The 144,179-nt window shown below is 38.8% G+C and overlaps 1 protein-coding gene across 1 annotated transcript; it reads right to left on the reverse strand.

Moving 5' to 3' along the window:
- Positions 1-3,564: 3,564 nt before the first annotated feature.
- On the reverse strand, positions 3,565-65,172 carry TAB3 (TGF-beta activated kinase 1 (MAP3K7) binding protein 3). The gene is made up of 11 exons (XM_025373603.1): positions 64,895-65,172; positions 47,699-47,800; positions 43,772-43,857; positions 43,418-43,521; positions 35,512-35,703; positions 30,174-31,620; positions 28,926-29,086; positions 22,420-22,513; positions 18,829-18,912; positions 9,929-10,030; positions 3,565-7,729 (listed from the first exon to the last, which is right to left on the reverse strand). Exons 5-11 carry the CDS (start codon positions 35,611-35,613, stop codon positions 7,581-7,583), a joined length of 2,139 nt encoding a protein of 712 aa, XP_025229388.1. The 5' UTR covers positions 35,614-35,703; positions 43,418-43,521; positions 43,772-43,857; positions 47,699-47,800; positions 64,895-65,172; the 3' UTR covers positions 3,565-7,580.
- Positions 65,173-144,179: the final 79,007 nt, after the last annotated feature.

Below are 144,179 nucleotides of genomic sequence, written 5' to 3' on the forward strand. Positions count from 1 at the left end.
ACCTGTATTTGTATTTTAGAGTTTTAGCAAAAATTAGTTTTCCTTTGAAGGAAACCTTTTTTGATCTGATTGTTCCTTTTTGAGAGATACAACATGGTTGTAAATTTTGTTTGGAATTCAATTTAGAAATTAAGGTTTTCTCTTTCCCTTCTGTAGAATGAGATTCTTTTTTCAGAATGCTACATCTTCATGTACATTTGATTTTTAAAGAATTGTAAATACCATGTGGGTCACATTGTTTAACTCTTTTAATATCTTAAGCAAAAATTTGTCTACTTCTGTAGTCTAATTTTTCTTGGTTGGAAATTACTAAAAGTATTAGAAAGATCGGGAAGTTCAGTGCTTTGCTAAGCATTTCTTTTCAGCCACTCAGTAACAGGCATCAATGGGTGCTGTTTTAAATATTGATTGCGGGGTTGAAAACTGCTCCCTGGAATCCTCAGCTGGGCCAAGCAAGCTTTTCCTCTGTGTTCATTGTGGCAGCTTGAAGTTACTTGGTGCCTTATGCCCCTTAACTAGGTGGCCAAACCACTCCCATTAAATGCTTTCTGTAGTGAACTGTGGTGCCAAGTGAGCCAGAAAGCAAATGCTGCAATCTACATGCTTCCTGTCCAGCACACAGATCCCTTCCCATTTGCCCACTGCTCAGAGTTTGGGGGTCTTCATGGGTTCTTTTGAGGAGTCCCATAGACTTGATTTGCAGGTTGACTTTCCCTGATGGCTAGAATTGTGGGCTGGCTGACACTGGTTGCTACTGCCCTCCATACATCCCCATCTGCTTCCTGTAATTTCTGACCCTGAGAGCCTATTCTCTAGTCCTTGAAAATGCTTTTGTTAGTTACACCAGTGGAATTTGGGAAGAGAATCTCAAATCGTAATCTTAAAATCAGAGTCTTCCTGCCACATGTGACCATTTGATTCACTGTCAAAAGTGTATAGAGAATGCAAGCTATTTCCATATGCTAACCCAATTTTCTCCTCTCCCAACCCCAAATACCTTCCATATATCTTTTTTTGAATCTTGCACACCCAAATCAGACTAAATGATTTGAAAGAAAACAGAATTGGGGGATAGGATTTAGAAATTGCTGTAAATGTTAGCAGTTCTTGATCAAGGGAATGGAATTGCCTGAAAACTGCCTCAGTCCCCAGGAATAAATGCACAAGTCAGTCAAAAGAAAACAAAGTAATATAGAATGTAGTAACTGGCATTTTGTTCCCACCACAGTGCAAAACTCTAGACTAGGCAGCACCACTTTTCTTGCACAATATATTATCACTGTCATGTTATGAAAGGGTGGTCAAAAGCACAACCACCAATGTTCACGAGGCAGGACAAGTGAGATGGTTTGACTGCTCTGAGAATAAGGAACTTGCAAAACAAAATCTCACTCACATATTCTATTAATATCTTTGAAATCTCCATCATAAAACATTACCTGGTCAATGTTCTAGAAAAAAGGCCAAGAGGACAAAGTCAAGTCAGGAAGTCTTCGGAGGAATGCAGGTGGGATACACACTGTGCATCTCCTACACAACAGTCCTCCAGTCTTCTGTGTGGAAAACTGAGCTGGGCAATACCTGAAATCATCATAGTGATAGTGGGATTAAAGACTAATTATGGGCCAGGTGCAGTGACTCACACCTATAATCCCAGCACTTTGGGAGGCTGAGGTGAGCAGATGGCGTGAGCTCATGAGTTCGAGACCAGCCTGAGCAATATGGCAAACCCCTCTTTCTACTAAAAATACAAAAGTTAACTGGGCATGGTGTCACACGTATGCAATCCCAGCTACTTGGGAGGCTGAGGTGGGAGGATCATTTGAGCTTTGGAGTTTGCGGCTGCAGTGAGCCAAGATCGTGCCACTCACTGTACTCCAGCCTAGGTGAGAGTAAAACCCTGTCTCAAAAAAAAAAAAAAAAAAAAAAAAAAAAACCAAAAAAACCCAGATATGTCTCTGAAAATGAGCACCACAGTGAACCATTGTTGTGGTAACCAAACAGATTTGAAGTACTTTTCTATTTAAAAATCAGTCGTTTAAAAGGGACAACCCAGGGTGCAGGAAGCAAGGGGAAGGGAATACTGCACACACTATTTAAAAAGTTGTCTTAAAAATTATCTTTGACATTCTATGCATAATTGAACTATAAGATGTGGTGGAGGATAACTCAATAGTAGATGAGGGAATTCCCTTATAAAAATATTCCGAGACTGGGCAACATAGCAAGGCCCCATTTCCTAAAAAAAAAAAAAAAAAAAAGCTGGGCATGGTGATACCACTCAACCCTGTGGTCCCAGCTACGAGGAGGCTGAGGCAGGAGGATCACTTGAGCCCAGGGGTTGGAGGCTGCAGTGAGCTGTGATCGTGCCACTGCACTCCAGCCTGGGTGACACAGTGAGATCTTGTCTCAAAAAATCCAGTTAACACATGACTGGGCTTCTGACAGAGACTATGAGAATGCATATAGACTTAAAAGACATAATCAATTTCATGTACTCTATTTAGACCCTAATTTGGATAAGCTTGTTAAAAAATCCTTGAAACTGTTAGAGAAACTTACCACTGGATATTTAGTATTTAAATTATTTTGTAAGGTGTGATGAGTGTACTTTGCTTATGTTGAAAGTTTATTTACCAGTGAATTGATATGATGTCTGGGATTTGTTTCAACATAATCTAGGGGGAGGTGGAATGAAAACATAGATGAAATAAGAACGCTTATACATAGATAATTTTGGAAGCTGGGTAATAAATGGGGGATCATTATATCTCTACTTGAGTATGTTTGCAATTTTTCATGTATTAAAACAGTGTAGTGGAAATGCCTTTTTGAGACAGTTTCGCTCTGTTGCCCAGGCTGAAGTGCAGTGGCACAACCAGGGCTTACTGTAACCTTGACCTCCTGGGCTCAAGCGATCCTCCCACCTCAGCCTCCCGAGTAGCTGGGACTACAGGCCTATGCCACCATGACCAGCTAATTTGCATATTTTTTGAATGGACAAGAGTTTCACTATGTTGCCCAGACTGGTCTTGAACTCTGGGTTTAAGCCTTCCTCCCACCTCGACCTCCCAAAGTGTTGGGATTACAAGCATAAGCCATTGTGCCCAGCCTGGAAATGATTTTGAATTTAAATGTGCTTAATCACTGAAAGTGTTACCTACTATAATTCATTTGTGGTAATTTCTGTGTAAAAGTTGTAAAGGTTTACTACAGACCCTAACAAATTATCAGAACGTTATTTGCCTCTGAAATGACAAAGATTTTTTAAAAAAGAAAACTACGTATTCTTTTGTAAATAACATTCTAAAGTGGAATGAAAAGAAGTTCCTAACATATTCCAACTTTTATATAAAACCTGCTTATGTATAATTTTACCAATTTTTCCAGTTGGAGTAATGTGCATTTAATACCCCAAATCTAACATTACATGTTCTAATAAAGGAAGACAAATGTGATGATTAGGTTTGTGAGACAGCATATTTCAGTCCAGACATATGAGTGCTGACACTAGAACTAATTTGATACTGTAAATTTCTAACTACACAGAAAAGATGCAGAATGTAGTGTTTGCTTTTAGTTTATTTATTTTGCAGGAATCTTTGACTTTCCGAATATGTACTGTTTGGAGGTACGATGCATGCAGAGCCTTTTAAAATGCCTTTGTACAATTTCATCTCAAAATGATTTCATTCACAGCATACACAGAAATCTAAAAGAGACATGGTATTTACAAGATTTAATAAGTTTTTGCTGCTTTAATGAAGAAACTGATCAATTCTTTTACAGTAGGGAAAGAAACATGGACATTTGGTATCATAAATAATTCAGAATTGTTCAGTCTTAAAGTAACTTTTCATGGCTTTAGAATTAAAATTGAGTCATCATTCTATTAATCTCTGAATGCCCAAGCCATGCAGAATCTACTTGTATTAAATATTTGGGGATGCAAATAATACAGGAAAAGAAGTCTGGTGAATGTGAAAGCGTCATCAGAATTAACTTTTACAATAGGCAAATACTGTTAATTCTTTCGAAAAGATACAGTAGTGGCGCAACACAGGCAGTGCCCAATTTATTCCGATTTTAAAAAGTAACATTTCAGTTGTCATTTTTCTTTCTCTACAGATATACAGACACACACGGTAACATGGACTCATTCAAGGTCTAACAATGGTACAATATTAAAATAATTCGATTTTTAACTCTAAAGAGACATCTTCACATTCCAGGATACATCATTGATATTTTTAAAGGACAATTCGTCTATGCCTTATATTCTTTTTGTTTATACTGTCAGAAATACATTACAATTACCTCTTAAAAGACTATATAAAATTGAATTGCCACAGAAGGTTGGATATGAACCCTAGACAACTGTGACAAAGCAATGACAAAATTTAAGGAAACATTGATTTATTTGCATAATTAAAAAGTACTAAAATTGAGACCAGCTCCTTAAAAATTAAACTGCTTATCACACTTCCCATTTCTTCCAGGGAAATAAACAAATTAGCAACACTTTCCCCACCATCATTATTAATCTGCTCTAAAACTACATTTTTACAATGCATTTCTTTGTTTCTTTAAAACCCCCTGCCTCTACTCTCTTCCAAACAAAGTCAATATCAATTCAAAACATTTTACAATGCTTAGAAAGTTTCTGGCTCCTCTATTACCATTTTAAACTTTTAAAAACTACTCCAAAATTTAAGGGGCAATGTACTTTAACAAAATGGCAAACGTGCTTTCTAAAATCCCAGTTTACAAAATAGTGAAATAATGTAAAATGTATAGTCAGGTCTATATGTTACCAGATACATCAAACTAGTCATTTTAAAGAAGCAAACCTCTTACAGGAAACAAGAAGTGCACCAGCTGATCCAGAGAGCACAGGCACCTCAGCAGCCAGGCATCATCCGATTTATATCCTACCACTTTCATGCCAATTGTCTGTACATACCAACTGATTACAAGATCCTTTTGAAAAGGCACCTTGAAAGTTCGGTGAATTCTTGTTCAAACTGGTCATAGGCAAAAAGCAGTATATATACGGGACACAGTTAAATATATCAGATTTATCAGTGTCAAGTCATTTTGCCTGTTTTAAAACTGAATACAGCCTATGTTGGCATATGAAACTTATGCACAATTAAAAATTAACATGTACAAAACTTCCTTAAAATCAATCTGATACTGCATACCCCACCCTTTACACCTATCCAATAGACTGTTTGCTCTCTTTTCCTGGCAGGTGAAAACAATGATTGACTAGATATATCACCAAAGAATTGAAACCATGCATCTACTGTATAACAGCTAATTAACCTTGATGTATTTTCATGCAATAGTTTTAAAGTCATCTACGTGGTTTTATAAAGCATCAGACTGTTTTCAGACATGCTACTTTCATTCTCAACTGACAACTGCCAAGTTAATTGCCTCCACTTCAGCATATCACTATGAATACTGGTAAACCTTTTAGCTAGGACACCAAGCAGTATATATATATATTTTCCCCTAAATTGTAACTTAAAAACAAGTGGGGTTGACCATCACTAAAGAGATATGAAACCATACAAAGGCAAAGGCATATTACAGAACAGTAGGACGGCTAGACTGTTATTGGAGACAGAGACCAGGGTTACAAAAACCTTTAAAGAACATTGTTTTGGGGACCATGCTTTTGAGCCCATCTGCTTTCTCACCGTTATTTTCACAGTTTTGCCACAGTTGTTGTATGAGAGATGTTTTATCAGTGTAATTACCACGCTTCCTTTGGGAGACAAGTGGATATATTTTGGGGGAATTTTTCACATATGAAAAAAATGTTTTCAAAGCTGTAGGCAGAGTGTGAAATGATGATTCTGATGGAAAACTATGATGAGTTATTACGCCTTTGGTTTCATTATGCTATTAAGAGCAGCTTGCTTTTCCAGGTCTGCCAGAGATTACTGCTAAATTAGAAGGGGGGTGTGTGTCTGTGTATGGGGGTTCGGGGAGATACCTGATGGGAGAGTCTATGGATATTCCTAAGATGATATCCTCAGGTAAAATCCTTTAGGATGGGAGAACCTACTAACTTTATTGCTGTTTATACTCACCAAAATGAGGGGAAGATTCCAAAACTCCAATTCTGAGCTAAGAAGGAACTCCAGCAATGGCAGAGACCTTAATGAAACGTGCTATTAAGTTTCCAGTGATGCGCCTTAGTGAGTCACATGATTTTATATCTCTTCACTTATCCACACCCTGAAGTTCTATTTCATAAATAAGGAGTGCTTTAAAATGACCTGAACTGCCTGTAGAAACTCAATTGACCTCTAGATACAGTTATGTTAAATTTTAAAAGTTCTGTTTCAAAGTCCTCTATATTCACCTTTCTCTTAATAATTTTTGACAATCCCTCTCGTTTCCCAAATAATGCAGTGTGCAACTTTGTCATTGGCCAACTGTAATTCCCCTCACATTGGTTTATTAACATGTGCAAGTAAGTTTTTATCGAACAGTTAATATTGATTTCTTTTCAGCTAAATTAGGATTATGGCACAAAGTTTTATCTGTGCTGTAAACATCATGAATTTATCACAAAATTGGAAGGAGGAAAAAAAAAAAAAAGGCCCTATGGACTGCCAAAGTGTAAGAACCACAGCTGAGTTCAAGATTTCCAAATGGATTTTGGAATGGACTTGCATTTGGCATACATTCTCTGTGCTACTGGCAAAGCGCAGTGTTACGAGAATATCATTTATAAAATCATACTTTGTAAGGACTTGTTATTTTGAAAACCAGTGGCCTTAATAAAAACATGCAGTAACTTAAAAAATGCATCTCTTATGTGGCATAAGTAGGTCTTAGTTACCAGTGTTGATAGAGCTTGATGAATCACTGTACAAGCCAAAGGCATCTTACCACCTCTGATTGTACTTTTAAACAAAGGCATGATATGCCTAGTTCCTGACTGCTACAAATCACATTTTAAAACATTTTGTTTGTGTGCATGTATGTGTGTTGGAAATAACCCCTGAAAAAAGCAGCAATTACAAATACCCTTAATTAATTTGCCCCCCGCCCCCCCAAAAAAATATTCTAGGTGCTTTTTCCTGTTGTCCTCTTTAGTAGGAAGCAACCGGAAGAAGCACGGGGAGCCTTGGTTTTCCAGAGAGCAGTGACCAGGTAAGTCTGCTCTGGGAATTCACAGTTTGCATAAACTGTAACATTTTATACTATGATTCAAAGTTCTAGTTTGAAAAATAAGGGCCACTCAGCAGTAACTTTAACAATTGGGATTCCACCACAGAAGAGCTCTTGACTTCTGTGTGTACATTCTTTCACAGAGTGAATCCTTTCCCAGTTTCAAGTATCCCTTCCTATCTCTCACTCTGTAGTGAGTTAAGAAAGGAGAAAAAAAGACCTCCCCATTTTTCCTTTCGTGAGCACAACGACCACAAAGCCATTCCTCCTCCCCGCTGTGCAATCGAAAATGAAAAGGCTGGGTGGATGAATAGAGTCCCGAGGTTTCCTTTTCTTCTGGTGGTGCTCAAAGTTTCACTTGCAACCTGGCGCAGACTTTTCTGAATTCAAGTGTACCGTGGCATCTCGCACTGCTCACAGCGATTTAGTGCTGGGTGGTTAAGAAAGGTGCAGCTATCACAATTCCATGGAGCCCCTTCGTAGTCTTCATCTCGAGGTTGTGTCCGAGGACTTTGTGTGGAGCCAGTTCGATGCTCTGAGGGAGGTTAGGATTAAGGGGGGTGGGGGGGAAGGTAAATAGATTAACCTTTTTCCAAGTATAATCCCAAACTGAAAAGAAAAATACCACAAAAATCAAGGGAGTTAATTGCCTACTTTAATATGTAAGCCAATTAGTAAACATATCTACTGGAAATGCATAGTTGAACAGAAAGTTGATCTTTTACTTTGTTCTAATGACTTTTTTTTTTTTTTTTTTGGCTATAAGAAGATGGATGTATGTCCAGAATAGACTGCCTTCCTAGGTCATTACCTGTAAATAGTGGAGAGTTATGCTTTATTCCAGCCAAATGAAAAAAAAAAGAGAGAGAGAAATGTTTTATAGCATGTTAAATTCTGTCGCCTCTGTAAGTTTTCCCTGACATTCAGCCCACCTTGACTTTTCCTCTCTATAGTATAATACTATCCATACTATATTAAACATCTGACTAAATGTGTGCCTTCTTCCATGACAACTTAAGTTCTACAATATGCATGTATTTTATATTAATGGTTCATAAATAGCAGTGGCAGTTCATACCAAAGTTTTCCCCAGAACAGTGAAAAGAGAAAGATTCTACAGTTCATTTTTCATAAAGCTAAATTCATTCAGTATAAAAGACTTTTATTCTCATATTCTTTCCTACATTTTTGGCATTAAAAATCCTTCATCTATCAGTTTTTAAAAATGCCCATACCTGGCAACCTTATGTTGGTCCCCAGGATTTGATAAAGAAATCCAAATTTACATTCCTCTTAGGTCCTTAGTCCCTCTGGCTTTGTGCTCAAAAAAGCTCTTTGCATCTAGAGTTAACCTGTAATTTCTGTCTTTTAGGTCCCTATTGAGACTGAGGTCAATGAATAGGAGACTAAAGATCTCCAGATGGAATTCACCCTGGAATCTGGGGTAACTGGAAATGGTAACTATGAACTGGAAATGAGATTAAGATCCAAGGTAAGCAACACCTTTTTAAATAGGTAACAAAAGAAACAGATCTAGGGAAGCTTTGTCAGTTACTGTTTTGGGCTAGGCATATCTTCCACTGGAAATTAACAAGCTGACTTCTAGTTTATCAATTTGCCTTATATGACAAATGTCATAACATTCCCCAAGAGGTAAAGAGAACTGAATTTTAGACCCTGAACCTTACCCCAAGGTATGATAATGCTCAGCCTCAAACAGCAAGGTGATCTTAGCCTTACGATGTAATAGAAAATTACTGGGTTCTTCAGTCGCTTTCTATGACTATAAATAGGAGATGGGCTTGTTTCTCTTGCTTCAACTATTGCTTTTTAACTGCCAATATCACCCACCTTGTGTCTTTTGTTTGGCTCATGACTCTAAAACATGTGGATTGAATACAGTTTTCTTTTTTGTCTTATATGGAGGAATAAAGCCTTCGGTTGGAGGAAAAATGTTTACTATGCCATTTTCTTGGTTTTTTTTTGTTTTTTTGAGACAGAGTCTCGCTCTGTCGCCCAGGCTGGAGTGCAGTGGCGCTATCTCGGTTCACTGCAAGCTCCGCCTCCCGGGTTCATGCCAGTCTCCTGCCTGAGTCTCCCAGGTAGCTGGGACTACAGGCGCCCGCCACCATGCTCGGCTAAATTTTTGTATTTTTAGTAGAGACGGGGTTTCACTGTCTTGATGGTCTTGATCTCCTGACCTCGTGATCCACCCTTCTCGGCCTCCCAAAGTGCTGGGATTACAGGCGTGAGCCACCACACCTGGCCTACTATGCCATTTTCAGAAAAGGACCTCTTTTGTCTTTACCTTTTAAAAGAACAATATGCCCAAAAACCTAACACTTAAAAAAAATTTGTATCTTACTGTTGTTGGTTTTTAATAGACATGCTCTAAAAACTCAGTGTTGCTATAAGTGTAAAATACACACCAGATTTCAAAGATTTAGTATAAAAAGGATGTAAAACATCTCCCTGATAATTTTATATTGATTTCATATTGAAATAATAGTTTCTATATACTGAATTATATAAAATGGTAAAATTTCATCTTTGCTACTAGAAAATTTTAAATTATATATGTGGCTTACATTATATTTCTATTGGACAGCACAGCCTTAGAAACTTTGTAATTTTTTAAAGCAGAAAATAAAGGTATGGTTTTACTTATAATTCTACACAGATTAACATGTGTCTTTGGACATTCTGCACAAACTCTGGACACACAAGTACAAACCATCTGCAGCTGCTGCATGGGTGTCATGGATGTCTGCCTGTACTTTGGAGGTCACGCTAATTCTTCGGGCTTTTCTCTCAATTGTGCAGGGGTCTGAGGAGTCTGCATAAGAAGAAACAACGCCAGAAAGAAGTGATCCAGTCTTTCAACTCCAAGAGTGAACAGGCTCACAAGATCTTTCATGCAACCCACGCAGCTGAGTGCATTTACCCTTCCTATTACTTCATGTTACCTTTTTAGCAAGGGCAAGTACCATATTTAATACTGCTTTTACAACTTATACAGAGCAGTGGTTCTTACGACTTTTTCCATCTTCTCCAATTACATCTTGTCCCATTACTTAGAACAAATGCCCTATTTCACTGTTTTCTACTTTTTAATGGATTAAGGGTACAAACTCAGTGATAGCAAATATATGTCAATGTGAAAGCAAAATTTGGGAAAATATACTTTAGCAAGTATCTGATTAAGCAATAATTATTTAAAAATTATGGGTACTATCCATACAGTAAGGCTATTAGAATGATGAAATGTGATGAAAATGACAGGATTTTTTTTTTTTTTTTGAGACAGGGTCTTGTTCTGCTGTCCAGGCTGGAGTACAGTGGCACAATCATGGCTCACTGCAGCTTTGATCTCCTGGGCTCAAGTGCCTCAGCCTCCCAAGTAGCCAAGACTACAGGTGCATGCCACTACCACGCCCAGCTAATTTTTTTAATTTTATTTTTTGTAGAGACAGGGTCTCACTATGTTGCCCAGGCTGGTCTCAAACTCCTGGCCTCAAGTGATCCTCCCACCTCAGCCTCCCAAAGTGTTGGTATTACAGGCAACTGTGTCTGGTGGATTTTTTAAATATAGCAGTACTTGAAAAATCAGAACCAACTCGATATTATATACTGACAACCACGTGCTCCCAAATCATTTCCTGAATTCCAGTTACCTATGTGTGCAGAAGCCCAGCAGACACTTTGCAACACAGACAAGAACTGTAGGCATCCTAATATCTTGCTAGAATATTGTTTCTATAAATTTATAGTTTATTAGTAAGCAACCCTTTGTATTAAAAATGAAAAATGGCAGCCTTTATATTATTTGCCCTTAGGAACCAAAGAAAGATCTTGCATTTTCTAATCAATTCTGAGCTGACAGTACAACTCATCTTTGGAAATCACTGCTCCAGAATCCAAAGCATGGTGCTCAGGTACTTAAACACTCCATTGTCCAAGTAAACAAAAGCAGAGTTAATGTCTCCTTAGGCTCCAAAGAATAAGGTAAAGTTCTGTTTCTTAGATTTGCAAACTACTTCTACAGAGTCACATACCTTATCTCACTAACTCTTACAACCTTGGGAGTACTTGGCGGGATTGTCCCTCTGTGGTGCTCAGATTGCGTTTGAACAAGGTCGGGTGGCCAAGATGACCAGGACCAGTGCTCAGATTGTGGGACACCAAGGTCAGTGTGCTTGCTTGCTTACTGATGAGGATTGGGGGAACTTTCTAAGCCCACTGAAGAGCACACATACCCACTGTATTGTTTAACTACAAAGTCCAATCTGCCACTGTTATGAGTTACTAATAAGGGTTGGGAGACTTTCTAAGCCCGCTGAAGAGCACGTACACACTGTATTGCTTAACTACAAAGTTCAATCCAAAAAGGCTTGTTCCTCTGTCTCTTTCTCTCTCTTTCCTTCTGTCTCCCTCATATTCTTTCTCTAATTATCACACTTACTATTCAGATCAACTATATTCCACTTGGATTTCTGCTATATATCTGTAATAACTCCAAGACATTTATTCAAACCAATAAACCTATTCTACCAGTAATTTGTGTTTTACTGGTTTATCTTTTTTTTTTTTTTTTTTGTATTTGAGTGGTATTGCAAGCCAATCTGTGCTAAACTATATGTACTTTTAGAAAAGGCCGATTTAGTTTCAAATACAAAATGAGAATCTGCAAGTGCTTAATGGAAAACAAACTTGATTTTATGGAGAAAACTAAATAGCTTTTATAAATCTGATAAAAGCCTCACCAAAAAATGATAGAATTTAATTAAGTTCTACTGTTTCTAAGTTTTTAACAGAAAAAGATAAAAAAACGGGTTAAAGACAATTTGGCATATAACAGAACCATTTATACTTTCACCAATAATATATATTATTATAGAATTACAACTACTAAATTTCTAAAATAGAAATTCATTTATAGCGAAGAGGACTGTTTGAGATGGCTTCCTAGTCTCCTTTTTATTAAAAGGGTATATATGTAGAGTATAAACTGCTTGGGGTAGGAGTCATGTTTTCCCTTTGTAACATCAAGCATCTATCTACGTAATACATAATCGAGATACGCACTGAGCATTCAATACATATTTAAGAAATTGTAACCGAAATCCCATTATAACTAACTCTAAGGGACTATCAGTTTTAGCAAATTGTATTTGAGTCAAATGAGCCATAGAAGAGAGTCTTTCAGACCAGGAACAGTGACTTATGCCTGTAATCGCAGCACTTTGGGAGGCCGAGGCAGTAGGATCACTTCAGCCCAGGAGTTCGAGACCAGCCTGGGCAACATGGCGAAACCCTGTCTCCACAAAAAATACAAAAATTAGCCAGGTGTGGTGGTGTGCGTCTGTAGTCCCAGCTACTCGGGTGGCTGAGGCAGGAGGATGGCTTGAGCCTGGGAGGTCGAGGCTGCAATGAGCTATGATCATACCACTGCACTCCAGCCTGGGCGACAGAGCGGGACCCTGTCTCAAAACAAAAACAAACAAACAAAGTCTTTTTAGTGTAAAGGTACCTGTAGAGAGCTAGATGAAGCTTGATATTAATGGGACCACATCATGGAATATTAATGCAAGCCTTGTTCAATTCCCAGCTAAGGAGGATACCAAACAGGAACCTCCCACCTCGAATACATGGTGTTGGTCCCAAAGACAGAAGGCAAAATGACTTTTTTTTTTTTTTGGAGACAGCATCTCGCTCTGTCACCCAGGTTGGAGTGCAGTGGTGCGATCTCGGCTCACTGCAACCTCCACCTCCCAGGTTCAAGTGATTCTTCTGCCGCAGCCTCCCAAGTAGCTGGGATTACAGGTGCACGCCACCATGCCCAGCTAATTTTGGTATCTTTAGTAGACACGGGGTTTCACCCTGTTAGACAGGCTGGTCTCGAACTCCTGACCTCAAGTGATCCTCCCTCCCTGCTGGGCCTCCCAAAGTGCTGGGATTACAAGCATGAGCCACAATGCTGGCCTCAGAATGACATATTAACACGAACATCACCATTGCTAGAAAACCACAATCTGACTATACAGGATCCTGGCAGCAGATCCATTTCATTACCCCAGGAAAATTTCTTCATATTTCTTTTTTCATGGTCTTTCATATCTATTCCTTTGTCAAGTGTCTGTTCAAGTGTTTTACACCTTTTTTTATTGAGTTGTCTTTTTATTACTGTGTTGTAGAAATTCTTTATATACTCTGGATACCATCCTTCATCAGATACATATTTTACAAATATTTTCTCCCAGTCTGTGGTTTGCCTTTTCATTTTCTTAATAGTGTCACTTGATGAGCAGAAGTGTAAAACTTTAATGAAGACTAATCTATCAATTGTTTTTCTTATTGCTTCCTGCGACCTGTCTAAAAACTTTTATACCTATATTGCAAAGATATTCTGTTTTGGAAGCTTTATAGTTTTAACTTTTATACTTAGGTGTATGATCTATCTCAAATTTGTGTGTATGATGTGAGGTAGAGATCAGACTGTGTGTTTCTTCCACATGGATATCCAGTTCTTCCCAGCTCTGCCTGTTGAAAAAATGTTCCTTTCTCTATTGGTTGCTTTGGTGTTTTTGTCAAATATCAAATGACAGTGTGACTGGGGGGTGTAAACCTGGGCTCCCTATTCTGTTCCAGTGATCTATGTCTTTATTCCTATACCAATATCACTCTGTGGTTATTGTAGCTTTATAGTAAGTCCTGAAGTTGGTTAGTCTAAGACTTTTTTTTTTTTTTTTTTTTTTTTTGAGACAGGGTCTTGCTCTGTCACCCAGGCTGGAGTATGGTGCTGCAATCACGGCTCACTGCAGCCTCAACCTCCTGGGCTCAAGCAATCCTACTGTCTCAGCCACCAGAATAGCTGGGACTATAAGTGAGGCTGCAGTGAGCTATTTTTAAATTAGCTCTACACTAATACACTTTTAATATACTTTTAATTATACCATGTCTGGCTAATTTTTAAATCTTTTTGTAGATGAGGTCTCATTATGTTGCCCAGGCTAGTCTCGGACTCCTGAGCTCAAGTGATCCTCCTGCCTTGGTCTCCCAAAATGCTAGGTTTACAGGTGTGAGCCATTGCACTGAGCCAGTCTAAGACTTCTGGCTGCTCTTTTTCAAGATTGTTTTGGATGTTCTAGGACTTTCTGTATTTCCATATGAATTTTATAATCAGTTTGTTAATTAAAAATGCACTACCACCTAATGGGGTTATAATTGGTATTACACTGTATCTATACATAACCTTGTAAGAACAGGTATCTCAAAAATATTGATTCAGTTATGAACATGGTATATCACTCCATTTACTTAGGTCTTCTTAAATATCCTTTGACAATGTTTTATAGTTTTCAATGTATACATCTCTGGATAAATTTATTCCTAACTGTTACATGGTTTTTGATGGCATTGTAAATGAAATTCTCTTTTAAATTTTATTTTCTAAGTGTTTACTGATATTGTAAAAATATGTTTATATATAGACTTTGCATCCTGAGGCCTTGTTAAATTCACTTATTAGTTCTAATAGTTGTTTTTCAGTATCCTTAGGATTTTAAAAATAATTATGTCATCTGTAGTATATATAGTTTTATTTCTTCTTTTCCAATATTTATTTATTTATTTCTCTTACTGCATGGGCTTGGAACTCCAGGTACAACGTTGAATAAAGGTGGTGAGAATAGACATCCTTGCCTTGTTCCCAATGTTAGTAAGTTCAGGATTGCATTATTTAAGTAATAATGGTAGCTAAAGGTTTTTGAAAGATGCCCTTTATGAGACTAAAAGAGTTCTTTTCTATTCTTAATTTGTTAAAAGTTTTTGTCTGTCAGGAATGACTGTTGAATTTTGTCAAATGTTTTTCCTGTATCTGGTGAAACGATCACATGCTTTTTCTCCCTTTGTTTAATATGGTAAATTACACTGGTTGGTTTTTTAATGCTTTTATACCAAGATTACATTCCTAAGCTAAACTCAACTTGATCATGATGTATTTTTTTTTTTTTAATATATTGTGACTTATTATAAGTCAATGAGATAGAAAACAGAATTATGGATTTTTTGTTTCTATGTTCATGAGGGATATTGATCTGAAATTTTGTTTTCTTTTTGTGAGGGGCAGATACATAATGTCTTTACTAGGTTTTAGAATCAGAGTTCTGCTAGAGCCATAAAAAAAGACGGGGTACAACACCAACAGCGAACCCTAATATAAACTATGGACTCTGAGTGATTACGAGGTGTCAATATAAGTTCATCAATGGTAACAAACGCACCACTCTGGTGTAGGATGCTGATAATGGGGCAGGCTTTGAATTTGTGGGGGCAGGAGGTATACGGAAAATCTCTGCAACTTCCTCTCAGTAATATGAAAAGAAAATGAAAAAACAAAAAAGAAATATGGGACGCATTCCCTCCTGTATTTTCTCAAAGCATTTGTGTAAGATTGGTATTTTTACTTTCTTAAATATTTGGTAGGATTTACCCACCAGTGAATCTATCTGGATCTGGAGTTTTCTTTGTGGGGAAAATTTTGATAGTAGATTCAGTTTCTTTTATATATATATATATATATACACACATACAAACACATACTTACTAATATTTACTGTTTTGTCTTGTTTTCAGTTTGGGTAGATTATATGGTTCAGGAAATTTGTCCACTTTATCTAAGGTGTCAAGCTGCCTGGCATAAAGATGTCCATCACTTTCCCTTATTATCATTATCATTGTAATGGATAACCCATCTTTCACTTTTGATTGTCGTAATTTGTGTTCTCTTTTTTTTTTTTTTTTTTTTTTACAGATCAGTCTACCTTGAAGTTTATTGATTTTGTTTACCTTTTCAAAGATCAAACTCTTGCTTTGTTATCCTTCCTTTCTTCTACTTTGTTTTTACTTTGTTCTTGTTTCTTAAGGTAGAATTTTAGATCATTGATTTTGGATATTCCTGTCTTATATGAGCATTTAAAGCTATATGCTCCCTTCTAAGCACTGCTTTATTGCATAGGAAAGAATTCTGCCTTGCCCAAAGAGAGGTCTGGCTTTGTCCTTGGCTCAATACCTTGACATTTCCTGAGTAACGACAGTGTCTCAGGTTTGTGATATGGTTTGGCTGTGTCCTCACCCAAATCTCATCTTGAATTCCCACGTGTTGTGGGAGGTAACTGAATCATGGGGGCAGGTCTTGTGATAGTAAGTCTCACGAGATCCGATGGTTATTATAAGGGAGAGTTTTCCTGCACAAGCTCTCTTTAAGATGTGACCTGCTCCTCCTTGCCTTCTGTGATGATTGTGAGGCCTCCCCAGCCATGTGGAATTGTAAGTCAATAAATCTCTTTCTTTTGTAAATTGCCGAGTCTTGGGTATGTCTTTATCAGCAGCGTGAAAACAGACTAATACACCACACCTATAGGGAGTTTATGCTGAGGGATGGCTCATGGTGCATGTGTATTCCACCATTTCTAATCAACTTGGTCCTGTTTCTAGGGTAAAAACTTTCCAATGCACTCCCTTAGATAGGGCAATTCCTCTAAGACAGCTCCTTGAATCAATGAACTAAAGTTTGTCTGGCGATACTTCTTTAGTAGACATTCAGGCAAAATCAAGTTTAAAGACTCTGATTTTATGAACCCAAAAGACTAAATTGATCAATGGTAACTATACACTTCAGTGACTTTCAGCAAGAAACTGCATATAATGCTGCCAAAGTGCCAAATCTGGCACTTGGCAGTCATCCACTAAGATGATTCTTTGTATCATTTTTAGAAATCAATAAAACCATTTTTTGGCCAGGTGCGGTGGCTCACGCCTGTAATCCCAGCACTTTGGGAGGCTGTCACTTGAGGTCAAGAGTTCAAGACCAGCCTCGCCACCATGGTGAAACGCCGTCTCCACTAAAAATACAAAAATTAGCCGGGCATGGTGGTGGGTAATCCCAGCTACTCAGGAGGCTGAGACAGGAGAATCGCTTTAAGCCGGGAGGTGGAGGTTGCAGTGAGCTGAGATCGCACCACTGCATTCCAGCCTAGGTGACGGAGTGAGTCTCCATCTCAAAAGAAATCAATAGACTGTTTTTAAATGCAGATCAGATGAAACATCCATGGTAATATTAAACAAAAGAAGAACAGATACTGTGTTGCAACTTATAAATGAAAAAAAAAAAAACACTGTAATGAGCTTAATACACGTAGAAAACTATTCAACCAAAATTTAAATAATTAGGTCAGGTAGTATTTAGATAGAATTTATATATTCTTTAATTAAAAGTAAGTCTGATGAGATGTTAAATGTTATACTCTCTGGTAATTTTTTTTTAAAAAATAAGGCATTCTCCACTATTCTATGTGTCTTCACAATCAATCTACCTGGAGTTGCTTAAGGCAAAAAGAATTAAAATATTAAGAATGAGGCAGAAAGTTAATCTACATTCAATGACTACTTATTTATGAAAGAATGAATAAATGACAGGGTCTCTGTCGCCTAGGCTGGAGTGCAGTGGCACGATCTCGGCTCACTGCAACCTCCACCTCCCGGGTTCAAGTGATTCTCATGCCTCAGTCACCCGAGTAGCTGGGACTACAGGCGCGTGCTATCAGGCCTGGCTAATTTTTGAATTTTTAGTAGAGACGGGGTTCTGCCATGTTGGCCAGGCTAGTCTCAAACTCCTGGCCTCATGTGATCCGTCCGTCTCGGCCTCCCAAAGTGCTGGGATTGCAGGCATGAGCCACTGCATCTGGCTTAAATGATTAAACGTGTAAGTTCAATTAAAATTAATTTTTTAAGATATGGAAATGCCAGTTAAACATTTGGTATATAAAAATAAGAAGAACACATTTGATATCTTTAATTTTAAATCATTTCTATGTAACAATTATCCGGAAATGATTCCTTCAAACCTTGGTTATGTAGGATTTCTTTTGTTCTTGATGGGAAAACACCTAGTCGCTACTAATTGCTATGCTCCCCTTTTGAGTACACAGGGATTCTTTTGTTGTCTGAAAAATAATCTTAAGTCTACTGCAAATCTAACTTTCTATTCTCACATTAGACCTTTAAAATCCTCATTATTTTATGAGAATTATCTTTTAGGGTTATAGTTTTTACAATGCTAAGTAAATTTATAATGTTAACTATGTAATACAGCGTTTCAACTTCTGTTTGTAAAAATTATATATTCCATCAAATTACCTCTGACAGTAATTCTAAGAGTTACTAATTTCAGTACTTTTTAAAAACTAAAGTTTGGGGACATTTCATTATTGCCACATTAACACCAATATGGTAAATTTGTTGAGACCAGTAAGCAACATGGTGACATCCCATCTCTACAAAAAATAAAAAAAATTAGCCGGGCATGGTGGTGTGTGCCTACAGTCCCAGCTACTTGGGAGGCTGAGGCAGAAGGATCGCTTGAACCCAGAAGGTCAAGGCTGTAATAAGCCAGGATCGCACCACTGCACTCTAGCTGGGCAGCAGAATGAGACCCTGTCTGAAAAAGAATAAAAATATGGTAACTTTATGGTGAATAAGTTAACCTCTAGTGGAAGTTTCTTCAGATATAAATGTGAAATCCCAAATTATTTTGATATTTATTTCTATCATATTTGTGACATTTTTCATACTCACCTTTTTTAGATGGCTTGGGTGGTACAATTGGGCCAGGTTCTATGTTGTCATAAAAATTATTCATGGCTTTTGGATCAAAGTTTCCTATAAAGGAAGCAAATTCATCAGGCATTTAAGAACTCTTTTTTCCTGTTATTTGATTTTTTAAAAGAAAATATGTAAATAAAACACATAAGGGAAAAAATGTTTTCCAGGATTTCAGAACTCATCACATAATTCTATCCTCCCAATGAGATTGTGTTTTCATCGCTATGAGAAAAGACCCAAGAAAACCACTACATAGATGTATGTCTACAATGTATTACACCTAAAGGAATATTTTTCTAATTGTAAGGCTAGTCTCCTTAGGCAGGATTAGGCATGTGGGCATTTGGGGAGATAAATGAAGAGGAGAAATGAAAGGATGGTTGAACTGTTTTCTCTTTCTGCTTTTGATTTTTAATGAACAAACCGTGAGAAAGAACACTTAAATAATGAAAGCTTTCATATTTTTCATAATTTACCTTAAAAATTCATTATAAATTGAACTATGGAAGAAGCCAAATATAAACATTTACAAGGATTAATCAAGTTATATTTTGAGACTACTGAACAACCTCAATACATGTGAAATAACATCAACAGTTTATGTATTCTTATTTTCAAGAAAAGGAGAATCTTAAATGTTAAATGTTTCCTAAAGATTTATCAATGATAAAAGGTGCCAGTTTCAGAATAGATAGAACAATACCTGAGAATTTTGTCTTGCCACAAAATTTTCACCTGTCTTCAAATGTTCATTCCCTGGTCTAGTGTCTATTTCAGCCACATCTCCTGCCGTGTCTCCTCCAAGGCTGGTTTTGATCTAGTGCCAGTTTTGGGTGCTGCCTTCACTTCTGTGAACCTATCACTGTGCTCTGCTTGTTCTAAACAATTATGGTTAACTGTAGCCATACTTATTTATAGAAGATGCTGTATGGTACTAACACTGATAGTTTAAATATATGATATCTCTTGATTTCCAGATCTACTTTTTTTTTTCCCCAACACGTTTTCCTTACCAAAAATCACAAAAAAAGCTGGTTTTCATAAAATCATGCACTGATTTGCATCTATTCTAAATGCTTATTTCCCTGCCTCCCCCCTCACCACCAAAAAAGGTTTAGATTCCTTCCTTAGCTTAAAAGTTTAGATTGGGAACTCAGTATAAAAAGTTTTCTGCAGTGTGGAAGAGTAGAATTTAGTATAAAATGGATACATTTAGATTCGTTATGAAAAGAGATTTAGAAATGCCTAAGTATCCCAAAGAGCTCATTGTCCAATGCAGACAAAAAACACAGCTCTTTGCTTGTAAAACCTTAATAGTGGTTTCCCTTGCAGGCCCTTTCACAAATGTTTTATCCACTTGAATATGCTGTTTTAAGATAATTTTCTGAAAATAATTGCTGTGATAGCTCATAAAAGCCACAGTGCTATCTGATGTATTAATTGGATCTTTTTATGCTTTAAGAAGCTGCATATGTATTTCTTCAATTACTTGTTACAGCTCATGTTCTAATTTCTAGATCACAAAAGGCTTACTATAAGTATCCTAACCAAATGTTTCACTGTTTTGCTTCAAAGACCACACAAGTAGAAAAAATTGATGCAATCTTGTAAAATATAGTAGCAATAGTTTATGTAACCCCTACATCATGCATAGTCATTCTTTGATTGCTTCAAGTTAGTGGGCTAGAGAGTGACTAGGCTTCTGCAAATAACTTTAAGGGTACCTGACTAGATTGCTCAATTTTCACATTCAAATTTGCTTCTGTCTGTTCAGATAATGCCATGTCTTTTGGGTTCACCTGCCACTAATCTTTAATCTCTCTCTGTTTTTTAGACCAAGTCTCTTTCTGGTGCCTAGGCTGCAGCGCAGTGGTGCAATCATGGCTCACTGCAGCCTTGACCTCCTGGGCTCGGGTGATCCTCCTGCCTTAGCCTCCCACGTAGCTGGGATCACAGGCACATACCACCATACCTAGCTAATTTTTAAAAAACGATTTGTAGGGATGAGGTCTCCCTATGTTGCCCAGGCTGGTCTCTTAACTCTTAGGCTCAAGTGATCCTCTTGCCTTGGCCTCCCAAACTGCTGGGAATACATGCATGAGCCATTGTGCCCAGCGTACTGTTTGTTTAATCTTGCCTAAAAATGGCAATGAGATATTTTATTATATACTCTTAAAACACTGTAGAAACTCTTAGCTGCCATAATCAAGAAAAGTAAGTGTGGGGGATGGGGGGGCAGGAAAGCTGATTAATACACAGAATCGTTAAGAAAAATTACATGTCAACTTTAACGTAACAAAACACTTGTATATAGCTATATTTTAAAGTTAGACGAAGACCTACTTTTTATGTGTCTGTTGGCTGGAGTTCCATATTGTATTTCTTACATAAACCACACCCATGATGACCTACAGCAGAGGTTGGCAAACCTTTTCTGTCAAGGGCCAGATAATATTTTAGACTTTGTGGACCTGTGATATAGTCTCTGTTGCAAGCAGTCAACTGTGCTGTTGAAGCACACAGGCAACCACAGACAATTTGTAAACAAATGGGCATGGCTATCGCTCCACTAAAACTTTTATTCACAGAAACAGGCAACAGGCCCTAGTTTGCTGAACCCTCATCTATAATTCTGATTGCTTTAGAATGGAGCAAGAAAGATATTAAGAACACTTATAATGCAATTTGAGTACAGAATCCTTTTAGACTTACATGATTTTCTCCCTTAACCTTTTTCAGTTGTTTTCACCAATATCTAATTCACAATCCCTATTTTTTGAGTGATCTGCCTTTGGCTTTCATAGAAAGAGCAACTTTCTCCTTCATGTCAGTTTATGAAACATTAAAATGCAGAAATACAATAACTGGTATAAACAGGTTTGGGGACAGAATCAACTCTTGGTAAGCAGACAATTAACCGATGGGAGCAATATTCATAGGCCTACCAGAATGCAGCCTACTAGTCAAAAGTATGCAGCAGCTGTGGACATCAGTCAGTATATTTTCCACAGAAAATGAAGACCATCTCTAATCTGGTGAGTTGGGTAAATGAAAGTTTAAGAGAGCTTCTGCTGTAGTATACTTCTGTAAAAAAATCCAAAAAACTAAAACTATGATTATAGTTGAATGTTTTCACATAACATAACATGAAAAATAACATATAGAGTTTATTTTAAAACTGAGAAATCTGATACTCTGATTTGGGATCCCTTTTTACAGATACTTTAGATGTCTATCACATAATATGAACTCTACTAAGTTTTAGAATTAAAACCCATCAATTTATAAAATATTCACAGTAAATGACAAAAAAAGGATAAATGCAAAGTAACAACAGAGAACAGTCTAAATGGTAAGAACTTGATGAAACTGCCAAAGTAAAACTATTTTTTCATCCCCAAATCTGATCCATGACCATGGGACAGGGCGATCTCTTTACCAGGATTGTAATCTTATCATGGATAAAAACTGTCTCTTAAATCTACAAAACCAAAGTTATTGCTATTTAAGCAGCTTAAAATACCACACTATTACTTATGGTTTACCAAATAATCAAGTCTATACCTCTAGATTGAAGGAGGTCAACTTCTTTCAGTGTACAGTCAACATTTATCTGGAGTTGTCTGTTCATGCTTCTCAATCTTGTCATTTCCTCAGGCTAGTAAGAAAGGACCCAAAATAGCAATTGTGGGAAAGTCATTATCAAGCCCAACATTTAAGAACTGCGTTTCATGTTAATTGTAATGATTGGGTATTACCAAGAATATGGCCTTAGTCCATAAGAGGGCATGTTTAAGAAGTCCTATGTGTATGTTTTTAAAGGAATAGTCAGGTAAAATGGGGACATCAAAATGGCCACATATAAACAAAATCTGCATATAAAGTGGCGAGCTGCAACAGTGGACTGTGTTCTACCATACAAGATACTACCATTTTAATCACAGAGCACTGAGAATATTTTGTTTCTATGTTTTCATGGTAAGGGAAAATGTAAGAATCAACCTTTTAAACGAGTCATATCCATGATCTTAGTCTTGTCCAGCCTGGTAAAAATTACAACAGTATGGTGTTTACCAGAATTCTCTCATTCCTTCTTCTTAACAATCTTTTAAGGTAGGTACTAATACTGTGCCCAATTTGTAGATGAGGAAACCGAGGCACAGAGAGGTTATATACTTCTCTTAAAGTTATAAAGCTAGTAATTGGTAGAGCCAGGATTTATATAAAAGACTCCTATATAAATTCATATATAAATATTTTTGTCATCTTTTTTTTCTAGATTGAAGGAGGCAATTACTCTAGTGCATGAAAACTTCAGAAACAACTGAATTCCATTTTTTCCCCAACTTTGTTTTCTTCTGCCTCCACCTCTTCAGGCCAGCCCACTCCTTAGGCCTTTCAGGGGCACATATGAGGCACTGAAATGTGAAGTGTCCTAATCTTCCATTCAATAAAGCTTTTTGGAGGCCTTTACTTCCCATGCCATTCTTAATTTATTTTATACATACATGTGTATATATATACACATGTGTACATATATGTACAGTAAAAAAGTCAAAGTTTAGAATCTAGAGGCTGAAATACTGAAGCTTTCAGCACAGCCCAGTTATTAATGACTAGGGTGATTTTAACTATAACATATAAAGTGAAAAATTAAATATCTGCTACTCTAGGAAGGCAGAACAAAATCCTACTCTGTTAAAAACATGTACTTTGCTGAACGCTAAATATGTTAATATGCCAGTGAAAGAAAAATGAGCAGAAAGGATATCTTAACTCATATGATGTTAGGAGGTATTATCAGAATAACTGAGAATGCCCATTAAATAAGCAGGTATCAAAGTTTAAAATAAGTGATAAAAGGCAGAATATAATAGCTACAATTCCACAGAATGCTAGAGGAACAAAAAAAGTCATTCAGAAATATTTATTATGGACTGCCTTTTCTAATTCCTATGGGCTAAAACTATGTGACATTAATGTGTAAAATGCTTTGTGCTTTGCCTATCAAGCAATATTCAAATAGTTTAAAATATATACTTGAACATTTAAATTAAAGATAATGTATTTAGTTAAGGGCTCCAGACAGTGATGCTGTCTTCCTAGGAACACATGGAAGAACCTATCGGGAAAGTCAAGCACCTGAAAAGGATGATCTTTTCCATAGGTTTTAGGGAGTTGGGGACAAGAGAGATGTTTCAGCCACAGTGGCCCTAAACAGTGAAGCGGCCACCACACATTTGCTCATAACAAAAAACATACTCTCATCAGGCCGGGCGCAATGGCTCACTCCTATAATCCCAGAACTTTGGGAGGCCGAGGCAGGTGGATCACTCGAGGTCAGGAGTTTGAGATCAGCCTGGCCAACATGGCGAAACCGTCTCTACCAAAAATACAAAAATTAGCTGGGCGTGGTGGCGCATGCCTGTAGTCCCAGCTACTCGGGAGGCTGAGGCAGGAGAATTGATTGCACCTGGGAGGTGGAGGTTGCAGTGAGCCCAGATTGCACAACTGCACTCCAGCCTGAGCAACAGAGCGAGACTCTGTCTCAGAAACAACAAAAAGTACTCTCATCAACAGGCTCATTTCCAAAGATAGTAGAAGCACTCGATCTTACTAAGGGTTTATCAGTAAGATTCCTATGTCCTTTTTCATATAGCTTCTGATTAAACTGAGGGGGGAAAAAAGCAGTTTCTGAGAAATTACCGCCATTTGTCAAAAGTAGTTTTTGTGGAGAAGGAATTTCAAAATTGGGTATGTATAATTCAGAGTTGTCTGTAAGATAACAGGATGTTTGTAGCTAACATTTCAAAACAAAAAACGGTAAGCTTTTTTTCCAAAGCTGGCATAGACCAGCGTCAGAGACCACTGATGTTCTTTTGTGGCTTGGCCTCAGTTATGCCTCTGGGACTCAAAGCTGTGGGGCAGTCCAAAAACCTAATCAGAACAGGAAGAATGGGGGGAAATAACTTGAGGGAGGGGGCAACTGGCAGCTTTCTGCATATTAAAATCTTATCTTTCAAGGTAAAACTTACATTTCCCCCTTCTCCTTGAAACTGTTTCATCTATAAACTTTATAGGCAAAAAGCTAACATTTCTATCTCAGTACTCTGAAAGTACTTATATTTTCTCTCACACACAAATACATATAGACTCACAGATATACCTATCTCATTTCACATGCAGATCTAAGAGATGGCATCTTCGTCAGCATTTAATACAATGCTTTGCAAATAACAGATTAAGGGAAATGACACCATCATGCATCTTACATGTACTTCTGCTCTCCTTAGAAAAAGATTATTTCACTGCTACTCTAAGTTTCTACAACTCCCCCTACCCCATAGCTGGTCACAAATGTGCACTGCAGTATCATTAGGCAAGCAGCTTTCTAATCAATTTTGTATACACTGCCTGATAAGCAATTTGTTTGAAAACTTGAAGGTAGCAATGCGTGCTTTAGTAGCAAAAACATCAGTTCTCTACTGGGTATTCCTATACACAAGTGGGACAATGATAAGGCTAGCCATCTACTGATTACCTACTTCATGCCAGGCTTATTACATACACTGTCTCTTTATCTTGACAATTATTATAATGTACCTGCTATAATTCTCTTTTACAGATAGGGAAAATCAGATGTAGAGAAGTCAGATATAGCCAGTGAGCACCTGAGCAATTCTGACTCCAAAGCCTATGTGGGCTCTCTTTCCACTATGTCATGGTTCTTCAAATGAGCCTTGATGAGCAAAATGGGCATTCTGACTAAATGATTTATTTCTTGATTAATTTCTTACATAAGAATAATCTTATATATGTTCCTCAAGTTCAAAGGAAGTCAAAGTACAAAATGCTTTAGATTTGTGTGTCTAAACCTCAAGCAAATTTTTCTAGTATTTTGCAACCAACACTTTTATAAGAACACTTACTATTTGTTGGGCATTGTGTAAACTGCTTCACATAAATTACCTCATATAATCCTAATAAAAATCCCGTAAGATGGGTACTATACCACACATTTTATAGATAACAAGCATAGAGAAAGTTACTTATCCAAGGATACATGAATGACACAAATAGAAGTAGGATTCAAACTGGCACCTGACTTGAAAGCCTACTCACTGTCTCAACCACCACGTACAACTGTCCCTCTGCCGTGTACTACAATTGTCCTCCATTTTACTCTAGGCTTGGCAACACATGGGAAACACACTTAAATGTCTTATCTCTCAGATGTTAGCACCCACATGAACTACCAATTTCTCAGTCTGGGGGATGGCTACATGGGGGTTCATTATACTATTTTATGTATCTTTGAAATTATAATAAAACTTTAAATTACAGCCCAGGGCAGCAGTTTCACCAACTTCTCTTTTTCCTTTCTCAAGAAGATAGACTGGGGACCAGGTGCAGTGGCTCATGCCTGTAATCCCAGCACTTTGGGAGGCCGAGGCGGGCAGATTACAAGGTCAGGAGTTCAAGACTAGCCTGGCCAACATGGTGAAGCCCCGTCTCTACTAAAGATACAAAAAATTAGCCAGGCGTGGTGGCGCACACCTGTAATCCCAGCTACTCGGGAGGCTGAAGCAGGAGAATCACTTGAACCTGGGAGGTGGAGGTTGCAGTGAGCCGAGATTGTACCACTGCACTCCAGCCTGGGTGACAGGGTGAGACACTCTGTCTCAAAAAAAAAAAGAAAAAAAGAAAAAAAGATACGTCAATAAGAGCTCTGATATAAAATCTGGGGCTTTTTTTTTTTTTTTTAAGTACTAACCTATGCTACATTAGACAGTTCTCCACTTCCAATGAAAAACAAAAAAAAAAAACCCAATATTTTATTTAGCAGGGATTATCACACAGCAAGTAGTTGCTAAATAAAATGTATATGATTAAAGAAAATTGGCCGGGCGCGGTGGCTCAAGCCTGTAATCCCAGCACTTTGGGAGGCCGAGACAGGCGGATCACGAGGTCAGGAGATCGAGACCATCCTGGCTAACACCGTGAAACCCCATCTCTACTAAAAAATACAAAAAAAAAAACCCCAAAAAATTAGCCGGGCACGGTGGCGGTCGCCTGTAGTCCCAGCTACTCGGGAGGCTGAGGCAGGAGAATGGCGTAAACCCAGGAGGCGGAGCTTGCAGTGAGCTGAGATCCGGCCACTGCACTCCAGCCTGGGCAACAGAGCAAGACTCCGTCTCAAAAAAAAAAAAAGAAAATTACTATGCTAAGAAAATTTGTTTATGCTCTACAGGTACCTAAAGGTTTCCAAAGTACTCAATCACCATAGGTGGATTCCCATATGGGTTATGTTCTTCAATATCTTCCACAATCAGAGGATTCAATTAAGATTTCAAATGGAGAAAATGAGGCAGAAATTTGATTTGTAGTAACATCACCTTTCCATTAAAGATGGCTCTGTTATTTTTCCATTGCTTTAAGTAGTTAAAATCTTCCTCCTCACTTCTAATATTGACTATACTGAGGACTATAGACGATATTACAAAAAAGTCATTAAATTAGTGAATATGACTATTTCTCAAGACTCTCTTTCTCAAAAACTCCCACTTGTTCCCTGTTACCAGCGAATAAAGTTCAAGCACCTCGACCTAGCATTCAAGGTCAAAGCCCCACTTACCCTCTGTTAACTCTTTAGAAATCTCATGCTTATGCCAGGGAATTGTAGTCACTGTCTCCTAAAAGTCACTCTCCATCTTGACTTCAAGCCTTCATTACCTTATTATTGTTCTTTTCTCTTCTAAAATGCCTTCCCCTTTTCTCTCTGCCTATTGTTTAGGGCAGTGGTTCCTCACTCTTTTTTTCCTTCAATATAATAATCTTATGAAAATCTGATGAAAGCTATAGACCCACTTCCCGTATTAGACACACTTATGAAACTCTGCATATAATTTCAGAGAATTCACAGATCCCCTATGAAGCCAAGAACCTCAAGTAGAAACTTCTCTATGAGGGAGTGGCTGCAGACATGCTGACTGCAAGAGCCCTGACATATGCCCACTTCTCTAAACCTGTAAACTCAGAGATTGCCCTAAGTTTAGAGAGGGTAGGAAAATGAGGAAAGGCTTCATGGAAAAAGTAGAGGTTACGTTGAGCCTTGAAGAACAGAACAGACAAGATTTACACGTGCAGAGCTTTTTAGAAGGGCATTCCAGCAGGAGGATAATGTAAGAGCAGAGAAGTGCATTGAATCTGCACAGAAACGAGTTGATGTATGAATTCTCTCATTACCCATGAACATATAGAGCACTTACCACACTGTATTATAATCTGTTGATGTATCTATTTTTCCCACTGGTAGATATGTACTAAGCATCTAGCATAGTATCACATTTCATAAACTATATGCACAAAACTGCTAAATGTTGAAAGGTAAAATGATAGGTTGGATCATAGCTTGTGAAGTCACAAGATTTTAAACATGTTTCAAAATTATCAGTTGCTTGGGATCGTTAGAACTCATATACATTAACCAACATGTTAAAAATATATTATCTGAATCTTTTCATTAGAGCAGTTCCCTTTAAGACTGCTATCAATCAATACTGTTACCTCAGTTTCTACAATTATTTATACTTAACAAAACTGCTCTGCCTTAAAATATTCTACAGTCAACACTTCCCCAAAACTCATATTGATCTATTCTAAATCATGTGAACTAATGTACTTATAAAAATAATTTTAAATGTTTAAAAATATATATATATCATACGCTTAGAATAATAAATGAATACACAGAATAATTCATCAAATTTTTGGTCAGTGTGCACTTTTCTATTTTGACAGAAAGCAATTTACAAATAAATGAGATGCTATACCTTGATTATTATCATCAGTGTTTGAAAATACTGATGAGCCTATGGAATTTGCATACATGAATTATTTTGACAAGAACTACTAAAGGCAAAAGTCCTTCATCTATTGTTTTAAAAAACAGCAACAACAACAACAACAAAAAACCCAGAACTCTGTCAGGAATAAAACCTAAAGAAAAATAAATGACCTGATAGCCAATATCCCGACCCACCTATTAACACATCTAACAGATCACTTACCGTAGGGATCGCAGTGGTGCAGCTGACTCTTCTGAGCCGTCTCTGCATCAGGTCATGCTCCATACCGTTAACTTCAGACTTCAACCGCTCTAGCTCCTCTTTCTCAAGTTTCAATTGCTTTGCTAACCTCTCCATCCTTGCTCGTTGATGTAACAGCAAGGCTACAGCATTATAGATAACGTCATTGCAGAGAACAACACTGAACAAGTGACTGGAAAATTTCGATATGTATTACTAATGTATAAAAGACTCATTCAACTTGGGGGTTGGCATTTACTCTCATGTCTTTATAATGCTATGCTGCCTCCATATCTGCTTCAATTTAGCTCTCTGAATGCTATCAAAGTGACATCACCTGAACATCCCTCTTGTTCTATTGTCCTAAGATTCTCTTTATACTTGTGTGTGTTTTGAACAGGCTGACTACCAGGCATACTTAATCATTACTTCCCTTCTTATATACTGAAAGAAAACTAAATTCTCAGGTATCTTGAAACAATCTGAATAGACGTTTTAAAAACTCTATATCTAATTTAGGTCTACTATTAGCTAATCCAATAATTCCACTTCTTATATATTATTTATATGTAAATATCATTATGCCCTCTGGGCCATCCTCTTTAGAAAAGATTCAAATTCTTTCATTTGATGAACTTTACTCCATTTTCCATGAATCTCTTTTTTCCTACTCTGTAGTTTGTACTTTTGACAATTTCCATTTCACTTGTATTTTTGCTCTATGAATATTCTTTCTAAACTAAGCCTTATTAGGCCTACAATTTCATGTTTTAAAACAAAGTCTATAGATGACTCTGAAGCACTAACTTCATTCTTTTTGTTTGTTTCAGACAGTCTCCCTCTGTTGCCCAGGCTGGAGTGCAGTGGCGTGATCTCGGCTCACTGCAACCTCTGCCTCCTGGCTTCAAGTGATTCTCCTGCCTTAGCCTCCCGAGTAGCTGGGATTACAGGCGTGCGCTACCACACTTTAGCAGAGGTGGGGTTTCTCCATATTGGCCAGGCTGATCTCAAACTTCTGACCTCAGGTGATCCACCCGCCTCAGCCTCCCAAAGTGCTGGGATTATAGACGTGAGCCACCACACCCGACCACTAACTTTATTCTTAATAGCAATGCTACTGCCCAACATTTAATACTAAACATTTAATTAAAACTAAACAGCTAATATATTTGAATGGGAGATTGCTGCCTCACCACAGAAATGAAATTTCATAAAAGGGTTAAAGTTTACCTTGTGTGTAGGCATAGTCATCTGATCCAGAACTAGAACTCCTCTGATATTTATGGCTTCCCTTTTCTCCCCCAGAGCCTGGTATCACTGAAATGGGCTGAATAGGTTCTGGTGCTGCAGAGCGCTCTTCTTGGTCCACTAAATTTAAAAGATTTTCAGTCGTTGCTCGGCCTACGGTAATTTTAAAAACTGTAGTTGGGTTTGGTATCACTCGAGGAGATGGTGATGGAGTACACGAAGGTCCAGTTGGCTGTGTGTATGTAATATACACAGGATTAACACTAAACGGAGGTTTTGGTTGACTAGATATCCCTCTTGAAGGAGAACTTGAAGGTGGCGTGGTGGCTGTGTATAGTGAGTGTTGATTCCGTGGAGATGGTTGATTACTGATGGGTGAAGGACTCCTATTAATTGCTGTCCCAGGTCTTTGAGAAGGTTCAACTGTAATTTCTATCTTCTTCATGGAACCTTTGGATAAACTAGATGCTGTGTATGGAAGATAGGCTACTGAATGGCTTCCCTGTTTCTGATAGCTAGGAGGTCCTTGTTGATATGGATGGGGTGGAGTAGTTGAAGGACTAGGTGGCATAAAGATGTGGCCCAACTGGGAAGGTTGCACTTGATGCTGTGGAGAGCTGAAGGGTGAAGGACATTGAGAAGGAGGTGGTGAATGGTAAGCAGACTGAGGGATCTGCTGCTGTTTGGGAGAATACTGAGAAGGTTGATAGTTCTGTTGGTGTGGATAAACAGGTAAAGGACGCTGGCTATAGTGAGGCACTGGGCCCTGTGGTGAGGACTGCCACGGTGTACTCTGAGGAGTTTGTCTTCCTGATGAACTCTGAGATGTCTGTCTAATATAAATAGAACCAGGAGATCCATAGAGATTGCTTGGAATTTGTGGAAGAATTTGTAAAGCTCTTGGTACAGTCTGTCCAGAAGGGAGGTTCTGGGATACTGTAACAGTAATTGGATTTGTACTATACCGAGGTATGTGCATGTATGAAGGAGGTGGCGGTGGTGGTGAAGGCCCTTGCATAGCAGACGGATTCATTCCTGTTTGCATGGAAGATGGCTGTTGAGGTGGCTGTGAAGGAGGAGTAGCTGCACTTCTGTTCTGTTCATTCATAAAAAATGGATTGTAGTTGGGAGTAGCAGCAACAACAGCTGGAGCTGAATGTGGTTCTTGAACTAAACATATCAGCTGTTTACCTGCTGCATGCTGTGGATCAATATGTCCATCACTTGAGCTATGTACCAGTGTTCGACCACCATTAAGTTGGGCTCCATCTCCTGGGTGATAGCTACTAGGAGAATGGACACCCAGGTTAATATGTAAAAGGCGATTTCTATTCATCCTATTGTCATCTGGACTATGGTATTCCATATATAAGTATTTGCTACTCTCCTGGGAAAGGGCTCGGCAACAGGCTTCAAGATTGTTGTTATTCTAGGGGAGAAAAATGGTAAAAGTAACATTGGCAACATTAACAAATTCTAATAGTGGAAGTCAGGCTTTGCCAGAGAGTTATGCAAATACTACTGTCACAGAATAAATAGAGAGCAGTATCTTAACCACAAAAAGCTTCATGGTCATCTATCCTGAAAAGGAGATACCAAACGATCCATATTACTTTACAAACATTTAGCTCACATTACTAGTACTACCACTACTGCTACTGCTACAGAAATGTAAAGTACCTACTAATGAACACTGTGACTCAACCCCAAGTTTTCTGACTCCAAATCCAGGACTCATTTTATACTTGTTGCATCTCAACAAATTAAAATGTTGGGCTTATCTTGGATTCACCACAATTGCTGCAATATAAGTATAAGTAATATCCATGATTAATATTTAAATCGATAAAAAACATAAAAATAACCATGCTTTAGTTTTTAAAAGGCACTAAAACCACAAAAGGAGAAAAAGAATTACAATAAAATTCCTCAAGAGTTAAAACAATAAAAATTCTAAAGCAGCCCTCATTTTTCTTTTACCTAAATTTATCCTTGAATAACTTCAACTGTCTGAACCATTATATAAGATTTAAGCAAAATGAATAAGTATTAAAAAAATCCATAACTTAAACTATGGCTCCATGACTTTGCCCGAGTTAGGGTAATTTAATTAAAAACCTGGTGTCGACTGCCTTAATTAAATTCATTCATACTCTCACAGTCTCAAAAGTTTTTACCCGCTGAAAGGTGTCTTGGTATACTTTCAAAATCACTGAAAGATGTGAATTGTTTAGTTCTACACACTCACAAAGAAGGTAATAGCAAACTGACACTTTAGAAGTTCCAACTGACAGTAATCAGACTAATAAAAGGTTCCCTCTTTGTAAAATTTTAATATGTCAAAAAGCAGTTTTCTATTGAAATACAGAATTCCAAACTATTTTACTAGTGTAAGACACATATTATCCACTGCTTTTGAAGTAATCCATAAAAGTTTCCCAATTATTGTGACTTTCTCTGTAGTTCATAAATATACACAGAGATATGCACATGCATAGATATTACTATATATTTTAGGAAAAATGTTTTATATAAAAACGAAAGGAAATAATTCACTTCTGCTGAGAACCAAATGAAGTTAAACCTAAAACAGGACCCATAATATTGTAATTTTAGAGTTGGGAGAACTCCTATTAGAGTTCATCTGCTCCAATGCAACTCACATTTACAGATGAGGAAAGAGATGCCTGGGAAGTTACATTGCTTGACAATAGGCACTTAACTAGTTAACTGGAAAGTCAATTCTAGATTCTTACTCTCCTGAGTCCCAGTGCTCTTTCCACATGGTAATTTCAAGGGAAAGGATGTTTGGCCAAAAGGACATTATTAAACTAGAGCTTTAGGAAGTTTAAAAAAAAGTCAAGCAAATCTTTGCAAAATGAATTCTTAGAAATTTAATGAATTGGCTTTATTAAAACTCTATAATCATTTTTAACCTTTATATAAAGTTTTTGATACTAAAATTCAAATACTTTAAAAAATGAGATCATGCATGTAAAACATTAACATCCTACCCAGATGATAGTAACAAATAGTAATTATTATCAATATAGAAAATTTAAAATTCAAATACTTTTAAAAATACTTTGAGTCACAGAAAGATGTATTAATTGAAGAAGAAAATCATTACAACTCAAAGATCTGAATTCTTTTTACCTTGCTTGAAAATCGTATTGAGCAAGGAAGGGAAGATATTAAAAGCAAATTTGGAGCCAAAGGATTCAAACTGATTGGCAACTAGAATGTGTCACTGACAGACATCTGAGGGAAAAAAAATATGGAAGGTGAAATAAAGTATTCTATTTTTTTTTTTTTTTAATAGACCTATGGATTGGGGAAAACAAAAACTGGAGAGTTTTCTTTTAAACATAAGGTAGTCATGGATACTTTACCATCTGGTATTTTTATTATTAATAACCCTGAAATTCCATGTTCTGTACGCTGAGTTAGATAGCCTATGTAGTATTGTCACAAAAAGTATCCAAATTCAAAATGATATAAAGTTGGAATTTTCAGCATGTCTATAGTGACAAGTTGAGTAAATTTTCCTATGAAGAAAATTTAAAAACCACAAAACCAAGATATTAAAGTATTATTATTACAGAAGTATTTTAAAAAGAAAACTACCAGAATAGATTATAATAAGGTTAAAAAATGTATCAAACAGTGAACATGAAGAAGAAATCAAAATCATTTCAGAGGTAAGAATTTTTAAGACATATAATGAACACTTTTGAAAGGAATGAGGCAAAAAAGCATCATATTCCTAAAAAGTGATCCTAAATTGAGGATGATACCCCTGAGTGAGGCTCTAAGGCTTGCGCATTAAATGCAAACTACTGAGCCTCATACATTTTAATGTGAAAAACAGTTTTCCAGAGCCAGTAGGTGGTAAATCTCCATACAATATATTTTATTAATCCCAAAGGAAGAAAAAAGTGGAAGACTTAGGACAGCGTAATTATCAACAAATGTTCACTGAGCTGAATGTAAAGTTCTATTCCTTCAGTTTAGTTAAATGGTCATGAGAAATGCAGGTAATAAAGGGCTAAATGAAATAAAACAAGGTCAGGGCTAGGTGGGGCGCTAAGATAGGTGAGGAAGGTGATTGCTAGGAAGTGGTTTAAACTAAAAGCTTCACCCTTACTTGGTTTCACTCTGGTGGGAAGTATCTTTGCTCTACCAGAAACCAAAATGGGGCTAAAGTAAAGAGCTGAGATTCAGGCTGGGAATGTGTGTGAGAAAAAGCAAAGGCAAGCTGTAACACAAAAACCATAAGCCCAAAGCTCTAGACTAGTAAAGGGCTTGCAAACAAAGGAAGCACCTCTGTTACCATCATTGTTCTGTGAGTCTCTATTTATAATTAACCACACCTGTATATAGGTTTAGGTTCTATCCTGAGCTGCTCACACTGCCATAAGGTAGAGTTTGAACATGAGTACTGACTGTGTGTGAGGAAGACCAGTGAGCATGGTAGAAGTAGTGCTGCCCAAAGTTAAGCAAATAGGTAAGTGCCATAACCCAAAACACTACGATCCTGTGAAGGATGACATAAAACACAACAAGGGGACAGTGGGACAGGGGAAGTGGTAGGCCTACTTCTCTGTTGTCCCCTGAGTGGGAAAGACACATTCTATCTTAGAGATGAGAGATTCAATGTAAGACACACAGCAAGACAAAGGTAATGTGAGTGAAAGTGGGCTTACATTTAAAGTGGGCTTACATTTAAAATTAGATATCAGTAAGGATTTAGCATTAGAAAAACAAGGAGTGGATTATCTACAGACTTAAAAAAAAAAAAAGACTCAAAAGTGTATAGTCTAAGAAGTTAAAACGATAAATTTGAGATTCAAAATTCAACTCTAAGGACTGAGGGACTGATAGTACAACCCAAAATCTTCAAAAAGTGAAACATAAGGAGAATCTGTTTTTCTTGTTGCTACCTGCTTTTACTCTCCAATCTGTGGTTCTCAATGGTGGGAGATTTTGCCTCCCATGAGACATCTGGCAATGTCTAAAGACATTTTCAGTTGTCACAACTGCGGGGAAGCTATTGGTATTTACTGGGTAGAGGCCTCGGATGCCTAGAATATTTAGTAATTCTACAATGCACAAGGCAGACTCCCACAACAGAGAATTATCCAGGATAGACTGTCAACAGTGCCAAGGTTGAGGGGAAATCCTGCTCTAAATGTTCCCCCCGACCACACATACACACACACACAAAGAAAACATAACTGGGTTCTAATTACATCACACATCACCAGCTCTAATAGGAAAAACTAAAACTTAATATCATTATCACTGGTAGGTAACTTACCTGTAACATGCACTGAGACACCACGCCCTCTGGAATTTCAGGGAAACGTTGTCGAAGATCATGGAGAACCTGAATATCAAGCTGTGGGCTGCTTTGCGCCATGCCAGAGCAAATGGTGGCCAAGTTTCTCTTAGGAAATGGATGTTAACTGGCTTTCCAAAAGTGATGATCTTCTAGCACCACAGTCATTTTCTATTTAAAAAAGAAAAAAAAAAAGTATGGTTAAGTCTAGTTACATATTTCACTTTATTCCTATTGATCCTGTACAACTCAGTAGTGGTGGCATCTCCTCTAAGGAGGCTTCCACTGACCCTCCCCGTCTTAGTCCTGCTGCCTTGCCTCTCCCCTCCATGATGCTGCCAAAGCAGGCTTTGCTTACCCTCACAGGAACACTAAACACACTATACTGAAACCATCTATGCACCTAAAGCTCTCACCTATTTAAAAAAAACCCAAAAAAACCTGAAGCCCCACCTGGAATATAGCTCATCATTACAGACAGTGAGGATGTACTCAAGAAGTGATGGAAACATATAAAGACCTGGAAGTCAACTTGAAGAGGTGCACTCACTGGCCACATTTGCAACAATTTGAATACCAAAATAATAGAAGACAGTAATGAGTTATAAACCTGTAGAAAAGAGGGAGCCGTGCATCCGTATCAATGAAGATAGCTAAATACATACATACAAAAATAGGGGAGAAGGGAAGTCCCTGCTTACAGTAAAATCCAATCGGTAAACATGCAGGAGTGCTGGAGCTGGAAAAATCATTTTGCAGTCATCATAGTATAGAGACTGCTTCAAGCAAGTATCATCAATGGATGCTAAATCTAGGGGAAAATCTGCATGAAGAGTAGGAAGTACACACAGTTTTATAATTGTGTACCCAAAGCTTATTAGTTGCAAAGGGGAAAAATTTAATTATACAGTGGACAAATTGAACAACATCTTGACTGGGTGATCAAAATGAACATCACCAATGAGGGCCAGATGGACTGCATAGGCCTCCAGATGTGACACCATGAGAAGAACACATCATTTTATAGTATTATAGTCAGGAATGCATAACCTGAAACTAATCATGAGGAAATAGAACATTTCTCATTTTGGGTTTTTCTATAAAAAAGGGTGGGGGGAGGAAATGTCATTTTAAGACAAAGGTTTGAAAAATGTCCCAGGTTAAAAAAGAGAGAGCCATGACAACTAAATCTTTTACCTGATCCTAGATTGGATCCTATACTAAAAGGGAAAACTGTTATAAAATAAATGAGTGGATCTATTAACTGAAGTGAAATGTTGACGGTAGATCAGAAGTATTCTGTATCAATAAATGTACTGAATTTCCTGTTTACTGAATTGATAACTGTGCTGTGGTTACATAAGAGAATATTCCTATTTTTAGGTATTAGACAATGAAGCATTCAGTGGTAAAGGGTATGCAACTTACTCCCAAATAGTTCAGAAAAAAAAATATGTACGTGTGTGTACATACAAACGTGTACATGCACACATACCTGTGTGCACAGACAACTATAAAGCAAACAGGAAAATGTTAATAGGTGAATTTGGGTAAAGGGTATACAGTGTTCTTTCTCCTATTTTTATTCTCATAATTCCTGTCAGTTTAAAATTATTTCCAAATAAAAAGTAAAAATGAAAACAAAAACCAGCTAACCAAACAAAAGCCTGTAGCTCTACTCAAGGTCTGTGCCTTGTTCACCACTGTATTTCCAGAGCCCAACCCCATATCTACTCAAGTATCGTTAAATGATGAATCAATTTCACTATACTAAATCAATCTACCTAATAAGATAGATTTGGATAAAACAATATTCATACTCAAAAATATATAGACAAGCCTTTTAGATGAATCTTGTCCCCCCATCTCCTGCCATCCCCCACCCAGCAAATATCGAGGGAGTGGAGTCACCTATATAGGGTAACTTGTGAACGCTTAGGGAAAAAAATTGGTTTAGGCTACTAAATCAATGGGTATATTTTTCCAGTTTGTCCCTGTTGAAAATCCCAAATCTGAAATACTAAGAGATTCTACCAGATTAACAATCCAGGATTTAAAATGTTTTAAAGTCCTTAGGGTTAATTTAACTTTTTTCTGAATGGGGTTTGAATTATCTATCTTCCATTTTCACAGTAAAGCAATTTCTAATTTCCACTGGCCAAAGGAGCCCTAGCTAGATGTATAATCTTACCAAGTCACTGAGGCTCTAAGGCAGCGTTGTCCAGTAAAAATATGTGAGTCATATGTATAATTTGAAATGTTCTAGTGGCCAACTTAAACAGGTGAAATTAATTGTAACATTTAACCTATGTCAAAAATATTGTTTTAAATGTAATCTACATAAAATCATTTTTTTATATATATATTTCAAATGATATCTTTGAAATCCAGTGTATATTTTATACTTACAGCACATCTTAATTCACACTGGTCCCATTTCCAGTGCTCAGTAGCCACCTGTAGTTAGTGGCTACTTTACTGGACAGTGCAGCTCTAAGGCTTTAGGATCTTCATTTAAATAATAGGCAACAACCTAGAACTCTTAGATTCCTTAATTCAACATCTCCTTTTAGGGTATACAATCAAGTAGGCACACAGCCTAGCACAGGCTAGGTGTTCAATAAATATTTATTAGGAGAAATGGGGAGAAAAAAGGAATTCACTGAATTTAATGGTAGGGATGACCTTAACTCATCAAATCTGCTTGTATTTACAGAAATAACAGTTTTCCTAACAGGAAGTGATCCCAATATTTGAGGTGCTAAACTACATTCAGAACAGTTCATGGCTATTTAATCAAACCTTCAATAAAGAGCTTCTGAAGCAGCCAAAGGCCTAACTCCAGCTTTCCCAGTGCTCCCAAAAACGGTTTTATTCATTTCCCAACCTTACTTACAAGCCTTTAAAATACAAGGGCAATACCACTGTCTTTTTTATGAGATAGAAGAAAAGGCAAGAAGGATCAAAACAAGGACAGACAGGCTTCACGTGTCAAAAGCATAGGCTCCATATACTTCAGAGATCTTGAGAGCGGCCAGTTCTCACCTAGCTTTGTCAGAGCCTTCAGAAACCTCAGATGCTACTGAATCCAAGGTTACCATTATTTTTATCACTATTATTAGCTACCATTTATTGGTAGCTAATAATATGCCCTCAAAGGTAGTTATGATTATCTCCATTTTACAAATAAGAAAATGAACTCAAAGAATGAACATACAGCAGAATCATGACTCAAATCCATGCCTGCCTTCTCCAAAGTCTGTGTTCTTTCTACTGTGTCACTAGTAGGTATCAGAGCATTTCTAATTATGAGTGCCTTTCTCTGACTGGCTAAGGAGCAAACCCTCATTAAGTTTATCATTCAAATAGGGAGCTAAAGGTGTGTGGTGAGGTGGACGACTGAGAGGGAAGGAAAAAATTCTTGTACAAATAAGTTAGCTGTTTAAACATACAAGAAGAAAATGCCTTTTGAAAAAATGGTTATAAATACTTGCCTTTGAAGAAACATGTGAAAGCATCTTTCAAATGGAAGCCCACAGCTTACAAAAATGGCTACCATCTGAAAAGATGATTAATAGACTGACTTCACAACAAATAGGAATCTAAACTGGTAAACACATATCCTCCCTTAAGGGATTATGTATGTAATCTTAATAGTGGTTAGCACTCTGCCCTGTACAAACATTCACTCACATAAGCACTAATTGACATGAATAATCATTTAGTATTTCACTGTAATATATAACACTCAAACTTAATTTTTTGATAACTATATCATGTTACAATACTTTAAAAAAGCAATTTCCATTTTGCTCACTGGGAGGCTTTCTGTTTACAAATAGAAAATATTCCAGCCAATAAATTAAGTCAGTGATACAGTTTAGATGTTTGTCCCCTCCAAATCTCATGTTGAAATGTGATTCCCAACGTTGGAGGTGGGGCCTGATGGGAGGTGACTGGATGATAGCGGCAGATCCCTTGTGAATGGTTTAGCACCATCCTAGGTGAGTCCTTGTTCCATTCACTCAAGATCTGATTGTTTAAAACTCTAGGACCTCTCCCCCACCCGCCTTGCTCCCGCTCTCGCCATGTTACATGCCTGCTCTTGCTTCACCATCTGCCATGATTGTTAAGCTTCCTGAGGCTCTCACCAGAAGCTGGGCAGATATTGGTGCCATGCTTATGCAGCCTGTAGAATCCTGAACCAATTAAACCTCTTTTCTTTAGAAATGACCCTACCTTGGGTGTTTCTTTACAGTGATGTAAGAATGGCCTAATATAGTCAGTTTCCTTTAAAAACACAAAGTTTTACAGTAAAGTATTACACTGTACTTTTATATTTAATCTAATAGAAAACAAAATGAAAACACTGTTATATAGTGTCATATTATAGATGTGGCTACCATGCAGATCAAAGCATATAATCTATTCTTGTCCATATATATCAATGTAGGCAACAACTACTAAGCAAAATACACATTGAGTTTGTTTCTTAACATTATAATGGGCTTAATACAATAAGCGCTGAATGATGATTTGTCACTTTAAAACCAGACAGAGGACTCAAGCAGTATCTAAACTGTACAGGCTAGGCTCAGGCATGACCAAACTCCTGGGATACCCTTGAAACACCCCCACTAAAGTCCAGATGGCCACAGCTGTGGATTGTGGAGCTGTGTAGGCGGTAACCCTAGATCAAGAAAGAAGAAATACTAAAGACATAAACCCTATGATCATCACACAGTTCAGGGGCCACATGAACCAAGAGATTCTGCAGAGTTTTAAGCCTTTAATGCATGTCAGCTTTGTGAGGATTTTTTTCTTAAAGGCAAGACACACTATGGGGCCCAGATGCTATGCTTAGCAGTGGAATCAGAGGCTTCCTTCAGTGGTGCAGCTACCTCCCTAATTCAAGACTGCTGGTAACACAAGGCACAGTGGTTTCTGTTCCTGAAAAAGCAGTTGCTAGGATGTCTCCCAACAGAATTGCTCCTCCCAATCAGAGAGGAAGCTCCCCCAGAGCTCTGCTCTAATGCCACAATTCCCCACACTCTAGAAAATGATGTCGACATCTAGTGCTTTGTTTCCACAGTTTTTTTCTGAGCTCAGCAAATAAACAGGGTGGTGCCATTATGGCCCAGAGTGTTTTACCTCTGTCAGAATTTTAGGTCACTTCCTAAAACAGTTGTATCAGAGGTAGTAAAACCAATGGTCTGTGCAATGAATTCAGCCCACAGATTTGCCTGGTTTGGCCGCCGCAGTGTTGTTTTGTTTTAAGTTGAGCTACATTTAAAACTGGGAGACTGGCCTGGTGCGGTGGCTCAAGCTTGTAATCCCAGCACTTTGGGAGGCCAAGACGGGCAGATCATGAGGTCAGGAGATCGAGACCATCCTGGCTAACACGGTGAAACCCCGTCTCTACTAAAAAAATACAAAACAAACTAGCTGGGCAAGGTGGCGGGCACCTGTAGTCCCAGCTACTCGGGAGGCTGAGGCAGGAGAATGGCGTAAACCCGGGAGGCGGAGCTTGCAGTGAGCTGATATCTGGCCACTGCACTCCAGCCTGGGCAACAGAGCGAGACTCTAGCTCAAAAAAAAAAAAAAAGCTGGGAGATTTCACATAAAAATTTACATATCTAGCTTTTCTCTGAAAAAATCACATGATCTAGCAACTGCAGGCAACAACTGGCTGAAGCTAAGGTACCACTCCCCTTTTAGAAAGGACAGTTTGCCTAGTTCCTATACTCCCTAGCTGGTCCCAAGCACTGCAGCCTGGCCTTGCTTCACCCATCTAGGTATCTCCTGGGTTTGTGACACCCAAAATGTGTTCTGCAGAAAGGTTTAAAGATACAACGGTAAGTATCAGTGTACTCTAGTGTGTCTCAACGGCATACTATTGATGCAATAATTTGGGGCACAAGAATTCCTTGTCATGCAAGACTATTCCAGGCAATGAAAGGTATTTAGCATCCTGGCCCCTCCCATAAAATCTCAGTAGCACCCCCAAGTGGCCTCTAGAGAGGCAATACTTTCTTGGGCTGACAGCCACTGCTAGCATATTAAGGTAATGAGGTGAGTGAGCATTTCCCAGGTTTGAAGAAAAGTTAGCCTTGTCTTGAGAGGAATTTTAGGATTGCAAAATAAAAGAATCATTAATTTTTCTGGTTGGTCTGGCCCAGTAATAATTGTTGAACAAAACACAGTATGTATATGAGTATAAAGCTTTCAAGCTTTCACCCATTTTTTTGCTGCTTTGGAGGTTTTGATTTTAGATCACATTTATTGAGCCGTATCTGTGTACCAAGTACTGTGCTAAGTGCTTTACCTCATTTAATCCCCAAAATACTTCCATGAGAGGTAATATTATCATCCACATTTTACAAATAAGTAAACTTGAAGTTCAGAGAGGGCAAATAAATTGCCTGTGGTTACACAGTCAGCCAGTAGCAAAACTAAGATACAAATTTAAGGTTATGCTCTTAACCATTATTCTTCCGTACTACTGGCTACCTGGTAAGACTCTGATGATGTCATAACTGTTAACAACAGTTTAAACCAAACCTTGCTTTTAAAACAGAAGTTTTTATACTAGAGTGTGAATTATTCAAGTTAAACAGTAATAAAAAGTGGCTGATATTGAGGCATAACAAATGATATTTTACTGGCAGAGGTAAGAGTTCCATTTTTCAAGATTTTTAATGCATACATGTAAAGGTGCTAACCAAATAACAAGGGAGAGAGGAATACGATAGTTATTATTTCCCCTAAATTAAGCCTTCTAAATAATTTATGAAACAGTCATCCTATAGGATTTTTATTACAATAGAAACCATTTTGAAATAGTCACATATTCACTGCATCTATCTCATATTCTGTTATAGTCTCAAGAGATATACTATAAGACTGAAATATTTATATTAAAATAATCCTCAAAAACATTTTCAATTTAAATATGGCCTCCAGAAACAATATATTCATATTTAATTTAAACTTAACAGCCCCCACAAAGAATGTTTGTTAGCTGCCACATTAAACTTATACACAAGAATATTTATAAATATGCATAAATATATAGAGACTACATACGCAGAAATTTCAGCTGAGAGGACACAGAGGCAACAATACCCCAGGAGTAATGAGCACACCCAGAATCCAGATCTTGATTTCTAATTGCATTCTCTCTTTAATAAAGGGAACCAAGGCCCTGTGGAGAAATGGATGATTCTAAAACTGGGGCAGGGAATATATAGGATGAGCCTGGAGCATCTTGTAGTACCAGAAAGTAAGGAAGTACTAAAAAATCAAAATCCCATGATGATGAGGGCATGTCAAAATGACACAGGAGCCAACTGAAGGCGCTCCCAATGGTCAAAGCTGGAAAATTTTGAACACCAAAATAAAGTAGTATTGTATTATAACCCAACGTATAAAATAAATAGCCATGAGCCCATGCTGATATAAAGAAATGACTGAATAAATGAATGAATGATAAATAAATGAGGGTTGGGGGGAGCCTCCCACGCAGAAATCCCAAACAATTTACATAGATAATTCACCTCAAGGAGGTGGAGCATAACCTCCCACCTCTTCAGTGTGGACTGCACACAGTGACTGCTTTCCAAAGAGCACAATACAGGAAAGAGGTGTTAAAAAAAAAAAAAAGATTACAGTGAAGAAACCTAACAAACACGTTCTCAGCCAGGTGATCAAGGTCAACATCAACAGTGATAAGTCACGTTGATAGTATGGACTGTTTGCATGGTGTGATGAGAATGTGAGAGTGGCACTTTATCTTTGTGGTCTTCCTCCTCAAAACCCATAACCCCATTCTACCCACGAGAAAACCATCTGACACATCCCAATTGAGTGATAGTCTACAAAATACCTCATCAGTACTCCTCAAAAACAAAAGTCTGAGAAACTGTCACAGCCCAGAGGAGTCTAAGGAGACATAACAACCAACTGTGATGGGGTTTCCTGGATGGAATCCTGAAAGAGAGAAAAACATGTTTAGTAAAAGTTAAGGAAATCTGAATAAAGTACAGACTTCAGTTAATAATAATGTTTCAATATTGGTTCACTAATTGTAACAAATGTACCATGTTAATGTAAGCTGTTAATAACAGGGGAAACGGAGTGCAGGGTATATGGGGACTCCCTGTACTATCTTCTCAATTTTTCTGTAAAACTAAAACTGTTCTAAAAAATATAGTTATTTAAAAATAGAAAAAAAATATACCTCAAGATGGTTTATCAACCCTGGCACAGAAATTTTATTCACATCTCCAGCTCTGAAAGCAACTTCTTTTCAGTAGTCTATAAAATCTGAGAAAACGAAAAGATGGTTATCTTTTTGCTAACTTCCCAACTCAATATGGAAAGTAACAAAAACTAGTAGACTTCTGGTGCCTCAAAGTAACAGCAGACAGGATGCTAGACCACACTTTCAGGGCAGGTTGGCTCTTTCCCAAGTATCCTTACAAGCTGAATCTTCTTTTCTTTAAATATCTTCTACAGCAAGTAAATTCTACATTATCCCACAGAAGACAGCAGAAGTTCAAAAAGAAAAACAAGTCCACTACTTATTTTCTTAAGTCAACACCTGGTTCTGACTTAGCATCCTGAGCCTCCATTCTATTTAGAAAAGAGAGGATTAAGCCCAGGCCTATGAAGCATGCATATAATTTTTTTTTTTTTTTTTTTTTGAGACAGGCTAGAGTATAGTGGCAAACTCACGGCTCACTGCAGCCTCAACCTCCCAAGCTCAAGTGATCCTCCCATCTCAGCTGCCCAAGTAGCTGGGACTATAGGTGTACACCACCACACCTGGCTAATTTTTTTATTTTTTATAGAGACAGGGTTTCACCATATTGCCCACACTGGTCTCAAACTCCTGGGCTCGAGCAATCCGCCCACCTGGGCCTCCCAAAGTATTGGGATTACAGGTGTGAGCCACCATGCCCAGCCTATATGATTTTTAATTGCATAGCATACAGTGTGTATAACCTTTTGAAAAATGCTACCTCTATTATAAATCCTGTTTCTGGTCTGTGAAAAACTACACACACACACACACATATATATATATATATAGAGAGAGAGAGAGAGAGAAATAGTAACCTTATTCACTTATTTTGACAGATGAGCACTCTCCCCATTTAGAGATTATCTGCATTCTCAGTAAACCTAGTAATTCAATGTTAATATTATCATTTTAGGGCATATATTGGCTTTTATCAGAGCTATCATACACACAAGTTTCTAATTGAGCTCCTGAGTAAACTTCATTTTACAACCACAGTAGAGCTAAAATAACATACCCTGTTTATATCATATATTTAATTTAGCAGTTTACCAAACTTTCTTATTTTTTAATTTCTCAGTTACTTTGATTATCCAAAAAAAAAAATGAACTTCAAGTATGAGCAAGAAGCACTGTGCACTGACATGAATGCTGCTTCTACATGTGTAATTTTTTTTCTACTTTCTGATACAACAATGCAAAATCCACCCCACATTTTTTTTTTTTTTCCTTTGAGACGGAGTTTCGCTCTGTCGCCCAGGCTGGAGTGCAGTGGTACGATCTCGGCTCACTGCAACCTCCGCCTCCTGGGTTCAAGCGATTCTCCTGCCTCAGCCTCCCGAGTGGCTGGGATTACAGGCACCCTCCATCATGCCTGGCTAATTTTTGTATTTTTGTAGAGATGGGGTTTCACCATTTTGGCCAGGCTGGTCTTAAACTCCTGACCTCAGGTGATCTGCCCACCTTGGCCTCCCAAAGCACCGGGATTACAGGCATGAGCCACTGCGCCCGGCCTTTTGTTTGTTTTTTGCCATCCCACATTTATGTTAACCCCTTCCTAAATGCCTATAAAGTTTTCTCCCTTTCGTAAATGCCTATAAAAGTCACTGTGTGTGGATTATCACTTTCAACATTTAGTATATTAATTTTTTAGTCTCCTCTAGGATTTTTCACTATAAATCTTGAGAACAAGAACCAAACATGCTCTTTTGGCTACAGTGCCTTATACACACTAAATATTCAATATAAATGAGAAAATATAGGCCTTGAAAATAACTGGAAATCTAATATGCTCTGGTTAAGGTGTTTTAAGGTCTTGGTTGCATCAATTCCTAAATGACGTTATTTTAAAAGAAAGACAGAATAACCTATTGGTGACATATGCCAGAGGCAGATCATCTGCACATTTTATTACTTAAAGAGATTACTTAGAACAGTGTTTTTTAAATGGTGGGTTCTGACCTATTAATGAATTGTATAACAAATGTACTAGGTGATGACTATCAGGGGAAAAGAAAAAGAACAGAAAATATCGAAGTGTTTCACACACAGTAATGGCAAATACTAATTCAAAAAACTTGTTTCAGGTATGTGCATATGTACTAGATCACGATTAAAATGTATTTCTTACTGTGGGTTTGAGAAATAGTGACTTCAAATATGGTGATATATTTTAGGTTATATAAGGAAAAATATTACTACTTTCCTTGTTACCTTTTTCTGAATAGATGGAAGCTTTCTGATTAAGAAGCAAAGTGGAGGTACTGGAGAAACCCTCTAGATATGAAAGTTGAAATGACTTAACTCTTCACGTTATGAATTTCTGTGTGATTTCTCTCAAGTGCAGCCTAGATGTGTTCATGTAGCATCCTCACATACATATAGGAGGCTCCTGCCTTATAATATATTTAAAAGATTTTTTTAAAAAATGAATAATCAGTCTCATTAACCCTGAAATCCAAGATCACAACTATGGGAATTTCCTAGTGGAAGAGTTTGAAAGATTAACAGAAATGCCATTTATAATCATTAACTAAACAATTTCTAATGCATTGCCCATTCATTTAATACAATCTAAGCTTGGCGATACTGAAGACCCATGTCCTCGTAGTGAGAGAAACACACTGGCAGTTATAATAGAGTGGGGTGAGTTCCACAATTAGTAGTCAGAAAAAGAAACAATGAAGGTAGAACAAAGAGAAGGAGAGCTGAGGAAAGCTTCAGGGAAGAGATGACATTTAAGCTTGATTACAAAAAATAGGTTTTTTTGTTTAAAATAAAAACTATAGAATAATAAAGCTGGAAGAAACTCCACATCATCTAACCCAGTAGTTCCCAACCAGGGGTGACTTTGCTCTGCAAGAGACATTTGGCAACGTCTGAAGATATTTTTGGTTGTCATACTGAGGAAAGGTGCTATTGACATCTGACAGGCAGAGTCCAGAGATGCTGCTAAACATCCTACACTGCACAGGACAGCCCCTGACAACAGAAAATTATCCAGCCCAAGATGCCAATAGTGCCAAATCCGAGAAACCCTGAACTCAACCCAAATACAAACACTTCACACAAGAAGATAACTAAAGGCTGGAGGGATTTTAAAATTTGTTAAAAGCCAAAATTATTAAATAGGTGTCACAACATCTTGCCTAAGTACTTAATTCACAGCACATACCCATGTGTGTTATTATACTAGGAAACAGATGTTAAAAAAAGTGGGAACATTTTCATAAGGTAGAAAGATAAACTGTCTAGAAATCACAACTGATACTGTTATGTAGTCTTTCCTGATACAGATCTACCAATGGTTCAAAGCAAGAATTATGGTTACAATACCACTAACAAAATTATACTCTTATTTGTTCATAATACTGTATTTACCATCTGCTTAATTCAGTTATTCAACATGGATTTGAGAATAAGAAAGATTACAAAAACTAGGAAGTTGGAAGATTTGTATATCCCACACACATCTTGTTATTTCTTGGGGCAGATCTTTCAATCTCCACCAGCTCTAATGCTGGGGATCTGGCACCTGAGTAGGATTAGCCCCTTTTATTCAAAATAAACTGCTAAATTACCCTTCTATTTTCTGGTGAGGTTTCTAATAGCAAATGAATTGTCCAAAGAATTTGTAACTCCCACTAGCAGTAGTAGTAGTACTAGCACTAGTAGTAGCAGTAGCAGCTGCTGCTCTTAGGGTCTTGACTTAGGGCCTAAATCTAAGCACATGAAATCACTTGGACATCTTTTGTCATCCTTGCTCTTAAATACACAAAGGACACGGAATATAAATGGAGGGGAGGGTGTAAACATGTTAACAGTAATATAGATTCAATTTCAAAAAAGAAATATACTCCTTACCTCCAATTTTCAACTGGTAAAAATTCAACTAAGATAATTCATCCAGTTTGACACAACACAATTCACGGTTAGAAACTTGAAGAAAAGGCTGAAGACAGTATCCTAAAAAATAAAAGGCTAATGAGGTAAGATTCAAACTGTGAAAGCTTTAAATACAACAGTGTGAGCAAGTGATATAGTGTATGAATAAAAGGTCATGAAAAAGCAGGCAGCCATTTTACTACATGAAATTTCAGTGAATGAAATTTATGTTTAATTGACACTAAGAGATAGTTTTCCTGACTGTCTGAGCCACCCTGCTCCTCTCTCATCACCTCGAGTGCCTAAGGCAGAGCTTTACAACAGCAGAGGAGATGAACAAAGCTTTCCTGAGATTTTAGCTTCAGAGAAAGCTAGCAAGAAGAGCTTTAGCTGCATCCCTGGAAAACCATCAGGAGTCCCTGCAGCTTCCCAAGATGTACTAGTCATTAAAATTAAATGAATTTGATTGCAAAACTGTGCTGAGGCCCTTTTAGGGCCATAGGTCTTTAAAATTTAAAGGACTCCGTGGTGAGTCTGATTTAGTCTCTGGTAAAGTAAAGGAACTTTTTAAAATTCCCATACCCCAAGTAAGCACCACACTCGCACTGCAAGCCCACAACAATGACCAGAGTATACAATCTTTTCTTCTGTTTTGTTGTTTGTTTGTTTTTCCCTGTTACCTTACCTCTTCTCAATAGGATTAGAACTGTTCATTCAGGATTAGAAGGCCTTCCCCATGACCCAACCCACAAAAATCACTAATCTAACATTCAGGAATAGCTTTAACTTCTTCAAGTTATCAAGTTTTCATAAACCTTAGTAAAATAATAGAGTTATACATTTAACAACTCAATAAATGACTACATATTTCAGGTTAATCAAACAGCTCTTGTGAATGAGAAAACAGTTTGTCCATATATAAATATTTCAGCTAATAATAGCAGAAGTGACCAAACTGAACAATCATAATTTTGCAACCTTTAATTACATAACTAAATTCATGCACTGGTAATCAATGGATGGTAAAAGCATTAGGTAAAAGGTTGGGCTTCACAAAGGGATCAAGCTGTCACCACTTGAACCCTCTGATGAACCTTCACAACACTTAAGGTGAAATGACCAGACAATATATGCCTCCAGGTGTAATGTAATATGAAGTGACCACAAGCACTCTTGCCCACCCCTCCAAGAAAATATATTCTGAACCTAATTAAGTACATAGATCTAATTTCCAGTCCATATGAAATAAGAGGATAAAGAAACAAGTTAAACAATACTTCACCAGAATGGGATAGTCTGAGGATGAAAAAAAGCAGACACGATTGTTATAAATTATAAGAGAATTAAGAGACTTAAGGGGCATAACCAAATACAATGAGTAGATCCTGTTGCAAAGAAACCAACTATAAAAAAAGAAATTTTTTTAGACGATTAGGGAAATTGAAGGATGGGCTAAGTACAGGTGGCCCTTGAATGGCACAGGTTTGAAGTATGTGGGTCTACTTATATGTGGATTTTTTTCAATAAAAAAAAGTTACATCAAGTGTGCCTGTCTCTCCTTCCACCTCCTCCCCTTTTTCTGCCTCTGCCATGCCTGAGACAGCAAGACCAACCCCTCCTTTTCTTCCACCTCCTCAGCCTCTTCAACATAAAAATGACAACGATGAAGACCTTTATGATGATCTACTTCCACTTAATGAGTAGGAAATATATTTTTCTATGATTTTTAACATTTTCTTTTCTCTAGCTTACTTTATTGTAAGAATACAATAATATATGTAACATACAAAACATGTGTTAATTGTTTATATTACTGATAAGGCTTCTGTTCAACACTAGGCTAGTAGTAGTTAAGTTTTGGGGGAGTCAAAAGAAGCTCACGCCGGTAATCCTAGCACTTTGGGAAGGCAAGGCGGGAGGATCCCTTGATCCCAGGAGTTCAAGACTGGCCTGGGCAACATGAGGAGACCGTATCTCCACAAAACAATATAAAAAAGTAGTCAGGTGTGGTGGTGCATGCTCATGGTCCCAGCTATTCAGGAGGCTGAGGTGGAAGGATCACTTGAGCCCAGGGGATTGAGGCTGCAGTGAGCCATGATCATGCCACTGCACTCCAGCCTGGGGGACAAAGTGAGACCCTATCTCAAAACAACAACAACAACAACAACAACAAAAGTGCAGGTGGATTTTTGACTCTGCAGGCAGTCAGCACTCCTAATTTTGGCTTTGTTCATGGGTCAACTGTATTGTATATGCTATTAAGAATTCTTATTAGGTGTGCTGTATAAGATAATAACATTGTAGCTATATAAGAAAATGTGTTGTTTTAGATATATTAAATTATTGAGGAGTGAAATTATGTCTTGGCTATGCCTTAAATTCTTGGAAAAAAGAGGAGTAAGGAGATGAAACTAGTATGGTAAAATGTACATAACTGTAGCATCAGAGGTTCATTGGACTTTTCATTTGTGTACATTTAGAAATGTTCAAATAAAACGTTCAAATGTCAAGTACCTACAAATGAACAAGGGTATTTGACATTCACAGGCCTAACGTAAGATAATTGTTCAAGGCTATCATTATAAGTGAGTAGCAAGGATGTTGCTGGATGCTGAAAACAATGATTTGAAAATGAGATATGAGGGGGATTCAGAAGCAGAATCACCACTAGAAGTATAGAAGCACTGACTCTATTGCTGGGAAAGAAGTACAAGGCAGATAAGCTTTTTGCCCTTCTTAAGATTCAGAAGGATAAGGCAAACACAACTGGCTAGGATTTCATCAAGAGTGACTGGAGAAGCAACAAAGGAAGCCTTGAGTGCCAAGAAAGACGGCAAATGAACTGGAAAGCAAAGACGCATCTCTTTTAGAACTGGAAAAATTGAGGCATGTCTAAAAAGAGATAAAGGGACTGTATGTGTAGGGATGAGAAAGGACTAGTGACACAGCAAGCTTTCTAACAGGGCAGAGAGGTTGGTAAATTTCAGAGCTGGTGGTACCATGTTCTAGAAATGGGGTGGGAGGCAGTGAGGATGAGATATGAAGGAGTAATCTCCTAATTGTCTCAATCTTCAGGACATGAGTCATGGGGTCAGGATATTATATGACTTACAGAAAGAAGAAAGCATAACATGATAAAACTGGGAAGTCAGTGAACATCTGCAGGCAAGAGTTACCTGGCCATTATAGCTGAAACACAATGTTGTAATAGTAACAGACAAAGAACATATGCCATTCACCAGGTGTGGGACTACAGACAAGTTACTTAACTTCTTGGGCCCTGTTTCCTAATCCTTTGCTTAATATCACACCTAACTATCACATACTTACCTCACAAGGTTGCTGTGGGTTATTAATTTACATAGAAGGAAAAAAGTAAGTAAAACACAATGTTCATTGATTAGGTTGTTTGAGGGTTCTCATATGGCAGAAATCTAAGAATCTCAGCAGAATTGCCTTTTTTTTTTCCTATTTCACAAGGCAGATACATATTATACCAACATACAGGTATGCTAAGACAGAAGTTGTGACTGCAAAAGTGTTAACTAGAAAAGTATTCTCTTCCATGACAGGAAAAAACCTTAGTTGGTATTATGCATGCTAATTTCAATAGCAATTAAGAGGGATTTCATATTTTGAGCCATTTCAGACATAGCTGAAATTTAAATCAACCTGTCCATTGTCAAGGTCTAGCAACTGACCAAGGTTGAAGAAACTTAAAATATTGTTGAGTGTTTAGTAAACAATTTACTTATATTTACGCACATACAATGTAACCTTTCAATTTAAAAATGTATATAATTATACAAGTGAGTACAGCTATATAAAACAAAGCTTAAACAGAACTAGGGCTGAGTCTGAAGTCTTAGAGAAAATGATAGTCTCTGCCACTTCTAAGAAAATCCTGCCCATAAAGAGCCAACAAAACACCTCCCTATCTGAAGGCAAGTAATAAGGTTGGTTAAAATATAAGAAATGGCTTTCTTAAAAGTGTCAAAGAGCTAAAACAGAAGGACAAAAGGGAAAATCCTCTTCACCCACTTTCGGGCTGGGACCCTGAAGGGGCTACACCTTAGAAATAAGGGTGAACCACAATAAATCAGTTCATACACTGAATGCAGTATAGCCTTGAGTCATCTGGTTGGCCCAGGAAGGTCTCCAAAGCTGAGATTTGATTAAGCAACTCTGGATTTTCTGGATTCCCTTAAGCAGATGTACACACACACATATACTCCTTTCTGAAAAACTATCATCCTTGGTCTCAAATGATTTTTCAAATAATTTTTCAAATACAATGCCCAGCATGCAATTAAAGACAATCAGGTACACGAGGAAACAAGATAAGATGACCACAACAGATTCAGAAGGACTCCAAGTATTGGAATTATCAGACATGGATTTTAAATTATGCTTGCTATGTTCAAGGAGATGAAAGCCAAACTTAAAAACCTCAGCAATGACCCAGAAATCATAAAATGTGACACAGCAGAATTTGGGTGTTTTTGAGACCAGGTCTCACTCTGTCACCCAGGCTGGAATGTGGTGGCGTGATCACAGTTCACTGCAGCCTTGACCTCTGGGGCTCAGGTGATCTTCCCACCTCAGTCTCCTGAGTGGCTGAGACTACAGGCATGCACCAGCATGCCCAGCTCATTTTTGTTTTTTTTTTTGTAGACATGGGGTTTTGCCATGTTGCCCGAGCTACACAGCAGATTTTTAAAAGAAGCAAAGAATAATTTTATTACTGAGAAATGCAAAAACCGAAATTAAGAATTCAATAAACAGGTCTAACAGCCAATAGACACCGTTGAGATAGTGAACCAAAAGATAGGTCGGGGAAAATAAAACGCTCAGAATGAAGAGAGGGTAAGAAACCTGGAAGATACAGTGAGAAAGGTCTAATATCCAAGAGTTAATCAGAATCTCAGAAGGAAAAGAGACAGAATGGGGCAGAGGCAATATTTGAATAAATGTTCCAAAAATGATGAAACCTGTCAAACCACATGTGTAACAACCTTAATGAATTCCCACCAGACAAAGGAAAGTTTTAAAGCATCCTGATGGAGGGGCAGCGGGGGCAGGGGTGGGGAGATTACTTTCAAAGAAGCAACTGTTAGATTGACAGCTTAGTTTTCAACAACAAAAATGGCAGCTAAAAGACCGTGTATCTCCAAGGAGCATGAAGAAAACAACTGCCAACCTAGTATAGGAGAAAATATCCTTCAAGAAAAAAATTAAAATACAGACTCAGACAAATAAAAACAGAGTTCATCTCCAGCAAACCCTCACTACGAATGAAGCAAAAGAAAACTGCCTCAGGATGGAAGGTCACAGATAGAGAAAGGAATGAAGACCCATGAAGTTCAAATAAGCATGTGAAATCTAAAGGAATATTGACTGTATAAAATAATAATGTCTTGTAAGGTTTAAAATACATACAGAAAATTAAATTACAGGACAACAATATGTATGTTACAAGGTAGGTAAATGGAACTAAGGTGCTTTAATATTCTTGCTTCAACTAGGAGGAAGGTAGAAGTATCAGTTAACACTAGACTTTGATAAGTGAAGAATACATGCTATAAATGCTAGGGTAATCACAAAAAGAATACAAATGAATAAGTGATATCTGAAGTAATAAAGGAAAAACGATATAAAAATACTCAGTCAAATAAAAGAAAAATACAGGGGGAAAAAGAAATACAGAGTTAGTAGAATAAAAATGTGATGTTGTACTTAACCCCAAAATGTCAATAATTATATTAAGTATAAATGAATCAAATGTTTCAAAAAAGAACGATTATCAGATTGGGTTAAAAAATAAATCTACAAATATATGTTGCTTTCAAGAGACCCATCTAAAACATGAGAATACAGAAAGGTTAAAAGTAAAAGGATAAACATATATCATGCAAACATTAGCTAAAATAAAGATGGTATTGCTATATTAAAGATGGTGTTGCCGTATTCGTTTCAGACAAAACAGAATCAAAGAAAAAGGATCACTAGAGTTAAAAAGAGTCCCTTCATAGTGATGAAATGCTTAATTCACCAGAACAATATAAAGAACTAAATCTGTATGCACTTGATAACATGGACTCAAATTATATATAAAGCAAAAGTTGACAAAACTTCTCAGAGAATTAGACATGCATTAGTATCTCAGGGGTAAATTTTAAGACATCTCTTGGCTGGGCGTGGTGGCTCACGCCTGTAATCCCAGCACTTTGGGAGGCCAAGGCAGGTGAATCACTTGAGGTCAGGAGTTCGAGACCAGTCTGGTTAACATAGTGAAACCCCGTCTCTACTAAAAATACAAAAATTACAAAAACTAGCCAGGAGTGGTGGTACGTGCCTGTAGTCCCAGCTATGTGGGAGGCTGAGGCAGGAGAATTGCTTGAATCCAGGAGGCAGAGGTTGCAGTGAGCTGAGATTGCACCACTGCACACTCCAGCCTGGGCAACAGGGCAAGATTCCAGCTCAAAAAAAAAAAAAAGAAAGAAAGAAAGAAAGGATATCTCTCTCAGTAGTTAAAAGAATAAGAAGACAAAAAAGTTAGTAGGGACAGAGATACAATATGATTACCAAACTTGATCAATGGGCATATATAGAATGCTATATCTAACAACTGCAGAATATATACTTTTCAAGTGCTTACATATTTGCAAAAACTGACCACAAGCTGAACCATAAAGTAAGTCCCAGGGCATTTTAAAAGATTGAAATCACTCAAAGAAAATTCTCTAAGGAAAATGTGTTAAAGCCAGAAACAAAATACAAAAAATACACAGAAAATTCTCATAATACTGGAAATTAAGAAATATACTTTTAAAAAACCCATGGATCAAAAAAGAAATTACAGTGAGAATTTAAAAATATTGTCAAATAATTAAAATATTACATCTCAAAAATGATGGGATGTAGGTAAAGCAATACTTGAAAATGAAATGTATAGCTTTAAATATGTATGTCAGGAAGGAAACAAGGGTATAAACACCTACCTACCCATCCCAAGAAGTTAGAAAAAGAGCAAAATAATTCCTAAAAAGGTATATAAAATATAATGAATATAAAGGCAGAGATTAACAAAATAGAAACACTTGAAGAATACTATTAGTATTTTTAAAACTGTATCTGTAATTAAAAGCTTTCCCACAAAGAAAATTCTAGGCCTAAATGGCTTCACTGCTAAATTCTATCATGCATTTAAAGAAAAAATAAAACCAAATTTAACCTAAACTCTTCCAGAGAATCAAAAAGCAGGTATCTTCCTTAGCTCATTTTACAAGGCTACTAAAGCCTGACAAGGACAGCACAAGAAAAACAAAATTTCAGGCCAACCCCACTCACGAACAAAGATCTAAAATTCCAAAGTAAAATTAGAGGAAAATGTGATGTTGACCAAGCTGGGTTTATTTCTGGAATGCAGTTTATTTAGCATTAGGAAATCAATCAATATAATGTGACTTGAGGAATATCCTATGGCTATATTAACAGTAGGAAAAACATTTGATAAAATCCAGTATCTATTCATGATGTAAGCTCCTAACAAACTAAGGGCAGAATAAAACTTCCTTAATCTGATGATAGCTAGAAAAAAATTAAACTAAACATCATATTTAATGGAGAAATGTTCAAAGTTTTCCTTTCAAGAAAGGAAACAAGACAATAGCGCCACTATTACTACTTCTCTTCAACATTATAATCGAAATACTACCCAGTACAGTAAGATAAGAAACAAAAGTATAACATTTCGAAAGGAAGAAACAAGACTTTATTTGCAGATAAGACTGAATACATAGTAAAAGATCGAATACATACTCTAAAGATACATAACTAAAAGTTTAGCAAAACTGTTAGATACAAGGTCACTATAAAGATATAAACAAACAAAATAATGGCTATAAACATTTACGATATCAAAAATATCAAATATCTACAAATAAAACTCTCAAAAGTTGTGAACAATCTTCTGGAGAAAATCACAACCATTACTGAAAGAAATTAAAGATCTAAATAAATGGAGTAGTGTATCATGTTCATGAATCAGAAAATGATAAAGATGTCAATTCTTCCCAAATTGCTCTCTAGATTCCATGCAGCTCCAATCAGAGTAGCAACAGGTTTTGTGGGTGTGTGTGGAAAATGACAAGATGACACTAAAATCAAAGAAATGTGCGAAGGGTCAAGAATAGCGAAGATGCTTTCGAAGGACAATGTGGAAGAACTTGTTCTACTAGATATCAAGTTTTATGATAAAACTATAATAAACAAGACAATGTGGCATCAGTACAAGTAGAGACAAACAGACCAAAGGAACAGAACAGAGAGCACAGAAACAGAACCACAGATATATGGACATTTGATTCCTGAAAATAGCAGGGAAATAGTGTGCTGGGACAATTAGCTATCCATATAAGAAAAAACAGTATTATCCCCTACCTCACACAATATACCAAAATCAATTTCAGGTATATGCTAGATCTATATGTGAAAGCCAAAACAATAAAGCTTCTAGAAGATGAGAGAATACCTTGAAGTAATCTTATGAGAATACCATGAAATAGAAAAAGCATGCCACACAGTGGGAGAAGATATTTACAACCAGCAAGGGCTCATTTCCAGCATATAGTAAAAAACTCCTACAAATCGGCAAGTCAAAAAGACAAGGAAGTACATGACACATTTTTGAAGGAATTCCTCCCAAAATAGTCATGAAAGCACAAACCTGTTACCTGGAAGATTTAGTTAAAAATACTAACATTCTCCCTGAGCTTTAGAGAGTATTTTTAACTATACATTAACATTTAAAAAAAATTAACTGCTCATATTTCAATAAACCAGTTCTCCCATTCCTTATCCAATCTAAACTGTAAAAGAAATAATTACTCTTGAAAAGTCCTGTTGAAGAAATCTTTGCCTACTCCAAGGTCACAAAGACATTCTCCACAAACTGAGATCTACCTACATATCCATCAACAATGATATATAATGATCTATTCATACAGTGGAATGATATACAGTAATGAGAATGAACAGTCTACAACTATATACAATATAAATACATCTCAAATTCACAATGTTGCATAAAGGAAGTCAGAGACAAAAGAGTCCATTTAGATAAAGTATAAAAGTAGGCAAAACTAACCTGTGGTGTTAAAAGTTAGGAAAATATGCAGAGGTGGGGCTGGAGGGGGGTAAGGTGGTAAGAATTTCTTGATCTGGGTGCTAGTACACAAGTGTGCTCAGGTGGTGAAAATTCACTGAGTTGTTCACTACCATACTTTCTGTGTACTTTCTGCATATTAAACTTCAGTAAAAGGTTATTTGGGTTTTTTTTAAGTGTAAAGGAGTACATTTTTCACAATTGTTTAGGGAATATGAGAACAAAAATGTTTGAAGTTCATTGCTTCAGGGTAAAGCACAAAAATCAGATAATAAAATTTTAAAAAGCAACATACTAATTACCAAAAATATATAAGAGGTGTCAAACCAACTAGTGACTCTCAAACTTACAGTAATATTGGTTTGAAACTATTTGAACCCAACTGATAAACTGACTTATATCTAGACTTAGTGACTCGTGTTGATTCATAAAGATTTCAGATAAGCAATTTGATCTTGCAGGTTTTTGTTAAACAAGAGGGTTTTTACATCTTAGAAGTTAACTAACAACTAGATTTACACATCTAGTCAAACTCCCTAATTTTACAAATGAAGAAACCAAGGTCCTTTGAAGTTGGGTGATTTGTTCAAGGTCATAAGAAGCTCTGAATACGTCTAAACAATTCAAGTTATTTAATTAAGTTAACCTCCTCCCAATTTTCTGTAACTTCTAGGGGATTTCCACCTACCAAGAGTTTGTTTACTGGCAGTGTCCCTCAATACACACTATAGTCAACTGAAACATTTTTATCCAAACAACTCAAAATTAATTTCTTTGCCATCCATGACTAATAGCCAAATGCTATTTCTGTGGCATAAAAGATAAGACTTTCTAAAAGTAAAGTTCATGATGTGCAGCCTAACAGATAACTTGCTGTTTACATTAAATGATGACTTTGACATCAAACTGAAGGCATGTGCGAAAAGTTAGAGTAACAATGGCACCTATTACATATGGTATCCCTGAAAAAAACAAAAAGACTCTATTGTTATCACAAATTGAAACCAAGGATTTTCTAAAAGCGCATATAAACAAATGTTCTAATTACTGAAATTTAATTATACTAACTTAATATTAATTTATTAAGTCAATCATAACTATGATGAGTACTAAAAAATTAAATTCTCCAATTCATTTCAATTAGCTTCTATATCCAAGAAATATGCTTAACACTTTTAATAGGAAGAATGACTCGTCATTTTGAAATCAAATCCATCAAAAGTGAATAGTGCATAAACGAACTCATTTAGTCCCATGAAAACACAGTTTTAAATTATAAAAATGCTTTAGCCTAAACTCCATCACCATAGTGTTCTTTCCACTATAATAGGACTCTCTCCTTTTATTTCAACCTATAAAGTTCAGTGCCAAGATAAATCCCTGGACTTGCCATCCCTAGAGGAAACACCTAGCCCTCGAGTATGTGCAGAAAACTTCAAACTAAAACAGAGAATGGTTTTATAGCCACAGAAATCTATTCACTAAAGAACTGGCGGTCTCCATGATATAAATACAAATAATTAAAAATGACTTAACAACTAAGTGCAACATGGTATTCTGGAACAGAAAAAGGACATTAGTGAGATTCTGGTAAAATCGAGTAAAATCTACAGTTTCGCTAACAATAATGTACCAATGTTAATGTCTTAGTTTGGACAAATGTACCAGGGTTATATATACTTGGGTATATGGGAATTCTGTATAATCTTTGCAACTTCATTGTAAGTCTAAAATTATTGCAAAATAAAAAGCTTATTTAAAAAGAAATGACTTAGCAAAAACTACTAAAAGTTGAGAAATTTGTAACTCAATTCTGACTCAATTAAATGCCCGCAGTCAATATCTTTCTTAAAATAATGGTCTCCATCAACACAAGGCCTAAATGGGGAAACAGAGTGGGTTCTCAGAAGGGACTCTTTAAATGCTATTTCTCCAACATTAAAAAATAAAATAAATCCCCCAAAACTCCTTAAAAAATACTTCAGGCAGGAATGAAAAGTCTGAAACCATTCCAAAGTGGAAAGGAAAGAGAAGAATCCTGTTTAGTGCAGAAGATGTGGGCAGTGGACAGCCAAGCAGACAAAGGTATTCTAGAAATCCTAGACCAGTAAAGCTTAATAATTAAAAAATACATAACATTTCTTATGCACTCACTTATGGGTCAGGTGCTATTTTAAGTGCCACACACGTATTAACACATTTAATCCTCTTAAGAACCCCATAAGGGAGGCACTACTTTTACCTACATTTTACAGATGGGAAGTTCTGTAAGTAATGGAACAGAGATTTGAAGATAAGCACTCTGAGTGGACAGTCCATGCGTTTAACCACTATACTATACAGCCTTTTGAGGAGCCAAGTCAGAAAAAAGCTACTGCCTTCTAGAGACCAGTCTCCACTACTTACCCTCGGCCTCTACCAGAGGAAAAAGTTCTCTTCCCGAGGCTTGACGGTCCTTGCTAGAACTGCAAAGGAAGATAGCCCTACTGCCATATCTGCAAGATTGTGGTCATAATCTTTCAGTACTTGATGTACTCAGTGCATGTTCCTGCTGAGACACTGTTACACATAAAAGTTAGTTTTTATAATACTATCAGTATTCAAATTCATATATGTTGGGCTGGCTTGGGAATATGAACACTATTACGTGACATTTTTCTGTGGGAAAATGGTGCTGCTTAAAAAAAGTCTTACCAATGGATCATTTAGAAATTGAGGCTCCCCCTACACAGACTCTAGCCTGTAGATACCAAGATAACTGAATTTTAATAAAGACATTGCAATCACTCAAATAATCTAGTTTTGCTCAAACATCAAAAAGGCATAGTTCTTTATACCTAAAAAAAGGAATGGTGTAACTGAAAAAAATAAGCTTAATATTCTATGAATTTCCTGCACTATGGCCAATTGTGGATGTATCCAGCAGTCAACATACTGCTCTCTCCCTGAACCTCTCAAATAAACTCTGCATTAAAAAATTGCTACCAGGTAAACAAATATATCTTTCATGCCCACACCGCAGAACAGAAGGCATATCATCTTAGAAAGTAGCTAAAGTAATAACAGTAATAGTAGTAATGATGATGACAATGTAATAATAAGAACTAACTCTTTTTGAATATTCACCATTGCTAGGCATGTTTTAAATATGATACATCCTCTGGCTCATTTAATCCTTATATGAGGTAGATACCACATTATCCCCACTTCAAAAATGGGGGAACAGGTCAGAGATTAAGTAATTTGCCCACGAACACAGAGCTAGTTAGTGTCAGATCTGAACATCTGAGCATTTTACCGCTAGAGATCATATTTTTAACCTCCGCACTCTGTGTGTAATGAAATAACTTGGTAAACTCTAAAATGTCTTAAAATGAACAGAGCATGCTTACTGAAAGTCATTTTTCAAACGATAGAGTGGTTTGGAAACTAAAAAAAAAAAAAAAAAACTCATCTTGCCTTTTATTAGGAGTATTTCCTTCAACCAAGATAAGACTGAACACATTTATGGAAAACAAATTTAAAATGTACTTAGTTTTGTTTTTATCACCTTCAAATCCCTCACTTAATTGTCTGAACATCACAAACAGTGGTAACAGTATGTAACCTCAACACACTCTTTATTTTAAAATCTTGAAGTAAAACAAACACACTGTCCCATGTTATTTACTCACTAAATAAACGAGGGTAAAATAACTGCAAGAGATCCAATACTTTTGAAAAGTTTCAAATCAGCAGTAATTCACGGTGGGAATGAGATATTCCTTTTATGAAAAACCAAAACTATGCTCTTTCAACAAAACTTCAAGATATGCCTGCTTTAATGACAATATTAGGCTGAGAGGGACTAACTTAAATTTTATTTCAAAACATGTGCCTAAATTTAGAAATTCTTCATTGACAATCTAAAAAGCCTATCAGTTTATCTCCCAGAAGAGTCATCTGATCCACATAAATCTAATTCCGGACAGCTAAAGGTGTACTATTAATACCTACCATTTCAGTGAATAATTAACAAAAAGCAGGCAACCCTCAACAATTTCTGGAGCACAAGCTGATTTTTAAAATCATCTATTTGAAACTCAGATTTTGCCTTTCCAGGAGACAGTGATCAATATGCTAGGTTTCCAAGCCGGCTCACAAAAGCCTAAATGTCCAAAAGGTTACAGAAGTATAACAAAACACAGAACCCGTGCAGGCAATGTTTCTACAGGAAAATCAATTTAGCATTCCAACTGAGGATAACAGCAACTACTCCTGACCCATTTAGCCCTGGAGGTAGAAAAAGGAAATCTTCCCTTCCATAACTGGAAGTCTGAGGTTCTCTAGGACCATAGACTTCGGCTTCCACTATGAAGGAGGGCAAAAAGGCAGAGCTGGGGTGGGAGGAGATCCAGGGATGAGGAAGGCAAGACCAACTGGGAAAGAAGGATGGAGGGGGGGATGGCAGCTGAAAGGAGTGAGGAAACAGTGCGAAGATGGTGGGCTGCTGAAGAGGATGAGTGTACAGTGCCTGTTCCTGCAGCACGTGGGCTTTTACCAACTTTCCTCCTTGACGCTTAAGGAGAGGGAAGAGGAGGAGAAACCATTGGAGGGTCTTGACAGTGCCTCCCTCACTCTGGCTATTCTCGTTCTCCTTTTCAAGAAAGAACAGGGTGGGTTAAGAGGTCTTATCCACATCCCTCTTGACCTCCTAGAGCACGGGAATGTGGAGAAGGGACTTGGAGGAGTTTTGGTGCCTTCCTTGTTAGTATCCACCCTATCAAAGACTTCAATGTCAATGGAAAACTAAGGGTGCCAGGTAAATGGCAGGAACAGCATCAGAAGGAGAGGATGGAAAGTAGAGAAATTTGAAGCAGGGAGGGAAGTAGGATGTTAGAGTTGGACAAATAGAACTGTCCATGAATTAAACTATAATAAATGTTCTTATTTAGGATTAATTCAGTTTGATAGTTCCAAATATTTCGTCAGGTCCATTTCACTTTTAGAGAAATAAATATATGTGGCCATGGTAATCATTTGAGGTTACTATACAGAAGGTATGAAAATAAACTTATAAGTAGATATGAGGCAATTTCCCAGTGTTTTATCTTTATACAGTGGCAATATAAATCATTTCAGAAAGGCTTTGTTTACTTGGTAAGCATTCAGTTACATTATCATTTGTTGATTTTTTTTCGCCCTAATAAACAGCCCAAATACCATGAGTAATTACTTTCACAAGTAAGGAAGTATATTTTATTTAACTCTTTCTTGGGAGTATAACTATATTTAAAAACTTATTCAGATCAAAGATTGCCCATCAAGATGCCAAGGGATTATTTAAAACAGTCTCTAAAGCCACATAATACACACACATGCTGATGTGTACTGAGGAACACAAGACTTCTTTTTCTGTTTCCATGAAGACAGGACTACTTAACTGAAGGCCCCCGAACAATGTACTTCTTAAATGAAGCAGCAAATCCCAAATTTCATAACTTTTCTAGAACTTTCAGCCAGAGATAATTAACTAGGCAGCGAAACCTGACCAAATGACTTGGTGGAGGATGAGTACCAGATATTTAGTATCTTTTTCTCTTTTTTTATGATTTCTGTGGCTGTTCTTCCACTTCAACTCTACTCAGATGTGGAGCCCTTCTCTTGAGCAGAGATAAGGGCCAGGATGGCAGGCTCTGCAGCACATAAGAAATGCAACAGCAGAGACAGTGGGAGATAAAAGTGACCACTGGCAAGATGTTCACGCTGTTTCACCAACACCTCAGATACTGCCTGGGAACCTGTTAAGGTCTTTCATTCCCTTGCCCCATAGCAGATTATGGTAGATCCCAGAAGAGCTGCCGTCTTTTCTGCAAATCATGAATAGGGTCCAAAACCTTTGTATCAAATTTTTAAAGAGAAGAAAAACAGGGTCAGCTGTCAAGTACTCCACTTGCTGGAGAAGGCTGGGGTGTGTATGCGTACCTCCAAGCTCTGATAAAGCAAATTCAAATCCCTATAGATAGTTGCCATTTTAATAATGTAATTTGAAATACTATTCAGGACCAGAATAAACAAAAGATTTGTTCTTTGAAGTATCTTGGGCATGCTGACGCAAGAGGCAAAGTTGCTGAAAATATCTGAATTTCAGATAGGTCACTACCAGCTATTAGGAATCTTTACAGATTAGCAGACTTCTAACTCAAATATTACCTCTGGCTAGAAAATGGACACATCCGAAAAGAAAAAAAAAAAAAAAAACCTTGAGATTATCTGGAGCCAAGGACACTGAAAGCTTTCAAGATTACCAACAGAACTGAAAGGTTTCTTTGTAACACAAATTTCCATTTTCATAAAGTTTGTATCAGTCAGCACAAAAACTTATGCAGAGTACGGTGAAAGAACACATGCTCTAGAATCAGACCTACATGGGTTTGAGTTCTAGCTCTGCAATTTAAGGGCTATATAATCTCCTCAGGGAAGTCACCAAAGAATATTCGAGGTTAGTATTGTTCTGTGCAATCGGGATAACATTATCTTTTTAACACGGGGTGGCTGTGAGGATCTCCAGTGCCTGAATATAATCGACGTTAGCTCTGTTTGCTCCAACAAACTGTACACAGTGTGGTATCTATAACTGAAGAGAAGACTCCATCAAATAAACATATGGAAGAAAATTCAGGGTGATTGAATGCAGATTATGTTCTTTCGGATGTGAAGATGAAAATCACATATTTAATATTTACCTTCACTGAAGTCTAACTTTCCCTTGATTAAGCCAGTTGTAAGCAAATGGGGGCGGGGGCTGTCCCTAACGTTGTAAAGATTCATATCACACACTGACTAAAAAGCATGTATATGTATATGCCTGCATTCTTCCAGTGTTCATAAAAACATACCATCACAAAATTTGCCATGGGTGATGAGGCCCTTTATAATTTAACACTGTGCAAAATTAAACTCTCATCTCAAAAAACCCTTTCTTTCTTCTTCCACGTGTTCTTGTATACTACTGCAAATCATTGCTAAAGCAAAGAAAAAAGTAAATTCTCTTATCCTTTCAAAATGAAAAAGTGCGCAAAGAAAGCTCAGTTTGCCAAACCGTTCCCTTTTCTCATTCATTCTTGTTCTTTTAGAAACCAGAAGTAAATATACTGTAGGCCAAAATGACTGCCTGATTGACAAACGTCACTGAAGAAACACACCGAACTGACAAGCCCGGTCTGGACCAAAGGTGGCAAGTTTTCTTAAATAATTCAAGTAAGTTACATTTCAGTAGAAACAGAAGGCTTTACATTTTAACACATTAACAGTGTTAATTTTAACACATTAACAAACTTCGGATTTTTTTAATGCAGCTTACTTTATGCCTCACCTGTCCCTCACCCTTCAAATCCTGCTTTTACGCACTTTATGAACTGGCACACGGTAGGAAGCTACAGAACTCCAACTGGGAATAACTAATCTGATGTTGGACCTCAGAGGACTGCTTGTGTGATCTTTAAAGGAAAGCAATATTTTCTCCTTACTCAACACCTACCAACAGTCATCTGTAAACCTTCTCTCCAACAATTCTTACTATACTGCTACTAACCTTCACATCTCTCAACACCCTCAACGGCCCCTACGCTGGTGCTGCTAGTCCTCATCCTCAAACACCTTTCTGGGGGCTTAAAGCCGGTCCACAGAGGCTCACTCTCCGCAATGCCTAGGGTCCGGCGAGGAAGGGAATCTTCCCCTCCGTTGGGGGGACCAAGGCCAATAAAGTCGACACCCCACCCCAGCCACTCCCTCTCCCCTCGGCCTCTCAGGGCGTCTGGGGCGGGCGCGGACGCGCCAGGCCCTGCGCAAACCTCCCGCAGCCCCGCAGTTCCCGCTGTCAGCTGCAGTCCCGGGCCGAGCTGAGTCCCCGGGACACCAGCAGTTGCGCACACGCCCACCGTCTCAGGCACAGGGTCACTGGGACGATCCCGGGGGCGCCTCCGACGTCCCAGCTCCGGCAGGTGCCGGGCCTCCCCGCGGACACTCACCAAGCGGCTGCTGCTCTCTGGTCGCCGCCGCCGCCGCCTCGCCCTCACGCCCGTTGCCTGCTCCCGCGGGGGGTCCGGGCCGGCGCCGCTTCCCCGCCCGAACCCCCAGGGTGCGCGCCGTGCGGGGCCGGGATCCGGTGTGAGCCGCCGCCGCCGCCGCCCCCTTTCCTCCCTCCTCCCTCAGTGCGTCCCTCCCACCGAGGCCCGCCTCGTATTTCCTAGATCCGGTCTGAGCGAGAGCTTGGCAAGCAAGCTCTGGCTTCAGGGCTTCCGTCGGGCGCCGTCGCTCGCCAGGTACAAAGATGGCGCCGCCGGGTACTGCCAAGGGCGATCTCGCGAGGCTTCCCCCACAGGAACAGGAGGGCGGGGGCCCAAAGGAAAGGTGATAAATTAGGGAAGCCTGAGCAAACACTTCCCATATCGGAAATGGGCAGTACCAGTTACCGAGGAAGTTACTGCGCCTGCGTGCGCGGGTAATGACGCATGCCCGGAACGGCCCCTAAAGTAGGACCTGGTTCTCCAGGTTTTACCTGTTTCCACTAGTGGCGCGGGGTGGGGTAATGAAACCCAGTCAAGAAACCCAGTAAAGGGCTTGGCAGGACCAGGCACCAAGTGAGAGGCGTCCCTTAAGGCTTGGTCATCCCTCAGGAGCCCGAATGGCCAACACACTTTTGCGTCCTCGGGAGTCTTCCAACCCTTTGCTTGTCCTTATGGGTTCTGTCACCGAGTATTCTTTGCAAAGCCTCAGCTGCACCTTCTTCATCCTGTTATGAGTTCACATTATTGATCAAGAGCTTCTTGCTGTGTGCTTGCGGATGGCCTCACAGCTGGCAGCCACAGTCCTGTTTCACACATCACCATCTAACTTTCTCTTTCATTTTTGGTGCTACATGAGCCATCTGATACGAATAATTCTTTTTCCTATTTTATTTTTTCTTGCTCATTCATTCAACGTGTGTTGTTCAGTTTCCTATGTGCTAGCTACTGAGGAAATGCTGTAACCTCAGGGAGCTATTGGCCTGGGATGGAGATGAATGAGAAAAAACAATGATGACACTTGAGCACAGTAAGTTCTGTGATAGAAATGAGTACAGAGAGGAGTGACAGATATGGGGGGAGGATATCATAAAATACATCAAAGAGGAAATCCCTTTTTTTTTTTTTTGAGACCGAGTCTTCCTCTGTTGCCTAGGCTGGAGTGCAGCTGTGTGATCTCGGCATACTCCAACCTCTGCCTCCCGGGTTCAAGCGATTCTCGTGCCTCAGCCTCCTGAGTAGCTGGGACACTGAGTAGTGTGTACCTGTAGTCCAGCTGATTAGTTTTGGTAGAGACAGGGTTTTACCATGTTGACCAGACTGGTCTCGAACTCCTGACCTCAGGTGATCCACCCGCCTCGGCCTCCCAAAGTGCTGGGATTACAGGTGGTGAGCCACCGCGCCCAGCCAAAGAGAAAATTCTTGAGAGGTGTCTAACAGGCATAAGATTTAGTCCAGTGAATCACTAGGGGTGATAGCAGGAAACAAACCACCCCAATTATTTCAACCAATAGAATTTAATATCAAGAATTGATTATTAAGCAACTGATAAGGTCAGAGAGAACTGTTAATGTACCACAGAGGTAGCAACTGCAGGAAGCAGCTACTATGCCTAGAGCTAGAAGGAGGACGGGAAGAGGTTGGGATTATTACAATTTATACGTTTAGAGGAGTTGCCTTGTGGAGGTAAAACTCAGACCTCTGAGAAAGGAGCAGCATCCGCTGGTGTTATGTCTCTGGGCAGGGCTCAAGGCGTTGCCTCTGCAAGTGTGGGCAAACTGCAAACGATCCAACTGCTGCTATGGGAAGGAAGTTCTCCTGTCCCTCTGGGAGCTTCCAATCTCCCTCTAGCCTGGGGATGAGAATGTAACAGCTGGACTGGAGCTGAATTTGACCCACATCCTGAAGTAGAGCAGCTGCAGTGTCAAGAGCCACTCATTTTGGAAGCTGGATGTGGTCAGAAAGGGGTTCATTCACTCCTATCACACACCCCACACAGTGGGGCCCATCGTGCTGAAACATTTGTAGAAAACCTGCTTCAAGTTCAGGTTTCGGACCAAGGAGAGCAGCCCCAGCCAAATCACAAAACCATGAGTGAGAAAAAAATCTCAGTAGCATGGCACTGAGACTTTTGCTTATTATGTGGCAAAAGTGGACTAACACGGCAGCTCTGTTCTACAAACTGAGCCATGGTTTAGTCTCCCTATGTCTTCTTGCTCCACCATTCCTAGACTGTTGTCCTAGTCTACATGGTCCAGAATGGCTCAGCACCACATCACATTTCAGTCATCAAGGGGGAGAAAGCCTACCCATTTCCTTTAAGGGCATGACCCAGAAGTTGTTAGCATCAACTTATGTTCACAACCCATTGGTCAGATCTTAATTACGTTACTGCATCTACCTGCAAGGGAGACTGTGAAACGTGGTCTTATTCTAAGCAGTCCTGTAACTAGCTAAACATTCCATGACTTTGGAAAAAACATTGAGGGGACAACCAGAAGACCCATAAAATAATCAAAACTCGGACCTTATTTGAAGTTATATCTTGTCCTCTCTCCCAGTTGGATCCTGCCACCGATGAGGGGCTTCGAGTCAAGGAAGCAGGTGTAACCCTTCTCTTTCTGTCCCTTAGGCTTCTACTTCTCCTACCCCATCTTGCTAACCATAGCTGTATCTCCTCCGGGGGTGATAGAAATGGAGGTGGCAAGGTGTTGCTTTACTGATCCTTTCATAACATGGCTTTGTCTTTTCTGGACATGGAAAATGCTGAAAATTGGCTCTCTGTTGATTTCTTCTGTGACTTCTTCTTAGGGTCCCACTGGGAAGATTCAGGAGTACCTGTCAGGACACAAATGAAGCTCTTTCTTCCATCTAGCCTCTCTTTTCTCAGCCCTTTGTCTCTCTTACTTTTCAGTGCTGCTGTAAGTCCTCTCTTGGTTGTCAATGCCTTCTATATGACTGGCATCCGAATGCTGGCTCTTATAGGGTGAGTATGATTGTTCAGGACCCCCTTCACTGCACATTTCTTAAATATGGACTCAATCCTTTTAAACTTCTCCTCAGCCCCTGTCTCTTGTGGAATACCCATAGTTTCTTACTGCCAGTGTTACTTCAACAACTGGCAAGCCCTTTGGCAGGCACAAGCAAATAGCTCAAGCTATTTTGCCTTCTGAGACGCTCACCTGATCCATGAGAAGTTCACATGTCCTTGCCATACTGAACAACAGACATGCTGCCTTGTCATTGCTGCTCCAGCAAGTTTTCTGCCTTTAGAATTCTGACAAGAGGCAGCGTCAGTGTCTATACTGACATGGGCCTCCAAATTCCAGGGATACATAGCAGGCTCTCCCTAAAACTTTCTCTCTGGGTTGGACCTACAGATAGCTTCAGTTCAGTGACCAACCATCTGGAGGGTGATCTGTCTTGAAGACATTCTTAATCAGCTCTCAGAGGCCACCTCACTCTCATTTTTCTCATTGGCTTCCCCCTTTTCAGTGGGAGAGAAAATCTACAACACCTCCTTGAAGATAATAACTAATATACCTCTCCCTTGTAGTCTTCTCTTATTTAGGCTGGAGGAAGTGTTTGAGTGAGGTCATAGAACCGGTTTTGTCACCTCTTGGTGAGTCCTGTAGAGAAGTGCCTAGGAGCTCTCTTTGGAATGTGGTAGTACTTAGTATGCATTCTTTTCACCTGTATCAGACACATCTTATGTATCATTTCAGATATTTTTGGCCTCACCTGTTGCATCAATATTCTATTGTCCTGCAACAAACCACTTCAAAACATCAATAGTCTAAAATAATAATCATGTTATTTGCTCATTTTGCTGTGGGTCAACAAATTGGGGTGGGCTCAACTGGGCAGTTTTTCTTCTGGTCTCACATGGGGTCACTCATGGTAAAAAGAATAGAGGCTATTCATGGGACCAACGACATTCGGTGTCACTCCCAACTCCACAAGGTATGGTCTAAAAGCTAAAAAGTTAGCTGGGCCTTTCATGGACCATTTCATGAGGCTGTCTGCTTTTACATGATGAGGTATATGATGCCAGCAGTTCTCATTGTCATATGCAACTCCTTTGCAGTAAAATGGGTCCATTGGTTTAAGGCAATACTTTGTGGGATACCATGTTACTATATGACCATTTGTAAACTCCTGAATGGTGGTGCTAATGGGAAAACTGTGGATAGGTAAGCCAAACTCATATTCAGAGTATGAATCAGCTCTGGCAAGAATGAACTGCATGCCCCACACCCCATGTGGAAAGGATCCAAAGAAATCAATCTGCCAAAGTGGCTGGTCTCCTTGAGAAATGGTGCTGTACTGTGGGCTCACTGTTGATCTCTGCTGCTGGTAGATCAGGCCAGTAATAGCTAATTGAGCCTTGGTAAGAGGGAGCCCTTGCTGGGCCTGAAGGGTAACACTGGGTTCAGTTGAGAGAATCCCTTGCCCCTTTGCTTTCCCTTCTTATAGTGCAAGTCTAAGAGGAGCCTTGTCAGTGATGAACTACTCAGGCTGCTTGATGCCAGGCAATCTGAAGTTGCGGTGCCAACTGTTTATAGGCATTGTCTGGGACCTTGGGGTTAATTAGATATTACAATTTTTCTATGAGGGGAAGAAGTCCTATGGGAAGCTGAAATTGGGTGCAGCTTTTCTTTTTGGTAAAAGGGCAGATCCCTGGTTCCAGTTAGCTTTTTGCCTGTAACCCAACATGAGTTCTCAGGATCACATTTAGACAAATCTGCTCTTTGTACTAAAATACCCTATTTAAACTATGTTAATGTTCTGTGTAGACCCCTTGATTTTTACTTCGTGATTTAGTGATTCTCAATGGAAAAGTGGTTTCTTATAATCTAATTTTTTTTCTGTATATTCTACCCCCTACTCTGCTTCCCACCTAACCTTCATTTAGTACTTGCCCCTGTACTGGCCAGTACCTTAAATAACAAGTGTCAGAATGCCTTCTGAGCTTGCTAGAAGAATTAAGAGCAACCTACTCTAATTTTCCCTATCATAAGCACAAGAAACAACTGAATTGAGCCCTCTTATACCAAGACACTGAAAGAGGGAATATAAAATTATTAATTAGTTCTATATCATGACTATAGTGGGGACTCTGTCTAAAGAACAGTACCAACCCAAAGGTAATGAACTGAGGGATAAAGAGAGACAGAAGAACTAGATTTGGGGGATATCATTTGTACTCCTGCATCATGCAGTACTTAAAACCAGTCCTATCTTCTATACTATTAGTTACATGATCTCTTTTCCTTTTGCATAAGCCTGTTTGGGATATGTTTTCTGTCACTTGCAAAGAAAAGATTCTAAATGAATATATCATGAATGAAAGAGTTTAAGAAATGAATGGTTTGAATACTCAAGATCATGACTGAGTATAGGGAAGGTGATAAGGTTTGGCTCGACGTCCCCACCCAAATCTCATCTTGAATTGTACTACTATAATTCCCATGTGTTGTGGGAGGGACCCAGTGGGGGATCATTGAATCATGGGGGCGGTTTCCCCCATAATGTATTCCTGGTAGTGAATAAGTCTTCCGATCTGATGGTTTGATAAGGGGAAACCGTTTCGCTTGGCTCTCATTCTCTCTCTTGCCGCCACCATGTGAGATGTGCCTTTTACCTTCCACCATGATTGTGAGGCCTCCACAGCGATGTGGACCAGTAAGTCCAATAAACCTCTTTCTTTTGTAAATTGTTCAGTCTTGGGTATCTCTTTATTAGCAGCCTGGAAATGGACTAATACAGAAAGCAAAGTGACCAAAAATATTTATATTGTTTCAATAAAATGAATCCAATTTTTGCCTATTGCTTAGGGCTCAACATGTAATAAATACTCAAGACATAAGTGCTCAATAAGCATGTGTTAAATTAATTGTAATTCTACAAAAGGAAACACACCTGGAGAACCTAAGGTGACACAGTGAGTGGACAGGGGCAGGATTTAAACCCCTCCCCACCCAAAGTAAGTGATTTATGAATCAATACTGCTTACAAAATATTGTAGCTGAGAGTATTCTTGGCTTTTGGGAAGACTATAGACTACCCTTCAATACACATTAAAAAATGGCTTGTTTTAGCAGCTTTTTTTCCTGATGGTTTTGAGGTTTTCCTGAACCACAGAGTTTCCTTTTCATAGTAAACATGTAATAGTACAAAGAGACATTTGACAGATGAAAACTGAGGTTAAGAGAATTGCCCAAGGTAATAGGTAACTGGTCCAGCCAAGATGGGAATTCAGCCCTTCCCTTCCCAAATGCAATGAGCTCTCTGCCAGTAACACCAGAAACGGTAAGTATCATTTATTCACAGCCTTAGGGATTAATTCATCGTTCAACATACATTTATTGAGCCATGTTCTGAGGATACCGAGATGAATAAGACAAAGTCCATGGCTTCAAGGTATTTGCAGCCTATTAGAAAGAATGTCACATAAACAAATAAGCATAATGGAATGTAGCAAATGAAGCCATAGCTCATGCCTTTGGTGTTCTAGAAGCTATGGGCCTGGAGGAAGTGTTTGGGAGAGTGGGGGTTGGGAAAAGTTATGGGTGGGACAGAGTTGTCTGCAGTTGTCCTGAAGGAGGTCATGTGTAAACTTATAATAAAAATGAGTAAATATATGTCCAGTTGTTACAAATAAAATAACAAAATTCAAAATTAAGGTTTATTATTATTTCCATCTTACCTAGGAGAAAGTTAAAGCTTTTTAACTTTTTTTTTTTTTTTTTTTTTTTTGAGATGGAGTCTTGCTCTGTCACCCAGGTTGGAGTGCAATGGCTCAGTCTTGGCTCACTGCAACCTCTGCCTCCCAGTTCAAGTGATTCTCCTGCCTCTGCCTCCTGAGTAGCTTGGATTACAGGTGTTAGCCACCACGCCCGGCTAATTTTTGTATTTTTAGTAGAGACGGGGTTTCACCATGTTGGTCAGGCTGGTTGGTCTTGAACTCCTGACCTCAGGTGATCTGCCCTCCTTGGCCTCCCAAAGTGCTGAGATTACAGGCATGAGCCACCATGCCCGGCTAACATCTCCTTTTGCTACTTAAAAAGATGACTTGCTTCTTCCCAAAGTTCTGAGATTACAGGCATGAGCTACCATGCCCGGCTAATGTTTCCTTTTGCTACTTAAAATGATGATTGGCTTACTCTCAAATCTCATGCTCTCAATCAGAGAGTGATGACACCATAAAAACTCTTTCTAACTTCTTTTTCTACAATCTTCTGACTCACTGTTGTGAGCTCAGAGATGTGAGAGGGAACAGTTGGGAGATGCTAAATCATGGTGCATGAGAGTGAGTCCTCTTGATATTCCTTAGACAAGGAATAGTCTTGGAGTAGCTGATAAGGTGCATGCATAGATCTTTCAAACCCAGATGGGTTAAAAACCAGTTTCAGGCTGGGCATGGTGGCTCACACCTATAATTCCAACACTTTGGGAGGCTGAGATGGGAGGATCACTTGGGCCCAGGAGTTCAAGACCAGCCTGGGCAACACAGCAAGACCTTGTCTCTACAAAAAATTAAAAACTTAGCCAGGCATGGCGGCACTTACCTGTGGTCCCAGCTATTTGGGTGACTGAGATGGAAGGATTGCTTGAGGTTGGGAGGTTGAGGCCATAGTGAGTCATGGTCATGCCACTACACTCCAGCCTGGGTAACAGAGCAAGACCCTGTCTCAAAATGAAATTCCAAAAAACGAAAAAACCCCACTAGTTCATATTATGATTCATGTGTGTAATGTCCAAAAGACATGTTGAGGAATAATCATTGATAATACTTAATTTGGCATATTTGATTAGAAAATTATAAATAAAGCATATTAACTTATAGTCAAAAGTCAGTGGATAATTATTTAAAATATTACATTTAATCATCTATAATTCTATTATTATAAAACAATTACTTTCCTTTTTACTCATTCATTCATTCAACAAATATATAAGGAGGCTCTGTGATGTTATGTCTTATGCTAGAAGCCAGAATCATAGCAGTGAACAAAGATCTGTGGTTATAGCTTTCCATTTAAAGGGATGGATAAACAAACAAGAACAATAAAGTGTAATAAGGGTAGATATGAGGAGCACCTAGTAGAGATACCTAATTTGGACTGAGGGACTCATGAAAGGCTTCATGGAGACAATGACATCTAAATTGAAGGAAGTGACAGGATCATTTACTTTTACAAATGCAGTAATACTTGTATCAGTTAGAGTAGGCTAATAGAACTCAAAAGAAATCCTCAAAATTTAGTGACTTAAAGAACACAATTATTTCTCCCTAACATAACAGTCTAGGTCAGGTATTGTAGGTTGACAGGTGTTCTCCTCCACATGGTGATCTAGGGACCCAAGGTCCTCTTGCTTTGTGCCTCTATAACTTCTATAGCCTTGTTACCTACAAGGTTGAGGTTGGATTGCCACAAACAGATATCAGCTAGTAGATGACAAAAAATGTGTAAAGGAGGCACCTGGCCAGGGAGTATTACACATCCCTTCTACTCATATCTCATTGACTAGGACTTAATCATATGACTACATCTAACTTTATATGCCTAGGAAGCAGGTTAGAATGGATTTTGGTGAACAGTTACCAGAATTCACCATGATGGTATACGTAAACTCTTTTTGTAGATTCTTACTTTACTTTTCTTCATATCAAACATTTTCCATGTTTCTTCATAGTCTTCATTAATGTGGTAGGTTTTATTATTCTTCAACAAATTTCCTTCCCTTCTCCTCTGGGTCCATCTCTATAGAACCTCTTCCGGGGGAGGGGCCTCCCTGAAGGAGTAGTATCTGTCCCATTGATAGCAGGCTTGGTCATGTGACTTTCTTTGGCCAGTGGAATTTGTCCAGAAATGAAATATTCCACATCTGAACATAAGCTTTAAGAGCTGTTACTCCGTCCATATTTTTGTCCACTGCCATGAGACCAACATGGGGACTGGTCCTTCCAACTGGGTCCTAGGATGAAGCAGAGCTATAGCTAACCTGCAAAGGGTAGGTAATGTGAATGAGAAATAAATCTGTGATAAATCACTGAAATTTGGGAATCATCTGTTACCGCAGCATTTAATTTTTTTAATTTTTTAAGCCATTTAAAAATATTGGACATTTAAGTGGTTTCCAATTTTCTGCTATTATATGCCATGCTAAAATGGACATCTTTATGCAAATATTTTATTTCTTTTATATTATTTTCCAAAGCCACTTTTTTCAGATTAAAAAACTGAGTCAATAATGATATGACTATCATTATTGCTCTTGTTTCTAAGAGGGTTATATTGTCTGTGTATTAAGACAGGGCACAGCAATAAGCACAGAAACTACTCTAATACTGTCAAAAAAGGAAAAATTAAAGAGGAAATTGATTTCACAAATAATGAAGAAGCTGAGAAGTCAGTGATGAAACTACCCTGAGAATGGCAACAGCAGAAAGATGCTGCCATCCCTAGGGATGGGAAACATTTATTTGGAGGAGGTGGTTTTACCAGATCCCAGAGTCCAGGGCAATTTAAAGGGAACCTGAACCATGGCTATGTCTGCCTGGTCAGAATTGTCCAGTAGTAGCTTGGACCATCAAGGGAGGTTTGGTTTGGCAACAGCTAAATCCATGGAAGAGATGCTTTAAGAATCAGAAAAAGAGGGAGAAAAATACTGCAAACTCTTCCCTCTTGCTCTCCAGTCTCTCCAATCTTCTGCCTGTACCATTGCTATAGTTTGGATATTTGTGTCTCCTTCAAAATTCATGTTGGGACTTAAACCCCAATGTGGTAGTATTAAGAAGTAGAGTTTTTAGGAGATGATTAAGTCATGAAGACAGAGCCCTCATGAATGGGATTATCAACTTTATGAAAGGGCTGTAGTGAACTAGCTAGCTTTTGCTTATCTATCTCTTCTGCCATGTGAGTGGGGAACGTTTGTCCTTTTTGCCCTTCTGCTCTTCTGCCATGTGAGGACGTAGCAAAAAGGCTCTCACCAGGCACCAAATGGCAGCTCCTTGATCTTGGACTTTCCAGCCACACATAGAGCAAACTCACCAGTTACCAATGAAGAAAACTCCAAAATACAAGTCTGTTACCACATACATCTCAAAGTCCAGGATCTCTGAATGATGTGCTGATGTGTGATCCTCTATATCAGGCTCAGATGTGTCTCCTTGTGATCCTGTGATTTATAAAAAGCAAGACAAGTTATGTGCCCCATTCACAACATAATGGTGGACTAGGAACAAGGTAATAAGAACAGAAACACTGATGTTGGAAAGGGAAAAGGGGAACCACTGAGCAGTCATTATTAGTTCATGGTACTTATTAAGTCCTACTGGCTTGGAAATGCAAAAGCTCCTTGTCCTAACATTGGATTGAATTTCTTAGTTAGCTCATCTGACAGCCCTTAGCTCTGCTGTCTTAAGAAAACTCCTTGTCCATTGTCCTTTATGGACCTTGTCTCTGCTCTCTGGAAGGTTCATTTTCATTGATTATTATGGCCATATTTGCAGTGGGCGGTTCTTGGGGATTGCTCAGCTTTCACAGCCTGTTTCCTACTGAGAAGTTTGGGGGTTCCTAACACTACATGAGGGCTCTAATCATGATAGGCATTTGCAAACCAGCCTTTTGGTTTCTGTGGCTTTTGGATTCCCTCTACTACTCAATAGGATTCTGGTCTATTTGCTACTTGCCAATTACATATAGAAGTAACCATAGTCGGCCGGGCGCGGTGGCTCACGCCTGTAATCCCAGCACTTTGGGAGGCTGAAGCGGGCAGATCACGAGGTCAGGAGATCAAGACCATCCTGGCTAACATGGTGAAACCCCGTCTCTACTAAAAACACACACACAAAATTAGCTGGGCATGGTGGCGAGTGCCTGTAGTCCCAGCTACTCGGGAGGCTGAGGCAGGAGAATGGCGTGAACCTGGGAGGCGGAGCTTGCAGTGAGCCACGATCACGCCACTGCACTCCAGCCTGGGCTACAGAGCGAGACTCTGTCTCAAAAAAAAAAAAAAAAAAAAGTAACCATAGTCTAAGATCTCTTCCAGGTAAATTCTTTTGCTGTCACTGTTCTCTGTGCTGATTCATCTTCCTCTCATTGAACTTAATAGTTGTTTCCTTAGGTTCTTCTGAATAGGTTTGTATGAGAAGTTGGCATACTTAACATGATCTCTACCTCTGCTCTGGTTCTGATTTACTGGTCAAGAGGAAGATGTGTGAGGAGCCACAGTATTATTTCCTGCCAAGTCTTCCTTTATCTGCAGCCTCTTTAAGCTGCTTTACTGTGAAGTTGCAGAAAGCAGATGGCTTTTTCAATCGCGTAGGACTCTGAAATTGCAGGCCACAGGCAAAGAACGTACTCTTGACAGAGCTATGTTCCCTTCCATTTTTTGTTGCTTTCTGTCTAACTCTCACCGGGGTCCATCACTCTATAGGATGTTGTTATAAGTACTCAGATACAGCATACACTCCCCAAACATTTGGAATCTTTCTTATCATTTACCCCAGTGCCATTGCTTGCTATGTTCATGAGTTATCTTCTAAGATCTTGCTGACCTTTGTTAATACTGTTACTAGCTAAAATTTCTATTTCCATGGAAGAAAGAGAAAATGGATATTGGGGAAGAACTTGCATGCTCACACAAATGCCTATTGATTTGGACAGGTTCTTAATTCCATTCCATAAAGTGAGTCAGCAACTTGCAGAAGGCATGGGGCCAATGAAATAGAAAGCTGGCACCCTCAGATTGCCATACAATACAGCATGAAAGGACTCACTGTTAAAAGGAAACCCAGACAGCCTCCTCCTCACCAAAACAAAAAATTGTGGCTAAATTTTTGCTAGTTTTGATATGACTGGTATAGATGCCTAAAGATTATCTCATAACTAGCAAATCCTGACTTTCTGGGTCATGTCAAAAACTAAATAAAAAAGAACTTAATTTTGAAAGTCTAACAAAACAGCTACCTGCTGATTTTAAAAGCTATAAAGGTGAGAAAAGCCATGCACTATTATAATTTTTTCAATATGGTTGTCGGATTGCTGAAGTTACTTCTGAAATTCTTTTGTTTCCTTTTAGAAATATTCAATGTTGATTTGGAGCTTATAATATATTCTAAATACCTCATGATATTTCTTTCCTTCTTACGTTATAAAATAAACCTTTAAAGAGAATAAAAAATTAATGATTGTCACAGAGATTTTTCCTTCTCTTCTCAGCATGTTCATATTATGTATTATGTCATTTTCTTGATGTTCATTTCATCTGATAACTGCACTCCAGATTCCCTCATTTCTAGCACAAAAAATACCTTCATTAGTTTGCACTGTCAAAATACAAATTAAATACCAATATTATTTAAAAATGGGAATAATGGCTATTCTAAGAAGTTCTGGGACAAAGCCAATAGACTTTGAGAAATGCATATTGCTATAGTTTTTTATACCAATAGAAATATAAGAAATTTTGCCTATTTGTTCACTGCTACATACCTGGTGCCCAGAACAGTACTTGGTGCACACTCAATAAATATTTGTTGAATTAATACATTGAAATCAATAAATTTCCTTTTAATAATTCTAAAATACATTGGAAATATTTAAAGTAGTCAAAAGAGAATTAGGTCTTTTCAACTCTAAAGAGGAGACAGCATGATGTGAGTATTTAGTGATGGCCGTCCAAAACTCCAAGTGGACATCTCGGCCCAGGTAACATAGACTGGATCGGTATGGCATTGAGCACTGTTTTTGCCTAGACTGGAAACTAGCCTAAGGGGCCTTTCCTATGTGTCCTTTCTCCTGAGCCCAAACTTAATTTCTTCTCAAGTGTCTAAGGGGTACAAGTAGGAGTAGAGGCCTTTTTCTTAGGCGAATGAGTGAGGAAAAGAAGGAATATGGCCCATTTGTCATCACCAGTCACAGAAAGAGGTCATGAGTAAGGCTGGGCGTGGTGGCTTACCCCTGTAATCCCAGCACTTTGGGAGGCCAAGGCAGGTGTATTACTTGAGGTCAAGAGTTCGAGACCAGCCTGGCCAACATGATAAAACCCCGTCTCTACTAAAAATACAAAAATTAGCCAGGTGAGACTGAGGCACGAGGATCGCTTGAACCTGGGAGGTGGAGGTATCAGTGAGCCAAGATCATGCCACTGTACTCCAGCCTGGGTGACAGAGCAAGACTCCATCTCTAAATAAATAAATAACAATAAAAAATAAAAGATTCTGAGCAAAAAACCTCCAAAAAGGGAATTCAGAGGGAGAGGAATCCCAATGGCTTATATACCATTTAAGTTACCATTTAACTTCCTAGTTTATCATGCAAGCTGAGATCATTGATTTGAGATCTTTGCTTTTTTCTCAAATAGGTGTTCAGTGCTGTAACTTTTCTTCTAGGCACTGCTTTAGGTACATCGCACAAATTTTAATTTGTTATATTTTTGTTTTTATATAATTAAAAATTCTTTCTAATTTCTCCTTTGATCTGTAAGTTATTTAAAGTTGTTATTTGAGGATTTTCCAGAGATCTTTCTGTTATTGTTTTCTAATTTAATTTCATTGCGGTTATAGAACACATCGCAAAATTTGGATCCTTTTAAATTCATTGGGACTTGCTTTGTGGCCCAGAATATGGTCTATCTTGCTAAATATTCCATGTGTAATTGAAAAGAATGTGTATTCTGCTCTTGGTACACAGAATGTTTTATAAATGTTAATTAGGTCACTTTAGTTCATAGTATTATTCAAGTTTCCTACATACTTGCTGATTTTTTGTTTACTTGTTTTTTCTGTTTACTCTGGATTGATTATTCAGAGGGCTGTTTCAATCTCCAACTGTAAATGTGGAATTATCTATTCCACCTTTCAGTTCTATCAGTTTTTGTTTCATGTATTTTGAAGCTCTGTTATTAAGTTTATAAATACTTAGCATTATTATGTACTCCTCATGAATTGACTCCTGTATCATTATGGAATGACCATCTGTATCCCTTATATTCTTTGCTCTGAAATCTACTTTCATGTTAGTATAGCCACTCCAGCTTTATTTTTACTAGTGTTAGTGTGGTATATATTTTCCCATGCTTTTATTTTTAACCTTATTTACATCTTTAAATTCAAAGTGGATTTCTTGTAAGCAGCATATTTGGGTCTTGCTTTTTCATCCAATCTGATGATCTCAAAAATTATCAGAAGTTCTTTTCATATTTAGTTTGTATTACAAACTTTTAAAAGTTTTTTTAATGTGTGAGTATGTATATATTGTATCTGTGTATGTATATGCAGATGCATATATTTTATAAATAAAGGTATGCATATATATTGGAAAGTGTCATCAAAAATCTTATTTATTCACAGGGTAAACAGTAAACAAGGCATGGAGACCACAGCTTTAGGGGGAATGTGAACAAGTGACCAGTACTTATTTCAGGTGAAGAAAAATAAGGACTGAGGGGTGAGACAGAGTCTGGACATCACACAACTCTAGTTGAGTGGCATCCCTCTATCATATACGTGAATGATATTCACTGGAATTGTGTTAAGCTATGGCTTTTGCTAGAGGATCCATTTGGAGGAAAGAATAACAGAGCCATGTGTGAAAGAGGCTTTGAAGGGTCTGTTCCCAAGTGGACTCAAGGCCAAGCAAGCTGTCCCAACATACATCATTGGTCATGAGTCCAGAAGGATTGTCCAGTGGAGGGAGATATGCATATTGGGGAAAGGACTGGAGGGAAGAGGGCAAGACAGAAAAGATCCAGAAAGCTGCATAGGGGGCCCTTCTAGTCTGTGGCTAAATCTAAGTTATGCATGTTCATTGTTTAAATACATAGTGTGTCCAAAAGTTGGAAAGGCAAAATGTTAAAGTACCATCTCTGAAAAGGAGATATTTTATAAAAGCTCATGCTTACAAAACATGCTGTTAAAATAGTTCACTTGGATAACAAGTATATTCTGCTGAAGAATATTGGTAATAATAGTTCTAAGGACTAAATGTGTACGTGAACTGTCTAAAGATTACTTCACTCAACATCAGATTTCTTGAATTTATTTTTTGAACTTCCAAAAGCAATCTAAAGCCTGCTATCTTCCAAGTTGTGCACTGAAGGTGTGAATTTCCCTCAGCCCTTATAGGGAAGCACTTTGGAATTCATTTCCCTGACATGAGATTGCTTTCCCCAAAGCAATTTTGGAGGGAACATTAAGTGCTATAGAACTAGAATAGGAGAAATGAGCCCCACAAAATGTTTTTAATCAGAGTAGGAGCACATTTAATCACTGTGTAATAGAAGACTTTAAAGGAACAACACTTTAAGAGACTTATTGACTAGGAAGTTGATTTAAACTGGTCGTCGTCTTCTCTTTCGCTTTCCATTTTGGAAATGTTTGGCCAAGGTTGAGCTCAATATTTTGTTTCTTTTTGGTAGTTATTCTACAGCCCACCATTGCCACTCCCTTTAGCATCTTCATCCTTTGAACTATAAATGGGAATTCTCATGTTTTGGTTTTTGTTTTTGCAAGTTATACTTGTCTCTGACAATTCCCTTTTCATTTGATAAAAGCCAGAGTGGCACTGTGTATTTTCAGTCATATTCCCCCTGGTATCAAATGTCACAGCTGGGTTGCAAGAAAGTTTATTTGTATTATCATAGCATTTCCTTTAGATCTCAAGGGGCCTCTATCTCTAAAATCACTTGTCTACAGGAACTTCAGGGAGAATAATTTGACCTTTTAGAAAGTAAACTTTCCAACTGAGTATCTCCCTCTGGATCTAGGTTCAGATGGTTGTGCATGCGCGAGCGTGCATGTGTGCCTTGAGCTTTTAGGTTAATATAGATTCTGACTTTTCAAGGTGATATAGTGTGTCTTTGATTTCCCAAACAGAAAGAACTTTTGTTGATTGTGATAATGAGTAAACTATAAATATTGTGGCAGGATAATGTATTGAGATCATAATGTATGTTCTTTCTTCTTATTTTTTCCTCCTTCATTCCAGAAAGTTAGTAATTTTTTTTGTGCACCTTCCCAGAGGATAGTTTGTATTTTATTTGTAGGCAGAAATAGGGTAACTAACTATCCCAGTTTGCTCAGGATTTGTAGGGGGGTTTGAGAGGGGAACAGTTCCTAGCACATGAGACTTTCAGTACTGAAACCAGGAAAGTCCCAGGCAAGCCAGGACAAGTTGGTTGCCCTAAGCAGAAGTCATGTACGAGATCCTTCCCATCTGGATTTTTTTCTAAACCCTGAGCTCATTGAGGAGAGGTGCCCTTAAAGGTAAACGGGGAGAGGAATGCCATGTTTGTGTAAATTTCTTATTGAAATATAACATACAAATTTAAAATGCACAAATCATAAGTGTGCAGTTCTACAAATTTTCACCAAGTAAACACACATGTAATATCCAGATCAAGAAAGAGAATATTTTCAGGATCCCTGAAGCCCTCTTTTCTTTTAGTCACCACCCCCTTGAATAACCATTATCCTTACTTAAAACATTTTAGATTAGTTTTACCTGGTTTTAAAATTTATTTCAATGGAAACACACAATTTACAATCTCATTTCCAGTTTCTTTCATTCAACATTATGTTTGTGAGATTCATCCATGTTGTTGTATGTTATCTAGTTTGGTCAATTCTTATTGTTATATATATCCCATTATATGACCACATCACACTCTTAATCCTTTTCTGCTACTATAATAGAATGTCACAGACTAGATAATTTATAAAGAAAACAAGTCTATTTGGCTCACAGTTCTGGAGGCTGGAAGTCCAAGATTAAGGGGCTGCTTCTGGTGACGGCCTTCTTGCTGTGTCATATCATGGCAGAAGGGCAAGCAAGCATGTGAGACAAAGGAAATCAGGCCAAACTTGCTTTTGTAACAAATTCAGTCTCATGATAACTAACCCACTTCCATGATAACAGCAGTAATCCATTCATGAAAGTATAAACCCAAAATAAAATTGTAAGTTCTACAAATGGCCACCCCCCACCCCCTTGGCCAAGAGCATTTCAAAGTAAACGTGAAGATCTAATTCAGGCCATGATGGGAAGTGAGGGTCAGGCATATTATACCCTCCTCCCTTTGGAATTGAGGCACAACTGACCAGCGCTAACATTAAAACAGAGATCTTAAGACTGACCAAACAGACTGTAGCGATAAGATACATACATGACAGATAGAGGATCTGAAATAAATCAAAGTATTTTACCCTGAAATATATTTCTTTGACGTATTTAAAAATGGTTCTACAAAGCTGTCTGTTGTGGGGAAAATCTACATTCTGTAGAGAGTCCCCTTCCCTTTCCAGGTCTTTTCCTGACCCAGGAGAGATTAAAAAAGAGTCTGGCACTTCTTTAAGTCTGATAAGAAACATTTATCATGTTCTCTCTCTGAAGCCTGCTACCTGGAGGCTTCATCTGCATAATGAGAACCTTGATCTCCACAACCCCTTACCACAACCCTGACATTCCTTTTTATTGATTCCAGGCCTTTAGGTGAACTCAACCATTTGCCAATCAGAAAATCTTGGAATCTACTTATGACCTAGAACCCCCTCACCCCCACCCACCCCACCTCCCCTTCAAGTTATCTCACCTTTCCACACCAAACCGATGTAAGCTATACATGCATTGATTGATGTCTGTCTGTAACTCCTATCCCCCTAAAATGTATAAAATCAAGCTGTAACCCCACCATCTTGGGCACATGTTCTCAGACCTCCTGAGGCTGTGTCATGGGTATGCCCTTAACCTTGGCAAAATAAACTTCCAAATTGATTGAAACTTGTCTCAGATACTTTACGGTTTACAAAGGCAGAGCCCTCATGGCCTAATCACCTCTTAAAAGTCCCACCTGTGTTATAATAGCAATTAAATTTCAATCTGTGTTTTGGAGGGGATATTCAAACCATAGCAACCACAATATACTTATCTATGCTATTTTTGATGAACATCGTTTCCACTTTGGGACTATTATAAATAGTGTTACTGTGGATATATTAAAATCAGGAAAAGATGCATAGGGCAGAGTGTGGAAGGATTCCCAAGGATTCCAAATGTGAAGCTCCCATTGTTCTCAGGATGCATTACTCTCATGACATCAATGTGTAACAATACCCACAAAGGATTGCCAACAATATTCTGTGCAAACTGTCAACCGAGGAAGCTCACTTCAGCTTTTATATCCAGAGTTTTTATTGGGGCTTCATTGTGTAGGCTTGAGTTGTGGTTGAATTCAATCTCCAGCTCCCATCCCCATCACATAATTAACCTTTCTGGTATGTCTAGCCTCCACCAAAAGACTATCTAGTGTGGCTTGCCCCACCCTTAGCATGCACTGTTGGGTGTGGTCCAAGTGGCTGACCATGGATAACAAAGACAGTCCCATTTCTCCAAAAATTCCAAGGCTTTAGTGGTTACCTTCAAAAGCCAGGACAAAGGCCAGAACACTCTTTGAACAAGGCCAAATTCCTTACTACACAGGACCCTTCCTTTCCCCTTTTTCTATAAGACTCTTGGATTCTGATATAACAGTGAGAGAGGAGCTAGGCTAGTAATGATTGGGATCATCTGCCCAGTGGGAATGGAGACCCAAAACAGAATTTAAGGTGATTTATAGAAAACAAAGCAATACCATATTTCCTATATGTGTGATATTGCAGAATAGTATTTTGCAATATAAACCAATGTGTTTTTCATTATTGGTAATTACTTTTTACCCCCACAGCCCTCCCCTTACTAAAATGAACAGAAAGAAAAGAGAATCATTTACTTTTGTGCTACGAAATAGGCTTTTGAAGCTCTTTGTGGAACTTATATTTATGAAAGAAAAGGTTTTGGGGCTGCAAGAGCCTGAGTAGTTTGAGTATCAAAACCCAAGGTCCTGAAGGCTTCAGGATAGACACAGAAAGATCTGGAAAAAGACCAGATCAATAATAGCTGCCTAAAGCTATATAAAGTTTTCCCAGGACTAGCAGAGAGGAGACTCATGGGAAAAAGAACCCTATAAATGTGTTCCTAAGAAGGGGCTCGATTCTCTGCATGCACTCTCTCTACCCCTACCTAGGTTCTCTAAATAAAGGTGGGAACTAGGAAGGGTTTTTTCTGTCCTTTGTCAAAGAGTAGAAGTAGAATGCACACAAGTAGTGTACCCACCCTGGGCCATTGGCAAAAATAGAGCTACCTGCAAGAAATTGGAACCCTGAATATGATCTCTGCCTGGGAGTGAGTACAAATTTGTAATACCTTGGACTGTGAGTATGGCAAAGAGAATGAAAGGGCAGAGACACAGTCAAAAGTTGCTTGTAGCAGACACTCTCAGTGCCCCATCCATGGCCCCTTGACCTTCATCATTTCAACGTGTTCTCTGTGACTTCTGCTGGCCAGTACCTGCATCTCTGGACCTACAAGCCCTTCTCCCTCCAGCAGGACTACTCTGTTTGGTGCAGCAGATTAGGAGTGCCAGGGAATCAACTCTCTGAGGGCAGTCCTCAGTCAAAAACTCTTATTATAGTTATTATCACCCATTATAAATTATATCTCATTATTAATACCCCAGATCCTTCACCCCTTGGGTAGTATAATTCTGATGTGTGTATATTTTGCACTTTTCCTCCATGGGGTTGTCCTGTGCGGTCAAGTTCCAGGTGCCCATAGTAGTTGACTTAATAACATATCTGCCTTTCCTTCTCTGCATTACTCCCCCTACCCCTACTCCCACACACAGGTGATTTCTTTACCTCCCAAAGAACTACTTGTACTTGAATTCTTATCTCAGAGTCTACATCAAACTAAGGCACAATTCTTCTTAATGTTTGTAAAGATGCAAAGGTTTTTTTGTTTTTGTCTTTTTTTTTTTTTTTTTTTTTTTTTAAGAAGAATAAGAGAAAAGGGAGAGGATTGTTCCTCCTACACCTATTAGATTTCTTTGGTGGTTCCCTGCAATGGATTTGCTGATTAACAGCGTCTGCTAATACTCAGGGAAGAAAATATCCTCATGTGCTTTGTGATTTTTTGCTATGAACTCATCTTCCATGGAAATTAACTTCCATGAGAGTCCTCTGTGTGTCCTGGGTTGAGGAGGTGTTATAATTGGATGGTTTAACATTTGCCTTTGCTCTGGCCTTGCAAATTTCATAAATTCAAGATCAGTTTTAAGTAAATTTCTCAGCAAAGGATATTCACCGTCCAAGGTATTACAAATATGTACTCACTCCCAGGCAGAGATCATATTCAGGGTTCCAATTTCTTGCAGGTAGCTCTATTTTTGCCAATGGCCCAGCATGGGTACACTACTTGTGTACATTCTACTTCTACTCTTTGACAAAGGACAGGGAAAACCCTTCCTAGTGCCTACCTTTATTTAGAGAACCTAGGTCCAGTTTTCCGGTTTGACTTGTTCCTTTAGCCTGAATTCCAGTGCTATTCTTATGTTAGAAACCTGTGCACCTTGAGGTGCATATCTAGGGCCAATACTACAAAAGCCGTCTGACCTCAATTCCTTCTCACTGCTTTGACCCCTGCAGATTTGCTTTTGAGCTCAACTATGTTTTAGAGTATTTTTTCATATCACTTATCTAGCATGTCTTTCTTTCGTTTTTCTTTTCTTTTTTTCTTTGGGATATGGTCTCACTCTGTTGCCCAGGCTGGAGTGTCATAGTGCAATCACGGCTCATTGCAGCTTTGACCTCCCGGGCTCAAGTGATCCTCCCATCTCAGCCTCCTGAGTAGCTGGGACCATAGACACGTGCCACCATGCATATACATATATATACACACATATGTGTGTGTGTGTGTGTATGTATATATGTGTATATACATGTATATATATGTGTATGTGTATATATATATTTATTGTGTGTGTGTGTATAGAGAGAGAGAGAAACAGAGTTTTACTATGTTGCCCAGGCTGTTCTCAAATTCCTGGGCTCAAGCAGTCCTCCCACCTCAGCCTTATCTAGCCTTTCACTGAGGTAGGAGTAAAAGGGACTTTAACATCTTTCCAGACAACAATAATTACTGTGAGTTAAAGCACTGTAAACTCTCAGCATGTCACCCTGCCCACAATGAAAACAATTTTTCACATTATGCAGAGTCCATTCAGGCCTCCCAAAGCAAAAGAGCCCTCAAGGAAGAATTTTAGCCTCTGTTTCAAGCACTTAGGCTTTGTTTCAAGATTTCAACAATCTCTGGAATAATTTTTTTAGGCAGATTTCATGGTCAATCTACCTGAGCTGTTCCTTTCACCAGAAGTCTTGGCAAGAGGAAAACTCTTCCCCAAAACATGGTCCAAGATGGAGGCATAGCCTTAACATAAGGAGAGACACAGCATAGGATTTCTTTCCCAATTCCAGAGGAAATTAATCTCAGGGAGCATGGCTCTTCTCCTAGTCCCATATATATTGGCATGCTCATCTTGAAAGGTAACCTAGTATAGGAAAAGACCAAGGACTTTGAAGTCAAACATTATAGCATCAAAGAGTGATTTTCAAAAGTTAAAAACATGACTCTCATACAAATACAAAATGGAAATATGTCAGAGATTTTATTCGATTCATGAATGAGGGAATCAATAAGATGGTAAGTGAACCAAAATGCTCTTCTGTGGAAATTAACTTCCATGAATGTTCTCTGTGTGCCCTGGGTTGAGGAGGTGTTATAATTGGATGGTTTAACATTTGTCTTTGCTCTGGCCTTGCAAATTTCATAAATTCAAGATCAGTTTTAAGTAAATTTCTCAGCAAAGGATACTCACAGTCCAAGGTATTACAATTTTGTACCCACTCCCAGGGGTGGTTCAAAGAGCATTTTTACTACTGGCATATTTATAGTCACGGGGAAAGCCACTTTGAAATAAATGTACTAAGTTAGAGACAAAACGTGTTAATATCCAAACAGCAATGAAATCATTCCTTTGGGGTTATATTTTCTACTGGACATAAAAATTAACATATAACTACAGAGTCTGAGCCCTTAATTAATAGTAAATGGCAAAGTTGCCCACAGATACATCTCCCTTGAAAATTAAATAATGCTTAGGTAATCCTGTCAATACCGCAGGGTGACATTAAAACATCATATAATCCAATTTCCTCCCTTATTTCACAGGTTTTAAATATGTATCTTAACAATAGCTAGGATATCTAACTATGCAATATACTAGCTTTTGAACAATTACCTAATTTCTCTGGGACTCAATTTCTTCATCTGTAAAATCGAGATAATAATATCTGCCTTGCCTGATTATCTTTTCTTACTCTTCAACTAATGGGAGACTAAGTAGAGATAACCCTGGGTAGTTGGAGTTGGGTAACTTTTACACTCATGACTAGGAGTAGAAACCTTTGGATCCTAGGGTCAGGCACCAGAGCCTAGGTCACCATATCTGGGGATGGGAAACTTTGAAAGAAAACAAAGTAAAAAGGAGTAGCAAATCTAAAGAGGAGTCAAAAGGAGAAGAAACCCAGAGATAAAGCCAAGAACATGTGTCAGCCAAAGTCATACACAAGTTTGGAGTTCAAAAAATAAAATGCTAAGAGAAAGGAGACGAAGATGAAATGTGAACCTGACTCACAGAATGTGGCAGCTTTTGTACTATTCAGTGTTACCAGTGGTGTGGGATGGCCTATCCTTGAAGATTAAGGTTATCCTTGGACAGTGAATAGTGTAAAGGTTAAAGATAATTTATGCCAGCCTCCTTGTTTCGTCTCTAAAAATAGCAGGTGTTTAATAAATGGTAGTGATTATACTTTTTATCTGCTTTTCTCTCAGTGGAGGTTGTAGGTGAAGCAGTTATCTTTAAAAATAATCTATGAGAATTAAAGTCTCTGCGACTTATTTGTTTAGTATAGAAGAGATTCATACTACTGATGAAAATGAGGTGGACATCTGTTGTTTTTGCCTGCTGTGGCAAACAAGGTATGCCATTTGCATCTTCTTTAAAGAAAAATCTTGTTAATCAGCTGCAGAGTGCAGTTATCTGACAGTCCCCAACTACAGTGTCTTCAGGATCTGCCTCAGCACGTAATTGTGAGGCCCTGCTCTTCCTGGGCAAGCATAATGTGGCCACAATGACGTGGCCATTTCTGCCGAACATAGGTCTTCATTAACAGGCAATCTTTTTTCAGAGCTCCCCACTGGGTTGGCTGAGCCTTTGTCAGATCTGCATTGCAGTCTGAGGCTTTCTCTGCCTATTTCTACTTCCTCTCTCACTTTGTTTTTGATAGATGTCAGATTTGCATCACCATCTTAAGGCTTTGTATGTTGATCCTGCTTTCTACTTCTTCATTTTTTTCTGTTAAACCCCTCAATAAACTTTTTGCACTCCTCATTCCATCTTACTATTTACTTCCCAGGGGACCTGAACGGATGCAGTTGGTACTGGAAGTGGTCTGAGAAATCAGGAGAAAAGATGGGGAATTGTGACTGAGTCACTCACCACCTGATTGGCAATGAGGAACCCATGCTGGGAGGTATGATGGACCCTGGCCTAATCTTGCAGTCTAATTGCTATAACTTCCACTGGTAGTGATTTGAGAAAAAAAATCTGATGGAGGGAAATGCTCTGGCTGGTGCAAGGATTGAAAATTCCATGGTGTGGGGAGGTAGGCGTGGAGGCGTGGGGTCGTAATACATATAAGAACAGTGGAATTGCCTGGTTGTTATTGAGATTCAATGACACCCTACAGAGAGATAAATAAATACTGAGGGAACTGAGTAAATAATTGAAAAACAGGTGTGAAGGCAAGAAGTCCTCTTTGGTAGTTTACAAAGAGGCCCTTACGTCCAGGGGTGGGATAGCAGAAAAAGCTGAGGACAAAACTCAATAATTAATAGTTATATTCATTGACCTTCAGAAATGATTGAGTGTTCAGCTGAGGGAGTTTATTATACAAAAGTTGGAGCCCTGTTTGGGACAAACTTGGACTCTGGTACATGGGATCAGGACATGTGGGTGAATGCTCTTGTGATTTTGGCTCCCCAGTCTCTTTAAACTCTGAGAACCTTCACAGGGGCCCACCTTTCCCTATTACAAGCTAGCATGCTCCCTCTTACCCTCCAGTGTAGAAAAATACACCAGCACTATCTTCCTCCCCACAAGGCTGTAGAGGCTGCTCTCAGGATCTGTCTCCACTGTATCTCCTGATTGCCATGGCAATAACTAGGATTATGTTATGTCTCCATTGGGAAAGTGCTGAGTCTGATAAGGGAGGAAAGGGAATTTACCCCAAAGGGGTAAGACCATGCAAGACCTATCAAGCATGCACTGACAAGAGCTGGGGAAGTACTTACCAATCGGCTGGATTTTGAGGGTAATTGATTAATGGGGCTGAAAACTATGACTGGATAAGGGAGGGTTTATTGACTTGATGGTACTTTCTTGGGACATGCTGGCAAGGACCTCGGGCGTGGGGTAAAGTCACTGCTGGGTGGTTCCAGAGAAAGTGGCAGCCTAAATTGAGCAAAATTGAAGTATCTAAATTGCTATAACAAACTGTAGAGCAAGGAATAAAGAGTCTGAGATAAGTGGGCAGACAGGAATGCATATATTATGCAAGGCCAAAAGGTCCACCAGTGGATTATGCCCATGGAAATGCCCAGAGGACACACTACTTGCCAAGGCCATCAGAAATGTGCTGGTGAGATGGTCATCCATCAGCATCATTAAGACATTTAGTGGTGGCTTCTGCTGCATGTCGGCCTGGGTTAAATCAGGGAATCTGTCACAAAACTTGGTTTGTTGATAGCAATAGGGATGATGGGACTCAAAAGCAATAGAGGCCAGGTGGTGGTGGCTTTAATCACCAGAAGCCATGGGGGTGCAATTATCATTATGACTAGAAAGATTGAAATGACTGCCAAAGGGCCTTAACTAGCAGAGAATTGTGAAGAGGGTTAAAAACTACAGCTCCCTAAGGGCAAAACCCATGAGCATACAACCAGGATGCTGGTTAATCAAAAGAATGCAAAAATGTACGCATAGAAGGCTTAGAGTGTTGATTCAATAGAAAGTCCTGACACATTGCCCATTTCCTGGGTCTGAGCCAGATTTTAGGACCAAAACCCATCGACTAAAGAGATGATCAGGGAACCAGGTCTCCAGGTCCCCAGGAGGAAGGACACTGAAACACTATGACAGTGTAGAGTGTGACAATTCCCCTAGTCCTTTCCCAAAGGGACTGTTATTAACTTAGATGACTGTTACATTGGGGAAAGGGAAATATGCAGACAATTTGAGGACTATTGGATCCTAGTTGACATTGAGGTCTAGACACACTAAGCATCATCGTGGCCCCCTGTTAGAGTGGAGGCATATGGGAGCCAAAGTCTAGCTTACCGATTTTTTGGACTCACCTGGTGGTTATTTTCCTAGTCTCTGTGTAATTGGGATGGATATACTTGGCAATTGATTTAACCCCCACATTGGGTACTTGGCCTGTGTAAGGCCAACAGCTATCATAGTAGGGAAGGCCAAGTGGATGAAACATACCTCTTTCTCTATCACTTACCCCAACCCCCAACCTGCCAAGGCAGTAACTCAAAAATAATATCACATCCCGGGGGGTTGCAAGAATTAGTGCTGCCCTTAAGAATCTAAAAAAATGTCATGAATTATTTTATTCGCTAGTGTGGCCTCTGCAGGAACTGAATGGATCCTGGGGCATGATCACAGATTGTTCCAAGCAATCAGCCCATTCACAGCTGCCAGACTGAACATGGTGTCCATGTTAGAACAGATTAATGTGGCTTCAGGTAAATGATAGGGAGTCATTGATTTGGCATGTGTTTTCTTTTCTATCCCAGTCAGGAAAGAGGATCAGAAACAGTTCTCATTTATCTGGAATGTACAAACTATGCAGTCACAGTTTCGCCACAAGGCTTTCTTAACTTGCCTGTCCTCTGTCATAACATAGACCAAAGAGATCTGGGCAGTCCCACAGAATATCACACTGATCCATTATATTGATGACATTATGCTGATTAAGAAAAGTGAGGAAGAGGTGGCCAGCTGGAATTTTATACTTCAGTAAAATTTTTAAGGGTCCAGTGCTTGGGCACACTGGGACATCCTCCATAAAGTAAACTAATTGTTGCATCTTATATCCCTCCCACAAAGAAGGAATCATAACATCTGGTGATCTCTTTGGGTTCTGGAGACAATACTTTTCATCCCTAGGAATAGCATTTTAGGCATGTACTGGGTGACACAAAACACTACCAACTTTGAGTGCATCTAGAGCCTGAAAGGGCTATGTAGCCCAGGGTACGGTGCAATCAGCCCTACAGATCCAGTCCACCCGGTGGCATTGGAGGTGTTGGTGGTGGAAAAAGATATAGTATGGAATTTATGCCAAGACAGATATGATCCCCAAGACTGTGAGGTGGATGCAATAACCGGATAGGACTTTGGATTTATCTTTCTTAGAGAGGGTGTGTGTATATGTGTGTGTGTGTGTGCGTGTGTGTGTGTGTGTGTGTGTGTATTTGAAGATTATATAGTCATGTGTCACTTAACAATGTGGACATATTCTGATAAATGTGTTATAAGGTGATTAGTGTACTTACACAAACCTAGATAGTACAGTCTACTATACACCTAGGTTATATGGTACAGCCTATTGCTCACAGGCTACACACCTCCATGGCATGTGACTGTACTGAATACTGTAGTCAGTTATAACACAATGGTAAGGGTTTTTGTATATAAACATAGAAAAGGTATAGTAGAAACACAGTATAAAAGATAAAAAATAGTACCCCGGTATAGGATACTTACCATGAATGGAGCTAGCAGGACTGGAGTTGCTCTGGGTGAGATAGTGAGTGAGTGGTGAGGAAATGTGAAGGTTTAGGACATCACTGTACATGACTACAGACTTTATAAACACTGCACACTTAGGCTACACTAAATTTATAAAACATTTTTCACTTTATAAACTTAATTTTTAAAAACTTTTTGACTCTTTTGTAAAACACTTAGCTTAAAATACAAACACATTGTACAGCTGTGCAAAAATACTTTCTTTATACCCTTATTCTACAAGCTATTTCTATTTTAAATTTTCTAAATTTTTACTTCTTAAACTTTTTTGTTAAAGACAAAGACACAGCACACACATTAACCTAGGCCTACACAGGATCAGGATAATTAATATCACTCTCTTCCACCTCCACATCTTGTCCCACTGGAAATTCTTCAGAGGCAATTAACATGCAGGGAGCTGTCATCCCCTATGATAACAATGCCTTCTTCTGTACTACCTCCTGAAGGACTTGCCTGAGGCTGTTTTACAGTAACTATTTTTTTCACAAGTAGAAAGAATACACTGTAAAATAATAATAAGTAAGCACATAACCCAGTTACATAGTCATTTATTATCATTATCAAGTGTTATGTGTTGTACGTCATTTTATGTGCTATGCTTTTTTTTTTTTTTTTTTTTGAGACGGAGTCTTGCTCTGTCACCCAGGCTGGAGTGCAGTGGCCAGATCTCGGCTCACTGCAAGCTCCACCTCCCGGGTTCACGCCATTCTCCTGCCTCAGCCTCCCGAGTAGCTGGGACTACAGGCGCCCGCCACCTCGCCCGGCTAGTTTTTTGTATTTTTTAGTAGAGATGGGGTTTCACGGTGTTAGCCAGGATGGTCTCGATCTCCTGACCTCGTGATCCGCCCGTCTCGGCCTCCCAAAGTGCTGGGATTACAGGCTTGAGCCACCGCGCCCGGCCTGTGCTATGCTTTTATAAGACTGGTACGCAGGTTTGCTTACAGCAGCATCACCACAAACACATGAGCAATGTGTTATGAAAGCTGAGAAGTCACCAGGTGATAGGAAGTTCTCAGTTCCATTATAATCTGATGGGACTACTGTAGAATATGTGGCCCATCATTGATGAAAATGTCACATGACTGCACATTGATATCTACTCTCTACTTCCTCTTTACTAATAGAACCTACAACAATTTTTAGGGAGGCACATGGATGTCTGAAATAAAGACTAAATTTCTCAGCCTCATTTGCAGTTAGGTGAACTTTTGACTAAGTTCTGGTCAACAGAGTACAAGTTTAAGCGCCATTATAAAGGGGAGAGTAAATACCTTCAATTCTTCTGCTGCCTGGAAAGTGGATGTGAAGACTGAAGCTGAAGCAACTGTCTTGAGCCATAAATGTGGTAGCTTGTTTTAAGGATGGTCAAACAGCAAATTACACAGAGCACAGGTCCATGATAATAGTTTCCCTGCCAGCTCAAGATTGCTTAGGATTCCACTTAGGTGAAAGAGAAATAAACTTCAATTGGCTTTAAGCTAATATTACTTTGGGGTTTTGTCACTCACAGCCAATCCTAATCATGAAATAGGATTATTTGCCCAAAATAATTGTGGTGTTTTAGAGTAATTGATCTTAAGAAGTATTTACTGTATTTCTCATAATTAGATAACAGAGCTGCCTATTGATATTGCTGCCAGTTCATGTCAATTAAAAAAATACTGATCTTTCTATTCTACAATGGGAGTTAAAGTGAGAGGGTATGATTCTAAGTTATCTAAAAGGTTTGCAAATAGTCAAGATACGAGGCAAGGGAAGGGAGGTAGAATGCAGTCTTATATTACATCACTTTAAACCATTGATTGTCTGACCTCCAGACCTTTAAGAGAATAAATCTGTGTTGTTTTAAGCCAGAAAAAAAAAAAAAAATTCCATCATTGATTGGCTGGGGGCAGTAGCTCATGCCTGTAGTCCCACCTACTTGGGAGGCTGAGAAGGGAGGATCCTTTGAACTCAGGAGTTCAGGGCCAGGCTGGACAACAAAGCTGGAGACTGTATCTAAAATTTAAAAAAAATTTTTTGATTTATCTGTTAGGGGGCCATTAGGACAGACCCCAAGTCTCACAATAGTGCTGAGGCTATGGGTCTAGTAAGTATGAATAATAAGTGGTCCATATTGAGATCACAGAATTGTTATTCATATCTGTCAGTGAATGGTTAAGGAGCAATCAATTAAATTAGACCTGCAATTGACTCATATTTCTTAATAGATTATTGGCAAAAATTATAAATGAGTGTATTAGTGGCCGCTCATGCCCATGTGAAATATTGTCTGCACAGTCTCACACATATAGTTTTTCAAGTAGGAGCAGACGCTGAATTTAAATTCATTGATCAGCAGACCAATAGGTCTGTAGTTTGGGCTGAATTAGAGAAATGTCCATAAAAATAATGATACTATGTGAAAGCCTGATCAGGAATGCAATTTAAGAGGCTTAATTAAATTATAAGCAGTTGCTTTGGATTATGAAAGATGAGTAAAGGAAACTTTCTGGGTGTCAGCTGAAATCTGAGCATGCTGCTTCAATCTCATTCACCAGATTCAAAATACGGATTCATAATGTCCTCTAAACTGTGTTCATTAGTGCTTACAGAGGCCTAATTTAGGTCAATTGTGTAATGTAACAAGGACATGTTTTACATATGCATTTCTTTTTTACTTAAAATATTTTAAAACTTATTACTTTAGTTAAGCACTTCTTATGCAATAAGTTTGTAATAAGGGTTACCTTTAATAACCTCCTCCAAGGTGACCTCTTCTCTATGTCTTTTCACATGACACCACATTATCCTAGTTAAGGTTACATTTTGTTTTGTTTTGTGGCATCCCAATAGTGCTTGTCAAACCAGAAACTGGAAGGGCAAGGCCCACATTTATCAAAACCTGAAACACGATTTTAATTGTCAATGGTCTATTGTTAGACATGAAAGGGGAAGCTCCTCTCTTTGGGTATTCAGGGCAATTTCAGGAAAGAGTAGGACATTACCAATGAAATTTAAAAAAGAAAACCCTTGCTCTTGATTATTTTTCTCAGCCTTTTAATATCCCCATCCAATTAGGGTAATTAGACTTTATGACAAGTCAACAGTTGAAGTAAAACTGTACACTGTCTACAGAGTACAAAATACCTATAACGTATGGTGCTGACCTCAAGGGTATGAATAGTATTCTCCTAAGATTTGTCACATTTCCTAACACTCATCAATGTGCAAATTATAATTGTATATTGTTTGTTGAGAAATTTTACATGTAAGCAAATACAGCTCTCTTCGTACAAGTGCTTATGGAGAACCAGCCTTGGCTGCCCTCTGTCAATTGTGATGTTCAGGTTTTCAAAGCTCCATAAATAAAGATGATTAAAACCGGGAAAGACTAAAATATATATAAAAAAACACAATCTTGGACACACTTAAAACTGTAAAATTGAATACATTTTTTAAAAGGCCAACTTGTCAATATGTATCAAGACTTTAAAAAGCATATGGTTTTTATCCAAGCATCTTCACTTTAAGGAATTGTTTTAGAAGAATATAATCATATAATTGAAAGGCATCTGTAAAATAACATTTATTATTTTGATTATGACAATATACTACTTGGAACAATGAAATATATGACAATACGTAAGTGGTTAAAAATTATAGCTGGGAGAGGTGGCTCATGCCTGTAATCCCAGCACTTTGGGAGGCCGAGGCAGGCGGATCATGAGGTCAGTAGATTGAGACCATCCTGGCTAACAAGGTGAAACCCCATCTCTACTAAAAATACAAAAATTAGCCGGGCGTGGTGGCAGGCGCCTGTCGTCCCAGCTACTCGGGAGGCTGAGGCAGGAGAATGGCATGAACCCAGGAGGTGGAGTTTGCAGTAAGCCGAGATTCTGCCACTGCACTCCAGCCTGGGCAATGGAGCGAGAGTCCGTCTAAAAACAACAACATAGAACATAGAACATGTCTGGAAATTTATAGTAGGAAATATCAACTGATTTCTAGGTGCTAGAAACATTTTATAAAATATTGCAAACACACAAAGATATGAAAAATAAAATGAGAAATATTTGTGTACCTAATACTCGTCTTTATCAAATGTTAACATTTTGCCATATTTGCTACAGTTGTAAGTAATAAAACATTTCAGAGAGAGACAAAGCCCTCTGTATTGACCCCTCTCCAACCGATTCCTCTCTCTCTCCTAAGGTTCACTACTTTCCTGAACTTGCCAAAATGTTAGATTTGCCAAAATCATATATTTAATATGTATATAATACCACTCCACACATGTATGTACATAAATGTATTATGCATATTATATGTATATATTTGATAGTTTTTGCATTTTAAAAGCTTTATCGAAATATCATTATAAAGTATATGTCCTGCAACTTCCTTTTTTCTATTAATATTGTGTTTTTAAGATTTATATGTGCACACATATATATTAATAGCTTTGGGTAATTTAAATATTTAAACCATATTCTACTTTTTTGACGTACCATAAATCATTTATTTATTCAACTATTGATGCCAGTGTAATGTAAATGGCAGTAATGTGTCACTTCTGATATAAGGCAGTTGAGAGCTGGTGTGTGTTTGTTTTTCCTTTTTATTTGTAGAAATTTCTGGGGTACATATGCAATTTTGTTACATGCATAGATTGTGTAGTGGTTAAGTCAGGGTTTTTAGCATATCCATCATCCAAATAACGTACATTGTACCCATTAACCAATCTCTCATCATCCTACCCCCTCCCACTCTTCTGAGTCTCTTTCGTTTATCATTCTACTCTCTACATCAATGTGAACACATTTTTAGCATCCACTAAACAATCTTATGACTGAGAATATATAATATTTGTGTTTCTATGCCTGGCTTGTTTTACTTAAGATAGTGACTTCTAGTTCTATCTATGTTGCTGCAAAAGACATAATTTCATTCTTTTTATAACTGACTAGTATTCCATTGTGTACATATTCCTGGTGTGTATGTCTCACCCACACACTCTCTTTCCTCGTTTCCTGGCTGGATGTAGTGATTCCAGTGGAAGACCACAAGGATCACAAGGACTGAAAAATAGAAAGAGGCTGGGTCTTTGGAAAGTCATATGGAAGTCTTTTCTTAAGTACTCAACAGCTCCGTGAAATGAACAAGAAATACACCTTTTATTTTGTGAAGCCATTGAGATGTGAGTGTTGTCTGCTACAGCATCTAGCTTTACTTGAGTAGGAGAGTAAGAACCAAGATTTTCTTTTAGTTTTTGATGTTTTGCAGTTTTAAGCACAATGTATCTGTGGATTTATATGTATTGAGCTTGGTGCTTAAGATGTACTTTAAAAAATGAAGAGAATTCTTTAATACAGGACAATTATTAATTATTACTTCTTTAATACAGGAAAAACCTCTCCTCAAATATTACTTTTTGTTATTTCCCCTTTTTCTTCTTCTGTAACCCTATCAGACGTATTGTGTAATTTCTCAATGTATTTCCCATGTCTCTCATTTACTGATACTTTTTTTTTATTGTGGCAAAATATACATGACATAAAATTTACCCTTTTAACTACTTTTAAGTCTACTATTCAGTGGCATTGAGTACATTCACAATGTTGTGCAACCATCACCACTATCCATTTCCAGAACTTTTTTATTGTCTCCATCAAAAACTCTGCACCCATCAAACAGTAACTTCCCATTCTCCTAGCTTTTTAAGGGTGGGTATAGATTAGCCTTTACTCTAGGACTAGTTTAGCTTCTGTCATAAAGAGTGGTCCTCTGAGCTCTTCACTGAAGGCCTGGATGTTCAGCACGAAATTTCTTCTCTGATTAGTCATAACTCAACCAATGCACATTCCTGTGTGATCTCTGGGAATTGTTCAGATTACAGCTCTAATTTATCTTTTGCCCAACATCAAGCATGTTCACTCTATGCACGTGCAGCTTAGTATTCAGCAACAGACTCAAGGGAATCTCTACGTTTATTTTTGGATCTATTTCTCTGCACATCTCCCTCCTCCCTGGTACTTTATCCTATAAATTCCAGTCATCTAAGTCTTCCTGAGCACTGACAGCCATCTCTTCAATTCATCAACACCTCCTTGCTCTGCTTGGGATTCAAGGTTTGGAAATTGCCTCTAAGCAGAAAACTGGGGTGATTGTATAACTCACCCCATCCTTACATCCTTATGGTCCTGTACTGCATGTTGTCCAACGTCTACAAATTGTCTCATATACTTTGAGCAGTTTTGTAATTATTTATGGTGGGAGAATATGTTAAGCCCCACTTACTCCACCATGGCTGGAAATAGAAATTTAAGTTTTCAAGCCATAAACTCAAATTTCCTCCAGAAGACCTTAAATGTAAAGAAAAATACTTTTCTACTAATTCAGGTGTGGTGTCTACTGGAGAAAATCGTGGGGGTGGGGGTTAACTGTGGCCTTCCTGAGTTATTGAGAAAGATAAGTAAATGTGGATAAATTAAATTTGGAAGGATGAAAGAGCTTTCCTTGGAGACACTGAAACAGTTCCAGGAGCCATTAGGGAAGAGAGGGTATCTGAAATAATAGATGCCATTCATATTCTGTTCCAGATCTTTTTGGCTTGCCTGGGTCACTTGAAGCTACGGACACTCCCAGCAAGCTAACAACTTCCCACAGCTAAGTATCTGGGTATCTCTACTCTTGTGCCAAGGGCTTTCTCTGGCACTGCAAAAGCTTGCTCAGCTTCCTGTAGGCACAACTTCTGCAGAGTAGTTTATGGCCCTGGAGACAACCCTCAAGCAAGGGAAGAGAAGAGTTGCAGCATAAATTCCTCAGCATCCTCAACCTGCACTGGGGCAATTTTGAGGGGCATTCCATACATATCTCAGATAATTCTCAGCAGGACTGAGCCCTAATTGCCTATAATGACAACCTTATGAACACATATTTTGTAGGCTTTTTTCTCTTTCTTTTCTCACTTTTCCCAATTCCTCACATGTGCTTCCTGGGACCACTTTCCAAATAAACAACTCATATTAAAATCCTTGTCATGGGGTCTACTTTTAGGAAAACCCAAGCTCAAACATCTATTTTGCCCAGTTTTGGTTTATGCAAATAGTTTTTACAATGATGGATCCTCTACAAAGAATATGTTTCTTGCCTATAATCACCAAGTTAATACCAAAAGTAAACTTAGGGGTTTAAAGACTTGTTTCTTACCCATTTAATGAGTTTCTTCTACTTAAATCCTAAATGAGTGACCCATTTTTTTTTTCCTTTTTGAGATGGAGTCTCACTCTGTTACCCAGGCTGGAGTGCAGTGGGGCAATCTCAGTTTACTGCAACCTCTGCCTCCCGGGTTCGAGCGATTCCCCTGCCTCAGCCTCCTGAGTAGCTAGGATTACAGGTGTGTGCCACCACGCCCAGCTAGTTTTTGTATTTTTAGTAGAGACAGGGTTTCATCATGTTGGCCAGGCTAGTCTCAAACTCCTGACCTCAAGTGATCTGCCCGCCTCAGCCTCCCAAAGTGCTGGGATTACAGGCATGAGCCACGGCGTCAGGCCTGAGTGAGCCATTTCTGTGGTCTTTGGAATTGAGTTTACACTCAGGTAGGAAAGCAGGAAGGGGAAGGCACGGTTTGGATTTGGTTGCGAACTTCAGAAACCTACTCAAAGTATAGCTCAATCAGAAAGGAGCATTTATTGGCTCACATAGTTCCAGGATGTACCTGGGTCTCAGGAATATTTGGAACCAGAGGTGTGATTGCCAATATTTCTTTTTCTCTCCCTGAATTTTATCTTCACTTTTCTCTGTGCATTGACTGGACTTTCCTCTCACTGCAGATCAGCTCTCTTCTCTTTTTCTTTCTCATCCTGATGGCTAATATTTATTAAGCTTCTACAATATTCTAATATTTTATTTCATGGTCCACCAACCTTATGAGTTATGTGCTTTCATTATCCCAATATTCCATCTGTGTGATGATCATGAGCAAGTCACTTAAATCCTCTGGGTCTTAGTTTTCTCATTTATAAAATGGAGCTAACGAGAGTGTCTACCTCATGGAGTTGTTGTGATTATTAAATCGGATAGTGTAAGTGCGAGGTCTAGCACAGTGCCTTGCCTACAATAAGTGATCAATATTACTATTATTACAGGGTGCCATCATCAAAGTAAAATAGGTAGATGCAACAAGCCCTTCTCCCTTCCATATACTCTCTTCATGGTAACATTTATTTTTTTCTTTAAGGCTGCCTCTAATTTTTAAAAATCAGATTATATCAGGCTAAAATTGTTTAAAGTACAAGAATCACAAAATATCAAGCACTGTGGTTCAGCTGCCCTAAGAATGGCCTGATGCATGATCGAGAATGAGAAAAGATTATGAAAATGTTCCTTGATGTGTAGAATTCTCTGATGTTTCTTGGGCACCGTATTTCTGATTTCAAGTTAAATGTCACACATTTTCTTCACCATTTTAATTCTATACCATTGACTGGGCTAACCTGAATATATTAACAGTGTGGTCAATGTGTTTTGAGGGAGTCATCTTAAAATTAATTGCATATGACACAAAGAGCAAGAAAAATAAAGTCTAAAACTAGTTTTGATGCCTAGAAGAAAAATCAACTGCTATTATGGCTAATGCAAATTTCTGCAAAAGGGAATCATGCCCTAGAGATATAGGGTATTTTGTTAAAGAATACCATGTCCAAGCAACTTTGTAAATTCAGATTTTGGGATAATCAATTGTGTACTGCTTATGTTTCCCTTCCCCCTCCCCCAAGTTTAAAGACACATTAAGTTCAAACTAAGCAGGCATTATCCATTATGAGGACATTAGTTGAAATGCCACCTTATATTTTTAAAGAAGTTTAGAATTTTCAAAAGCATTTTTTTTTTTTTTACATTTCACACCCTTCACAAATTCTTAAGTGAAGTAGAACATGAGGTTTAGCCATAAACAACAAAGTGAGTATGAATGCACAGTGATGTAAAAGTAATTTCTGCCCCATACCGGGTGATGACTCCATTAGGGAGAGGAAGAGTTCACATTTGGAGAGGAAAATGAGAACATTTGAGATCAGTGAGTGTCCCTCAGAGTACGGAACTCAGTCCCCATTCTCTGGAATGGATCTGGAGTGAGAGGAGGTGATGCGAGCCTCAGATGGGTTTTAGGGGATCTGAAAGTGGAAGGAATTGCGCCACACATTTCCACTGTAACCAGGAGACTGAAAGCCTCTAAGAGAAGCCTCTCATTTAGCAAGGCACTGGAATAGAGGACACTGAGACCGAGAGGTCCCCAAGCAGATCAACCTGATGTCAGCTTCACAGGGCTTCATGCACATTAGCCTGGTGTGGGGAAAGTAGCCAAGTGTTCCTAAACCTCTGAGAGTCTAAGATAGCACCAGTGGACCTGAGGGTGCCTGGGGTCAGGATGAAGAAGAATCAGAGTTGTGTCCCGGTGGCCACAGGCCATGAAGGGATTACGGACTTCAGAAACAAAGTGGACTTTGTTCCTATCAAAACATCACACTCTAACCTATGAAAATCTACAATTAGTATTAAAAATAAAATAAAACAACAACAAAAGAACTACCATATGATCCAGCAATCCCATGACTGGGTATATAACCAAAGGAAATAAATGTCAGAACTTAATGACAAAGACTAGATAAGCAAGTTAAATTTCAATAAACTCTGGTAAAAGACAAGGCTTGCATGTAAGCCTTTCCATACTGAAGTCTGATCTGTAGTAAGCCACCCAGAAGGAAACTAGCTCATTCCTGGGAAGAAGAAGCGGTGAGCAGTAACAGACAAACAGCGAGCCAAATCATGAATGAACTTCCATTCAGAATTGCTTCAAAGAGAATAAAATACCTAGGAATCCAACTTACAAGGGATGTAAAGGACCTCTTCAAGGAGAACTACAAACCACTGCTCAGTGAAATAAAAGAGGACACAAACAAATGGAAGAACATACCATGCTCATGGATAGGAAGAATCAATATCATGAAAATGGCCATACTGCCCAAGGTTATTTATAGATTCAATGCCATCCCCATCAAGCTACCAATGAGTTTCTTCACAGAATTGGAAAAAACTGCTTTAAAGTTCATATGGAACCAAAAAAGAGCCCGCATCTCCAAGACAATCCTAAGTCAAAAGAACAAAGCTGGAGGCATCACGCTACCTGACTTCAAACTATACTACAAGGCTACAGTAACCAAAACAGCATGGTACTGGTACCAAAACAGAGATATAGACCAATGGAACAGAACAGAGTCCTCAGAAATAATACCACACATCTACAGCCATCTGATCTTTGACAAACGTGAGAGAAACAAGAAATGGGGAAAGGATTCCCTATTTAATAAATGGTGCTGGGAAAATTGGCTAGCCATAAGTAGAAAGCTGAAACTGGATCCTTTCCTTACTCCTTATACGAAAATTAATTCAAGATGGATTAGAGACTTAAATGTTAGACCTAATACCATAAAAACCCTAGAGGAAAACCTAGGTAGTACCATTCAGGACATAGGCATGGGCAAAGACTTCATGTCTAAAACACCAAAAGCAACGGCAGCAAAAGCCAAAATTGACAAATGTGATCTAATTAAACTAAAGAGCTTCTGCACAGCAAAAGAAACTACCATCAGAGTGAACAGGCAACCTACAGAATGGGAGAAAATTTTTGCAATCTACTCATCTGACAAAGGGCTAATATCCAGAACCTACAAAGAACTCAAACAAATTTACAAGAAAAAAACAAACAACCCCATCAAAAAGTGGGCAAAGGATATGAACAGACATTTCTCAAAAGAAGACATTCATACAGCCAACAGACACATGAAAAAATGCTCATCATCACTGGCCATCAGAGAAATGCAAATCAAAACCACAATGAGATACCATCTCACACCAGTTAGAATGGCGATCATTAAAAAGTCAGGGAACAACAGGTGCTGGAGAGGATGTGGAGAAATAGGAACACTTTTACACTGTTGGTGGGATTGTAAACTAGTTCAACCATTATGGAAAACAGTATGGCGATTCCTCAAGGATCTAGAACTAGATGTACCATATGACCCAGCCATCCCATTACTGGGTATATACCCAAAGGATTATAAATCATGCTGCTATAAAGACACATGCACACGTATGTTCATTGAGGCACTATTCACAATAGCAAAGACTTGGAATCAACTCAAATGTCCATCAGTGACAGACTGGATTAAGAAAATGTGGCACATATACACCATGGAATACTATGCAGCCATAAAAAAGGATGAGTTTGTGTCCTTTGTAGGGACATGGATGCAGCTGGAAACCATCATTCTTAGCAAACTATCACAAGAACAGAAAACCAAACACCGCATGTTCTCACTCATAGGTGGGAACTGAATAATGAGATCACTTGGACTCAGGAAGGGGGACATCACACACCAGGTCCTATCATGGGGAGGGGGGAGGGGAGAGGGATTGCATTGGGAGTTATACCTGATGTAAATGACGAGTTGTTGGGTGCTGATGAGTTGATGGGTGCAGCACAGCAACATGGCACAAGTATACATATGTAACAAACCTGCATGTTATGCACATGTACCCTAGAACTTAAAGTATAAAAAAAAAAAAAAAAAAAGAAGCGGTGAGGAATATTAAGTTACTCAAAAGAGTATACGTTTCAAGCTAGAAATGGCTGAGTTACCTTGAATTGGCAAAATTAGTTTTATACTGCTGACTACTTTGTGAGCTTAATAACTAAATTAAGTACAGTTAAAGAGAAAGGAAGAAAGTTACACTTTTTAAGGTTCTTTGAAAGTTTAATGATTTTTAAGTAACATATATATAAAGCACATTATTTTAAGGATTTCTATGGTGATTAAATGATAAAAATTGTCTCATAATTAATTTATGAGTTTTCTGATTTCCAATGAAATAGTTAAACATCAGATTTGAAAGTTAAATGTTTATGTATTCAGATTTTTGGGTTGTGAATTTAATACCTACTATCTTTGTGCAGATAAGTCACTCATTTCCCTATCTCACAAACGAAGGTCTTTTGCTATTGGAGGGATTGCAGGTAAAAGATAAACTATGAGGCCGGGCGCAGTGGCTTACACCTGTAATCCCAGCACTTTGGGAGGCCGAGGCAGGTGCATCACTTTGAGGGCAGGAGTTTAAGACCAGCCTGGCCAACATGGCAAAACCTCATCTCTACTAAAAATATGAAAATTAGCCAGGCGTGGTGGCACGTGCCTGTAATCCCAGCTACTTGGGTGGCTGAGGCAGGAGAATCGCTTGAACCTGTGAGGCAGAGGTTGCAGTGAGCTGAGATAGTGCCACTGCGCTCCAGCCTGGAGGACAGAGTAAGACTCTGTCTCAAAAAATAAAATAAAATAAAATAAAAAATAAACTATGAGATCATAAGTAAGGTTGGGGTGGGGAGGTGGGAGAGGGAGAGAGAGAGAAAGAGAGAGAGGAAAGGATTTTTCTGGGTTTTCTAAATTTGCTGCATCTCTAGTATTCTCAATATCTGAGCCAATATATTTTATTTTTTTCTTCTAGCTCATTTGTTATGGTTTGTGTCACCTGCAATTGAGATTCTTGACTAATAATAGAAACCTAACAAAAACATGCAAGTCTTGTATGGAAAAAAACCACGACACTTTACTTTACGTTCTGGAAGAAGACCTGAATAAATGGAGAGATATAACAAGTGAACATCCAATAAAACATTCTGTTTGGGAGGGATCTATTTTGTGTAACATTGGTGCAACCACTATGAAAAAGAAAGGAGGGTGACTATAGTTAACAATATTACATTGCATATTTCAACATAGCTAGAAAAGAAGATTTTGAATGTCCTCACCACAGAAAAAATAAGTGTCTGAGGTGACGGATATGCTAAATACTCTGATGTGATCATTATACAATGTATACATGTATCAAAACATCACACTATACCCCATGAAAATCTACAATTAGTATTAAAAATAAAACAAAACAACAAAAAAAGAACTACCATATGATCCAGCAATCCCACTCCTGGGTATATAACCAAAGGAAATGAAATCAGTATGTCCAAGAGATGTCTGCACACCCATGTCCATTGCAGCACTAGTCACACTAGCCAAGATATGAAATCAACCTAAGTTGATTGGATAAAGAAAATGTGGTACATATATGCAACTATTTAGTCTTAAAAAGGAATGAAACCCTGCCATTTGTGGCAACATGGATGAACCTGGAAGACATTATGTTAAGTGAAATAAGCCTGGCACAGAAAAACAAATATCACTTGATCTCACTCTTATGTGGATTCTAAAAAGTTGTTCTCATAGAAGTAGAGTTCCACAGTTGTTATCAGAGGATGGGGAGTTTAGGGGGAAGAGGCAAATGGTGAGAGGTTTGTCAATGGGTACAAAGCTACAGTTGTTGGAATAAGTTCCGATGCTCTCTTGCATAGGAGGATGACAAGAGTAAACAATATTGAATTGTATGTCAAAAATAGCTAGAAGACAGGTTTTTGAATGTTTTCATCACAAAGAAATAATAAATGTTTAAGGTGATAAATATGCTAATTACCCTGATTTGATCATTACACAATGCATACATGTATCAAAGCATCATGTTGTGCTCTATAAATATGTACAATTGTGTGTCAATTATAAATAAAAAACAAATGTATAAAAAAGAAAATAAAGGAGGAAAATTCTCCCTTTCTTTGCTATCTAGGAAGGGAATGAGTGAGTACATGACAAGAATTCAGCCAATGAAGGCTACACACCTTGAATCTTAAAGGAGTGAGGACAAGATACAGGGAAATTTAGAAATTAGTCATACCTATAGTAGTCATAAGAGTCCGGAACTAGTGTTGTGTGGTGCTGATATTATCAGCGTCTATCTGCTAACTATGGTGGACACACCCTTAAGGAATCCCTTCCTTTTGAGTGTGGGTAGAAGCTGTGACTTGCTCCTAGCCAATAGAATATGGTGAATGTGATGGGACAGTCATTCCCTTGATTATGTGATATTATATAAAACTCTGTCTCAGTGGACTGAAGACAGAGATCCTCCTGCTGCCTTGAAGAAGTGAGCTGCTATATCGTGAGAGGGCCACGTGGCAAGAAACTGTGGGCAACTTCTAGGAGGTACTAATAGCCCCTGGCCAACAGCCAGAAGGAAAGTATGGCCTTCAGTCCTACGATCACAAGGCACTTAATTCTGCCAACAAGATGTGAGTTTGGTCAAGGATCCAGAAACCCAATGAGACAGCAGCCCTGGATGGCATCTTGATCAGAGTCCTGATCAAGACTTTGAGCAGAAGACCCTGTTGTGCTCTGCCTCTACCCTGAGCAGAGGACCCAGTTATGCCATGCCCAGTCTCCTGAGTCACGGAAACTATGAGATGATAAATGTAGGTTGTTGTAAGCTGCTACATTTGTGATAATTTGTTACATAGCAGTGGAAAACTAACATGCCAAACATACTCTTTCTGTGCCAAATGATGCCTGGTGTCTCTCACCTCTGTACTCAAATCTTGGTCTCACTTGTGAATTGCTGGTGCTAAAACCCTGCAAACGACATCCCCAAAACCCCCTTAGTAGCTGTCTTTCTGCTAGATTCTGCCAATGGAAAGTAATGAAGAAAGACTTTAAGGCAAGGGAGAAATCTTTCCCCCCACTTTTGGAGGAAGTCTCTGGCAACAGCACCATCAGAGAAATTAATTGAAGGTAACTAGAAAGCTCTGGGCTCTAGCATCATTTGTGAGATATGGGATCCTGGTTTCCTGCTCAGCAGAAATGGTTCAGTTTCAACAGTAGTGGTGGCAATAGTGGTGTCTTCAGAAGCTCAATGGTGAGTGCAGTCTCACGGTCTCCAGCTCAGGAGCGGTAGTATCATACTCATCCCTGAGTAACTCCTATCCATAGTTGTTCCTTCTGCTCACTTTTTCTTTGGCCCCCCACCTTTGCATTTTGCTCTTTCAGCACTTCCAACATCCATTTAATCAATTCCCTATATTAAATTCCCTTTGCTTGAATATCTAAAGTGGTTTCTGATTTTCAATTGAACACTTACTGATGTCAAACTCTGGTTATGCATCTTGCTGTCTGGCCTCCCTTGGTTCTTGCTTCACTTCCAGATCCGAATTTCCACAGATTTTGATATTTATACAATCTCTAATATTATCACAATAAATTCCTCTTGTATTTAAGCTAGTCATAGTCTATTTCTGCTGCTTGCAACTAAATATCCCAACTGTTACAGAAATTTCAATACTGTAGAGTGTATTAGTTTTCTATTGCTGCTGTAAAAATGTAAATTAGTTCAACCACTGTGGAAGACAGTGTAGTGATTCCTCAAAGACCTAGAACCAGCAATACCATTTGACCCAGCAATCCCATTACTGGGTATATACTCAAAGGAATAGAAATCATTATATTGTAAAGATACATGCACATGTATGTTCATTGTAGCACTATTCACAATAGCAAAGACATGAAGTTAACCCAAATGCCCATCAATGATAGACTGTATAAAGAAAATGTGGTACATATGAACTAGGGAATACTATACAGCCATAAAGAGGAATGAGATCATGTCCTTTGCAGAAACATGCATGGAGCTGGAAGCCATTATCTTCAGCAACCTTAATTTAATATGCAACTTTAATTCCCCTTTGCCATGCAACATAAAATATTCACAGGTTTCAGGCATTAGGACATGGATTCTTTAGGGAGGGGAGCATTAGTCTGCCTGTCACATAAAGCTATCATTTCCCCCCCACCCCAAATTAATCTCTAAATTTAATGCAATGCCAATTAGAATCTTGATAAAGTGATTCCAAATTTAATAAAATTTAGATATGGATAATATACAAGAATAACAAAGACGTTTTTAAAAAATAGAAATAGTGATGGGGACTTGCTCTACCAGACAAAAAACATGCTATAAAGCTGATATGGTTTGACTGTGTCCCCATCCAAATCTCATCTTGAATTGTAGCCCCCATAATCCTCACATGTGGTGGGAGGGACCCGGGAGGAGGTAATTTAATCATGGGGGTAGTTTCCACCATGCTGTTCTTGTGATAGTGAATGAGTTCTCACGAGATCTGATGGTTTTATAAACATCTGGCATTTCCCCTGCTGGCATTCATTCTCTCTTCTGCCACCCTGTGAACAGGCGCCTTCCACTGTGATTGTAAGTTTCCTGAGGCCTCCCCAGCCATGCAGAACTGTGAGTCAATTAAACCTCTTTTCTTTATAAATTACCCAGTCTTGGGTATTTCCTTATAGCAATGTGAGAATGGACTAATACAAAAGCTAAAATAATAAAAATACTTTGGCATTCAGGTAGGGTGTGTGGTTGAGGGGGAGGATGAAGAGAGGTTGGTAAATAGGTACAAACATACAGTTAGATAGAAGATATAGGTTCTAGTGTTCTGTAGTAGAGTAGGGTGCTTACAGTTAGCAACAATGTGTTATATATTTCAAGATGGCTAGAAAAGAGGACTTGAAATGTTCCCAACACATAGATATAATAAACACTCAAGGTGATGAATACCTCAGATATCCTGACTTGGTCATTACACATTCTATGCATGTAACAAGTACTTACATGCACCCTCCCCCCCAAATATGTAAAATATTATGTTTAAATTAAAAAATACATTGGCATAGAACATGGTGGGTGATAGAAGATAGTATTGTGGAAACTGGCGATCCATTGGGTTAAAAGTCAGCCCCATTTTGTACATCAAATACAAAAATAAATTCCATTTGAATTAAATACCTAAATGTTAAAAAAAAACCTTAGGAAGTACTAGAAGTACACACACACACACACACACACACATACACACAATCTCAGAGTAGGGGAAGTCATTTTTAAAAGCATAGAAGCCATAAAAATAGACATCTGAATACAGGCAAATGTAACATTTTTGTACATACCATAAAGTGACAAACTGGGAGAATATTTTTTATCTATATATATATAAAGTATCAATATCCATATTATATATAATTATATGTCCATTTTATATATATATAAACTATCTGGTTTCCAAAGCAAAACAAAAAACAATTAAAATTGAACACAGGAAATACATTAATAATTTATTGAAGAAGAAAATCAAATGTCCAATAAACTTACAAACTAATGCTTGTTCGAAAATCAGGAAAATGTACATTACACAATAAAAATCAGTTTTTCTCTAATCAAATGAGGACAAATTTTAAAAATATATAATATCTGGTATTCACTAGTGTGGTGGAAATGGGCATTTATATCCTGTTTGGAATTGATCTCCTAGAGGGTAAATGTGGCAGTATTTTTGCAAATTAAAACTATGTTTTCATCTATAAATAGAAATTCTTTCCTGTTTACAATGCTATATGTATAATTACATTTGTTGCAGTAATTTTAAAAGAAAGGATATTCATAATTATGTTGTAGCAACATATTGGAAACAACCTAAATGCTCACGGATAAGAGAAGGGTTAAATAAAATATGGTACATGCACCTTTTGCACATTTAAAAAAATGTGGCAGATCTACATGTCCTAATGTAGAAAGATCTCCAAGACATATTGCTAAGAAATTTGCAACAAATATAGCTAGACTTATCCCATTTATGTGAAACAAAGAAGTCTGCATGTAAGTAAGATACAATATAATACAGTATAATCCTTTTTGCAATATGTTTGCAAGGGTACACACCAAACTGATACTTTAAAAAAAAGTCTTACAAATTTTTTGCTTGCTTAATTTTTTTTTTTTTTTTTTATCTGAGATAGGATCTCACTCTGTCACCCATGCTGGTGTGCAGCCTCGAACTCTTCAGCTCAAACTATCCTCCTGCCTCAGCCTTCCCAGTTGCTGGGACTACAGGTGCCTGCCACCATACCCTGCTAATTTGCTTTTACTTTTTGTAGAGACAGGATCTCTGTATGTTGACTGGGCTGGTCTTGAACTAGATTGCTTAATTTTTTATAATAAACACTTATTCATATATTATTGGCATGATTTTTAAAAAATAATTAAAATGCTTTTTTTACTTAATTAAGAAAACCCAGTATAGAGAAAGTACATGGGAATATATGTCCCAGTATTTAACAGTAGTAGTTTTGAGACAATAGGGTCTTGCAAGCATGGATACTACTTTAATGCCAATGTTTCCCATAGGCATATCTTTCTGTCATAAGACAAAAATATGAGAAATAAAAAGAAAAATGTTTAATGATAACTAATGTCAGTTGACTCTGCTGGGTGGCACGTCAACAACTAAGGTAGTGATAGAAAAGAAATATCTTAGGCTCTAAAGTCCAAAGGCCTGTGTGCTACCCTGGTTATTGTATCTTATTTTGTTTGAACTTAGGCAAATTATTTACCATCTGCAAGCCTTATTTACCTTACCTGTAAGAGGGATTGATAATAACAAGTACTTTTCAGGATCGTTTTGAGGGTGAAATGAGCTAATGCATAGTACATAAATAACTGGGAATGTTGCCTGTGCTCAGTAACTATTAGTTCTTCGCCATTTCTCAGCTTGCCTAGGAGATGGAGCATCCCTACATAGTCTTGCCCTGGTCTTAATTTATTTTCCTTAGACTAACTTTGTACTCCCAATTTGTGTGTAATTACAATTACAGCTTAACTTTGTATACTGCTTTAATGTTTACAAGCATTTTTATGTATTACACTATACACCTTGAATCCTTGCATATAATCATGAGGATCCCATTTTACCTTCCTACAACTTGAGTGCTCAAGAGTAAACAAGGTGGTACATTGTATTAGTCTATTTTCACACTGCTATAAAGAACTGCCTGAGACTAGGTAATTTATAAAGGAAAGAAGTTTAATTGACTCACAGTTTTGCATGACTGTGCAGGAAACTTACAATCATGGCAGAAGGCAAAGGGGAAGCAAGCACCTTCTTCACAAGGTGGCAGGAAAGAGAGGAGCAAAGGAAGAACGTCCAAACACTTATAAAAGCCATCAGATCTCACAAGAACTCACTATCATGAAAACAGAATGGGGAAAACCATCTCTATTATCCAATCACCTCCCTCCCTCGACACGTAGGATTACAGGCCCCTTCTTCAACATGTGGGGATTACAATTCAAAATGAGATTTGGGTGGGGACACAGAGCCAAACCATATCACACATATATTATTGAGAATGTTTTTACAATGAGAGAATTGTAGTGCTACTTCAATCCCCTCATTTTATAGAACCCAGAGAGCTTAAGTGCTACTATATCAGTTACCTTTTTGCTGTGTAACGCCCCAAAACTTAGTGTCCTAAAATAGCAACTATTGATTTAGCTCATAATTCTCATGGCCGTCCTTATATTCTGAACCAGGTTCAGCTGATCCTGACTGGGCTCACTTCTATGTTTGGGGCCTTGGTTGGGATGGTTGGGACAGCTAGATCCTCTTGGCACATGGCTTCATAACCTCCAGCAGGCAAGCTCAGGTCTATTCACATAGTGGTGTTTGGTCTCAAGAGCATGAGTGTGGAAGCTGCAAGGCCTAGACTTAGAACTCACACAACATCACAGCAGCATTATAGTGGCCAGAGCAAATCACAAGAATGGCTATTATTCTAAGAATGGGGAAATAAACTCCATCTTTGGATGAAGGAAGCTACAACACAGAAAGGTGAAGGACTGAGGGCATTTTTTGCAATCTATCCCAGAGACATAGCTAATCCATGGGTATGCTGTGATTAGAAGTCTGCCCTGGTGACTTATGAGTCCAGGTCAACTGTAACATAGTTCTGTAATAAAACAAAATACACTGAAATCTGAATATATTCTCAATTTGCTCTTGTTCTCTTAATGTCCTTAGAAATGTATCATATTCAGTCAAAAGACTAAACTGGAGAAGTTTTCATAAAATCTACCCAGAATGGAGTTAGCCATCTCAGAAAAGTAGAGTGACTTCTTAGTGACATTCTTAAAGAGGGACAGTAAAACCTGTCTTCCATAGGTTGAATCTAGGACAAAATTGTTGAAAAAGATGAGGAGGTGATGACAATATACATAAGCACTTTAATGTGCCTGAATCAGTCACGAATGGAAAGTTAAAAAAAAAAAAATACCCACAACACTTTGAAAAGTCTGCCTCAGGCAATCTCAAAGCATTTGACATTTCATTTATTGGAAAAATGTAGCTTTTTGTAATTAAAAAAGTTTTGACAAGTGAAAGTGACTTTAGGACCTGTTAAAATCAGGTCAGCAAAGCTGCTTATCATCTCAAAGTTTTTAATCTTAACACAGAGAGATTGGAGGCTGTGGCTTTTTAGCTATATGTGAAACAGATACTGCAGAGGGAAAATTTATCTCAATGTAACATTTTTAGATTGCAACAATGCATAGACTTGCAGAAGCTTAGGGAATCCAAAATGAGTTTTATTCATGTCTTACTTTTATATGTACCTGTAAGATAAATGAACCCCATTAAGGTCATATTCTGTTAGAAGTAATCTTTATTTGATTTGTCAATTCTGTCAGCAGCGTCTTGGCTACGATGGTCAATAACAGTATCCAATGGATTGAGATAGCTACCTACAGCAGTGCATGAAGACAATAAAAGCATTCATTACGCCAGCGAAATCCTCACTTCACTGCTTGCATTATCTAGGTTCAACGCATCCCTTACTGTTGGTGCCCATACTAGTGGATGCTGGGATGGTTGAATCATTGCTCATAGTTTACTCTAGATACACAGTCTATGCAACAGTAATTACTAAGCGAAAATCATCTACTTTCCAATCGGTTTCTGACTGATTATTGAACTGCAGCTTCATTTTATTTGCAAGGCCCTGCAGTCTTCAGCCTCCTTCACTATAAGCTCTATTATCTAATCAGTTTCCTGTGTTCTGCCTCGTCTAGGCCTATAAAATGAATGTTCCAGCCTCTTTTCATGTGGTGGGAAAGGTAATATCCAGTTTGGGTTCTCAGCAAATAAGACTCTTGGAATGCCAACTTTATATTTTGTGTGTGTGTGTGTGAAGAAAGTAACATACTTTTATACCTTTATATGAAAAAGGGCTTTATTGGAAGGATATGGGATTGCCCACGAAATCAGAGAAAAAGCTGAACAAGTAGGTGTTAGAACATACAGGAACCAGGGACCCTCCAGGGATCAGGCAGCAGGAATTAAGGAAAATCCAAGATTCAATTTCTAGATGTGGCGGGTGGGGATTGCCTTGGTCTGGCTTGTATTGCACTGGCCAGGTGAAGGGTGGGACATCTTGATTGACAGTCCCATGGAGACTGTATGCAATGTGGAAAAGGGTTGCCCAAGGGAAACTTAAGATGCTACTGTCAAAATGTTGGGTGGCAAAAACAGCAGATATTCTTGCACTTGGAAACACAGATGCCACAGTACTTATTGTCAAATATCTTCTTTGGGTGTAGAAGTCCAGGGTTTTACTTTTTAAACATTCCATACCTGAACTTCATAGATCTCCTCTGGGTGGCATTTATTTGGATTGTGGAGCCCAATTGCCTGGATTTGAAACAGTGCTGCCATTTCTTAGCCATGTGTGAGCTCGAGATTGTTTCCTCATCAGCAACATGAGGATAATGAAGGTATTTTAATCATATTGTTGTGAAAATTAAATGAATTATCACATTTAAAACCCTTAGTTTAGTATCTGAGGCCTAAAACCTATATACATTTAAGCTATTATTAGGGTGAAATGGTGCATCATTGTATTGTATGAGATCTCTATGGCTTAAAATACCAATTATGGTTATAAAACTTAAGAAATGGCTTCCCTTTCCTGGCTTCACAAAACAAAATAATCCTGTTAGATTTTCCCCGTGATGGTGCTATGCTCATAGACAGCCACTGTACTAGTTTTCTATTGCTGCTATAACAAAGTACCATGTATTTAATGGTTTAAATATACAAATTTAGTATCTTACAGTTCTGGTGGTCAGAGTCTCATTGGGCTAAACTTAAGGTTTCATCAGGGCTGAATTCTCTTCCTGGAAGCTCCAGGAGAGACTCTGTTCCTTGTCTTTTCCAGTTTCTCAAAGCCACCTGCATTCCTTGGCTCATGGCCCCTTCCTCCATCTTCAAAGCCAGCAATCGCATCACTCTAGCCTCTGTGTCTGTCATCACATCTTCTCTGACTGTCCTGCCTCCCTCTTTCCCTTATGAGGGCTCTTGTGCTTACATTGAGCTCACCTAGAAATCCAGGCTAATCTTACCATCTCCTTAATTTAATTACATCTGTAAAGTCCCTTTTGCCTTATAGGTTCTGGAGATTAGGATGCAGACATCTTAGCCGGCGGGGAGGGGCAGTATTCTGCCTACCACAGACACTTTATAATGAGTTACTGCATTTAAAATTTCTAATTATTTCTTTTCAAGAATGGCTAAGCTTGTTCACTGAGGTCAACATAGCTCTTTTGTCATCTTGGATAGTATTTGTTAGAAGCCAAAATCGAAGGGTCAGTTTTTGTTTTTGTTTTTGTTTTTGTTTTTTGTGAAAGAATATATTAATTATTGAAAAATACTCTTCCTCTATTAGGTGTCTCTTGGCTAGATTTTGAACAGTAATTATATAATAAAAAGGATTTTCTCCCAAATACAGTTCTGACAAATTTGACACTTTCAAATTAGAAAGTCAAATCCTTGGGGTTTAGATTAGGGGAAAGATTTGTGCATTGTCTCACGTTCTAATTTACAGACTCCATCTTATCCGTGAATGGCTTTGTGTCTCATTCTAGCACAGTGGTTCTCAACTCCCTCATCCAGTGGACATTTACGTTGTTGATGACTGGAGGTGGGTGGGCGCTGCTGGCATCTAGTGGGTAGAGGCCAGAGATTCTGCTAAACATCCCACAATGCATGAAAAAGCTCTCTCTCCCTACCTCTACAAGGTGGAGTAATCCTACCCAAAATATCAATAGTGTTGAAGCTAGGAAATCCTGTTCTAGTGATTATCCCATTCTTTTCTCCTGATTATTATTTGACTCTTTTTGAAAGAGTACTTTACAGGGTATAGGAAAGGTTTTTCTAGCCAACTGAATTTAGATTTTACCAAACTGTGTTTTTCTATTATTAAGCAAGATAACTTGCAGTGTTTAAAAAAAAAAAAAACCAAAACTTTATGATTCTTCTAGAAACATGATATAAAACTGAAGAAAATTCAGGAAATAGGTAAATTCATTTTAGATTGAGTGTTTCAGGTGTCTTTTTATTCTAAGATTGCTCTAAATAAAACATTTATTTTCCTTTCTGTGGGAGGGAAACGTAACTATAACTGCAAATGTTTTCTTAAGGGAAGGTTTGTGAATCTTTTAAGACGTGGACTTTCCAATTCTCTACATTAATCTCTCAAAAAACTCCCTGGTTTTCAATGGCAATTTATATTTTAGGAGTTTTCTTATGAGGCTATACATTCAGAAATTATTTGCTGTACAAGAGTAGACAGTAGAAAACGGTCTTCTTGTCTCTACCTGACAGGAAGACGTGGGGTTTGGAATACCTCTCTCAGAGACCTGGAGGGGGTTAGAATGAGTTATCATTGATGAAGATGGTTTTAATTCAGAGCTGTGACTTTCTCCCAGCAGCTGGAGGCCAGCAGCTGGGTGAAAATCAACCAGTCCCCTGGAGATGGCAGTAGAAGGCAGGGATGAAGATCATTTGCTCACCAGCCACAGCCAGAATTGCAGGCTTTGGACTCCGGATCACGATCTGTCCAGAGAGGCAGCCATGATGGATCCCTGTGGCTGCAGGGGACTGCTTTTGCTGCTGACTTGTTACAGTGAAATTCCACCTTCCCCTTCTCTGAAGTTTAGTTCTCAAGTGCTGCCTTAAATCCTTTCAGTACAAGGTCTTGTGTAAGTGATTTAAATAACATTCCTAGTGCTGGTTAAGCCCTACTACATTTGCTTTAAGGTTAAGCCCTACCACATTCAAGAACCTATTGAGTTGCAGGTACAATATTGACAGGTGCTAAGCTATAAAACGTGGTAAGAGCAGGTTCTTGGGCTGGAGAGGCTTAAAAACACACAGATCAATGATTCTAGTATTAATAAAATGTCATATGACTAAATAGCCCAGTGCTATGAAAGCCAATGGGTAAACTTAAGCCAGCCAGAGGGGTCAGAGACATTGTCCTGATGTGATAGCACCTGAGCTGAATTGAAAAGAATCAAGAGGAGTTAGCCAGGTGAAGAAAGATCAAAAGAGTGACACAGCATGAATAAAGATCTAGGGGTGGGAAACTTCATAATATTTACTGGATTACTGGGTTGCAAAGTGTAAAGGGGACCTTATCCTTGGTTCCAGTCCCATTCTACTTCCCCTCTAGTACCCTATTTATGTATCTTTATTAAAATAGTGTTTAAAAATATGAATTTTCAATTTGGATAAATGATATATTGCTCTAAATCATGTTTCTTGCCATTTTTGTCCAACTCTTTAAGATCTTGTTGCATAGCTCTATGATACATGTAGCTTTGTACTTCTAACTGCCATATGCCTGCACACATTTTGCTTATCCAATGTATCATAGTTGATATTTGTTTTTCTTTACCTATCCTTGTTGTGACAAGCTCTTTGACGGGCATTCTTATTCACATTCCCTAATCAGATGAAAATTTTTCTACTCCCAAATGCTCTGACTCAATAGGTCTCAATTGGAGCCCAGATGATATAGATAACATTAGGCTGCTATAGCAGTGAGGTGATTTACTGACAAGAAAGGTGACAAGAGTTCTCAAATTCCAGCAGGCATCCAAATCCCCAGGAGGGATTGTCCAACAGATTTCTGTCTCAGGGCTGCCACACTCTCACACACTGCACTTGCACCACCCTGAGTGGGTGCCCCCTTACATTTTGTGCCCTAGGCAACTTCTCTTTCCTAACCTTTCCTAACATGAGTCCCAGCTCTGGCTGGACACACCCAGAGTTTCTGATTCAATAAGTAGGTAGATCTGCGGTGGGGTCTGAGAATTTATATCTCTAACAAGTTCCCAGGTGATGCTGTTGCTTCTGGTCTGGGGACCACACTTTGAGAATCATTGCAACCACTGTTAGGATATTGCTACTTAAAAAGTTTGGCCTGCAGACCAGCAACAGCCACATCACCTAGGAGCTTGTTAGAGATACAGAATGTGGGGCACCACTCTGGATCGAATGAACCAGAATCTGCATTTGAGCAAGATCTCCAGGTGATTGGCAAGCATGTTAAAGTTTGAGAAGCACTGCTTTGGGATGGATATAGGGAGGGTACATCTTTCTTTTTTTCTTTTTCTTTTTTTTGAGACTGAGTCTCGCTCTATTACCCAGGCTGGAGTGCAGTAGCACCATCTTGGTTCACTGCAACCTCCGCCTCCCAGGTTCAAGCCTCAGCCTCCCGAGTAGCTGCGATTACAGGCACCCGCCACCATGCCCGGTTAATATTTGTATTCTTAGTAGAGATGGGGTTTCACCATGTTGGCCAGGCTGGTCTCAAACTCCTGACTTCAAGTGGTCCACCCACCTTGGCCTCCCCACATGGTGGGATTACAGACGTGAGCCACTGTGCCTGGCCTGGGAGGGTACATCTTTCTGCCAAGGGAACTAAAACTACAAGTAGGCCCCACATTTCCTGAAAGCAATCAGTGGATATCTTTAAGGTTAAGTTTGTCACTTTAGAGCAATGAAGTGAGGTTGTATCCTACCCAGGTTATCTCATCTGGAGGCACAGCGTATCTGCTTGCCCTTTATTGGCGGTGTTAGTTTTGATCACTTAGCTAGACAATGGTTGGATTTTTTTCTACTACAAAAAGATGTGTTTAGAACTTATGTTCACTTCCTGTTTGATGCAGTCACTAGAGAGAGACTAGCACTTGATCAGTCATGAAGGTCAGTTTGGCTGTCCCTCTAGCTCTTCATTTTTGCCCCAGGATAAGCCACAAAATGATCAGAACATCTCTCTCCTTCAAAGAATGTACCGGGCGGACCTACAGGGCTTGGCTGTGGAATGTGGTCAATCCATTCTTGAGACCAGATGAGCTAAAGCAGTTCCTGACCCAGAGCAGCTCAGAGATGAGAAGGTAAAGTTCATTTTCAGCAGAAGGGTAGACACTGCAGCTAAAGAGATAATACACTATTGATGTCACTTACAATTATCTTGGACAGGGAAGAAAAAGTTATTATAAAAATCACACTCACAAATAAACACACCTGATTCCTGATGTTCAGAAACTTCTGTCATGATTTTTTTTTTTTTTTTTGAGACAGGGTTTTGCTCTGCTGCCCAGGCTGGAGTGCAGTGGCACGATCATAGCTCACTGCAGCCTCAACCTCCTGGGCTCAAGCAATCTCCATCTCAGCTTCCTGAGTGTCTGGGACTCAGGCACACACCACCATGCCTGGCAAATTTTTTATTTTTAGTAGAGATGGGGTCTCACTATGTTGTTCAGGCTGGTCTTGAACTCCTGGGCTCAATGGATCCTCCCACCTTGACCTCCCAAAGTGCTGGGATTACAGGCATGAACCACTGCATCCAGCCTTGTCTTGTTGATTTTTAAAGGATCAAAATGATAGCAGTGTAAATTAGTTCAACCATTGTGGAAGACAGTGTGGCAATTCCTCAAGAATCTAGAACTAGAAATACCATTTGACCCAGCAATTCTACTACTGGGTATATACCCAAAGGATTATAAATCATTCTACTGTAAAGACACACACACACATATGTATATTGCAGCACTGTTCGCAATAGCAAAGACTTGGAACCAACCCAAATGCTCATCAATGATAGAAATGGATAAAGAAAATGTGGCACATGTATACCATGGAATACTATGCAACCATAAAAAAGGATGAGTTCATGTCCTTTGCAGGGACATGTCTGAAGCTGGAAACCATCATTCTCAGCAAACTATCACAAGAGCAGAAAATCAAACACTGCATGTTCTCACTCATAAGTGGGAACTGAACAATGAGAACACATGGACACAGGGAAGGGAACATCACTCACTGGGGCCTGTCGGGGGGTGGGGGACTAGGGAAGGGATAGCATGAGGAGAAATACCCAATGTAGATGATGGGTTGATGGGTGCAGCAAACCACCATGGCATGTGGATACCTATGTAACAAACCTTCATGTTCTGCACATGTACCCCAGAACTTAAAGTATAATAAAAAAATTATTTTAAAAAATGATGCCTAGTCTAGGGAACAGAAGTCATGTCTAGCTTTTGTTGCAATCTAAAACACCACCCTGTCTCATTCCTCCTTTGAGGCAGCACGTACGAACTCACCTATCTGTTAGAACAAGGAGAAACAGAGGAGACAGCATTAGGGAGGAAAAAAAATACTAATTAACATTTCAGAGATATTATCTGTCCATGCACCTAACAATATATAAATAGATTTTGTGGATGAAATTCTCCAGAACACAATGATGATCCCTTGCAAAAGGTAATAGATGTTTATTGCATAGTTACATAAACAACTCTCGTGTGAACAAAGTAGAAACACTCATATCAAGTGACTGAGGGTCACTGTTGCTGTTCCTGTTAGGCCAGGCAGGAGTATTCTGTGCCCCAGGTGCTAGGAAGTATTGAGCAACTAGCAATCACCCAACATAGTTCCAAGGGAATACCATCAGTAACCCTAGCGAGGGAAGGCAGGAGATGTGTTGAGTAAACTAGGCTAATCTCCATTTCTTAATATACCACATACTTTTATTACTCTGCCTTTGTTCACACTTCCCCGCAGCCTGAAATACATCTTCCCTCTGTCCTCTTCCTCTCCAAATCTAGCTTGAAATTCTCCAGTGCCCAGCTGAAGTAATACTGTCTTCTATGAAGGCTTACTAGATTCCTCCCATCCCCATCCACCAACTGGAATCTTTGTCTGGCTCTTAACAGATTATTTGTTTCTCTATTAGAGAGCCCATGTCCCTCATTTTTTCTGAAAATTTTTTTATTGTGGTAAAATATACACAACATAAAAGTTATAATTTTAACCATTTTTAAGTGTACAGTGTCACTAAGTTCATTCACAATGTTATCTAATCCTCACCACTATTTCCAGAACTTTCTCACCATCCCAAACAGAAACTCTGTACCTGTTAAACAATAATTCCTCATTATTATTTCCACACAGCTCTTGGTAATCTCTATTTTACTTTCTGCCTCTATGAATTTGTCTGTCGTGGATACCTCACATAACTGAAATCACACAATATTTGTCCTTTTGTGTCTAACTTATTTCCCTTAGCAATGATTTTAAGGTTCATCTATGTTGAAGCATGTATCATAATTTTATTCTATTTTAAGGCCAAATACTATTTCATTGTGTATATATGCCACATTTTGTTTATTCATTAATTTGTTGATGGACATTTGGGTTATTTCCATTTTCAGCTATCATGAATAATGCTAAGAACATTAATGTGCAAGTATCTATTTGAGTCTCTGCTTTCTTTTTGTTTTGAGACAGGATCTCGTTCTGTCACACAGCCTGGAGTGCAGTGGTGCAATCATGGCTCACTGTAGCCTCAACCTCCTGGGCTTAGGTGATCTTCCTGTCTCAACCTCCCAAGTAGCTGGGATTACAGGTGCACCCCACCACACCTGGCTGATTTTTAAATTTTTGTAGAGATGAGGTCTTATTATGTTGCTCAGGCTGGTCTCAAACTCCTGAGCTGATGCAATCTTTCTACCTTGGCCTCCCAAAATGCTGGGGTTACAGGTATGAGCCACCACATCTAGCTCATACACCAACTCCAGGCTTGGGGTCATCAAAGCATAGCAGCCATTTTATTAGGTTTTTGACAGAGTTATTCTGATCTCAGACCTCTGCTGTTTTTTGTTTGCTTGTTTGGTTTTTCCTTCTTCTTTGGCTTTTGAATAACCTAACGTTTGCCACACAGGGTTGTTCTTTTGGTCTCAACTGATGATGATTTGCTTGCCTACTCCCAATACGGAACATAGCATTAAAAAAAAAACTTTTTTTTTTGGCAAAGACAGAGTCTCACTACATTGCCCAGGCTGGTCTGGAACTCTAGAACACTGACCTTAAGTGATCCTCCCACCTCAGCCTCCCAAAGTGCTAGGATTACAGGCATGAATCACCGCCATGCCCTGCCTGCACAGCAGTTTCTGCTCAAAGAGTAGAATGCTACTCCCCATTCCCTGCTTTATGGAATCTCTTTCAGCTACTCTTGAGTAATTAAACACTGCATATTTATAGTTCTCAAATTGCTGTGGTCAGGACTGTTGGCATTCACCAGTCTGGTTCTCCTCTTTGCTGGGCACACAGCTAAACTACATTCCTCAGCCACCTTTGTATCTAAGTGGGATTGTGTAACTGACTTCTGGTCCTTGGAATGTGGACTGAATTGATGTGTGTCACTTCCAGGTGTAACCCATGAAACATTCCACCTAATCTCCTATGTGTGTGTTTCTCCATCTCCGTTTGGTGCTAGATGGCACCAAAGCTACTCTGAAGTCACAAAATGGAGGAATCTGGATCCCAGTCATCACTTGGAGGCCCAGGAGAGCTGCTCAAACAAGACTGTCTACACAGCACTTTGAGGGAGGAAGAAACAAACTTCTATCGTGTAAAACTGTTGACATGACTTACTCTAATATACCTACCCTTCCAGTTTTGCAACTTTCTTTAATGTAGACCTAGCCAAAGACCACGTGAAGCTGTTCTAGATAGCCCTGCTCTTGACAATTCTAATAACTATCTTCCATCATTCCCATCCCTGTGTCTCAAAGTAGGTGCTCACCCCTTGACTCAACGTCATCTTAAGCTTGTCCCCTATGTTCCTGGCCATCCTTTCCAGGGGAAGGAGGACAACCCTGTCCTAAGTTTCTGGTGGAAGAGTATTAATCCCAGTGCTTACTAATCCATTCTTGGGCTGCAAAGTCCCCCTCGAAATTCTTTCCAGAGGGCTTACAAACCATGTATAAATAAGATATCCAACAGCTTGTTGTGATGTTCCTGAGTATTAAGTGTGCATTAAGCAGGACCCTATGCTCCCCACTTATTCTTTATTTTACAGTTATTAGTTGAGTGCATGAGCATTGTTTTTAAAATCACCATTAGGCCAAAAATAATTAGCAACTGGAGAGTGGGAATTCTGAATTATTCATCTTTATATCTCCAATAAAGCCTAACATATCATACTACAGATTGAAGCACTCAGTGACTATCTCTTGAATTTAATGAGGCAGATAGCAGGAGTTTTACCAACACACTCGTGACCTCACTGATTCAACCCACCTCCTCTAGCCTACCGAATATGTGAATTTACAGAGAGGCTGATGCAAGATTTATCCTTATAATCTGGGAAATAAATATTTTCTAAACTCTTTCTTAGACATCAGTATGAATCTTTCCATCAACTTTATTGAGGCATAATTTATACATAATAAAATGCATAGTTATTAAATGTATAGTCTAATGAGTTTTGACAATTACAGACAGGCTTAGAACCACGATATAAATCATTTCTACCGTACCCAGAAAGTTCCTTCATTCTCCTTTAATATCCCTTCACCATTACCATTCCTGTTGCCCCAGGGAACCACTGATTTTCTTTCTATCACCATAAAATAGTTTTATTTGTTGCGAAACTTTATATAAATAAAAAGCATAGAGTATGTGCTGTTTTGTGTCTACCTTCTTTCATTCAACTTGATATTGGTGAGATTCATCCAGGTTAGTGCACGTATCTGCAGTTTCTTTCTTTTTATTGCTGAGTAATAATCCATTGTATGAACACACCACCATTTGTATATCAATTCACTTGTTAATAAACATCTGGGTTGTTTCTGGTTTTGGGGATATTCTGAATAAAACTGCTATGACATCTTGTACAAGTCTTTTGTGGACATATGTTTACATATGCTTTGAGTAAATACCTAAGAGCAGAAATGCTGGGTCATAGGGTAGATACATGTTTTAACTCTGTAAGAAACTGTCAAATCTTTACCCAAAGTGGTTGTTCCATTTTACACTTCCACCAGCAATGTATGTCTAGTTCTTCCACATCCTTGCCAACACTTGGTATTGTCAGCCCTAGTATAAGTGTATTTATAGCGATTATTTATTTATTTATTTATTTTGAAATGGAGTCTCGCTCTGTCACCAGGCTGGAGTGCAGTGGCATGATCTCGGCTCACTGAAACCTCTGCCTCCTGAATTCAAGCAATTCTCCTGCCTCAGCCTCCCGAGTAGCTGGGACTACAGGCATGCACCACCATGCCCAGCTAATTTTTTTTGTATTTTTAGTAGAGAAAGGGTTTCACCATGTTGGCCAGGATGGTTTCGATTTCCTGACCTCGTGGTCCACCCACCTCAGCCTCCCAAAGTGCTGGGATTACAGGCGTGAACCACCACACCTGGCCGCGAATATTTAATTTTAGAAGGAGGGAGAGAGGGAACAAAGACAAGAAAATGAGGAGAGGAGAGGATAGAAGGAAATGTCAGGAAAGGGGAGGGTAGGACAGGAGAGCGCAGTTGGGGAGAAGAGAGGAAAAAAACGGGGAGTGGAGGGAAGGGAAGAGGAGAGGAGGAGAGAATAAAAAACACAGTCTCTAAGAAGTAGAGTCATAAACACAGCCAGGTTTTATGGTATCTGTTCTGATCTCTTATCAGCTAGAGTGCATTGCCTTTCAAGGGAGAAATATGAAGCAGTATTCTTCCTGTTATTGTGGGGGTGGTATGAGCTGGACATTGCATAGAGTTTATTCTAGGGAGCTGGTATTTTTTCAAGTATAATTTGGACTGGAAAAAACTGCAATTCTGGAAGAATTATCTGCATGCCAGGAACTGGCAATAATTTTGAAGTTCCTGTTCATGTTGTGAAACCTGGCTGCTTTGTACTCGCAGAGGGAGACATCTCTTTTTTTCTTTTGTTAAAACATAAAAATGAAGGCTTTATTCATAGTAGGCACATTCAAACTAATGATCAGTAAAAAGGCAAAAGCCAGTGGCTATGACAGATAACATGAGGAGAGGAAAAGAAGGGCAGGACATACATTTTTTTTCCCCCCCGAGACAGAGTCTCGCTGTCACCCAGGCTGGAGTGCAGTGGAGCTCAAAACTGATCTTGTTCATCAGGAAAATAGAATGAACACGATTATGGGGTATGATTCAAGGAGCTAGTCTTTCTAGAGTGAAAGTATGGTCCTTCTGAGAATGATGAATTTGAATACAGAAAGCAAAAGAAGGATTCTAAGTAGTGAGGCCAAAGTGTGGATTTAAAAAAAAAAAAAACGTTAGAAATGAATATCATTGTGAATATTTGCTTAGTTTCCCAATTATTCTCCTTGCTGAGACATAATTTAATGCTACCGTCTTGTCACATACTCCTCCAACTCCTGATTCAGAGTTCTGGATTGTTGGAGAAGGGCCCATGAGCTTTAAACCTAGAAGAGAGTGAAGGAGAAGAGTGTTCCTAGGTCTCTCATTTTGGGTCCCTCACTGTGGATCCAGTGGGCAGTGTCTCTGGGGACAATTCATGGGAGCGATAGAGGCAGCTCCTCAAGTTTGCATTAAAAGAGATATTTGGCTCACTTATCACTACTCAACTCTTACCCAGCACCCTCACAACCACTAGCAAGGCAAAGAGGGTGAGCTCCCACTATTCCCTTTAGCTATGCCTCTTGTGTTGCCCATTTGTGATCCATTTTCCCTAAAATCCATCCTTAACTAATTGAATTAAAGCTCCTGGTGCATGGGATACATATAGCTTTTATTCAGTCCTTCATTTGATTAATATTGATTGAAGTTCTGCTGTGTGCCAGGTACTATTCTAGGGCTGGGGATATAGTGGTGAATAAAGCAGACAAAAATCTCTGCCTTAGTACCAGGAGGAGGAGAAGGACAATAAAAATAATATCTCAATTATAGAAAGTACTAGGAGATGATGTATATGCAGAAGGAAAAAAGTAGGATAAAGGAGAAGTGTTGGGGACAGGCAGGGAGGTGTCACTAGGGTAATAATAAGTTATTGTTAGTATCAATGTTATTGAAGCCATATTTCACTGGGCCCACAAAGTGGGATTTATCTTACTCCTTCCTACACCACCACTAACATGACAACCTAGAACTGTCAAATGATTCTAGATGATCCACTCCTCATTCTGGGGAAGGAGGCTACATTGGGATCTAATTACGTTCTGTGTAGGTAGTGACATCACTATCATGCATCTCAGTACCTACTGGGTATCTGGTGATTAACCAAGACTAGGGAATAAGGCACAAGTGCCACTGTATACAGTTTAAATGATGGTGTGAATTCACCACCACCCTGAGGTGTACAGGGTACATGTTTGTTGATAGCCTTTTATTCTTTTCACGTAAATAGTGTATCTTCCAAGCCTAGAACTCTTTTTATAACACGGTTTTTTAGCTGGTGTAGTATTTTTCTTTATAGATGTCATGATTTCTGAACAATTCCATTATTTAAGAACATTTAGTTTCCAAATTTTCACTGTGATGAAATACTTATAAATGTTACTTTGGGCATATTTGTGGTTTTATCCTTAAGTTAACTAAGAAAAGGTAGAATTATGAATTCAGAAGATATGAGTAGTTTTAAGATTTTTCTAACACAAATTAGCAATTGCCCCATCTCTCTAGCCAGGTATGAGAATGTTTATTTCTCTATACCCTCACCAATGCCTGTTTTGTCATTCTTTTTGTTAGCTTGAAAGATGACACTTAGTATCTCATTAATGTTTTCAATTGCATTAGCCTTGATTGTGAGGTTTATATGTCTCCTTTTGGAAATTGTCCATTTTTAATTGGAGTGTTTATCTCTTTCTCATTGATAAATTGATTGATAAGAGCTTTTTACATATTAAGGATCCACTTTTTAAACTGTCATATAGTTTGCAAGTATTTTCCCCAGTTTTAAAATTGTGCTTTTTCTTTACAGAGTTTTAAAAAGAAATGTATTGATGTTTTTGCACTTAAACTTTTTTTAAGTTTATCATGACTTTTGTCCTATGCTTTTTTGATAAGAAATGTTTACTGTACCCCCTAAATCATGTGAATATTTATCCAAATTCTCTTAATTTTCTATATTTTAACATTTAATTACAAATAAATATCTGGAATTTATTTTTGTGTATGAGTTGATGCAAGGCTCTTTAATCTGTCCCAAATACTTGTCTTATAGTTCCAGGAACAGGACCATCTATTAAGTAATCTCTACACATATAAAACACCAAATGTATCATATACTAATTATTCATAGGTACTGCTTGAGGCTGAACAATTCGGGATTGCAGTTTTAGGGTCAAAAATAGTAGAATATTGGCAATTCCATGTGATTCATCCTAATACTAACTTGTGGCAAAAGTTAAATTCCCTTTTATTAAAGAATAATGTAGAATATTTTCATAATTGAAAAAATAAGCTCAGTTTAAAAAATTCAGATGTGGCCGGGCACGGTGGCTCAAGCCTGTAATCCCAGTACTTTCGGAGGCTGAGGCAGATCATAAGGTCAGGAGATCGAGACCATCCTGGCTAACACGGTGAAACCCGTCTCTACTAAAAATACAAAAAAATTAGCTGGGCATGGTGGTGGGCACCTGTTGTCCCAGCTACTTGGGAGGTTGAGGCGGGAGAATGGCGTGAACACAGGAGGCGGAGCTTGCAGTGAGCCCAGACCATGCTACTGCACTCCAGCCTGAGTGACAGAGTGAGACTCCTTCTCAAAAAAAAAAAAAAAAAAAAAAAAAAAAAAAAAAAAAAAAAAAAAAAATTCAGATGAGTATAACCAAGAAATTTTAGCTAGCAAGAATAAATGAGTCGTAGATATGAGATCAAATCAGTGGGTGGAGTTGACTCAAGCATTTTTCTGCTTAAAATAAAAGTAAATGCTGTACACTGCATTTTTAAAATATAGTATTCTTTTCTCCCCTGTGGACTTTTGGGTCCACTTCACACCAGCTGAGCTGGCTCACTGAGCAAAGCTCTTGCTATAAGGTCTTTCCAGATCTGTCTTTTCCCTGCTGGTCTCATTATTAAAAATGTGCTACTGTCGGATATAAATGATGTTTCTCACTAAGTACGTTCAATAGCATTTTCCTTTCACTCTGTTTTTCCTCTGAATCTAACAATAAGCCATTATCCCTTGGTGAAAAAAGATCCCAAGCCTCTCTGACTGTTCCCTGGCTTACAACTTGGCATGACTGGCAGTCTGAGTGATTGATCCATAACCTTTGGGCACTCAGGCAATTATAAGTTGCCCGTAAGCTTTGCTGTGCCAGCAGAGCAAATAAAAATACTTGAGGATCTAACTCTGGGTCAGCAAAGCTCTCTTTTCATGGTTTTATATGAAATAAGGATTTTCCCTGTAAGATGGAATTCTTTAGAGAACAATAAATATATATATTTTTCTAATCACCATAGAAACATAATGGTTATTTCTTTTTCTTTATGCCTTTTTTTTTTTTTTTTTTTTTTACATCCAACCTTCAACATTTCCTTCTAATGCTGGATGGGAGTTCCTCCCACTAATCTAGGAATAGGGGTTAAGAACTCCAAGTTTCTGGGATTCAAAGAAAAATTAAAAATCAGAAATAGGCCTCGTAAAAGAAAGTTTCAATATTTCCATTCCCATAATTCTGGGAATTGGCTATGATTTTTACTTTTGCTAATGAGGCAAAAATAACTCAAGGGCTGGTCCTCTTCTATCAGGAGACAAATATTATGAAACAGGACTGTCATTTGTTTCAGCGTTCTGCCTTATGCAGAGGCATATGTGTATGTGCTTGTAAGAAAAAAGGACATTTTCTCAGCCAAGACAGAATGAGCTGTAACAGACTGATTACTAAATGGTTTATAACCAAATCTCAGTAGTGGAAAAGAACATTAAAGGTCATATGGTTCAATCTCCTGTCTACAAATATGCTCATTCAAAACAGAAGGGCCAAGGTAACAAGTTTTGGAAGCTTCTAAACACTATCATTATCTCAGTGTATGACCGCTGTCTTCCCAAAATGCTCAATAACACATGTATTTTTCAAATTGATTGTCTTTAGAATTTCATGACATTGAGAAAAATTGCAGGCATCCTAGCCTAGGTTATAAGACTCTTAGGAAAATGATGTTTTTCCAGGAGAGTAACTGGCTCACTTTTCTGTTTTGTTTTAGCTGTTGTTTACTGGCTGTAGGAAGAGAGAACTGCTCCTAATCTCCTTGTGGTTGACTGTTAAATTCCTGGCCCTCCCCACATTGCAACTCCCTGTCCATGCCCTTGTGTAGTTCCCCCACCCCCACCCCACAGACACTCGGCTTGGACATGTGACTTCCTTTGGCCAATGGGACATTAGCAAATGTGACACAAGCAGACACTAGTCAAGTGCCTGTGCATTGGGGCTTACCTTCTCTTATGCTGCTTTTTGAATCCAATTTTGATATGAACAAATCGAGGCTGATCAGCTAGAGACATGTGGCCCAGCCCATACCATCTGACAGATATGTGAATGAGACCATCTTAGACCATTCAGTCCCAGCTGAGGTACTAGGTGACTGAGACTGCAGAAGGCAAGACCAGCAGAAGACCCACAGAGCTGAACCCCTTGTACCTCTCCCTTAATCATGCTCCCCAGCAAGTTTCTAATCCTGGCTATAGCCAACAATCCCATTCTGCATCAGTATTGGAGAAGCTAAGCTTTGCTGTAGAAAATGACCACAACCCATCCGAGCACTCTCAATTTAAACTTGTTACCACAAATCTCTAATAGGCCTTCAGCACTCCTGGCTATTCTATTCTGTTTCTCTTGGAAATTCACTTTCCATATCTGAGACAATCAATTCACACTTTCTTCTCTCTTTCTCCAACGCCCCCTCCTGTAGTGACACTAATTTTAAGTATAAAGTTCAGTGAGTTTTGACAGATGTATACACATGTGTAAACACCACTGTGATCGAGATATATTTCCAGCATCCCAGAAAGTTCTTTCATGCCTTTTTGTAGACATATGTTTCCATTTCTCTTCAGTAAATACCTGGAATGGAATTACCGGGCCAAAGGGTAGTATATTTCTCAGATTTAACCACCAAATCTAAGAACTAGTGAGTTTTGCCAACATCACAGCAGGCAGCTTCCCAGCGAGTTTCACCACTACCTTAGCAGGCAGCTTTCTAGTCCGTTTCTCTGGCCCCCAGACACTGGTTTGACCCCTCAGTGAGCTTCTCTACCCTCCGTTGGGCTATAGCCACACCATCTCCAACAAGGTCTAAACCTCGGCCCTGGTGGTAAGAATGTGTCCTCTTTCAAGTTTGTTCCTTCTTAGACTGCTCTCCCTCAGCCCTAGAGATAGTGGCTGCTTCCTTCATCTGCTAGTCCTGTAGAGCTAGTTTCCATCTCCTAGTAGTTAATTCTGTTACTGGTTAATAGGTATTTATATTAAATCTTCCCTGTTCAAACTACTGGTGTGTTTTCAGTCTTCTGAATGAATCCTGACAAATATAGCCCAACCATCAATTCTTTTCCACTGTGCCTTGGGAACTTGTTCTGAAATACCCACCCATTCTCATTTCTACTGTTAGCAGCCAAGTCAAGCTGCCAGCATGTTTTATTTGAATAAATGCAATAGCGTTCCATCTAGTTTTACTACTGTCCCATTTGCCCTCTTCCTAGACCTCTACAATCCATTCTCCATATAATAGTCATAGTGAGCTTTTAATATAAATCTAATCACATTACTACACTGCTTAAAACCCTCCAATAAGGACTTACGGTTTCAGCTTAGGTAGAGAGCTGGAAAGGGAGTCTCTCCCACCTATTCATACAAGGGAAATCTGGACAAATTGCAAAATAATGACTTTTCTTGAACCAATCAGAGAACTGAGGTTATAGGGCCACTACCAAATAACCCAAAATCTAAGGAAAGCCAGATTCCTTCAAGGAGATACAGGACTGGAACATTTGCTAATCTGGAACAGCTGCTTCTGGATTCCACATAAGCTGCTAAGAGGATTCAGCTAAATGCTTTTAATAAATTGCTAAGGGCCAAGTGTGGGCTAGTTTGAAGACTTTATCCTCTTGCAGGATTTTCCTCCGCAAACCCCACCAGGCATTCATAGGAAGGATTGGGTAGAATTCTGATAAAGCTTCTAGCATGGTGCTCGCTGGGGAAGGGAACAGCAGCCACTGCTAAAACTGTGCTCAATCCACCTCTCCTACCTCCTCTGTGGAACAAAAGCTTACATTTGTAGGGGTAAGGACAACAAAAACAGACATCTTAGGGCACTGGTGAAAACACACTGCAGCTGGGGAAGACAATTGACTAAAAAAAGCTCTATTTCTGAAGGAAAGGCGGAAACATGTGATAGACCAAAACTACAGCTGGAGGCAGGGCAGGAGCATTTGTGAAGGCCATGCCCCTGAGACACAGTGACAGAGTCTCTGCTTAAAACTGAGGCTTAGTCAGACTGTCATAGAATCCTCCTATCTCCTGGCCCGCACCACAGGTCAACAAGCATCAGGTGAAAATAAGAGTAGACTAGATCTGAGGAGCTGCAAGAGACATATTATACTCTCAATGTGGTGCAGCACCAATGGAAAACTCAAGGTGAAAAAAAGGGAACATTGAGAAAGTAACCTCTGGCAACCCTGGCCCACACCCTAAACATTAGATGTCACAGAGGAATTTGAAGCCTTTGTTTTACCGAGGGTATCCATAGCAACAACAAATCTCACAACCTGACTAGGTTAACACAAACCTTCATGCTGAAGGCTTAGTAGAAGGCGTGCTCAGCTCCAAGTGTAAAAATATTTACCTCACTATTTACTGTCCTATTTGAAATATAGGCTTTGAGTAAAAGTATGAAGCATGCCCCCAGAAGGCAAGAACACCTTCCCAAAAGACAAAGAAATCATCAGAACCGGACTCAGATGTGACACATATATTTAAAAAAATCAGATGGAGAATTAAAAATAATTATGACTAATATGTTAAAGGTTGTAATGGAAAAAGGCAATATTTTAGGAGAGAGATAGAAATTATAAAAAAGAATCAAATGGAAATGCTAGAGATAAAAACCACAGTAACAGAGGCAAACAATGCCTTTGATGGGCTTATCAGTAGACTTGATACAGCCAAGTAAAAAATCAGTGAACTTGAAGATAAGTCAATAGAAATAATCCAAACCAAAATGCAAAGAAAAAAAGAAGGAAAAACACAAAACAGCATATCCAGGAGCAGTGGGAGTGGGGCAATATCTAGTGGTTCAAAATATCTTTCACTGGAATTTCAGGACAAAAGAGAGACAACAAGCAACATGAAATATTTGAAGAAACAATGGCCTAGAATTTTTTAAGATTAATGACAGACTCCAAACCACAGATCCAAGAAACTCAGAGAACACCAAACAGGATGAATAACACACACATATATAATACTCTATACATTTTGAAATAATGTAATTCCATGTTCAAATAATATTATGCCATTTCACTTTAAGCATATATATGCATATGTATATATGCATAGACTCAAAGTATCTTTCCAAAAATATTTATTGACTATTGTGTTGCTGCTGACAGATGTCCACAGTGTCTTTGATATTCCAGGAAGTGGAAGTTAATTATCCTCCCCTTTCCTTGAATGTGGCTTGGTCTTAGTGACACGCTTCTAATGAGTGGAATGTGGAAAGGGAAAAAAAAGTAACTGTACAGTGAAGAAATCAGACACCACCCTAACCAAGTGATTGTGGTTAACATCACCAGTGATAAGACACATTGATACCATGTGCCCCTTGATATGATGCAATGGGGAAGGTATTTCACCTTTGTGTTATTATTCTAAAAAATTTGTAACTTCAATCTAATCATGAGAAAACTTCAGACAAACCCAACTTGAGGCACACACTACAAAATACCTGACCGGTACCCTTCAGAAGTGCTGAGGTCACATAAGACAAAGAAAGACTGAGAATCAGTCGCAGATTGGAGGAGAGTAAGGAGACATAACTAAATGAAGTGTGATATTTTGGATTGGAAATTGGACTAGAAAAATGACATTAGCTCAAAAATGGGTGAAATCTGAATATGTATAGTTTAGTTAACAGTATTGTACCAATGTTCATTTCTTAGTTTTGATTCTTGTACCATGGTTATGTAGGATGTTAAAATTAGGGTAATCTGGGTGAAGAGTATGCAGGAACTCTCAGTACTATCTTTGCAACTTTTGTAAGTCTAACATTTCTTTCAAAATAAAAGTGAAAAATAAAACAAATCTCCAGTGATTATCGATAGTACTTAGAATAAAATCCAAACTCATACCACAGCCTCCATGATCAGGACTTAGCAGAACAGTTCACCCCCATTTTGAACTACTGTCTCCTTTAGTCTCTATACTCCAACCACACATATCCTCCCTTAAGGCCTTTAGTCTGGTGGTTCCTTTTACTAGGAGTGTTCATTGCACATGTTTTCTCCACATGGCTATATTCTCATCATTCACATTTTAGCCTGAGAGGCCTTTCCTACAAAGCTTCTGAAGAAATCTCTACCATTCCCATCAGCTATTCTGGGTCTCATTACTTTATTTTCTTCATGTCACTCACCTCTATGAGACATTATTATTTTATTTTATTTTTTGAGATGGAGTCTCACTGTGTTGCCAGGCTGGAGTGCCGTGGTGCCATCCCGGCTCACTGCAACCTCTGCCTCCCAGGTTAAAGCAATTGTCCTGCCTCAGCCTACCCAGTAGCTGGGATTATAGGCGCCCACCACCACGCCAGCAAATTTTTGTATTTTTTTAGTAGAGACGGTGTTTCACCATGTTGACCAGAATGGTCTTAATCTCCTGACCTCATGATCCACCCACCTCAGCCTCCTAAAGTGCTGGGATTACAGGTGTGAGCCACCACACCCGGTCAGACATTATTATTACTATTTATTCATTGTGGCTTCTCTGCAGTATAACATAAGCTTCATGAGAGTATAAAGCTCTCTAGTAGTATCCAAATGATCTTATCTTACTTATTGTATCATTGGAACTGAGAATAGCACTGGCACATAGTAATTACTCAGTAAACATTCGTTGAACAAATGAATGAATCACCTTGTTAGATGCTACACTCAGAACAACTGAGAGAACATCAGATTCATCTTATATTATGCTCTCTCTCAATGAAATGCTGCTCAGAATCACCTGATAATTAAATGGTTAAGTAAATAATATTTAATTTAATATTTCTCTATTTATAATGGACTGAATGTTTGTGCTCCCCCTGCCCCACAACTGCCGCCTCCTCTGCCAAATTCATATGTTGAAATTTTAATCCCCAAGGTAATGGGATCAGGAGGTGAGGCCTTTGGGAAATGATTAGGTCATGAGGCTGGAGCCCTCATTAATGAAATTAGTGCCCTTATAAAAGGGACCCAGAGCACTCTTTCACTCTCTTTCTGCCATGTGGAAGATCAACGAGAAATTGGCAACCCAGAAGAGGGCCTTCACGAAAACCTGATCATGTTGGCACCCTGATCTTGGACTTTCAGCCTCTAGAACCATGAGAAATAGATTTCTGTTGTGTATAAACTACCCAGCCTATGGCACTTTGTTACAGCAGGTGGAGCTGACTAAGACAAATGAATTACAGGACAAAGTCAATCCTAGTTCAGGTCCAGGAAACTTTAGAGCAATGGAGAATACAGGGCAATGAAATTGAGGGAAGAAGAAAACAGTCCAGGATTGAACAGGATAGATGCTGTTCTAAAAATGGAGGGAAGAAACAAAATCATTCTCACCTAGAGAAGGAAGGCACCCCTACACACAGAGGAAGCATAATTCTTGAATAAATACATTACATATAGAGGGTAGAAAATGAACTATAGTTTAAAATAAAATACTGATCTTCCTAGGACAGAGAATCAGGCACCTTCTAAATTCAAGAGATAATTGGGCTGAATGCAGCAAACAGAAAAATTAGGTAAATATAGCAAGTGCTTAAAAGCTTGGGCTTTGGAATCAGATTGACTTTGTTTGAAACTTGTCTTCGTCATCTATTAGCTGTGTGACTGCACAAGTGTCCCTTCTCTCTGAGCCTTGATCTCCTCTATAAAATGGGATACTACTACTTCCCACATAGGATTGCTGTGTGGATGGATACAGTGCATGCCCAGCCCTTAGCACAGTGTCTGGCACATATGTACCACTGATCAATATCGGGTACATTTCTATTACTAGATTGTGTGCTCCATTATACTTACCTTGGAAATGAGCATCATGGGAAAAATGTGAAAATTCACCCTTTTGTTCTTTTTTTCTTTTTCTTTTTTCTCTCTCATTCTTTTTTTAATGCATCAGTGTCTCACAAATGTTAAGGTATTTGTGAGGTGCATTGGACCCAAAAGACTTTGGAACTTGTTGAAAGACAGCTTAGTTTCCATGAGAAACAAAGCACAAAGATTAGTATGCAGTTCCAAGTATTTTGTAAGTCTAGATGTGATTATTTTCACAACCTTGTCATTCATAACTAAGTTTTGCAGGCAGTTAAATGCATTATGAATCTGTGGCTTTTCTTGGAAGGATTTCAATTCTTAAAGCAATTGAGCTCACACAAGAAGAAATAGTTTGCTTACTATCCGCCATTACCCATGTCTGCTATTTTTACTACAAGGTCCATAACTGTAACTGCAGATGACATTTACACCTATACAACTGGAGGGTCAAAGTACAGAAATAGGTTTTATTAAAACATACTGAACTACTACTAGCAGATGAACTAAACAACAACACATATTATATGTGTAGTTTAAAAAGTTTTCTAGTTTGAAACACTTATACCTTAAAAATGATATATTTTCTCATTACATACATAACACATATCATGATAAAAATTTTGCAAAGTAAACCATGAAGAAAAAAATCCTTCATAATCTCACCATCCTAAGTTCACCACAATTAATAATTTTAAATATTTTCAGCCAGTCTTTTTCGTAATGAGAACCAAGCAGAGCTGGAAGGAACCTCAGAGATTATCTAGCCCAACCTACTCATTTTATGAATGAAGGAAATCTATTAAAAGGTAGACTCTATTCCTGGTTTTGTTTAAAGTTGTTTGAACAAGAGTAGTAGACTCTAATAAGACAGCTCATTACGGAGTATAGATGTGTTTAGATAAACCCCGAGTTGCACCATGGGTCCCTCAAAGAGCTGGCACAGACGGAGAGAGCCTGACCAAACCCAGTTAGCTTCTAAGGCCTTCCTGCTTTGATCATTGTCCTGTGACGATGTAATACTTGGAGCTGCAGCAGCCATTTTGTGGCCATGAGGTGACAAGTCCAAGGCCACAAAGCTGAAATGGAATGATAGAAAGAACATGGGTCCTTAATGACATAATTGAGCTTCCAAACCAACTCTAAAATTGTCTACCCTCAGATCTCTTGGTGAGAAAATTAAACACTTTTATTGTTTAAGCTCCTTTAAGTTGGATATTCTGTTACTTGTAGACCCTAAAATCCAAATTCATAAACCCTCTTGAGCACATATAGGTATTTATTCTCTGCCTCAGTGCCTTTATTGGTAAAATAAAGATAATATATACACATACTGTACATTTTACAAAATTGTACACATTCTTTTATATTCTACTTCTCTTTTTCGTTTTGTGATAGGGTCTCACTGTGTTCCCTAGGCTGGAGTGCAGTGGTATAATCTTGGCTCACTGCAACCTCCACCTTCTGGTTTCAAGTGATTCTCATGCCTCAGCCTCCCGAGTAGCTGGGATTACAGGTGAGCACCACCACTCCTGGCTAATTTTTGTATTTTTACTAGAGATGAGGTTTCACCATGTTGGCTAGGCTGGTCTTGAACTTCTGGCCTCAAGTGATTTGCCTGCCTAGGCCTCCCAAAGTGCTGGGATTACAGGTATGAGTCACCTTGCCCAGCCCTTGTATTCTGTCACCTAACATTAAATTATGAGATTCTCCTGTGCTCTTCAACATGATTTTGCAAAGCATAATCTTTGATAGCTCAGAGATTTGTCATGTTTTCTCATAAACACCTGTATTATTGAGCATTTATATTGTTAGCAAATTTTCTCTTGTGTAAGTAAAAGTTGCAATGATTCCTTCTTGTATATGTCTTTTTTGCATAATCACTTATTTTCTAAGGATAAGTTCCTGGAAGTGGAAATACTGTGTTACATTTTTGAAGCTTATAATATCAATTGCCACAATGTCTCCCCTCTGTCACTACTCCCTTCCACACTTAACCTGGCTATTAAGTGTGCATATGAGTATATGAGTATGGAATACTCTTTTTAATAGTACATTTACAGATTCAAAATTCAGAAGTATACAATGAAAAGTTTCCCTTCAATCTATGTCCTCTAGCCACAAAATTTCCATCTCCAAAGTTCGAGAAAAATTTCCAAATCTATCCTAAACATAGGATCTTGACATGAAACTGATGGTACAAATTAAGTAATTTGAGGATAGTTTAATTAAAAGATTATTTACAAAAGTGAAGCAGCATACTGGAAAGCCCAGAGGGATGGTATAATACCCCGGAGCTAGTAACAGGGGGCCTTGAGTCTAGAGGGTGAGAGAGGGAACCTGATCCTGGAGGCAGGAAGGCTGTGTGGAGAAGGTAGCCTTAGAGAAACTTTGACCTTCAATTGAGGGAAACAGCCAGCCCATGGCAACCCCACCAGGAGGGTCCGAGTCAATCAATTTCCTAAGTTCACTGCTCTCTTGCTGGTGCTTTATTCTGACTAAACCCAGTGGAAACCAGAGGGCAAGGGAGCCTGTACCCACCCCCTTTGATACTAGGAAGCCTGATTTGGTGGTGGCATCTTCTATTTTCAGTGTCAGCATACAGAGGACAGCCACATCTATTTTCATTGTTGGTATACTAAGGAGAGCCACATCGAGTTTTTCAACAATAGCATTGCCCTTTTCACCAATGCATTTCTTACTTCTTTACTAAAGGAAGGGTCCTAAGGGCCTTCCCAGAGAAACAAATCTGATATAATTTTGCTAAAAATTAATTGAAAGGCCTGCTCTGAACCTGTGTGTTTATGGAGTTACATGAACTCATCTAGGCATTTTCAGTGCCTTGTGAAGGCCCCAAGTCACACATAGTCCATTCTTACATTGTCTCTCCCTGACCTTGTGACTTCTACTCAGTTCTCTACCAGGCAGTTCCAGCATGTCTGCCATACATCATCCTGTCTGCTCAAGCTTCAAGGAACTATCCCAGTAATGTATTAACACCAGCCCCGGGTGTCCTTGCCAGGAATCAAACTCTGAGTCATCAAAGTCATCCCGTGACAATACATTCTTCCCAATCCAGCCTTACAATCCACTCCCATGGTTTACTCCCACTTTTGTTGCCACAGTTCTTGTTTGTACAAACAGGCCAGGTCTTGCAATTGTTTAGATGGGCATGCCATTTCCTCCTAGAACACAGATTGTATTTCCATTCTTGGCGGGTGCTGTTACCTGACTTATATTACTGGTCTGGCAGCAGTGAGGGAAAATAAGGCAAATCTTGAGGAGGATAAGCATCCTTGAGAGGTATCTGTGTCTGATGGTGCTATGGTCTGAATGTGTCCCCCAAAATTCAAATGTTAACACTTTACTGCCAAAGTGATAGTATTAAGAAGTAGGTCCTTTAGGAGGTGATTAAGTCATGAGGGCACAGCCCTCAGGAAAGGGATTAATGACCTTAGAAAAGAGGTTGAAGGAGTGCCCTAAGTCCCTTTTCCCTTCCATCTCTTCTGCCATATGAGGACACCACGTTCATTCCTTTTTTCTTCTTGTCACCCTTCTGTCCCTTCTCTCATGTGAAGACACCTAAATGGTGCCATCTATGAGGAATGCACCCTCACAAGACACCAAACCTGCTGGTGCCTTAATCTTACTAGCCTCCAAAACTGTGAGAAGTAAATTTCTATTCTTTAGAAATTACCCAGTCTCTGGCATTTTGTTGTAGCAGTAAGAATGGACAAGGACAGGTGGGGTCTTCTCAGGGTCTCCGGGTGTGGAGAGGCTGCCATCTCCTAGCATGGGGAAGGGAGCTGCTTCTGCAAGTCCAAGTGACTATGGAGGGAATTAAGATTCTCAGGCTTGCCTACCCAAATGTCCCCATCCTAGTTCTGAGTCCCATTCTTTTCTTATGAAGGGCCTGACTTTGGCATAGAACTGTTGAGACTGTGCATTCAGTCTTCTTTGCCATTCTGCTACAATCACATCCTGAGCCAGATTTTCAGCAAAGCCTGCCTGGTGACTGATGAGATGAGAGTCTCTCTAAATGCTGCCATGAAGGCCTTGTGACCTTCACATAGTGTCTTAGACAATTAGGTGAGCTGAGCCTAACACTTCTTTGTTGCAAGGCATCCAATGCTGTCAAAAGCAACCACCCTACTTGACCACCTTTATAATTTCTAGTACCCCCATATTGATCAAAAGGAGCAGCCCTTGATCTCCTAATCTTTTGCCCTCAATTTATATTTCACCATAATAAACCCACATGCCTAGGCAGTAGCTCGAGTAACCCTGATGCTAGTGGGTATCATAGATTATTAGTGCCCCAAATGACCACCAGCAATAGAAATAATTTTGCTTTCAAATTATTGTTCATTCTAGCTCCAAAATCCCATCCTGACTTGGCTTTCTGTAGTCATTCCTGCTACTAACTGTTACACCTTGGATTATTTAGAAAACAGGGCCTAACCCAATGCTTACTCAAAACATGCTAATACTTTATGAGAATGGAGTTTTCCTGGGACTTTCCTGGTTTTATCACTGAATATCCTACATCCTGGGAATGTCCTCAGTTGTAGGCAAGCTGGGACAATTGGTCACCCTAATTGAGTGGTACAATTTCAGGGTAGCAAGAATGAGGGAAAAGGGGGAAACAAGACAGGGAAGTAGGCAAAGCAAATGCAAGGTGATGTATTAAGCTGACCAGAACTTCAAGATAAGAATATAGTTGATTTCTCACTTATGTGACTTATTTCCTGACAGGCTGCACCAAGCCACTGCTCTTGAGAATATCCATTGGAAGGAGGAAGAAAGAGAAGAGGAATTTGTCTGCTAATTTCTTCCTGTCTCATCTCTCGCTGGTCACTAATCAACATACAGTGTTAAACCCTCTGCAACTCAAGGCTCTGTCACCTAGTGTATTAGTCTGTTCTCACACTGCTATAAAGAACTACCTGAGACTGGGTAATTTATAAGGAGAAGAGGCTTAATTGTGCTCCAGGTTCTGTGGGCTGTACAGGCTTCTGCTTCTGGGGAGGCTTCAGGAAACTTACAATCACGGTAGAAGGTGAAAGGGAAGCAGGCACATCTTCATATGGCTGGCTGGGGGAGGGGAAAGAACTTTCAAACAACCAGATCTTAGAAGAGACAGCACTAGGAGGATGGTGCTAAACCATTAGAAACCACCCCCATGATTTGATCACCTCCCACCTGGCCCCTCCTCCAACACTGGGGATTACAATACAACATGAAATTTGGGTGGGGACACAGAGCCAAACCGTATAACCTAGCCTTTCTGAATAGCTGCTGGGAAAGCCAGATCACATATCTCCTGCCACAGTACTTCAGAGCCTGAGAGGGGAGAAAGGAGCCATAGCATCTGTGTGTCTGGTTAGTTCAGTTCTCTGGGCATTGGAGCCCTGTGGCTCCCATTGAAATGGGCAAAATAGAGATTGGACTACAACCTGGCCCTCGCCCTAGGGCTGATTAAAAGGCTGGAAGTAGGAGGAGGTGAGGCCAGATGAGGATCTGGCAGGCAGGTGTTGGCAGAGTAAATCTGGGGAGGTGTATAAATAGGGTATAATATAGTAGATATGTTAATTTGCGGATTTGTCAATGTGTGTTATTTTGAACTGGCATGAAGGCAGCAGAACATAGTGGTGAATGCTTATATCCTGGAGTCAGACAGACTTGAATTTGAATCCAAGCTTTGCTACTGATAAGCAGTATCATTTTGGGCAAGTTACTTAACCTCATGTGTAAAATGGAAGTCACAATACTGCTTTCCTTATATATTTGTCATGAAGAGTAAATGAAATAAAGCCTATAAGGTTATAAGAGTGCTTGACATACATGAAATATTTAGTAAATGTTGGCAATTACTACTAATTGATGGTGGTACTTCTTAAAGATATATCACATATCGACTTAACCTGGCAAATTTCATTCAAATTTGCTTTTAGTTTAGTAAGACTAATATTCATAACCACTACCTACCTTCTTCTGAGTATTAACTATGTATCATGAACTATGCATTCAACATTCAACTCTGCATAAGATATCTTCATTTTCCAGAGAGTAATCCAGGGTACAGAGAGCTTTTAAGTAGCTGAAATGATTTTTTTGAAGTTTACTTGCATTTTATATCAGTCAAAATCCCTTTAAAAGACAGATGGCACATTTAAACTGGATAATTGAGGAATGTTAAAAAAAAGTTGCAGGCAGGATAACCAATATCCTTACCAATTTATATTTTTTAGTTAGATCAGGGTTAATGGAAACCAACAAAGATTGTCGATGATATGGTTTGGCTTTGTGTCCCCAACCAAATCTCATTGATTGTAATCCCCATTTCTTGAGGGTGGGACCTCTGGAGTGACTGGAGGTGATTAAATCATGGGGGTGGTTCCCCCATGCTGTTCTCGTGATAGTGAGGGGATTCTCAGGAGATCTGATGGTTTAAAAGTGGCATTTTCCCCAGTGCACTCCCTTTCCTGCCACCAAGTGATGAAGGTGCCTGCCTCCCCTTTGCCTTCCACCATGATTGTAAGGGTTTTCTGAGGCCTCCCTAGTCATGCAGAACTGTGAGTCAATTAAACCTGTTTTTTAATAAATTAATCCGGTCTCAGGTAGTGTCTTTTTAGCAGTGTGGAAACAGACTCATACAGTGCAGAACCCTAGGGTTACCAACAGTTGAAAGTTATTCTTTAACAAGAAGGTGGATGGAGAAAGGCTGACAAATTTACACAGGACACATTACCTTGTGTACCAAATTACCGGGCCCACTTCTGTAGTGAGTGACCTCTGGTGTGCATTTATGGGGAAGTAAATTATCTCCAAACTTTCCATTCTGAGAACCCCATTCATATTCTTCTCCCTTGTCCTCTCGGACATAAATTTTTCAATCTTATTCTTTCTGAGTCTAAGAAGTTGGCTGACTGTTCAGAGTCAATCAGAATTACTGTAGATTCTGGCTTATCTTAGGCTGTCTCTCCTGCTAAAGACAACCAGATTTATAACCTGAAGTTGTGCTCTCTGGGAGGATTACCCTTCACCAACACCTTTCAAAGTCACCTATGTGTAGGGCTACATATTGTAATAACTGTTGACTTCTAGCTAGTCCTAGCATGCTATGCAGATCCATCCATAAACCATGTCTGAACTTTTACCTCCTCCATTATCGGTTCAAAGGAAATGCCCTATAAGGCCATAAATGTAGATAAAAGGCAATATGGCAAAGCAATAGGACCAGGTACCATGGGAGTATAAACCAGCAACTTGAGCATTTTATTTGTGCCTTTTCTGGATTTGCTTGGGTCCAGTCTTGTATACACCATTTCTATTTTACATAGAATGCTGCTGTGTAATACAGATTTATGATAATGTAGGTAAGAAAATACCCAGTTCATGAAAACCTTGGATAGGCTTTCAGTTTTCCACCAGGGCCTAGTAGCAAGCCAATTATTACTTTTCAAATGAAGAATTGTTGGTAGAAGGTTTTCCCATTGGGATCTGCTTGGAGGCCCCATCAGTTCCACTGTCTGTTCTTAGACACTTTTGATACTGGTCTGTTGAGAGATAAGGCCCAGTAGCAGGACAACTAGCACCACAGCCTGCACCTGCCATAGTATCTTATCTTGCTCCAGGGCCTACTTAATGAGTTCAAGAAGCACGACCAGCTGTAGTCTGTGTTGACTCCAGAATCACTGTGTGTCTTTCATTGTGATGGGCTGTGTAAGGAGAAGCAGCTTATTTCATTTAGAGGTGATATTCCAACATGCTCCAGACCACTGGACCACTAGAAACTTAAGTGTCCCTGAATCTTCTTGGCATTTCTTTCCCACCCTCTGGCATGCATATATCTTGCTTACTCTACTTCCTGTTCACAGGGTACAATTACTATAATGTCATAATTTTGTTGTGTGAAAATAATATTCTATGGGAAATCAAGATGATCAAGGACTCTCCAGACTCTTATGGCAGAGACCAAGAGAGCTGACGTAGCCCAGCGTATATGCAGGTATACTGCTGTCCCTGCATGTGAAGGCAAATGGTTTCTCATGATCTTTGCTGATAGGAATAGGTTAAACCATTTTGTTAGGTCACTAGCTACAAACCAGGTGCCAGAGGTTCTATTTATTTGCTCCTATAAAATTAGCATGACCAGAACAACAGCTGCGATTGAAACCATTCTCTCATTAAGTCTGATTATCTATAGTTATTTTCCAAGATTTATCTAGCCCTTACACTGGCCAAAGTGTCAAGTCAAATGGGGATGTGATAGAAATCACCACCCTTAAATCTTTCAAGTCTTTTATGGTGACACTTGGTCTCTAATTTCCCTAGGGATGCAGCATTGCTTCTGGTTTACTCTCTTGTTGAGGTCTTGGCATTTCCGGGACTTCTATTTGGCCCTTCCTTCTATATTAGTCCTAACTTCATGGGTCAGGAAGCCAGAGTGAAAACTTTTCCAATTACCAAGTGTGTCTATTCCCATCGTATATTTTAAGATGGGAGTAATAACTACAGAATGTGTCCATGGTCCCACTGGATTCTTTGTGAGCTGGATTTGGGCAAAAATGCTATCTGTCATCTGAGCTATAAAAGCCTTCCCACTTAAAATTCACTTTCATACACACTCCCTAGACTACTGATGATACCATTTGGTGAGGTCCTAAAACTCTTTCTGATTAAGTTTCTCCTCTTGAACTAGGCTACTTTTTCATCTGGGATATGTTATGTCTTATTCTGTGAGGTTACCATCTCAGGTGCAATCACTGAAAAGCTTTTACACAGATGAAGGTTAGCTACAATCTAAGTGCCAGAAAGAAGTTTTATTTGGTCCTGTAAAGACACCAGGCTGGGCACGGTGGCTCATGCCTGTAATCCCAGCACTGTGGGAGGCCAAGGTGAGTGGATGACCTGAGGTTAGGAGCTCGAGATCAGCCTGACCAACATGGAGGAACCCTGTCTCTACTAAGAGTACAGAATTAGCTGGGCATGGTGGTGCATGCCTGTAATCCCAGCTACTCAGGAGGCTGAGGCAGGAGAATTGCTTGAACCCAGGAGGAAGAGGTTGTGGTGAGCCGAGACTGTGTCACTGCACTCCAGCCTGGGCAACAAGAGCGAAACTCTGTCTCAAAAAAAAAAAAAAAAAGCGACCAGAACCAGAGCCACAGATGTGATTAGAATCATGATCTGATTAGAGGAGAGTCTGGAGGGTCTGCTTCTCCAATGAGGTATGTTCAAGAGACTTGGGGGTTCAAAGTTCTCAGTTTTGTCTGTCTGTTCAAATGTACCTGCTCTCTTGGGATCTCATTTACTAGTTTGTAAGCTTGGTCCTCAACTTACATGTGCTCTGTAACTTCAGGAGATGCCAACTATTTAAGCTGCTTTCAAGGCTTTCTTATTTTCCACCTGTGCCCTGAGTCGAAAATCACACTTTCAAGGTATTACCTCCTCCATCATACTCTTTATAGGATAATTATAAATATAAACTGATCCCACCATTTTTATAATCACTATCACTGCATGCTGACCATACTCTACAGCCAGCCAAACTTTGCCCTCCACGTGCACCATATAATTTGAGTTATTGTGATGCCACTCAATCCACATGGATTACCAATGTCCCATTTTCTCTTGGAAAGGAAGTTATCTATGTACTCAAATATGTGATCCGTCATATCCTAGCATTTCATTTTAGGGTTTTGTGTCTTGGGGCTCATTCTGGTATCAATTACTGTATTATTCAGGGTACCAGCATGAACTATCGTTCAAACATTCAACTAGGTAATTGAGGCGAGTTAATAAAGAGGCAATTTACAAAGGTGTGGGCAGGATTCAGAGGAGAGATGGTGCAATACATCAAAGCTAGCAATAGTAGGAAGGAACAAATGAAGGGAAGAGTTACCAGAACCAGGTGAGAGTAGCTGTATGGAAAAGACCACCAGACAGAACCTATGGCCTTTGATAGAGGAATATACGGGCAACACAGCCCAGCAGAGGAGGAGTAAATACACTGTTCTCCATCTCCTACATTTCAATCTCCTGTTAATGCTTGCATTGACCTTAAGCCAGGAGAGAGAGGGTTCAGCATCTGAGGTCATAGCACAGAGTACAGACAGGTGGCGAGTAGATCAGAGGGTCACATGAACATATCCAACACAAGTCTAAATCCAGTGCCTCTCATCACTATATACTAAGATGCTAGCCTG

The sequence above is a fragment of the Theropithecus gelada genome, chromosome X (assembly GCF_003255815.1).
Source record: "Theropithecus gelada isolate Dixy chromosome X, Tgel_1.0, whole genome shotgun sequence".
NCBI classification, from domain to species: Eukaryota; Metazoa; Chordata; class Mammalia; order Primates; family Cercopithecidae; genus Theropithecus; species Theropithecus gelada.

Excerpts from the sequence above, each read along its gene's own strand:
- TAB3 (XM_025373603.1), bottom strand. The coding sequence starts at position 35,613 with ATGGCGCAAAGCAGCCCACAGCTTGATATTCAGGTTCTCCATGATCTT. Across the intron at positions 18,913-22,419 it reads TGACCTCCTTCAATCTAGAG|GAAACTTTGATCCAAAAGCC; the intron begins GTATAGACTTGA and ends CTTCCTTTATAG. Across the intron at positions 10,031-18,828 it reads ACCCAAGCCATCTAAAAAAG|ACTCCTCAGACCCCTGCACA; the intron begins GTGAGTATGAAA and ends CTTCTTATGCAG.